The sequence below is a fragment of the Talpa occidentalis genome, unplaced genomic scaffold (genome assembly GCF_014898055.3).
Source record: "Talpa occidentalis isolate TD23 unplaced genomic scaffold, MPIMG_talOcc4v2.1 talOcc4.5, whole genome shotgun sequence".
Classification (NCBI taxonomy): domain Eukaryota; kingdom Metazoa; phylum Chordata; class Mammalia; order Eulipotyphla; family Talpidae; genus Talpa; species Talpa occidentalis.
In genome coordinates, this window is record NW_023604861.1 from 61,966,872 (window position 1) to 62,111,050 (window position 144,179).

At 38.5% G+C, this 144,179-nt stretch overlaps 1 protein-coding gene across 2 annotated transcripts; it reads left to right on the plus strand.

The window, feature by feature from the left end:
- Nucleotides 1-48,802: 48,802 nt before the first annotated feature.
- On the plus strand, nucleotides 48,803-121,174 carry HTR2A (5-hydroxytryptamine receptor 2A). Of its 2 annotated transcripts, XM_054701469.1 has the most exons (4): nucleotides 49,015-49,028; nucleotides 49,468-50,196; nucleotides 52,953-53,153; nucleotides 119,714-121,174. In XM_054701469.1, the coding sequence occupies exons 2-4, from the start codon at nucleotides 49,788-49,790 to the stop codon at nucleotides 120,526-120,528; spliced, it is 1,425 nt and encodes a 474-aa protein (XP_054557444.1). In that variant the 5' UTR covers nucleotides 49,015-49,028; nucleotides 49,468-49,787; the 3' UTR covers nucleotides 120,529-121,174. The 2 variants fall into 2 exon arrangements, with proteins under 2 accessions (XP_037384667.1, XP_054557444.1); XM_037528770.2 differs by having other exon boundaries at nucleotides 48,803-50,196.
- Nucleotides 121,175-144,179: the final 23,005 nt, after the last annotated feature.

Here is a 144,179-nt window from a genome sequence, read left to right on the forward strand (position 1 = left end):
CAGCCCTCCTCTTTTGCCCCACTGATTGTGGTATCTGGGAAGTCTAACTGGTTTTATCCTAGAGTGATGACTAGAAAGAGGGTATAAGTGAATTCAACCTAATGTTTGAACTATACCTGGCTTTAGTTATTAAGTCTAACAGATAACAGACCATGAGGAAAAACAACTGGCAGCAGCTCTCAGTGTGGACCTCCTATCCCCCACATATGAGACCTATGTAAATTGTCACAACCTTGTTTCTATATGACTGATATGAATTCAAATGTCGTCTCCTGAGGCCCAAGTAACCTTGGGTTATACCATGTGTGGCAAATGAGTCTCTGACGACCTGGTGACTCTGCCCATGAGGCTTAACTGAACCCATGAAATGGTGAACAAACTTGGTTTAACATCAACAGTCAAACTGGAGTGATTTATGCCCTTGGAGTGATGTATTTATATGTGAAGGAGAGTGGGTTATGGGGTGACTGCTATGGAGACAGAAGATGCCTTTTTGCCTCTGTATTGCCCTCTGTAATTGTTGCACTGACACTGACCTATCTCTGGTGACATGTGCTCCTCTCCTGCAGAACAACTCACTGCACACTGGGTTCATTACCCTCCCTATGGTACTCCCCATGGGACTCCACCAAGGCCACTAGTGCCTCCATCATTTTGTTCCTTCTGTTTTCTGTGCTGTGAAAAATTATCTTATTCAGCTCATTGTATACTACACAGTTGTGGAAGGTTTACTACTTGTTGTTCATTAGGAGTTTGGAGGTCTTCCCTGACAATAAATAACTGAATAAGCCAATAAAGAATGCTAAAGAGAACATGAGCCTCATTAGAGAAAATATGAACCACATACTCAACGACTTTAAAGAAATGATGAGGAGGGAAAGTAAATGTAATGGCATTCACTAAAAATAAATACACACGTACATACATAGTTGAAACAGAAAAAGAAAGTGATAATAGCAATCCAGGTTGACTAATAAATTTTAGATAAAGTGAGAAAATCCATAAATAATTGAGAATTATTTATTTATAAATAAATCATAACAAATGATAGTACTGAAACTGGTAGTTGAAAAGAAAACATAGTTCTGGTAGATATTTTTTTTTTCAAAAATTGATTCATAAGAAAATATCATGTTGGTTCATGTAATATAAATTAATCTGGAAGGCTTTTTAAATACTGGATCAAAAATTACTCAGTTTACAAGAAAGCAAAACAGGTCCATAATTTAGCACATTAAAAAAATCCAAAAATGGCATCCCTGGTGGCGCAGCGGGTTGAGCACAGCGCTGGGAAGCTGTCCACAGCCTCTGCAGTGTGGGTTCGATTCCCTGCCAGCCAGGAAGATTCCCACATGGCACAGCAGACCTCTCCTGTCTCACCCGCTGGACCCCTCAGCAGTGCTTTCGGTCTGTCTGCCTGTTCTGCTCCCCGCTCTGTCTCTGGTAAATTCTCTCAGCCTCCCATGTCTCTGGCCTGTACCCCAGCTATTGTATAAATAAAAATAAATAACCAAAAAAAATTGAAGCCAAGATGAAGAGGGAAATAAGAAGTAAATTTAAAAAAAAAATCCAAAAATGTGGATCACCAATATGTTGGCATATATTTAACAATTTCTACAGAAAATGAAACATTTGTAAAGTGTGTGCCTGTTTCCATGATATACATGAAATCACTATGACCAGTTTTAAGTTGTCTACATGTTATTAATCAGAGTTGGAAAAAAATGTGCAGTTGGCTCTTGTGAACTGGTATCTCAGCCCTGGCAAGCACTAAACTAGGGCGATGGACAAAATGCTGCATGAATTTCAATGATAGAGACAGCCCAAGGAAACAGTACAATTTATTGGGGAAAAATGTAGGCTGTGGTCTTAGATATATTTAGGTTAAAAAAATTCTTTATTTACTATTTGCTTTTGTGTGGTCATAGGATTGCAATAAAGTTACTTCAATGTTGTTAGATTTACATTTCTATATGCACAATTGGAAAAACAAGAGATTCACCTTATCTTGTTTAAGACTCTATGAATGTAATTTTAAGCATGTAATCACTTGCTACTGTGCTTCACCGAGTATAAAGAAAAACTGCCTATCTTAGCTAACAATAGAATATGCTCAAACTCCTTAATATAATACATATGGTCCTTTCCAATCTAACTGGAAAACCATAATTCCCGCCTTCTCTCTTCATGTTTAGTCATTGACTATAGTTTCCTGAGCAGGCTAAGCAAATCCAGGCTACCCTACCTTAGTTTGTGGTTATTTCCTTTGTCATTTTGCTCCCTAGGAAATATCCTTTAGAATCCTGCTAAAATCTTTGGTTTCTCTATGAATCTTTCAGTGACAAGTTCAACCTTCCCGCCTTTCTCTGTTTCTTCACGTGGCCATACAGACTTTTTTATAGTATTTGTCATATTATGTCTTAATCATTTGTATACACATATCTGTCTGCCTAACAGTATCTTTGCCATCACATGTATTTACTCACTTCATGTCTACTATCTTGAGAATAGTTTATCATACTCATTTTTATATCCTAAGCCCTCCCCACAGTGCTTGGTGCAGTGCCTCCCATTGTTTGATGATTTAACTAATGAGTCTAAGCAATAACTATAAAGGTCTGGGATAAGATAGACATATTAATCAGTATTCTTTTTAAAGTGACAGAAACCCAAATTCAATTCCCTTAAGCACAGTATTTACAGACAGTAAAAAACTTGGACAGCTCTCTGTATGCATTGGGGTTTAATTAAAGACTAAAACACCAGTATTTTGAACAATGAAAATATTAATACAGAGTAGTGTTAATGAGGTAAAGTGTAGTTAATTTCAAAAAGATCTAGAAGAGAATTCCAAGGTACAACAGAACAGCAACTTTAGAGAGTTGCTGCATTCCTAACTGCTGAGAGAAAAATGATTAAGGAAGAAATTTGGAAACTTCCAGGAAGGACCTTCCCTCTACATGAGTCTGATGTTTGAGGAGCAGCTGACCGCTGCAGAAACATGCTGCCACTGATCCATGTAAAGAAACAGGCTTGAAATGACTTGCCAGACCCTTGGGAGCAAGTTGCTGCTGAGGAGACAGTTGCCAGGACCCACTAATCCCACACCAGCATCACTCCCAGGGATAATAGAGGACACAGAAAGAAAAGCCTCTTCTCCCTTGTCCCATTGTTTATCTCCTCCAGCAACACCTATTGGCAGGGGCTTATAAACCAGTCAGGAAGAGAAAAAATGTAGTCTGTGAAGTTCAGCTTCACTATCACAGTGAAGGACCAAAAAGAGGAGGGCTTAGAGATGAGTAGTAGTAACCGGCACATTCCCCAAACTGGAATAAATGCTATAACATCAGGACAGCTGCTGAGACTCCAGGTACAAAGAGCAGAGACTCAAACTCTGGCAGTGTCCTTCCTGCCCCAGCTCCCAATGGGGCCTTTCTCTAAGCATCACACTTCTGCCACCATTCAATCCTAAGTCAGAAATCTCCGACACCCTTGCTGTCCAGGACCACACTTTTCAAATCAAGGCCAGAGTAGAGCCCAAGCTTGGAAGGCAAGTATCTGCTCCAGCTCCATCATAAATAAATTCTCTATCCCAAGTCAAGGGTCCTCCTTTTTCAATAAGTCGATGTGACCAAGAGGGCACATAACTCTAGCACTTATGTGCATATGCTCATTTCTGAAGGGAGGGAACTGGGGGTTACAATTGTTCCCTCCACATGGGTGAAATGGAGAAGAAAACCTTCCCCAAAAGAAGGGGTAGGAGAAAAAAACCCTACAAATCCTTCAATGGGTCATTCTATGCCACACTTTCTCTCCTTCAGGCTATATGTTTTAAAGCACTATTTCTTTTTTTAAAAATTACTTTTGTGTAGAAGAACTGGGGTATAGGTCACAGGTGGGGTTAAGGAGGGTGAGAGGATTCACCAGAGACAGAGTAGGGAGCAGAACAGGTAAATCCACTGAAGTGCACTGCTGAGGGGAGCAGCAGGGGAGACAGGACAGGTCTGCTGCACCATGTGGGTTAGCTCCCTGACTGAGGATCAAAAGGCCCCAATGAGAGTAGTGCTGAGACTTAATTGCTAGGCCACCAGGGAGGCCCTCTCCATCAGGCATTATCTAAGACCCTGTCGGTAAAGCACAGATGGAAGCCTACAAATCTCATGAAGACAATTGCACTCCTATACAACCACCTTGCTCATGTCTGATCTTGGCCTCCATTTCAGCAATGGCCGAAATACACGTCAACAGGCCGCAGGTGAACAACAACGAGACAGGGAAGTCCTAGCGCTGGCTGAATTTCACTGATGAGCTTCTTAAATGCAGGACAAAGATGATTTGAAAGACAAGTTAAAGTTTTCTGTATTAGAGATAACAGGTTTTAAATTAAAATCCTTCTTTACAGCAAACCAATAAAGATTATGACTAAGGGGTTTTTATTCAAGAAGAGTAATATACATTGCTATGGTATTTTCTTTAATGCTCAATTTATGAAACTGACAACAAACTTTGAAAATCTGACAACAAACTTTGAAAATCAATTTTTGAGCACTTAGAAATTTATTTTATAGCTGATTAATTAAATTTCCTTAAATAATTTAAATTATAATTATAAATTTAGTATATTTGATCCCTTTCTATTAAGCATCTAAAACAGCCAACAAAGCAGCTGTAAGCACTGACTACAAATTTTTCCAATTATAACTTCACTGCAACAGAATTAACTTTATTATGTATCTTATTTGAAGCCACAATACCTACACTACCTGTAACACTACAGCTAGTTATCAATGTGCTAAAATCTTCTTATCATTATTTTGATACATTGCTAGTGCTCCTATTTTTTTAAACACTCTCAGACAGAAAGCGAAAAGGTGACTCGCATACAGGTCAAGACTGCAGATTCTGAGCCATGGACTAGATTGTCTGAGCAGGGCTCTTGATGTGACTACAGTGTTATAGTAACTCAAGCTTGTGGAACAGCATCATAAGCTACATTCTTTTATACAAAAAAAAATGTTTTTTAAGTTTCAATCTTTTGTACTGGTAGTTTTTTACCCACAATCTAGAATCAATTTATGTTCTTTTTTTTTTTTTTTATCAAATCAGCACTGGTTTACAATCGACATTTATGTTTTAGAGGTATAGGATCTTCCCCTCCAGGTATTATTGCTCTACCACATTGGATAGCAAAAGAAACCATCAGTAAAACAAAGGACACCCTTCAACATAGGAGAAAATATTTGCCCACCATACATCTGAAAAGGGGCTGATGTTGTAAGTTTTATGGCTGATATCCAAGAAACTTGTACCTTTTCTGAAAATGATGTACATTGAAACCTGTCTGCGTGCTTGCTGATTCCTAATCTATGGTCTGTCATTGTGATATAATGGACCTAACCTACTGACATTATTAAAAGTTATATATTTTTACCATTTTTTTTAATTTTGCTTAATGGAATCACCTTGTGTTTAGTATGTATGGATAGTTCACCTCTTTAGGAAATTAGGCTAATTGGTTTTACTGGGGTAAAAATAGCTTTAAAATATCTATCTTCTTGACCAACAAATCTGATAAACTTCTGTTCCTGATTTGCTAGATCCTTTTATATGACCAACAGTGCTGATCACTACTTTCTGCTCCTGGTAAAGTTTCTACCCTATATGTGATTCCTTTCTTGCTTATTTACTTACACACACACACACACACACAGAGCAAAGCAAAAGTCCCTACTATACCCATAATTTTTTTAAATATCCAAGTACATATAAGTATCTTTTATATATTAAATACTCTTTGCTGAGTATTTATAATAAGAATATGAAAACATTTTCACTTGAGGTCTTGGAATTCATGCCCTTCTACAGATACATATTTCTGAGTGTTGTTATCATCATTATTGGATCCTCGTAGGAAGTCCTCTTTAGCAGACCTGTTCTCTCCATTTTACTGCCCTTTACATCTTGGGATGTTCTCTTGTTTTCTGACAACAGAACATTTTGTTATATGTATAAGTAGGAGATAAATCCCATATATTGTAGAAACACTACCAGTAACATATTCTAATTTTTTTTAAGATTTTTTTTTTATAGAGGCATGTTTTATTTATTTTGTTTTGTTCGTTTGTTTGTTTTGTTTATACAAGCACTGGGTACAGTCAGAAGCGCGGGAGGGTGCGAGAATTCACCAGAGCCAGAGCGGGGAGCAGAGCAGGCAGAGGACCGAAGTACACTGCTGAGGGGAGCAGCGGGCGGCAGGAGAGGTCTGCGCGCCATGTGGGACCCTCCTCCGGTGGCCGGGAAGCAGCCGGGGATCGAACCGGCACCGCAGAGGCCGCGGGCAGCTTCGCAACCCAACGCTCAACCGCTGCGCCACCGGGGAGGCCCCTAATTTTTTTTAATGCCTTAAGACAGGAAGAAAACAAGTACCTCCAATGAGACCCTATCCCTTTTATATAAAAACAAAATCAGAGATTAAACAAAATCTGGACAATAAGGTAACACTATAGAGATGGTTTTGGGGAAAAAAGACATGAAATGCTGTCAGACTTTTCAAGTGTCCGAGAGTAAAAAAAAAAAAAAAAGTTTGCATGTGTTTAAAAGTATAACTTTAAGCTAAGTTTTCCAATTTTCTATGGTAGGTTTTTATTTCCTTCTTTCCTTATAGTACACTATTTTAATAACCTCTAGGATTTTTTCCTATATTGATAGTAAAATTTCAATGCTCAGCAAAGAGATCCTCAAGAGAGAGTTAAAAGTTTAGGATTACACATTGCTTACATACAATGCACTAAAAGTAGAATTAAAAGAAATTTGTAAATAAATATATATGCTAAGGATGAAAAAATTAGAAATGGTGTGATTCAGGATTTCGGAATGGGGGATTACTGTAAATAATGAGACAGCCATATCTAGACAGAAATGCCACTCTCGCTGTGAACATGTGTGGCACTAGCAGTTGAAGGGTGGACTGCAGAGAAAAGCCAGCTACCAAGAAACAAGCAGCCAGTTTCATAAGAGTTTGTGGATTATAGTGGTGGATTAAATCAGTCCTACTTAAAGGAAATTTCTACATACTCATATATTACCAAAGTATTTATTATAAAACCATATTTGCTGAAACTAGTACAGAATTACTCAGTTAGGTATTAATTTTATTATAGTATTTGACTTTCATTAGATATTCTGGAACATACTGAAATTTGATTAGAGAAATGGCAGCAGTGGCAGCCCAGTTTCTGAACCCCTTCAGATCTCACATTTGAAAGCAAACAGATAACTAGAAAGCAAACAGAAACAGATATCAGCATCTTCAACAAACTTAGGTCACAAGGTGTCTTCATGCACACTAAAATATGGACAGAAGTGAACAAACTTTCAACAGCCACAAGACATGCACAGCTTCTATGCCAGAGGAAGCCTAAGGAAGCAACCAAGGATGCGATGGTCCTAAGAATCCTACAATAGCTGACAGGAACTCACTAGATATTTCAGAGGATCAGTGTGACAACAGCAGCTGGAACCGTGGATTCTGCATTCTTTCCAGCGAGCATGCAAGGTGAGTGTCAAGCCTCTTGCACTAAGTTCTGGAGAAACTGAAGTAGTCCGTGCTTATGAACTCATAAAATTCCTTCCAGGACAAAGCCCAGTGCTAAGGATAAAATGCTAAGAATAAAATCTAATTTGAGAAGCATAGGACAACAGAGAAAAGAATAAAGAGGAGGTTCACATAAAAGCTGTGCATGGAAAAGAGCCAAGATACTTCAGAAAGCAAACCACCATATTTTCATGCTATACAAAATGGTACAAAAGTCAGCTTTGGGCTGCAAAAATTAGAAAAGTTATTTTAAACAACTCTTCCTTCTGCAAGTTCACAAGTTGAAGAATAATGATTTTTTTTAAAAAAAGGTAAGCCAAGGATAAGATCAATCTCATAAGTTAATGTGGGAAATATATTGTTACTAGAAGAGGGGAAATGAGTAACATAATGTTTATAATAAGTGAGGTCCACATGAGTATGCACCAGTAAGCAGCTTTTGAATATTTACAGAGTGAACTAGAGGTTACACTGATTATGCTTAAGACAGTGAAATGGTAGACTCTTGGCTATAGATACAGAAATAATAAAATGTTACATCTGTAGAATGCTTTACACTTCCATATAATTTAAAATTTGGTCCAGCATTTGGTATTTATCATAAAAAGATTGGGAATTATTCTCATTTTATTACTGGAAAAGCTGAGATTCATCGAGTGAAATTTTTTCAGGACTACATTGCTTAAAGTGCTAGAATGCAAGTTTGCCGCAAGCGCAGTCTAAAAAAAATATGAAAACTATAGTATGTCAGAATGAACTAAGTACACTATAAAAAGTGGTTTTAAAGGATTAAAAGATTAGCATAAATCAGAATTAGATGCCCTGCGATGTTTGCATATGCTGGCTTTGTAATAAATAGTGCATACTTCAAAAAAAAAAAATCCTCAAATGAAGTGATAGAATTCAGGAGAGAATTAGAAATAATTTCAGAAAAAGAAAATGCTGACCTGGAAGCAATAGAAGGCTGAAAAGCAGGCATTAGACATAATAGAGGTAAAAGGGAGGGAAATGTTAATCAAAAAGTTAATAACTATGAGATACCAATACACACTTACTAGAGTGAAGAAAATCCCAAACGTTGACATCACCAAGTGCTGGTAAGGATGCGGAACAACAGGAATTCTCATTCACTGCTGGTGGAAATGCAAAATGAGCAACAGTCTGGCAGTTTCTTACAAAAGTAAAGTAAACATACTTCTACCATATGCTCCAGCAATCACACCCCTTAGTATGTACCCGAGTGAGCTGAAGACCTATATCCACACCAAAAGCTGCATATGCATGCTTATAGCAGCTTTGTTCATAATTTCCAAAATTTTGAAGCAACCTAGATGTCAGCAGGTGAGTGGATAAATAGTGGTACAAACAATGGAATATTAATCAGCACTAAAAAGTAATGAACTATCAAGTGATGAAAATATATGGAAAAATTAAATACATATTAACTATAATATTAACCATAAATTTTTACACTATTAGTATTAATTTTGAAGATAATTATTAATGCCATTAAGTAGAAGAGCCAGTAAAAGAGGGATCAAAACAGAGGCAGGAGGAGCACAAGGGACTATGGTGATAGTTGAAGGAGAATTGGTGGTGGGAATTCTATGGGGACTACACTCAGAAGAGAAAGTAAACATTGTACAAAAATGAACAATGATGGAAAAAATATATATATATAAATAAATTCTAAAAATGTAAAAAAAGAATAAGAAGAACCAATAAGAAAAAAAAAGGCTATATATGGTATATGTTTAACTATGGAGACAGTAAAAATCAGTGGTTCCCAGGAGTTAAGAGGAAAGAAATAGGAGTAGGCAGAGGACAGAGGATTTTAGGTAGTAAAACCATTCTGTGTGATATGATAACTGTAGATAAATGTTTTTCACATTTGTCAAAACCCACAGAATGTGTAATCCTGGAGTGAACTCTAATGTAAATTACAGACTTTGGGAGACAATGATGTGTCCATGCAGGTTCCCAGGTTATAATAAATGCACCATTGTGAGGGAAGATGCTGATAGCAGGAAAGCCCAGGGAATGGTGGGCTTATTAATCAGGGCAAGAAATCAGAATTCTATCAGAAATTTCAACTACAATGCTTTATGTAAAAAGAAAATAATGTAACATATTTAAGATATCAAGGAAAACAATGCAAGTCAAGCTGATTTGCAAATAGACTGAACACATCCAACTAATATCAGCACAAAAGAACGCAGATATATTTTTCTCATGATTATCCTGAGAAAACCACTAGATAACAAGTGTCAGATCCCCAAAATTACACATTTCCATAGGATACGAGATGAGCATTAAGTCCTACACATACGTGGTTAAAGGAGTAATATTATAATGTTTCATATCTGTGACAAATATATCACACAATTAGTTTTTTGAGTGAAGAAGAATGAATAGAACCTAAGCATAAACAAATGCTGTTTCTATATTGGTGACAGTATTAACATGTAATTCTGAATCTGTTGTGGAATAAAGTAAATGAATAGGTGATGGTCTATTCATCCCATGACTATAAGAATCAGAATTCCTGATGTTCAAAGATTGATTCATGAAGATATAAGTTATGAAATAGAGCCCCATGAGGTCATGAACTTGACTTGGAAGTATCATTTCTTAGTATGAAATTTTTAAATTTATTTTGAGATATCACTTTTTCTTCTGTTCACTGAAAAGATCTAAAAGTAATGAAAAGGCCTACCAATCCATCATCAGTGAGAAATCCTAGCACCTAGATTAATTTCATGACTTTAAAAGCTGGATAGGGTTATTAGAAGAAATGGAAGGGGTTATAAATGGAATAATAAATTGCAAATATGAATTTGCAGGGGCTGCAAAATTAACATAACTGACAAAAACCTATGTCTTCATTTGGGTTATTTGCAAATGTATCTGCCTTATAGTAATTCACTAAGTTATCCATTTGTTTTATGCATTTTGTACAATGAAGATTTAAAAAAAATAAAGTGAGTATTTTTATAAATCCTTTATATCTCAGGCTTATCTTTTGTTTTTTAACCTGATGTTCTGAGCATGCTTGTTTTATAACATCTCCCCTTTCTAGAGTCACCATTTTATTGGTAAACTTAATTTACCTATACTCTTATCTACGCTTGGAACAGAACAGTACATACAGCAAGAGCTCAGGAAGTGGTTACAAAACAAAGTGAAATGTGCCCCTAATAAAGAAATCTAAATGTTTGAATACTAACAGAATATCCATGGAAAAATAAATATAAAATTTTTATGTTAGCTCTAATGAGAATGTGGTTTGTTTCTTCTAAAATAAAAATAAAAAATAAAAACAAAACAAAACTGCAGTGTTCAGAGTTGGGGCACGCAGCAGCTGTTTGGGCAATGAAAATTCTGCCCAAGCAGCGGCAGTGTGTACTTTTCATCTTTGAAATGAAGAGTAGCTTTACACGAGGCACAGAACTCTATAAAACTATCTTTGATTGCAATTGATCCTCTCAGATTGGGACTTCCGTCCCTCGGAGGCAGATGCCCAAAAGCCAAGTGCGAGTAGGTATTTATTTCAAGAGATTGGTGAGTCCATTGTAGGAAGCGACGCTCGCAGGCTGAAAGGATGGCTGTCAACAGGAAAGCTTCCCTTAACATCCAGAATCTAAGTAGTTGCTCATATTTAATAAAATTCAAATTAATTTTAAAAAATCATTGAAGGTTTTTTCCTTATATCTATGGGACTCATATACTTTGTTTCCATTCAATACTATTTTCCCAGCTTTTTATTTTGAACATTTTCAAAGCAACAGAGCAGTTGGAAGTCTAACACATGAACACCCATATGCCCTTCATCTAAATTCACCATTTTTTAACATTATTGGCAATGTTATTCTCTTGCTGTTTATATTTTCTTGATCGTTTTATAATTAAATTGCAGGTTTTGCCTCATCATTCCAATAAATTAGCATCATTTCCTAAGATTAAAATTATAAACATTCTTCTACACAACCACAATAAGACTCTCATACTTAGTAAAATTAAGACCAGTAAGGAGGAGGGGGCGGGAGAGGAGGAAGACATTCAAATCTTACCAATTGCTGAAAATATTTTAAAAGATTAGAGTTTTCCTTTTTTGACCCAGGATCCAACCAAGATTCAGGAAATGAATTTGATTGTTTTATCCTTGGTCTTCTATATAAGATAGCCACTTCACCTATTCCTTGTTTGGGTTTTGTTTCTTGTTTTTTCCAATGTCATTGATTCATTTTGCCTCAGGACAGGCTAATGGTCTTGTAGAATATCTCACATAATGAATATGTCTGACTGATGCTTCCTTAGTAGGTTCAGCTAAAACACTTTTTGCAAGACTAATACACAGGAAATTTTGTGTGATTCTTATTTTGTTGAATCAAGATGCCCATAACACCTGTAGGAACTCTTAGGAATGCTGTTTGATCACCCGGTTAAGAGAATCTTGGGTATATATCTGCATTGCAAAGGCTCATTTTTCCCTTTGTAAATAGAGAGTTTAGGGGCTACACTTCAAAATCATGTGAGAATCCTGTTCCCGCAATAACTTTGCCTGTTAATTTTGACATCTATTGATATTATTCCATTGGAGGTTACAAGATAGTAATTTCTTACTGCATTTATTAGCTAACGTATCACAGTAACTTTTTTTGTTATGTATTTTCTTATTAAATAGATTTAAAAAAATGATTTTCATACAAGAGAGTAAATTTTCAGTAAGGTTTGAAGCCACAGATGTAGGCAGACACTGAACATTTGGCTGGAGACTGTGGGAAGTTTCCACTTCCCCCACACAGCTCACTGCTTCACCACATAGGGCAATTAGTTCTCTCAGAAGCTCTGTTGATTGACAGCATTGCTGTCTGAATTATTCGTGAAGATTTCGTTATTAGATTTAATAAGGATTAACATAATTTTTAACAAAACTGGAACTTCATTGTTCTTGGCACCTAGTATTAGGACTCTGCAGCTGTAGGAAGAACTGAAAGCAGGTGAAAGCTCAGCCAGGAAACATTCAGCACATGACAGTGTAACCCCCATCTTTATACATGCAGAGAGCAAGAGGATTTTAATATTTACTCCTTAATTTGTCTTCATTTTGCTTAATTTCTGATGTGTTTAATCCAAAGACTGCATGGGGCCCTGTTTTTAAACTTGTATGCACGTTATTCAGCAATTTGTGATTCCCTGGGCTTTTCTTGATAATCAGCCAGAAATTGCTACAGGTGCAGAATTCCACAGTTTAAAAATTGTATTCAAGGAGGCCAGTTTCATTAAGCAATAACATGGTATATACATACTTCAAGTACTCAGACATAAGGGTTTTAATTACTTATTTTCTGTATCAAACCAAGATTTTGGCAGGCCTGTCCTTCCCCTCCCAGTTTAAAAACAGTTGAAATAGGAGTTCCAATATCTCCACAGAGGTGTATATTTAGTTTTCTATTCTTAAAATTTCAAGATTTACTCAATTATCAAGTCTACCCACATAAATAATAACAGTCTCTTTTTCTGATCTGGGATCATCTCCCCCAAGGTAAATAATGGTAGTTATTTGTAATATGCAGAACTCTGAGATCATTATAGTCGAGAGGTCATACCTGAATTATTCTGTGATGATCATTTGTTTTCATCAAATTTGAAGGACAGTAATGTAGCAAAAACTTGCTTGTAGGAAACACTAGCTTACAAGAATTATGAAAATAAGTTAAATGAAAAACATTAGTCCTTGGATAGTCTTTAGGAATCATTCAAATTTGGGAATGAATCCTGGAGAAAATCCTAAAACAATGTTTTGTGCTTTTATCAGAAAATCCCACTGTATTCTAATAATATGCCATATATTTTAAGATTAGCAACTATGATTTAAACAAAATTCTTATTTTTTTTCTTTTAAAGATTTATTTATGCATACAAGAGCTGGGTGTGAGGGGTGAGAGGATTCACAAAAGACAAAGTGGGGAGCAGAACAGGCAGATCAACTGAAATACACTGTTGAGGGGAGAGTGGGCAAGACAGGAGAGGTCTGCTGCGCCATGTGGGTAGCTCCCTGGCGGGGGATTGAACTCATGCTGCAGTGGCTGTGGTGAGCTTCATAGGTTGAGTCTTAACCCCTTGCGCCACCAGGGAGGCCCCAAACAAAATTCTTCTATATAAAAATCTAACTGTTTCCAAAACATGAAGAAGCTTGCCATTACAAAGGCAAAACACATAGACGCGTAAGTTTATAAAACAGATATACGTTTGCATGCTAAAGGCAAAGAAAAGCCATTGGTCTCAGTCTACAGTTTGAGCAATGTAAATGAGTGAGTGTCATTCTTTCAAGAACCTCTACCTAATACTAATACCTTTGGATTAGCAGAGTTCTTATTTGGGGCTGCATGTCACAATCAACCAGGAAGATTTCCAAAAATATGCATGCTGGAATGCACCCCCAGAAAGTTAGATTCACTGGATATAGGTATATTCATATCTGAAAAGTTAACCCAGATGACTCAGATATGGACTGCCATTTGGAACGAGACTCAGCCTAACTAGTTATGCAATATTGAGAAAGGTCCTTAAAACTCCAGAACCTTCCTTTATTTGTGTGTAACTGGGTCACATCAAAATGAAAATAGAATCAAATGTCATCTTATTTCACTTTTTACTATTTGTGATTTTAATTTTGAAAATTTATGCATATATTTAATATTTTGTTTTTCTCCAAAACATCATGGTTCAAGTTGTAGTGATTCTTACTTTTGATGAAAAATATTCTATGATGATGAAGTAGAATTTGGACCCAGTGGCAATACCAGTACCCCAAGTTGATGCTGCCTTTAGCTGCCTCAAACAGTGTTCTTTTGGCCACACAATTTCACTCTACTGTGCCTCAGTACTAGTCACAAAGGGCCTATGAACCGTAAGAAAATTGAGTCTGAAAAATCAAGTCAGATCATTCAGACACTGGAAGCATGAATCTCTGTAAGAGTGATACCTAAATTTGGCTAATCAAAATCAGTTTACATTGTACCATCCCAGAATGTAAATATAACCTTAAAGTAGTACCAGAAATGATTCTAATCTAAATTTAGGTTCGTATACAAATTCTTCATCTCTTCATACCACTTCAAAAGACACAGTTTTCTTGCTTCTTTATCTTAATCATGTCTAAGATACTCTTAGGGTAGATAACTGTCCTTCATATGTTTGCGACTACCACATATCATTACTCTTATCATATCCTTTTATAATGAGGAATACCTTTCTAACAGCAAAACTGGCATCTTCATTACCATTTTATATCCATTGGGATCTATTGTATTATGACCTATCTCAATGTATTAGGTATATCTAGCAAGAATTTTAAACTCCCCTGCCTCTCTCCATTTTATCTCCTTTGCATGAGTCATATTAGTGAAGGAATGTAAAGTGTTCATGAAGGAGAAATTATAAAATGCAAAGTAGGTAAATGATTCCACAGCAGAAATTTATTTTATCTTCTTTTATATTCATAAGAGCTTATGATACAGAAAATTTAAAAAAAGCTAATACTTAGCTCTATTTTTCACCAACTTTTCATTTAATTTTGGTTCAATGTTTCTGTTCTCTTTTGCTAGGCAATAAACTATCTAAAGGTTAGGATTTTGACTTATCACTGCATTATGCCAACAGCTCTGCACAATGCTAGGTGTATAATAGAATATCATTATAATTCTATTAAATGAATAAAATCATGAATGGTCCACTCAATCATAGAAAACTCAACTCAGAAGTCATTCCTGAGTCAGAATGGGAATCCTCAGACTTTAGATGGCAAGTAGCAGTGACTTTCTTCTTATAATATCTATAATATCTCCTAATATATCTAACATCTATCACAAGGCTCCTAATATCTAACATCTCTATAAGGCTCCCAGAGGCCCATGTCTTGGTAAGGGGAACTACTGTCTTGATCCAGGCTATAGGTCCTATCACATATGTGACAATTCTCATTTTGCTACATGAGATATTATGTCTGACATCAAATATATGGATACAGTTGTTGACATGAGACACTATAAACCTAAAACCTGGACAATGTTGTAAACTAAAGTTACCTCTTTTAGAAGAAAAAATGACTATTACAAAAATGCTCCAGTAGGCAAATTATAAACACTTTAAAAACAAGTTTAATAAATAGAAAGACTCATCAAATCCACAGGATATAAAAAATGGAAATTTTAGAATTTACAAAATATAATAAAAGCAATTCAAGGCAAAGGAATAGCAGTTGAAACTCCCTGAAAAGAGGCAGGCATGGGATACATTCATTTTCTTAACTCATACAGACATGACTTCACCAAATAGTTTAATTAAAAATTCTCAGTTTCAAATTGTACAAAAAATTTCTAAAAATTCAATGTTGCCCTTACTTATACCTCTAAGATAAGTTTTCTAACTACACAAATTATCTTTACAGTAACATATACAGTATCCATGAGCTCATTTCTCTATCATTTGCAACAGAGCTTTTTGGAAAATACTTATCAAATAGTTGCCAAATCTACTAGGACACTTTGTTCTAGCTAGCAAGGAATACAGCAAAGACAACTAGGTTCTGTCAAAGGGGCACAGAAGCTAAGCAGAAAGGATTCCTGTCAAAAATAATTAGAGCAATGGGTTTAAAAAATGAGTATTTTAAAATTCATGAAATCATAATGCTAATTTTATTTTTTTTTAAAGATTTATTTATTTATTTATACAAGCACTGGGTACAGTCAGAAGTGCGGGAGGGTGAGAGCATTCACCAGAGCCAGAGCGGGGAGCAGAGCAGGCAGAAGGACCGAAGTACACTGCTGAGGGGAGCAGCGGGCGGCAGGAGAGGAGAGGTCTGCGCGCCATGTGGGACCCTCCTCCAGTGGCCGGGGATTCGCAACCCAGCACTCAACCGCTGCGCCACTGGGGAGGCCCCATAATGCTAATTTTAAAAGAAATAAATTATAAAAGTTATTGAACATCTTTTGAAAATAACTAAACCACCGATTTCTTGTTCTGAAACTTGGTAAACAGAAAAGTAGAAAGAATGAAACAGTCACTCATAGCAGGAATCTAGAAAACTTAAATAAGGGACCAGGAAAATGAATAACTATAAGAAAGTGAAAATCAAAATCAACAAAAAACTATGAACCAGAGACACTTTTAGGGGGGCGGGGGTGGGAGGGGAGGGATTGGGGTCAGAATGGGGGGGCTGCAATTGTATGGGGAATATAACAATAAAATTTATTAAAAAAAAAAAAAAAAAGAATGAAACAGTCAGCTTGCCTTCCCTTCATGAACTATATTTCAGGGTAATTAAATACTATTAGTTGATGTAGATTTTCTTTAAAAAAATTAAAATTGAAGTAGTATCATTAGGGAGGATAACATTTAGAAAACCACTACTTCACAATCCATGAGTGAAATAATTGATTCAGGCAACAAACATCAGAGAGATGAAACCCTTAGGTAGTAGGTTGATGAGGAGTTTTACAATGAAGAAATCAGGTTTCAGAAACTGAATGTTAGTATTGTGAGGATTAAAACAACCAGATGTCATTTTGTGCTAATGTGATACAACTGGAAGCACATAGCACCAATCCTATGAAGTGTTCTTGCTAAAAAATGGTAAGCCAGCAGCAAATAAAGTATTAATACTTTATAGGAAAGTTTATAGGAAAGACAGAGGTGGAAAAATGGATTAAATAATACCATCTGGAAACAAATAAACTATTCTGTACTTAGGACCTTCTACAGGTTTCTCTTGACAAGTCACTGACCCAGAGCATCAAGAATTAAAAATGTCTCTGGTTTATAGTTGCTTGTTGATTTTGATTTTTACTTTATTATGTCTTTTTCCCAGTCCCTTATTTAGGTTTTTTAAATTCCTGCTATGAGTGAGACCATCCAGTAATTTTCTTTTTCTTTCTAGCTTATTTCACTGAGCATGATCCCTTCCAGCTCCATCCATGTTGCTGCAAATTATATGAGTTTATCTTTTTTGATTACTGAGTAATATTCCATTGTGTATATGTACCACATCTTCTTGATCCAGTCATCTGTTTTGGCACATAGACACACTACGGGAGGCGGGGAGTGGGGGTAGAGAGTAGGATCAAAACAAGTGTGGTGGGAATTGTATGGGGACTATAACCAAGATGAAAGTGCATACATTGTGCAAAAATGAAAAATGATGTAAAAAAATACATCATGGCACAGCAGACCTCTCCTGATTCACCCACTGCTCCCCTCAGCAGTGTATTTCCATCTATCTGCTTGTTCCGTTCCCCACTCTGTCTCTGGTAAATCCTCTCACCACCCCCCACCCCACACCTCTGGCCTGTACCAAAGTTCTTGTATGCATAAATAAATAAATCTTTAAAAAAATACTTGAGTTTAAAGTTTTAATGAGTTTGCTTTAAAATTCAGTCACTTTTCTGTAGAACCGAGGCCAGCAGAGGAGGAGCACAGGGGTAGGGATTACAGGGGAAGGGGTTCAATGGATTATGGTGAAGATGGTGAAAGATTATGGGTATTTTGGTGATGGGTATGGTATGAAAAAAATCATATATATATAGAAAACATAGAAAATAGAAAACATAGGGAAAAATAGAATGCAATAACTTCTGTTTGGTCTTAACTATCATATTATTTTTAAGGTAAAAATCACCATAATTCTTAAAATATCAAACCCCATTTTTTCATTGATAATGGAAAACAATGTCAGGTAGAAGAGAATTGTTGGGCTTTATAACCAGTCCTCTCATCCAGAGATTTACCTATGCATGCAGAGATTACAGCTCCTTCACAGGAGACCACTAATCCCCTAGCCAAACATTACAACCTCTAGCAAAATTAAATGAAGACTGTCACAAACAATAATTTAGTTAAAATTTGGGGACAATATGCACTAATAGTAACACATACTCAGATGAAGGCTATGCCAAGACTGACCTCTTGATCCAGGCGTATTGGTATCATTTGAGAATCTAACACAATTACAAATTTGCAGACTCCATTCCAGACTTAGTGAATCAGAATATCTGTGTACTGTGGTTTAAGATTCTGTGGTTTAAGAAACTTTCTTTTGTTGCAAAAGTTTAAGAATTACAGAACTTGGTAACCTCCAGAGATTCTGATTCAACTGCTTTATTATAATCATTCTCAAATATGGTGGTGCAATAAAATCACTTGGGAGAGATTTTACAAGCCTTAACAGCCAGGTCTTACAACAAATCAGTTAAATCAGAGACTCTGGAGTACATTCCAGGCATCAATAGTTTTTAAACTCCTCAAAGGATTCCATTGTGCAGTCAAACTTTAGAGCCATTGGTGGAGAATCTGGCATGACACAGACATTGGTATTGTTTAAAAATTTCCTGGATGATGCTAAAATGCAGCCTGACCTGAGCACCAGTGAATGATTTATGGCTTATATTGTTGATCTATCACATCTGTCTTACATAATGGTTCTTCCAAACTATCTCACTATCTCCATATGACATTGATAATTTTTCCCCTGTACAACAAAAATGTCCGCAAGCATGCTTTGATTATACAAAATTCAAGGAAGGAAGAATGAAGGAGGTCATAAGTCCCCTCTTCCACCATTCAGTGTTGCATTCCAAGTTCTGATAATTATCTCCCATAGAAGAGTGATATCACCCTCACCATGAGAAACTCCATTTCCTACCCTTAAAGGGTATCTTATGCCAAAGACATCAATAGACAGTCATGTCAGAATCTACCTCAACACAGTAACTTGAACAATTGAACACTGAGACACTAACTTTTGTTAGGAAAAACAATGCATGTTATCTTCATAAACCAAAAATAATGCAAGTTAAGTATTTACATATCCAGGAGTAGAGAACAAAGATATATGTACTCTATACACATGTGTAACCTTCTCTTGATTTGTAATTGAATTAATTATAAACCCTAAAGTGATTAAAAAATTTTAATATTAACAAATAAGATTTCTGAGGGCTTCAGTTTCCAAATAACAAATCCTTCTCTGACTGATGCCATCCTGAACTACTAGTAGAGGATACTACCACATTATGAGTTGGTGTTCTGGATTTAGACAGATGTGCTGTTAAAACCGGATCCTCCAGTTACTAGCGATATGATCTTGAAATGCACTATCTATTTGAACCTTGCTTTCCTCATATTTGAAATGAGAATGATAATGATACCTGCCTAAAGGAACTAATATATATGATATACTGAAAAATTGCTTAGCATATAATTTGTGGTCAATAATAGGTAGCTGTTGTTTCCAGAACACACTGTCATTTCATGCTTTTGTGATTTTGCCACACTAGTTCCTCTGCCTTAAATGTCTTTCCCTTATATCAACGTGGTTCATTGATTCACCTAGTACTTATTAAATACCTATTATGTGCTCGACCTCTATTAGGCATGAAGGATAAAATAAGTAATAATAACAATAATCAACTCACATGCAAGCCATCGACAAATCTTATTGACACTAAACTCATAATATGTACCAAATCCAATGGTATTTTACCACTTTTGCCTACACCAGCTAATCTAAACCTAGATTACTGCAGCTTCTGCTATCTGGACTTCCTACTCCTACAGAAGTAATTATCTACCCAATAGGCAAAGCATTCTCATGTTTGTTTGCTTTTTTATACATTAGCCTAATTTTTTTTTTCTTGAGGTAATTGTACATAGCACTGTACAGTTTATAGCACTGTAGATGATTTAGAGGTATAGGATCATACCCTTCATGAATATATGACCACATCACACCCAAAACCAATATACCCATAGTCCTCCACCACAATCTATTGTGCCCCCTTCCCACTTTTCTCTCCCCCCATCTTCATCCCCCTCTGATATCCTCAGTTCTACATTCAGATTTTTATGGCTTTTTATTGGCTTGGCCTTATCTGACCCTTTGTTTTGTATCTCTATATATTCCACATGGAAGTGACACCATATGGCATTTGTGTTTCTCCTCCTGATTTATATCACCGAGCATAATCCCCTCCAGTTCCATCCATGTTGTTACAACACAGTTCCTTAAGTCCCAAGCTTCTTACCATGACCGGCATAACTCTGCACAATCTGATAGTTGCCTATTTATAAAATCTCAGGTCACATTACTCTCTCCACCTCACTCCCTCTACTCAAGTGTTCTTCAAATATCCTGAGTCAACCCCATATTGGGGGTTTCACACTAACTTTCCCTGTGTTGCAAAAAAACTTGTTCCAGTTATAAGATCGGGATTCTCCATTTTATTCAGATCTTAGCTCTAATAACTTCCTGTAGACCTTTCCAAACAATGCTATTTAAACTCCTTCCTCACCCCCTTATCCTTATCTAGCTTCTTCTCCTGCACCATTGTTCTTCCTGACACTCACCATCACCTGGTCCAATATTATATCTAGTATGTTGTCATCTAGCTCCCACAATAGAATGGAAGCTCTATAAAGGAGAAATGTAATTCCACACTACCATCTCTATTCAGCATCCAGAGCACTGCCTGGAAAATTGTGGGTCCTTTAATGAAGAGTTCATGAATGAGGAAAATGTCAGAGGACATTTAAAAAAAAAACTGGGAGCAAGGGTAGGAAGGATGAGGAACTGTCATGGAAACTGGAACTGAAAAGAGGTTACAGAAAACATCCTTCTCTTCAATGAGAGAGTTTTTATCAGAGACAGAACATCTCTAACCTAATTATGTTAGCAGGGATCTAACTAATTTTTAAATACTGTTTAAAAGACACAGCAAACACTGTAGAGAATGTCAAACTTCTGACAGGAAAATGACAGTTGAGAATTGTCATGAATATGTAGTGAACATCTACTGACTGAGAAGACTATGATTAATAGATTGCATCTTAGAACAAATATGTTTAAGTAGTGAATATGGAATTTGATAGCTTTCAGTTATCACATAAATTCACATTATATGGCATTTCTTCCCCATTTATTATTAAAGATTATTAATACCTATGATGGATTTTAAATTTACTTTTTAATCTCTTACAATCTAAGAGAAATATTCATTCTTTCTCATATTTTCATATTTAATTTGTTCATCTTATAGTTTTCAGATTGCCTAGAATTGCTAAATTTAATAATAGATATATTTTCCCAAAAGTGCAACAGGGGAAATAAAGCATTACTTCTTAAAAACCTTAAGAGTCTACACAATAACCATCTCCCTGTATATCAGCCCATTCAAACTCTTTTCAAAGGCTGTGCTTCCACCATCCCAGTTAAGTAGGTAGGAAGCCAAGGTATCGCTGCTGTGGACATACTGTAGATAAACTGAACAGAAGTGGATAACTTTCCCAAAATAGAGACATTCAGATGGTATTTTCTGACCAACAGTGAATCAAGAAATTGAGTTAGCAACCAAAAGACTCTCAGCACAGAGGAGTCCAGGAGCAGATGGTTTCACTAGTGAATTTGAATTTGAAAAATTATCAAAATTTCTTCTCCAACTCTTCCAAACAAGTGAAAAGGAATACTTCCACATTCATTTTATAAGGACAACTTTACTGACTCCAAAGACAAATGAAGACACGCAAAAAAATTGTACGCCGATATCCCTGATGACTATAGATGTTAACATTCTCAACAAAGTATTAACAACTAAATTCAATAAAACACTGAAAGGATCATCCTAAGATCAAGAGGGATATATTGCTCAGATGCAAGGATGGTTCAACATATGCAAATCAACAAATGTGACACATCACATTAATAGACTGAAATATAAAAATCATATGATCAACAGACGCATAAAATGACAAAAATACATCATTTCATAATAAAAATGTTCAAAAATAAAAATTTAAAAATCTGGGTATAAAATGAATGCTTTTCCAGAAAGAAAAAAAAATACCGGATGGTCTCACTCATAGCAGGAATCTATAAAACCTAAATAAGGGACCAGGAAAAAGAATAACTGTGAGAAAGAAAAAATCAAACTCAACAAACAACTATGAACCAGAGACACACTATGGGGACGGGGCGGGGAAAAGGAGGGAATGGGGTCAAAATACTGGGGTTGCAATTGTATGGGGAATATAAAAATAAAATTTTTTAAAAAAGAAAAAAAATAAAGTACAGGAAAAAAAGAATGCTCTTCTACTTTAAAAGGCTTTATACAACCCACAGCTAACTTCCACTCTAAAGTGAAAATGCCTTTTCCCCTAATTTCAGGAACAAGTCAGGAATGCCCTAGCTCACCACTTACACTCAACAACTTCCTAGTCAGAGAAGTTACACAAGATAAAGAAATTTAAAAAATAAAATCTATCTATTGGATAAGAAGAATTAAAATTATCTATTATCTGTTTGCAGAAAATATCTTATCAATGGAAAACCCTGAAGACTCCATTTAAAAAAAAACAGTAGAATATCTGAATTCAATAAAATTACTTAGCTTCTTACTTAACTTGTCAATAGGTTCTTAGAAAGTAGCATTAAGCAAAATTACATAAAACAAAACCAGATTCTTGAATAGCCAGATTTTGTTCAAGTTCACCAGGATTGTTGTTTTTTTTTTTTGTCTTATCAATGTTACAACCAGATTACATTGAACAAACTGATAATATTCAAGGATTTGCTGTACAATGAAATCTGAAAGACATTGATGAGGGAGATTAAAGAAACACAATAAAAGGAAAGGTAACTCAAGTTCTCAGATAGGAAGAATTAATATATGAATGTCCACACTATCCAAAGCAATCTACAAATTCAATGCATATTTACCAAATTTCAATGGCATTTTTTATAGAAATAGAAAAAATTATGCCAAAATTTGACAGCAGAAAAGTCACCAAAGAGCCAAAATAATCCCATGAATGAAGAAGTTAGAAAACTCAAAATTGGGCCTTCCCTGGTGGCACAGGCAGTTTAGTGCTGCGCTGTGAAGCTGTCCACAGCCTCCAGCGCCGGTTTATTTCCTGCCGGCCTGTGAGGGTCCCACTTGACACAGCAGACCTCTCCTGTCTCACCCGCTGCTCCCCTCAGCATTGTATTTCTTCAGTCTGCCTGTTCTGTTCCCCACTCTGTCTCTGGTGAATCCTCTCACCCTCCCGCGCATCTGACCTGTACCCCAGTCCTTGTATAAATAAATAAATCTTTAAAAAAAAAAAAGAAAACTCACAATAGATTTTGATCTATATTACAAAATTATAGCAATTAACACAGAGTAGTTGTGGCATTAAAGACAAGTACACAGGGCCCTCCCTGGTGGCACAAAGGGTTAAGTACAGCACTGTGAAACTACTGGCAGCCTCTGCAGCACAAGTTAGATCCCCAGCCTGCCAGGGAGCTACCCACATGGCCAAGCAGACCTCTCCTGTTGCACCTGCTGCTCCCCTCAGCAGTGTATTTCAGTCAGTCTGCCTGTTCTGTTCCCCACTCTGACTCTGGTGAATCCTCTCACCCCCCTCCCAACACCTTTGACCTGTACCCCAGTTCTTGTATGCATAAATAAATACAAGAGCAGTGGAAAAGAAGAGTGTCCAAGCATAACTCCCACATACACAGTCAAATAATTTTTGGCAGGGTTGCCAAGAATAAACAATGGGGAAAGTACACCATTCAATAAATGGTGCTAAAAGAACTGTGTATATCCACATGCAAACAAATGAAGCTGGACAACCATCTTATACCACTCACAAAAATTAATTAATGAATCAAAGGTAATTGTAAGACTTGAAAACATAAAACTTGTAGAAGAAAACATGGGAGAAAGAACCTTGACATAGGTCTTCACAATGATTTATTAATTGACCAGTGCACAAACAACAAAATCTAAAATAGGATTACATTAAAGAGGTTTTGCACAAAAAAGGAAATAATGAATAAATTAAAAGGTAACCTACAGAATGGATGAAAATAGTCTCAAACCACAAATCTAATAAGGTACTAATACCCAAATTATGTATTTTTTTAAATCTCATACAACTCAATAGCAAAAAACTGCAAATAATCCAATTTTAAGAGGAGCCAAAGGACTGAATAGACATTTTTCCCACAGACATGCAAATGGCCAATAGAAATATGAATATCACCATCATCAGTGAAATGTTGAGATATTGCCTCATACCTGTTTTGGTTTTTTTTTTTTTAAAGATTTATTTATTTATTTATACAAGCATGGGTACTGTCAGAAGCGCAAGCGCGGGAGGGTGAGAGAATTCACCAGAGCCAGAGTGGGAAGCAGAACAGGCAGAAGGACCGAAGTACACTGCTGAGGGGAGCAAGAGGGGCAGCAGGAGAGGTCTGCGCGCCATGTGGGACTCTCACCCAGTGGCCAGGGATCGAACCGGCGCTGCACAGGCTGTGGGCAGCTTTGCAACCCAGCGCTCAACCGCTGCACCACCAGGGAGGCCCATACCTGTTTTTTTTTTCCTAATTAAAATTTTCTTATCAAGCTAACATTAGTTTACAACATTGCTTGTGTTTTAGAGCTATAGGATAATCCCCCCTTCCAGATGTAGTCACCATATTTCTAATAAAGGATCAATATGTGGATTATATAAAGTACTGTCATTGGTGCTGATCACAATGTAATGTAAGCATGATCACAAGACAATATGTCAAAATATAATGCTGTATACCTGACACATATGTTATAAACAAATGATATCTCAACTGAAATAAAAAGAACTCTCAGAACTCATTAAAACCATTTTGCAATTCAATCCAAAAGATATGAACAGACATTTCACTGAAGAGATGGCAAATAACCACTGAAAATATTGGAGAAGCTAGTTAAAACCACATTTCCTGTAGAATGGCTGACATGGCAGTGAATTCTGGTGCGGCTATAGAAAAGTCAAGTCACCTAAGTCTTGGTAGCATGGATATAAAATGCATAGCTACTGTGGACAATTATTTGGCAGTTTTTAAAACTAAACGTATAATCACTTCACAGCCCAGCAATTATATTACTGTCAGTTATCCCAGAAAGCTTAAAACACACATACACAAATCCCTGTCCATGAATGTTTATACTCACTTTACTTGTAATAGCAAAATACAGGAAACAATAGCTGCTCCCACAGGTAAATAGGTACACTGTGGTGCATTCACACTTCAGGCTACTGCTCACAACAAAAAGAAACCACTGGCACACAAAACCCTGGATGTACCCCTCAGTGAAAAAGCCAATTCCAAAAGGCTATACTTCCATTATTCCATTTGTACACCTTTCTTGAAACAAAATTATAATGGAGCACAGATTAGTGTTTGCCAGGGGATAAGGAGGAAGTGGGGACAAGAGGAAGTAGGTGTGGCCATAGAAGAGCAACAGGGGAGGGGGGGGGTTTAGGGAGGAAAACATTGTGTATCTGAACTGTGTCAAAGTCAGTATCTCCATTTCACTTTGTGCTATTATTTTGCAAAATAAAAACATTGTATTATTGCCTTACAGGGTCTTGCCTTTGGAGAAAACTGAATAAAAGTTACATAGGATCTCTTTCTTAAACCTTGAGGTGAATCTACAATTATCTCAAAATAAAAAGTTTTTTAAAGGAGCAAATCTCTGGAGTTTGAGCTGAGATGATGATTTAAAATGGAGAGGGGGGGTGACACTGGACTAGGTAAAGCAGAGAACATCATTTGCTGTGAATGATTGGAGAAGGAAGCAAATGTGGCAATTGGAACGAGCACCTAAGAAAAAGAAGCTGCCTAAGTGAGAACTGCCTTGATTCTTCCTGAATGTGGAGGGTTTTTTTTTGTTGTTGTTGTTCCAAATCACAATTGTGCTTCCCCTTTTGAGATCTGAAAAATTCATGCCCATGTGTCCTTCCAGTTAAATTTCCTTAGGGTTTAAGCCAATGCTGATGGGCTCTGTTTCTCCCTGTCAAATAATCACTAAACAAGAAAGTCATGTTCACAATTACCTTGAATTTCAGAAAAAAAAAAAATGGAGTGTAAATAAATATGCAGGCGATACAACACAGGTTGATTTATTTTGGTATTACCGTGGCACACATTTTTTAAAGAGCCTGAAGAAGTAATATTTATAATATTACCAATATTGATTACAGTTATAAACATGTACCTGTCCAGAGTCATTAACCTATTTATAACTGTGAAATAGGAGGGAGATGTCTCATTTCAATGGGAAAATTCATGAATTGTTTTTTAGTAGTTGATTAAGCTGTTTATATTCTACCTCAACTTTTACTCCTTAAATTAACTCATGGTCAATAACCAGAAAAACAAAAGGAGAATGTTTAAGAGAAATATTTTTAGAAAACATCTATTTTTTTAAGCTAGATGTCATAAATGTTAATTTCTATCAGTATTACTGGGCTATGTGCATCGTGGCCGAAACCTAATCCTTACACTCTTATGCTTATGCTCTTGCTCATGCCCACAATTAAATGCAAAAAAGGTGGTTTTGATTCCTTCTAAGAAAGCAGAAGAGTAATTCAATTTTAAAATATCCTCTCAGAAACATTTGTATCAGGTTTGTTTAAAATGGCCATTACACTTCCATATCACAAAGTCCAGATTTATAAGAATTAGCCATAATTCTTTGTTTCAGAAATTGTTTATTTTATATAGTGAAGTACTCTCATGCACATGTATTATCTATTTAAGAGTTACACATTGAGCAATACAGTGCTCCTCAATGAACTAGATCTATAAACGCAGAGCCCTTAAGAGACCACACATGTGGTGAGCCTGTGAGCTACATATCTCATGATTATAAATGATTAAGTGTATTCTTATATCTGCAAAGGCAAAAAATCAGCAAAACTTGGCCTGGTCAATGTAAAACTAGTGAGCCTGTATTTATGGATTCTGGGTGTAAATCTAATCACATCATTATGGATTTGAACATGAACCAGTCTCATAACTTGTACAACAAATAAAGGTAATCAGGGACCTTTAGGAAAATGTCAGGATTCAGTTCTATGGAGGAAAAAACACAAACCAAAAGCAAGACAATGTTTTAGAAATTAGAGCTCTTGCATTAGACTCTAAAAAGTGCTTTTGAATAGAGCATGCATAAAATTCAGTATGTCCCCATGAGCTACAACCATAAGGATGGAACTGTTTTATGTCAAACAATAAGAGATTTCTAGAACCCATAAATTTTACCTTCAGGCAGTTTGGCATATTTTTAACTCAGGAAATCACTAAAATATTATCTCTGACATTTTCTGTGAAAGGGACAGGTTTCCAACTTGCTTCTGCTTATGTGAAAATAGACTACAATGAAAGAGGCATTTTAATAAGTTGAGCAAAGGTGCTTAGTGGTATATGAAGCACCTTCTTACCTCATTAAATTGCCTTGCTATGAAAACATATTAACAGCTACCATGATTATAGTCCTAATTGTTCCATTTGAGTATCTATCACATATTAGGTACTACATTTTGTACACTCTAGATGCTACTGCATATAATTCCCACAATGATCCTATGATTTATTACCACCCCAATTTTATTGAGGAAGGAGTTGAGACTCAGGATGATTTGGCTAGCCTCTGATCACAAACCACAGACCCAGTTAGCCACAAACACAAGTCTAACACCTTGTTGTGCTTGGAATGATGGAGAAGAAAGATGGTGATGGCCTCTGGGAAGTGAAGTTTAGGTAATGGGTAAACAAGCAGAACTTTCATTTTTATTTTAGGTATCTACCTTTTTTTTTAACAAGGAGAATGGATTGCTTTTATGATAAAAACTACTGAATCCCTTGATTTGATAAAACATCCACTATATGAAAATGTCAGATCCCTTGAGTGCTAAACACATAGCAGATACCAAGTAAGCATAAGGCAAAACTAAACTGGATTAAAATATTTTATTCTTTTAAAAATGAAAGAATATAAATTAGCTAAAGAAAGAACAAATAAGGTGTCTATATCATATTTAAAAAGCATAGATTATATATAAATATACATATTTACCTTGAATAAGTAGATATAAATAGATGGCTAGAGAATATTTAACAGTGTATAAACACTGCTAAAAAATATCAGTGGTTCTCAACTTCTGTTGTATAGTGAATTTCTATGAAGTTATTTGCTTTTTAAAATTTGCTTTGCTTTTTTAAATTTATTTTTATTATTTTTTAATTTTATATATTTTACATCATTTTTCATTTTTGCACAATGTGTGCATTTTCATTTTGGTTATAGTCCCCATGCAATTCCCACCCCGCCCTTCTTTTAAGCCTACTCCCTCCTCCCCATCCTGTGTAGTATGTCTCTCGTTTATAGTTGCTTGTTGATTTTGATTTTTACTTTATTATGCCTTTTTCCTGGTCCCTTATTTAGGTTTTCTAAATTCCTGCTATGAGTGAGACCATCTGGCATTTTTCTTTTTCTTTCTGGCATATTTTGCTGAGCATGATCCCTTCTAGCTCCATCCATATAAACACCGCCCCAACTAGATGACCTGAATATGAATCCCTAAGGAAGAATTCAGTCATGTTCATTTTGGAAAAATCACCACAGATATTTGTTAAATGGACCAGTGACTGAGAATCCCTACTAAAATTTTTTAAATCAGCATATACACAACAGAAGTGCTCTTGTTTATTAAAAGACTTTACTAGACTAAAAACAGCACAATTTATAATAGTCCAAAACTACAAAGTAACCAAAGCCTTGGGATAGTAGCTTGAATTAGTTCTAGTCTGTTAACACAATGGAATATTCTAGAGCTATCAGTACTGACATACAACAGTAAGATGAATCTCAAACAAAATGTTGGACAAAAGTTACCAGACACAAAAGACAAAATACTCTATAATTTCATTAAGAACTGATAAAACTCACTTTTGCTGTTAACAGTCAGGCTATGGTACCGTTGGAGTTGGGGAAGTGTGAACAAAAGAATAAAAAAATTCTTGTATACATATATTTTTCTGTTTCTCACTCTAAGAAACAGTCACATGGGAACATTCAGTTTAAGGAAACTATTCAAACTATACGTGTATGATATGTGCAATTTGCTGTAACATATTATACAGTGCTACAATAGGGTAAAATAAACCTTAAACATCCATACCAAATAGCAATTGCGGGCTAAAATTTTTTAAATCATAAAAAATAAAATTCTTATATCAGGACAAAATAAAAATTTCAAATACATGGGGAAAAATGTGATACCATAGAAAGAGAGGGGATGCTATCCCGACAGCCCATTGACTGTAAGAAAGATGAAACTCAAACACATCTGTTGCCTTCTCTGAGGACATTTGTGTCACAGTTTCATATTTCACCTGACTTAGAGTTGGGCTACATAACATATATAGTTTAAGTATAATATTTAGCACATGATTCAATAAGCATTCATTTCTTTTCTTCCTTGCCTTTTCTGAAAATAAGATATATATTTCGTACAAAAGCAACTACTATATTCTTAACTAGTTTAAGGAAAGGTGTAGTAAGGGTGTATAACCAGTGCTCAGTATCAGTGTGGGCAAGCATACAACAGAATGCTTGCACTAGTTCAGAATTAGGTAATTCCAGAGGATTTTCAGATAATGCCAATTTTGCAAGCTTTTCTAGGGTGGTAAAGCAAATGTAAACTACCAGACAGACAAATGTAAGACATACTGGACAGATCTGGTTCTCCACCAACCATATATAATTTGATATCTGAAAGAACACTGGCTGTGACACACTGCCTTTAGCACCCAGGAACTGTGATCCAGATTCTCTGAGGTGTTACTAAAGTAAGTACCACTGAAGGAGGAAGTAATGATCAAACTCCGGCAACCAAATTCAAATGTGTGGAAAAAAGCATGTCTGGGTATGGAAGGATTCTAGTCCTTGCTACCATTTTTCCATTTTAAGTGCAAATTGTTATCAGATGTGGTGAGAACTGGGACACTGCTAGTGTTAGTACCCTCACTAAACATGTACTGTGCACAGAACCTCTAGTTTCACAGCCCAGTTCTCACCTTGGCTCTGCAGCTGAAGGGATTTGGAGGAGATTGAGAGGAGCAAAGGTTGAAAACAAGACAAGAAAGTAAAAGCTAAAATTAACTAACATTACTCACACAAGGAAGTGGTAGGGTACAATTCAACATCTTTCATTGTGTTTGAATCAAATGATAATACAGAGGACAAATAACTGCCTTACAAAATCAAACCAATCGATCAGCTTTACTATTTTTAGTGCCCTGCCTATTAATTCCATTCCTACTTTCCCAGGTGGAAGTAATGATGTCTCCTTCCCTGGCTTTATTTTGTTCTTAGAACAACACATACAGTCAGGATAGAATCACTGTAACTTCTGACTACAGTAATGGAAAATGCCTGGAAATGAAAGTAAAAGGACGAGAGCAGGAGAAAATAGCAGTTGGGTGGGTAAAGTTGTTTTACATTTTATGATTCTCCTTTATATTTCTTGACCATTGGGTCAACTGCAAACAGCTCTAAAAGTCATGGGATCATGACCACCCCCAAAATAGATACTAACAAAATTTAGGGTCAGTTATGCAGTCATGAAAGATCAATATATTACATGACAGACTTCTGAATATCAAAAAGGATGACTAAATACAACAGCAAAATATCAAAACGTTGCTCTTTACCTTTAAATCTTTTTTAAAAATTTAATTTTCTGGCATCTTCCAAAAATTTAATTGATTGCTTACAAAAATGGCATCAGTTCTATGGCAAAGACATAATTTAAAAGGTCTTGTTACAAGCCAAACTTTCACATGCCATCTACTAGGATGACAGATAGGAAATGGAAGTTTCTGATTTATTCTTAGAGTAACTTTAAGAAAATTAGAAATGGAATTGTAAGGTAATAGATAATTAGTTCTAGATCAGGAGTGGGCAGATTTTTTTCTGCAGAGGGCTGGATAAATACCTTACAATATGGAGGCCAAATGATTTCTGTCACAAATACTCAACTCTACCATTACAGCATGAAAAAAGTCATAGAAAATATATAAGTAAATGAGCATGACTATATTGTAGTAAAACTTTATTGAAAAAATATGAGCAGCATTTAGCTCAGTTGGGGCTCTAATTTGACAGCTCCTGCTCCAGGGAGTATTGCTAAGACCATCTTCCTATTCAGTGGATACATGGAATATATGAAACAACTTTTCTACCAAAGCTGGTAATAAGAAGACATTAATTCTCAAAAGCCTGCCAAAAGCTTAAGCACTGATACCTTGGAAGAGCCCGAATTCTCCATCAGGTTTCTTTATGTTTATAATAATCAGAAGACCTTCTCTTCCTCATGTCTAAATGTGTATTTCAACTGTTTTCACAAATTTAGAAAGCATACTATAAAAAAAACCCTAAAATAAATAAAAAATAAAGGCTTAACATAAAATAAAATTGGTAGGGAAGAAAATCTAGTCTGGCTACTCAGACATTATTCATCTCAACACAACAAGATGTCTAATTCTAAAATATGTACTTATGACAATTTTGTTCCTTTGTCCTTTCAATAGCAACATAAAACACTATTAACAGTTAGGAACAAATGCAGGCTTCATCTTCAACAAAACTATCTTTTATGAGAAAGGGCTGCCAAGTTCAGGGGAGCTGAGTGAGTGATGAGGGAAAAGGTCAAGAGAGGATGTCATAGCTACAGATCCCAGTAAAAAATGTCACCTCTGTTTTTCAAGAGATGGCAGACTAGGAGAGGGGAGACTAACCATCCCCTTTTCGTAAGTATCAGAACGGAGCAGGCACATCGACGACATGAGCTTTACTAATTCTATTTGGCAGAGAAGACAGAACTGACTAAGAAGTCAGGACACAGCCTGTCAGTGAGGCAAGGTGACCATGGGAGAATGTTTGCTCAGCTAGTTGTCCTGACATATCGATTTGCTTGTTAGAAGTAAAGATCAAAATCAAACACACACGTAGTATCAAGACATTGACCAAACCAGATGTAGATACCACTAGAGCTATGCATAAATTCTATTAAAAAAAGAATACAGTGGGGAAAGACTACAAATAGAACAAGGATATTTCCCTTCTGAACAAAAACTTATAAGGAGATTAAAATTTTCACTGAACCTATGATAAGGCCCTACTAAAGCAATCCCCACAGAAACTAGAACATGAAGCAGTGATTTTAAGTCCCAAGTAACCACAATTAAGATTTACAGGAACATCAGGAGGAGATAAAAGCATCTGGCTTACAAAAAATAGCAGTCACAGACAATAACCACATTAGAAGCCACAAAACAATAGACACTCCTAAACATAGTAACAGACAAGACAGACAGGAGTGAGAAAAGTGAATAAAAGGAAACATGAATAAATAAGCATTACAAAGAAAATGGTAGCCCCCGAAAACATAAGACAATAAGATATACTCATAATGGGCATCCCTGAGGAAGATAAAATAATTCAAAGAAAAATTTAAAGATATAATTGAAGAAAATTTCAATATTTGAGTAAGAGAGCAGATGGGCTATGGACATGGGTGGTTTGATGGAGGGTGTTAAAAAAAAGAAAGGAGAGTCCTCCTTGGTGTCCTAGGGGTTTAGTCTCAGCACTATCACCACTATGGACTGAGTTTGATCCCCAGCCAGGGAGCTAACCCAAATATGGCACAGCAGACCTCTCCTGTCTCGCCCACTGCTCCCCTCAGCAGTGTATTTCAGTCAGTCCACCTGCTCTGCTCCCCACTCTGTCTCTGGTGAATCTTCTCACCCCCACACCTCTGGCCTACACCCCAGTTCTTGTATGCATAAGTAAAATAAAACTTTTTTTAAAAAAAATGAGTCTTTACAAAAGAAAATTTTATAGATTTTGAAGAAGTTGATATATACATTGAAAGGATACACTATGTTACAAGAAAAAATGACAATAGTAATGCAATTCTAATCAATAATAATATAGCCCCTAATAAACTTACTAGGTAACAAACATTTAAACAACCAACAGAAAGTTATTGAGCATCCAAACAAAATTCTTAAGACTATTAAAAGGCAGGTGAGGGGATATCTCAAACCTCTACACATCCATAGTCAATTCTCAATTGGTAAAACAATATGTACAGGGTCATCTTATTCACATTCAGCAAGATGTGGAAACAATTTAAATATCCATTGATGAACAAGTGGATTTTTAAAAATGTGATATGGCATACTATTCAACCTTTAAAAATAAGGAAACCCTGCCTTTGTGACAATATGAATGTACCGGAAAGACACATGCAAAATGAAATCAGTCAGATACGGAAGGATAAATATGAGTGAATATACTTAGGAAAATCTAAAATAGTCAATCTCACAGAAGCATGAAATAGAATAGTGATTGCCAAGAGCTAGAGAGAAAAATGGGAAGGCTCTGATGGTGCAGGCAGTTGAGCACAGCACTGTGAAGCTCAGGTTCCATCCCCACCAGCCGTGGAGATACCCACGTGGTGCAGCAGACCTCTCCTGTCTCGCCCACTGCTCCCCTCAGCAGCCTATTTCAGTCAGTCTGCTTGTTCTGTTCCCCACTCTGTCTCCAGTGAATCCTCTCACCCTCCCACACATCTGGCCTGTACCCTGGTTCTTGTATAAATAAATCTTTTTAAAAAATGCATTTCCTTTAAAAAAAAAAAAAGAAAAGGAAAAATGGGAAGGTGTTAGTTAAAGGGTACAAAATTCCAGCTATGCAAAACAGATCACTTCTACTTGTGTACTATAAGCCCGGAGTGAACAATAGTATATTGCTACAAAAGGTACATTGTATGTTGTTTCTATGGCCAAAAAAAAAAAAAAAAAGAAGTTGGGAAAAAAGTTTTGGAGGTCATGAATAGATTTGTGACATAGATTGTGGTGATACTTGCACAAATATGTAATAGTCTCCAAACCAATCAAGACATATACATTAAATATGTACATCTTTTTTTACATTACACCTGTACAGTGTTTTCAAGGAAGGAAAATGTGACACAGCACTTTACACTTGATCTTAGCCAAAAGGCCGAGAAGCGATGACACAGCACTTTAGACTAAATATGTTTCAAGTATAAAGATAACAGAGAAATATCTTTTTAACTCCAGGAATATAGTTCCAGGAATATAGTTCCATGAGTCATTTTTGGTTTTTTTGGTTTTTTGTTTGTATTTTAGATTTATTTATTTATACATACAAGAGCTGGGGTATAGGCCTGAGATGAGGGGTGTGAGAGGATTCACCAGAGACAGAGTGGGGAACAGAACAGGCAGACTGACTAAAATACACTGCTGTGGGGAGCAGTGGGTGAGACAGGAGAGGTCTGTTGTGCCATGTGGGTATCTCCCTGCCCTGCCGGGCATCGAACTCGTGCTGCAGAGGCTGCAGATTGCTTATAGTGCAGTGCTTAACCCCTTGTGCCACCAGGGAGGCCCCATGAGTCATTTTTGAAGAAGCCAATAGAGAACAATGTTCATACAACCAAAAAATTTTGCTACCATGGTAAAATAGATTCTGGTTTGCATTCACCCCAGTAAGATGAAGCACTAAGCCTGAAACAGATGTGGGGATTATGACTACAAAATAGGATTTAGTGACCCCATGAAATATTTAGATATAATTAACAAAATTGGAAGGAAAAGAGTGAAGACAGTGACAAGCAATGTGTATGATTTTCTCTCCCTAAAGCTGACAAATCTAACAACGAAAGAATACATATAAGTAAGGAGGGGAAAAAAAACCTTGACGGCACGCCTCTGCACTAGACATGGAAGGTTAATTTTCACAATGCATTGATAGGTAAAATATTTTCTCCAAACATGTTATAACCTTTGACTTACTTTCAATGGCAAATGAAAATGGCATATGATGTTTGTAGGGAAATTATCTGGAACCAAGTCACTAAACTGCATTTAGAATGAACATTGATGAAAATGATAAATGCAGGGAATCTCAAACTGGAAGATGAAGATATTACAAGTACAAATTGTGATTTTTCTTAATTATTAAGATGTGGCTTCTAAAAATGGCTATGTTATAGACCCTGAAAGTTTATGTAAATGAAAAAAATCAAAAATACCATAAATTTTTCATAAATATTTATTCTCATAAATATTTTATTACTTAAAATGTTTAATAGTAAGACACAGTTTTATTAGAGTAAAACTGGTAACTTAATGAAAAGGTGTAAGATGTAAATTTGTTAGAGTTGCCAATTTAAAGAACTCTATTAGGTATAGGGAAATACTAAGTTGATGGAATTATAAATGAAAATATTATTTTGATATTTTTGATGCAATTTTTGAAATTTAACACAAGCAATCATAATGCTGTAGCCTGTATATCAAGAGTGGTTAAATGAATTGTGTCAATCTATTCATTTTAAAATTATTTAAATGTATATAACTTTAGAATGATGTCACCAAGATAGCTACACAGGCTGTTCCTGACTTTGCTCCCTTTCACAAGAAGAAAAATGAACAACTATTCATGAACTAAATCTAGAACACAAGTGTGAGGCTGAGGCACCCACACAACATAGAGACTGAGACAGACTACATTAGAAAGATAAGAGAAGCATATACTGACCACATTGCTTCTCCCCCAGACTAGCACATTATGTGGAAACTAAGTCCCAGAAACACCCAAGTGGAGAGTCTGGCAGGTAAGGTGGATAGTCTATGGAGCAAATCCAGTGGCCCCATTCAACCAGCAAACTAGGGACCACAAATATAGAGACTCTGACCTTGGAGTTAGTTCTGCTGCTGTGCCCAAGCAGGGCAACTAATCCATTGCCCCACAAGTGCTGAATGCAGCCTTCAGCCCATCCAACCAGGGGACCTACACAGAACACAGGGAACACAGCTCATTCAATAGTGTTGTTTACAGTGACACTTGAACAGAGAGAACAAGCACAATGTGGGCCTTTTCCCATCTACAGTATAAAACTAGTGACCTCATCTAAAGGAAATTTAGTGCACAGTCTTCCTTGATCAGGTCCCAAAACAATGAGCTATGTAGGTCCTGGGCCATACCTTGTTGCCCTGCCATCATACCCAAAGTAATATATAAATTCAATGCAACCTCTATCAAAGTTTCAATGGAATTTCTAAGAAAGTGAACAAACATTACTGTAATTTATGTGGCACCACAAAAGATCACAAACAGACAAAGCAATATTGACAAAATATAGAGGAATGGAGGTCTCATGCTGCCAGATTTCCAAGTACACTATAAGGCTATAGGAATCAAAACAGCACATTATTGTGATAAAAATAGACATGTACACTAATGGAATAGAATTGAGAGCCTAGAAATAAACAAACATTTAAATGGTCAGTTAATCTGTGACAAAGAAGCCAGGGGTACACACTGTAGAACGAAAGACTTTAACAAATGATGCTGGGAAACCTGGACAGCCACATATAGAAAAATGAAACTCTCTGCCACCATACACAAAAATTAACTCAAAATGGATCAAAGATTTGTATATAGGGCTGAAAACCATAAAATACACAGAAAAAACAAAGGTGAAGATTGGGAAGATGACATTAGAGGAAGTTCCCTGCTTCACTCCTGGGAGGATAATCTAAAGCAGTACAGAGGAGCACTGGATCTAGAAGATCCTATGATTTGGGGCAAAACTAGAGCACCTGGACATTGGAGACCAACACTGATGGCAATAGAAGAGGTACTGGGGAAATTCAACTTTATACAACAAAATGTGGCTGGATCTGTTCTCATGTGTTCGGCTGGTACCTTGGAGATGGGAGAGCTGATTAGTGTGGAGGAGCACCCTTAACTGAGTGGAGACACATGTGTATGTGCTGACTTGAGCCAGGCAGGCAGGGTTCCAAGTAAAGAGATAGGGTGTGCAATGGCATAGCCCACCTCTCCCTCAGGACTCAAGCTGATACTGTGAAATGGTGCCTGACCTACGGACACAGGTCTGGAAACCCAGAAAGAATTGCTATTGATGGTACAACACACATAAGCCACTCCCTCACACCATTTTAACCAGTGACAAGACCCTTCCAGACCTCTTCTCCACCCTGACTCAACAACTACAGAGCAGTTCTCCATGACATACAACTTCATACAACCTACTGAAATTCAATCAAGGGAAAACTTTGAGAAAAAAAAAAAGACACAGCACCATCTGCTGGAAAAATGGAAGCTCTGCAGCCTAAAGATACAAAAAAAAAAGCAAAATGTGCAGATGGAAAAATACAACGAATGGCACTCTGTGTCGTCAAGAGATTGTTTGACCACCAAGAGAACAAATCTCCAGAATCTAACCATAAAGATATGGAAAATATTTTCCCTATCAGATACAGAGTTCAAAGTTACCATATGAAAATTCAAAGAAATGGAAGCAAACACAGAAAAGCTGATCAAAGAGATACAAGAAAACTCAGAACCAATAAATATTCTAAAAAAAAAAACTTCTGAATAGAAGATAGAAATAAGAAAATAACAGATGCAGGATGTCAAAAGATTCATAGAGGGATTTAAAAAAAAAAAACTCTGGAGAAAGATATGGAAGTAGAATAGACCAAATAGAAGATCTAATCAGGGAACTCAAAGATGGTAATGCTCAAAGAAGCTAGGTGGAAGAAGAGAAATATAAAGAAAAAATGAAGAAACACTTCAAGAATTATCCAACTCCATTAGGAAAGGCAAAATTAGAATGTATATTCTGGAAGGGGAGGAGAGAGAGGAGGGGGTAGAGGACTTATTTAAAGAGATAATAGAAGAAAACTGTCCAACCTGGGGAAGGAACTAAACATACAAGTCCATGAAGCTAAAAGAAAAACAAAAAAAAAATCTACAACACTTTGTGTAAAATTTATTTTTCCATTAAAAAGAAAAGAAAATTTCAGACTGATTTTCTTGATGAATCTACATGCAACAAATCTCAATGAAATGCTAGCAAACTAAAAAAAATTAAAAGGATCATTAACCATGATCAAATGACATTTATCCCTAGAACACAAGGATAGTTCAACATGAATAGAATGAAAGGGAAAAATCATGATCATCTCAATAAATACATAAAAATCATTTGAAAAATATAATATTCAAACATGAATTACATAAAAATGCAATAAATTGTATAATAAAGGCCATATATGACAAGCCTACACCTAACACCATATTCAGTGGGAAAGGGTGAAACTTTTTCCAGTAAAATCAGGTACAAGACAAGTCTGCTCATTCCCACCACTCCTGTTCAAACTAGTACTGGCAGCCCTAACCAACATAAAGAATTTATTGGAAATGAAGATGTAAAAATTGTCTCTATTTGCAGATGACATGATTTTATGTAGAGAAACCTAAAGGTTCCTTCAAAAAGCTAGTAATCAATGAATTACTCATTAAATTGCAGAATATACAATATACAAAAAAAAAACAGACAATAAGCTCTCTCGCATTGCTTTAATGAGGTCTGTGGGCTCATCTCCAACAGCAAGAGAAACAAAAGCAAGAATTAGCAACTAGGACTGTATCAAGCAAAAAAGTTTCCACACACCAAAAGAAACCATCACCAAAACAAAAGGGCAACCTTTTTTGGAAGAAGATACTCACAAATCAAATATCTGACTAGATTTATTATCCAAAATATATAAATAACACATGCAACTCAATAACAAAAAATAAACCACTCAATGAAAAAATGGACAAAGTAGCAGAATAGATACTTCTCCAAGATGACAGAGACGGCCAACAGGCTATGAAAAGGTGTTCATCATCACTTATCAGGGAAATGCAAAGCAAAACCACAATGAGCTATCCCCTCATACCTACGAAAGTAACTGTTATCAAGGAGACAAGAAATAACAAATCCTAAGGAGGATATGGAGAAAAGGGAACACACACTCATTCACTGTTGATAGGAATGTACACTGGTGCAGCAACCATGGAAAATATGGAAACTTCTCCAAAAAACAAAAAAAGAACTACCATATGACCCAACTATTCCACTTCTGGGTGCTTATCTGAATGATATCAAACCACTAACTCAAAAATATGTATGTACCCACATGTTCACTGCTGCACTATTAAAAATAACCTAAGTGCCTGGGATGGCTATTGTTAACACTACTGTGTGGTGTGTCTGAAAATATTTGAGAGTTAATGTTAAGAGTTGTCATCACAAGGAAACTTTTTTTTCCTTTTTTTAATCTATATGAGATGGATGTTAACTAAATTTGTGGTAATAATGTCACAATATATATAAGTCTTATGCTACAGACCTCAAATTTTTCGTCAACTATAGCTCATAAAATTGGAAAAGGCTTAATTTCAATACATAGTATATATGAAAATATCTTTATATATTACCTATATGTGTACATGTGTGTATATATGCGAACATTTACATATGCAAAAATATTTGGAGGAATATAAAATATGGAAATTATGACTGAACAGGTGATCCTCTTCTTCATGATTCCTTTTTTTACAATATGTATTTTATCAATAAAATAACAAAAACCAAATATAATATATAATATCAACTTTTCATTAACTAATATTTTTAGATATCCAAACTAAAACAGTATCAGATGGAAAGCCTAAAAGGACATGGTAATCCACTAACGTCATGAGTATTTTTTTCTAAAAATTCTTGAAATATCTTTCCTTCAGCACCTCTATTCTGAGAATTTACAACCTCCGGGGGCCAATATGGTTTGTGGTTCTGGCAGGAAGTTCCCTAGAACCACATCACCCTAACATGGTCAGAGGAATGACTTCGGGAGAATGCCACCACATGAATGTGACTACCAAATAGCACAGGGAGCAGGGTGCTTCCATGAGAATAGAGCCTGTTCTTGAAAGAGCAGGAAGAGGCCTCCTCACAAACACTGTGATCGTCAGCACTGAACGATCATTTTAATTCTCTCCAAATTAGTAGGACTGACCTAGCTGGTCTACGGGGCCAGAAACTCAAAGGAATGTAGGGTATTAGGGGACTTCAGAGGGCCACATTGGGTTTCCTGGCTTAAGGGCAGAGATGAGCTCATATGATTCATTTTTACAAATGAAATATGGCCATCTTTTTTACTGCAAAATAGTGGAGAAGGATTTAATGGTCTATTGGTATAGTGTATTGCCTTATACTAAGCAACACAGCTGAGCATAATTTGAAATGAAAAATAAAACAGGTGTCCATATAAGTGTGGTTATTTTTCTGGGCTCTCTATTCAGTTCCATTGGTCTGTGCATTTGTTTTTGTTCCAATACCAAACTGTTTTAATTATTATGGCTTTGTAGTATAGCTTGAAGTTTAGAAGTGTGATACCTCCTTTATCCTTTGTTTTCATCAGTAGGGCTTTGGCTATTCGTGGTTTGTTGTTGTGCCATATGAATTTCATCAGCATTTGTTCTATTTCTTTGAAGAATATCATTGAGATTTTTAATAAGACATCAATATAAAAAAATAACAGTACAAAACACAACAAAGCATAAACAGACAATTATAAATCAGAGACATACTGCAGGGGAGGAGGAGGGAGAGGGATCAGAGGGAGGGAGGGAGAAGTACAGGGGACTGAGGTGATGGTGCGTGGGTGCATTGGTGAAGGAAACTCTATGGGAACTACACCTGACGGGGTGGGGGGAAACAAATACTGTTTAAAAATGAACAATGATGTAAAAAATTTTAAAAAAATAATTAAAAATAAATAAAACAAATCCATAAATCTATAAGAGAAAATTAAAAAAAGAAAAAGAAAACAGGAAGAGTAATTGCACCTCAATGTATAGTGTGGCCTTGGGAGAAACCAAATAAAAGTAATGCTTTCATCCATTTCAATAGATTCTGGGGCCCCATCTGAAATATTTACAGAAGACCCTGAGGGGGTTAACTACCCGAATCATCAATATCAGGTGGACAGAAGGAAAGATTACTGGTATATTAAAAGTGGCCCCATGAAGGTGAAAACTTGTCTTTTCTGCTATGCTGGTATACTGCTGAGGAAGCAACTGATCTGTGGCTATTGAATTCATTACAATACAAACAAACCAACTGTGAAGTCTATCTATTTTATCCTGTCAAAATTCAACACTTCCTTTCTCTTAAGCTGCCACTCACCACAAAAGAGGAATAACTCCAATGTGGGTCAAAAGCAAGGACACATTTAGGCCACAGAGCCAAAAGATACAGCCTTCATTGAAAAGAGCAAAGAGATTAAATATTTATTCTCTGAGCAGTGAGTTCTCACTACTTACTTTTTTAGATGTATTTATTTCCCCCAAAATACTGTTTTTCTGAAAGTGCTAGTTTTGTAAAATTGGCCCAAAGGGTTTCTCTCCCTGGGAAAGTACCCAGATGATCAGCCTCCCACCCCCGACTCCACCCACAGTGTAAGAGAAGCCCAACAGGCTTTTGGGCAGGCTCAGACCAGACAGACAGAACTCCCACAGCCAATGTGGATTTAGTCTTGTTCACTACATGCCCCAGTTAGGAATAAGAAGTAAATTTGCCTAGAATATTCCTTCAGCACATACCACATAAACAGGGTGGCTATGCCCACGGCTGGTGCCCAAATAGAATGAGTTCCTACCCAACAATCTTCCTTTGAGATACAACCAACAGGCATATGCAAAATTTTATGAGGTCATTTCTTTGGGGCTAGCAAAAATATTTTGCCTCAAATAGTTCTGTGCTTTTCTTATAAGAAAGAGGTTATCATCTTGCTCAATAATGAGAATCTAAGTGATAATGTATTCATTTTTTTCCAAACCAAGGTCATGACTGGTAGTAAATTAAATATTTCAGGAAACACACACTTTTAGGTCACTGACTGACTGGAGTGCTATTTACCTCCCAAGTAAGAATACACCAAATGGCCTCCTCACAACTGAAATAAATGTGATGACTTTTGAAACACCTAAGTATGACTCAGACAGCAGAGTCAATCTGACTGAATAAAAACACTTACAGAAAAAATAATAGATAAGCCAAGTACTATATTCCACTAATAGAGTAGAGAGTCATCACTTTCTCTGGGCAGAATCTCTGCTTAGGAAGGGACTATTCCATGTAGCCCCAATGAAGCCAGCAATCATGGCTTACCACTCCCCACAAATACAGGCAGGTGGTGGGACCCTTGCTGGCCACTTCAGGTGCTTGATTACACTAGCCACCATGATTGGTTCAAAGATGGGCAACCAGGATCTTTCACAAAATATCACCAAGTTAAATCCTTTTCCAAACGCTACAGCTATGCAAAAATTAGAATTGTTGACAGTCACATTCTCAGCTACATAAAGGAAGTTTTCTGCAGTATAAGAGAATCAGGTCATCTGAGGAAAGCTGATTCCAGAGATAGAAACATAATCTGCATCTTTTGAGCTTCTAGATCCAGCCATGCCTGAAGTACCAGTTTCACTCAAAGATTTGTCAATTACACGAGTCTCCTTTGACAATTTTTTGACTTGGATCTCCGCCACTTGCAATTGATAATCCTGAGTAATATAACCACTATTGCTAAAGAGAACAATATATATATATTTTTAATCTCACTTTGAAACCAATATATATCAGTCATTGTGAGAACATAAGATCATTCCTGGCTCTCTTCTTAGGACCTTTAATTATTCTAAATATTTTTAAAATAATTATTTTATATTTATAAATATTGCATGCTTCAGAAAATTTATAAAATCCAAAATAAGCTTAAATTAAAAATCACCACATTTTTGGAAACCTACACAGTATTTTCCATAGGAGCTGGACCAGTCTACATTCCCACCAGCACTTGTTGTTTCTGGCCTTTTTGACATGGGCCATTTTAATATGGCTGTGAGATGGACTTCATTGTGGTTTTGATTTGTATTTCCCTGATAAATGATGATGAACATTTTTTAAGGTGCCTGTTGGCCATCTGTATATCCTCTGTCTATTTAGCTGTTCTGTCCATTTTTTATATTTTTTTCATATTCTTTTTTATAAATTATTTTATTTTATATAATTCTTACATCATTTTTCTTTTTTGCATAATGTATGCATTTTCATTTTGAGTATATTCCCCATACAATTCCCACCCCCTTTTTCTGACCCTAATCCCTCTTCTCCTCCTAGCCCCCCACCGTGGTATGTCTCTGGTCTCTAGTTGCTTGTTGATTTTGATTTTTACTTTATTTCAATTAGTCTTTTTCCTGGTCTTATTTAGGTTTTCTAAATTCCTGCTATGAGTGAGACCATCCGGTATTTCTTTGTTCTCTTGTTGTTGACCCACATAAGTTCTCTGAAGATCTTGGATATTAGCACCTTGTCATATTACGATGTGAAATGGAGGGGATTATGTTAAGTGAAAAAAATCAAAAGGAGAAAGACAAATATGGAATGATTTTACTCATTTGTGCAATATAGAAAAATAAAACAAGGAACAGATAAACATTAACCAATACAAATCCAAGAAATATGACTGTAGAACTGAGGTTACTAACTGTGAGAGGGTGGAGAGCAAAGGGGGAAGAGGGGCCAATGGATAATGGTGTGGAAGATTTTAGGTGCTTTGGTGGTAGGTGTGGTGTGGTAATACATATCTAAAGAGATGTGAGAGATGTGAACCTGTACATCTGAATCACATACCACCAAAAAAAAAAAAAAAGATAAAATTAAAAAAAGTCACCATTGCCTCTTGGCCCAGATGACTGATGTGAACTATTGAAAGCATTTCCTTTCAGTTTAGGAACATGTATGCGTTTTGTTTATTTTAAGTTTAGATCACTTTCTATAGAATTTTTGTATCCTGCTTTGTTATTTAGCATTAACTTGTAATTTCTCATAAAATGAAATATTTATATGCATATCAAGGATAGGATTCTTAAAAGCTTCATAATATTTCATTTGGTCTCTCTACTCCTTGAAATGTTTCCTTCTCTTGGCTTCCAAAGCCTCACATTCTCTGCTTTTTCTCCATCATCACCTCCTATCCCCGTCTCCTTTGAGTGTTCTTCCTCAACTCCTCATCTCTAAATGTTGAGGAATCTCTGCATTCATTCTTTAGATTGCTTCTTTCTCTTCTCAGATACTTGTGAAACTGCATTCTATCTCATGATCTTAGTACCAACCATATAATGGCAATTTTCTAACTTATATCTGTAACCTAGACCTCTCTGCTCTACTTCAGACACTAATAGTCAATTGTCCTATTTGTTTATCATAAGACAGCTCAAGTTTAGTATCTCCAAAACTGATCGGAGATTCACCCAAAACTTACTTCCTGTAAAGCCTTCCCCATTTAAGAACAACTCCACCCTTTTACTTGCTCCTATTTAAAACCTGAGAGTCACTGTGCCACATGTTACATCATATCCCTCTCCATCAGCAAGTTCTGTTGCTCAAAACTTCAAAACTTATATGACCATTTCTCACAAACCCATTGCTACTACTCTAGTTCAGTCACCATCACCTGTCACCTAAAACCAATGTTATGCCTCTGTCAGAGCCTGGAATAATCCTGCCCAAGTCATCAAAATGGCTTCTGAGTAAATCCTTTCAATTCTTCGTGTAAGACTATCCACAATCTGACTGCCCAGTCCCCCCGTGCTGCTCCAGCCACACTAGCCTCTCTGCTGTCCCTCAAACTTCTCAGTCACATTCCCACCTTAAGGCTTTATGCACATAGAAACTTGCAGTCTTCTGTATCTAGAACATTCTTTCCCCAGCCCCATCTAGATGCATGTATTTTCACCCTCCTATTTCAAGCAATTGATCAAATACTGATTTCCCAGGAAGTCTTGCCTGAACACTTAATTTATATATCTTCTCTAACCTCTATCCCCTTCCCTTGTTTTCGTTTTCTCCATAATACTTAACATTGCCTACACTATATAATCTATGTTCTCACACCCTCACGGAACTCATCTACCCCACCACCAGGTTGCTATTGTTCATTTTAACATTGTCAGTGAAACTAATCTTATCAAGGTCACCAACAAAGCCATGCTGACAAATCAAATGGTATCATAACAGATATCTCAATATCAGATTTCTCAACTGGTGTCTTTCTTGAAACATTTCTCTATTGGGTTCTGTAACATCAGACTCTCTTGGTTATTTTACCATGTAAAAGTCTCTAAACTGAGAAACCAGTAACTGGGAAAAGTTCAAGCGAGAGCTAACAATACCAATGAAACCACTGTAAAAAATTCAGCATTTAATTTCAAGCAATCATTTACTAGCTAACATTTAAAGATTGGAAACTACCCCCCCTCATAGAAGGTGCAATTAATTACTAAAGCAATTCTGCCCAAAGTCAATTTTATTGTGAAGTTTAAAGTTGATTTAAATTCCTCTGGCAATAATTACATAATAAAGCCAGTTGTCTATAGTACTCTACGTTTATGACAAGGAAGCACTTATCAACAGCACTTATCAACTTTAGACCTATTTTCTGTTCTCTCTGAGACACATAGTTGCTACAGAGGTGACATTTCAAGGTGTTAAAACACAAGTGAAAAAAAATGCATCTCTTAGGTTGCGTGTTCTAGGAAACCAAATCTAAGATAGCCTTGTGTGTAAGAGATTTATTGGGAAAAGTTCCAGATCAGTAACTGCAGGAAAGCTAAGGAAGCAGGATTAGGCAGGGGGAGAAGTTTAACTGCAACACAGTCACAATAAAGACCTCAGGACATGATTAAAAAAGGGAAAGGGAAAAGAGGTGCAAGAAATGAGTAGAAGGGGCCATTTTGATAGTGTAAGTGGCATTAAAACATTGATGGTGGTGGGCCTCCCTGGTGGTGCAAGGGGTTAAGACATAACCTATGAAGCTATCTGCAGCCACTGCAGCACGAGTTCGATCCCTGGTCAGGGAGCTACCCACAAGGCGCAGCAGACCTCTCCTGACTCACCCACTGCTCCCTGCAGCAGTGTATTTCAGTACATCTGCCTGTTCTGCTCCCCACTCTGTCTCTGGTGAATCCTATCACCCCCCCACACCTCTGGCCTGTACCCCAATTATTGTATGCATAAATTTAAAAAAAATAAACTTTGGTGGTGGGTGCAGAGAGGCTTGTCTTCATATCATGGTATAAAGCTGAACTTACAAAATTTATGTAGTTTTGTAATATTGTAAAGCAATGGTAAATCAGTGAAATTTTATTTTAAAATTATAATACATTCCAACATACATAATTTTAACTCCCAAGTCAATCCTCTGTTTTCATTATTCCCTATTGGTAGATGAGGAAATTAAAACACAGAGAGGTTAAGTAACTTAATCGAGGCTACTCAGTGGGTGGGAGTGGGATTTACAGAGGACAAAACTTGGGAACTGAGCTTTGAGACCTGAGTAGATGAACTTTCACCAGATGGAAGCAAAGAAAGGGGGATGGTGAGAGCATTCTACTCACAGGGATCTGCAAGCACCAATTCTTAAGAACTGTCAGAAACTGCAAGTTCATCTGCAAGTAAGCTACATGTAGGGGAAATAACAAGAGTCCAGTCCTGACAGCAGCAGGGGATGGGAAAAGATAGAAGCAATGTGCCCTCTAAGGGAGAGACTGGAGGAAAGTAGGCAAAAACTGTTGGGAGTGACATCAGTTTTGTTTTTTTTAATATCAGCAAGAATATTTAAAAAAAATAAAATGACTAGCGTTTGTTAAAAGCACCCTATTAGTTGGGCATGGGGCTAAATATTTTCATGCATTATCTTATTTTAGCTTCATTACAATATTACCAGGGAGGTATTATTGCTATCCCATTTAACAAATCACAATAGTGAGACTTAAAGAGGTGACTAAATTGTCCAGAGTTCTATTGTTTATGAGTTGAGGAGCTGGGATTCAAAACTAAGGAGCTGTGACCCCAGAGCCAGTGCTCTCAGCTACCTACTCTAATGTGTGTGGGGGCCACCATCCTCCTCCATTCAGGGGTGCAAAGGGTAAGAGGATGGCAGAAAGACCAGGGAGGGGCAACTCATGTACACACATCCTGAACCCAAGAAGCCAAGAAGCTTGAGCTGCAGGCTGAGAAGAAATCTGAAACGCACCGCGCGCACGCGCGCACACACACACACACACACACACACACACACACACACCACCACCACCCCCAACACCCCCTCCCCCCACCCCCCCCCCAGCGCTTGGCACTGGAGAACAATGGAGACTTGTGAATAACAGTGGGTTATCTAAAGAGATGATGACTCCATTAAGATGGGTGATTCCAAAAAGACTGGAGGAGAGAAGCACCAGGTTGTGGGCAGGGGAAGGGAGTGAGAAGACACTGAGGTCAAAGTCACCCTACAGACAGGAGAGCCCAGTGGGGAGCTGGATAGCTTAGATGGGGGAATCAAGGAATATAAATTTCTATAAAGGTACAATCTGGCCACAAACAGCATATTGAAAGCATGAGGGTAGTGGGATTTTTTTCTAGGAAAAATGTAAAGAAAAGACAAGATGATGTAGAGAAACCTGGAAAACCACAACTATTCAGGAAGAGTTCATTTTCTCATTTGTAAAAATAAGGATATACATTTATTTGTATTTGAGTGTGTGTGTGTGTGTGTGCACGGATAAGTAAATGCCTGTAGAAACCTGAGAAGGGGTTCCTTCATAAGTAAAGCAGGGTGTCTTCCAGGATTCATGTCTGAAAAAAGCAAGTTATTCTCATCCACTTAAGAGGTTTTAATTACGTCTAGGTGGAATATTAGCAAATGAGCTAGTTGAATGATGTAGGTATTTAAGAATAAAATAATATTTTTAAAATAAAAAAACAAAACACTTTATTGCCCTAATCGCCAAAAATCTGCTTGAACCCTTTGGACCCAATTTGCCCACTGCAGTTCTTCCTTTTCAGTCCTAAGCACCGTAGCCTTTGGATGGACGCACCCCCTGCTCACAGGGCTCTCAGGATATACCATTTTCTAGCCTTATTTATGTTATTTGCTCACCATTCACCCTAAAAAAAAAAATCACAGTGCAGCTCACCTGTCTTAGGAATTGGAACAAAATTGATTTCTCCAGTTTCTCTCTTTCAAAAACAAAGGCAAACTTACCAATGTAACAGAAAGGAAAAAGAAAAAAAGGGGCAGTTTGGTCCTCCCTCCCTGGCTGTTGCTACCTCGCAGTTTCTGACACACGGATAGAGGGAGGTCTGATGTGAACGGAGGCAGCCTGCGAGCTGGTCCATTCCCGGGGAAACCACCAGTCCCCAGCGCAGGCGGCTCTTCCTACTTTCCAGTGTGATTTCTTTTGTGCGAGTCCAGAGGGGCTGGGGAGTGATTTCTGAATGTGCGCATCCTCGCCGAGGGGAGCCGCGCGGGGAGGGAGTCGGCCGGCTGAGAGGCTCCGGGCAGAGGAAGTCAGCGCCGACCACGCCGGGCTGGGACTGGCTCGACAGACACTTCCATGCAGTTTCTGAAGTCAGCAAAGCAGAAATCAAATTACTACCATATTATACGGGTGGAAGCTCAAGGAGAAGGGACTTTACATCAGCTTAATTACTGTGAGAGATGGAACCAGACACAGAACAGCGAAGTGTGTCTGACGTATGGACCCTGAAGACAAATGTAAGTTCTCATGTTCTCATGCTGCTGTATTTTATCGCTGTGTAATTTTCTCTCTGGCTTGAAATCATGCTTGGATAAAATGTAATCGTGTCAGTGAGCATTTCTAGTGTGGAAAGTTGGCTGCTAATCTTTGCTTAAGACTTCTTTTCTTTGATTAACCAAGCAACATAAAACAAGCTGAAATTCCTGGCAGCTGCTGTGGCAATTCAGCCCAAGACTGACTGAGAACTATAACCCAAAGTACATCCAATTACTATGGGATTAACATTGGATGTATTTTTAATTGACTTTCTTATTGTAGAATGCTTTCAGCGCCACAGTTTTCGGATAGCATGCTGTTTTAGTCCTGGTGTAGCTAAGGTAGCCATCAGCATAACCACCAGAATGAGATACAGCTAACAGATTCCTGGTAGTTACAAAACTTTTCTTTTTTGGCCAGGACCACATTTTTCTCCCTGAATGCTCAAAACTCTGCAACCTCTATTCTAAAAGTTCATTTGGCTTTTTTTACTGTACTTTGGAGAAAACAATGAAATCAAACAGTGGACTCTGCTAAAATTGCAAATCAGGAAGATATAAAGAGCCTTTGCACTTCTTTAACTACTATTGTAACAATGGGAGGGAAAACGCCAAGCCAAGGACCCCGGCACGTACACCAGTGTCATTGTGACTGTGTGGAGACATAGAGATGGTTGGTGAGCAGAGCCTGTAACTTGCTAGTTTTTCTACACTTCATCTGCTACAAGTTCCGACTTAGAAATGGATATTCTTTGCGAAGAAAACACTTCTTTGAGTTCGACGACAAACTCCTTAATGCAATTAAATGATGACACAAGACTCTACAATGACTTTAACTCTGGAGAAGCTAACACTTCAGATGCATTTAACTGGACAGTGGACTCGGAAAATCGAACAAACCTTTCCTGTGAAGGCTGCCACTCGCCACCATGCTTCTCCTTACTTCATCTCCAGGAAAAAAACTGGTCTGCTTTGTTGACAGCTGTAGTGATTATTCTAACCATTGCTGGAAACATACTCGTCATCATGGCAGTATCCCTAGAGAAAAAGCTGCAGAACGCCACCAACTATTTCCTGATGTCACTTGCCATAGCTGATATGCTCCTGGGTTTCCTTGTCATGCCTGTGTCCATGTTAACCATCCTGTATGGTGAGTGGCGTTAGCAACCCAGTTGTACACACTGGTAATAAAAAGCATGTGCATGCCATTAGCAGGTGAGCTGGGGCTGGGGACAAATTAAACACAGCCTCTGTTTCTAGACAAAGGTCTATCCACTTACACAACTTAATTTTTACTCTTAAAATGGGCTTTCACATATGAAAAAAATCAAGGCACCCTATTATCTGTGATCCTTGGAGAGTGTCGTGCTTTGAAACATACTCTTTATGTAGAAATTATTATAACTGCCCCCGGTACTGTCTGTCATAAAGTAATTCTTGCCTGTCATGCTGAATTTCATTGCTTTTTGCTTCTTTAAATTTCCAACTAAATATTCCAACCTTCAGGACAGAACAGTTTCATCTTTGTCACATAGTTTTCAGCACTTCTAATGGAGTGGTAAAACCTTCCCAATTACCTTGGAACATTTGCAGAGAGAATATTGGTGCAGTGGGTTTAATGTTAAAATATGCAGAATCTCCATTAGAATAAATGAATTACTCCAGTTTTAATTGTTCCCTGCTTAGAGAATCTAATTTGGAAGTGTGCCTTTGCGTTCTACCCTCAACTCTTTAAAAATGCATATGCATAAACTCCTCTAGTCTGGATGGGAGGAGGGTGGAAAACAAATGGGAATCTCGCTTGCTTCTCAACAGAGTTTGCAACAGTGAAATCTCTGGCAAGTCAGCAAATACTAGGACGACTTTAGAGGGAGCAGAATGTGATATTCTTTCCAAGTTATTAGTAATGCAATCAGATTTCTCCTTAAAAGGAGAATTTTGACGCTGCTGACAGGCACTTTGGGAGTCACCTGGAGTTAGGAACAGTTCATAAACGCCGTTTTTTAAGAGGGGATTTTTTGGCCAAGTCTGAAGGGCTTAAAAAAATAAATAAATAAATGCACCCAGCCCTGAAAAATGGGAGGAAAGGTGGTGGTGAACAACAGAAATCAAGATCAGGCACCGGTTTGCACAGGGTGATAGCAGACATAACAAGGGGAGCTACTGCTTGACCACGCAAATGTCACAGCGGGATTTCATTAAATTTGCCTGTTATTTCCCAGACATTCTGGAGAGGTTCTCGCATCCGAAAACCCCGCCCCTCTCAAAAGCAGGCTCCAGGGGTGGGGGCGGTGCGGACTTCACCGGGTTGGTCTGGGGACCAAAACCATCACAGGAAGGCGGGAGAGGAGGTGACCCCAACAGCGATTGGGGGCAGACACCTACCCAGCCAGGTTAGAAAAATAGGAACCTGCCCACTTGGGGTGCAACCACGCCCCCTGGTGGCGGCCGCCCCTTGCGCAGCCAGTTCCAGCCTGGAGCTGCACCCTACGCTGATGTGGTTCTTCTGCCTGCACAGGGCTAGGATATGCTCCCTTCTGTATCCCGCCGCCGGAAACGCAGACTATGACCCACCACCGCCTCCTTGCAAAGAACGTTCTCTAAAGGACCAACATCAGTTCCGACCAGGCTGTGCATGACTTCCCCCGAGGTGTTGCTAAGGAAAAGTCTCTCGTTTTAGCTTAAGTTCTTTGTAAATAATCAGAGTGAACCGTGCAAAGCAGGCTTGTATCTAGATCTCTTCACTTTCCGAAATACTCGCGGTGGCACTTTATAGAGAGAATGTTTCCGTTTGGAAAATATTCAGTTTGTAGATCTGAAATATCGTTAAGGAAAGGTAGTCTTTCTGATTTTTCTCTGATGCACACCTGTCTATCATTGAATTATACTGTTACCTAAACTAATTTAAATTTATTTGACAGCTGAAGCCCCCCCACACAAACACACACTAAAATAGACAGACTCAGGACACTCTGCTTATGTCCACAAGGTATATTCTATCTTGCTTACAGAACAGGTGGCCTCCTGCAATGCTCTTCACACTGGCGTCATCTCTGGAAATTTAACATTTTGATATTAGAAGTGACCTCTCTCCTCCCTCCTGCTACAGCCCTAGGGAAAAGCTCTCCAGCTACGCAGCCCATTGCCCTAAAGGAAGGTCACCAAAGTGTAGTTTCCGGCCCAGCACCACCTTGGGAACTTGTTAGAAATGAAAATTCTGCCCCACTAAATACTCAGACTCTCTACTACAGATGTCCGTGCAGCAGGTACATTATAAGAAGCCACTAAGGATACCCCTGCCCTGAAGCAATTCTCACTACAAACACCGTGGTCCTCTGCATTTCCCCTCACTTCCCAAATTTGAGTTTAACACTCAGAGCATCATTATGTAATTTTTCATTTTTATGGATAAAGATATTCCTACTCAGATTTTTAACCATTTATTCATTAACACCAATAGTATTTATTGTCATAACACTAAATGTGTGAGACTATGTGTGAGTTATAATAATGACTAAGGAATGGGTTTAACCTGGAGAATCTACAGTATATGAAAGCTATATGAATAATGACAGCACACTGTCAGAGGGGCACAAAATACATCCTAACTTCTGAGTTAAGTCATTAAAAAAATAATAACCCTAAATAGAGACAACTGGAGTTGACCAAAATATGATACCTTAATTCTAGCCACGAAAAATTTTCAAACCTTGCATTCATCAGCCAGTGCAGTCTACTGTGGTTAAGTACAGTTGTTATTTGGCCCTTTGAGGTATTGCAAATATCCTGTGTTGGCTTTTGTCACCATCTATGCCTTTTCCCAGGATGGAGACTGCTGTAGCAAGGTAGAAACCTCACACCAGACAAGGCCCAGGCCAGCCACTGATGTAATTTTCTGCACTGTAGGATACCGGTGGCCTCTGCCCAGCAAGCTCTGTGCTGTCTGGATTTACCTGGATGTGCTCTTCTCTACTGCCTCCATCATGCACCTCTGTGCCATCTCCCTGGACCGCTACGTGGCCATCCAGAACCCCATTCATCACAGCCGATTCAACTCCAGAACTAAGGCATTTCTAAAAATAATTGCTGTGTGGACCATATCAGTAGGTAAGTGGGAGCAAATATTTCAGGTCCTCGTTTGAAATGACAGCTTTTGCCTTCCACGATATGTTTTGTTCCATTTTACTGCCCTGAAACCTGATGTCCTGCATTTATTGTTTTGTGTTACAAAATCTGTTACACCATTGTAATAACCAGGTTAGTTTTAGGATAGAAAAATCTGCTAATGCCACTGACTGGCAGTTTAAATATGTATCACTTCACACAGGTAAGACTGTACATACCAATAGAATCAAAACTGGGAATAACTGCAGCAGCCACTTCCAAATACAATTTCTTTATCTCATACTTTCAAATTCTACTCTAAATCCTAAGTACTCTACTTCCTAGAGACCTAGACATTTATAATCACTGGACTTTTGGTTGATGTAAGGAGATTGACACACATACACAGAGAACACAAAGCTTCTGGAATCTAGGGAAAATAGCAGGAGCTGTTAAGTCAGAGGTTGGAAGGGGCAGGATTTGCTCAGGACCAGGGCCTGTCACCCTGATAATGAGACAGGGCACACTAGAGGACTTCAGCCTACCTCCCTTAGGTTGATTACATGCACTCACTCACTTCCTGCCAATACTGATCTTTTGTCACACACCTAACAGCCAGAAAAAGCTCAGGTATTAGAAGTCAGAGGGGCAGCTCCAGGCAGCTAAACCAATTGTACCTGTTACCTCTGCAGGTGTGGTTTGTAACTAACTAGTCCCAGAGATATATTTTAAAGTTGCAAAGTTTTTCAAGCAAAAATGCTTCATCTACTTACAGCCACGTGGGTGCCAGTATCTACTAATATGAGAGATGGGATTTGATGACAGGCTTGAAATCAAGGACGTGAGTCTACCCACATCTTTGGACAGATAAAAATACAAAATCATTGCAAAAGCAATAGCCCAGCAAAAGATAATCTCTTGTTTGCCTCTTGTTTGCAAACAAAGTTCCTCTTGTTTGCCTTGCTCTTGAAACAAGTTGACAGCCCCATGTTCTAGAGAATAAAATAAGTTCAGAAAGTGTAAGGAACCAGTAAAATTGGCATATATAAAAAAAAAAAGCTAGCAACAACAATGTTGGTGTGGATGTGGCAAAAAAGGAACTATCCTACACTGCTGGTGGGAATGCAAACTGGTCCAACCACTATGGAAAGCTATATGGAGGCTCCTCAGATTACTGAAAATGGTAGTAGGGGATCCATTCTTAGGGATCTACCTAAAGGACACAAAAACATTAAAGGATACCTGCAACCCTATGTTTATTGCAGCACTATTTATAATAGGTAAGACTTGGAATCAACCAAAATGCCCCAAAATAGATGACTGGATCAAGAAGATGTGGTATATATACACATGGAATACTATTCAGCAATCAAAAAAGATAAATTCATACCAATCACAGCAACGTGGATGGAGCTAGAAGGAATTATGTTCAGTGAAATAAGTCAGAAGGAAAAAGAAAAATATCAGATGATTTCACTTATAGGAGGAATATAGAGGAACCAAATAAGGAATCGGGGAAAAATAATAACAATAAAAACCACAACAAAACAAACCAAAAATAAACAGATAACTATAAATCAGAGATATTCTGCAGGGGAGGGGGAGGGAGAGAGATCAAAACGAGGGCAGGAAGAGCATAAGGGACTATGGTGATGGAGCACGGGTGCATTGTTGAAGGAAATTCTATGGGGACTACACCTGAGAAAAGAAAGCAACCATTGTACAAAAATGAGTAGTGACATAAAATATATGTAAATAAAAAAATTTTAAAAAAGAAAGTGTAAGGAACAAGAGCATAAAAATGTTTTCATAGTGAGCTGGTTGCCTCTCCAACCAGTGGCAGTGTTAGAACTCTGGACTTCTGTCCGCAGACCTGCTCTTAATGTTGAATGCATCAGCTTCCTTAGGAAATGCCAAGAAAATGCTGTGGCTTCTGGGCCTGTGCAATGATGGATTCATTATCCTAGGAGCAAGAGAATATAGAACTAGTGGTTCTCAATTTCAGCTGTAGATAAGAATATCTGGGAACATTCTGAATTTAATGGTTCAGGTAGACCAAGTACTCCAAAGTGGCAGCCAAGATTGAAAACCATTGAAATGACTGTCAAAGAAGAACACAAAGTTAGTCAAAGAAAGCAAAAATAATGCAAATGAAGAAAAGTTATTGCCATGTTTACTGTAGTTTACTCCTGCAAACCATCCCATCAGTGAGACAGATGCTGGGAGGGTCAGCCATCTTTTACCTCCAGCCATACTGACTTCCCTGTCTTACTTAAGCTTAATAATAGCAGTAGTAGTCAGGGATATTTCTGAGGAACAACTTCAGCCCATTAGTGTAAAGAGTACCTTACAAAATGTAATCTATAAATTGTATACAACTGGTAATTAACCCTGGTCATTCTGACTCCAAAGCCAAGCCTTTTCTACTGCCCAATAAAAATAGCTGCCTCATGCTCCTTCCAGCTATCTCTCCAGGAGGCAAGGAGGTGAAATTGGTTAGGTGTGCTGCTCAGAGGTGACCATTTCTCCACGTAGCAAAATTTCTGTTTTGTCGCTATTATGTCCTTGGCACTGATATCCCAAGTGAATAAGCTATGCATCTAGAGATTCCCATAATATGGTAGGGGAGATTGATAAGGAAACCCAGGAAAAGCAGAAGTTACATAAGCTCCATACCACAAGCCTGTAGATGTATGGTAGAGGAGGGGCCAGCTGGGCAACAACAAAAAAGAATAAATTCCAATGAAGGGCCTTTAAGGGCTTATTCTCCTAAATTTTCTCTAGTGCTTCCCTTTCTATTGTCATTTTATTTATTGTTGTGGTTTTACATTTAGTTCCTTGGACCAGTTAGAATTTGTTTTTATCTAGGGTCTAACTTGTTTTCTTAAAACAATGATTAAAACCTTTCAGCATCTATTGGTCAGTTTCTCCCCTTTGATTTATTGATATATTTCATTTCCTTGATAGAGTTCCAAATACTGAACTTCCCTTTCATACCTGAAATATACTCATAAATAAAATTGAATTTGGATGACTTTGTTAGTTGATGTATTATTCTCACAAAGTTCCTTTTTCTAGTTTCATTAAATAAATGTGAAAGATTTTATCTTTTTCTTTTTCTTTATGGTCTTGATGTATGTTCTTAAAAGTTTATGTAGAACTTAAAATAGTTATAAATCTCTCTGATCCTGGTGTCTTTTCAAGAGATATTCTAATCTCTTCAATAGTTATTTAAGTTACATTTTCTATCTCATTTTCAGTTAATAACTGCATGCAAATGTTAAGCAGGTATCTTTAACACTGATTTTTTATAATTATTAAACATAATATCACTTGCCCTAAAGTCTGTTTCATCTGATATTAGTATAAACTATGTGGCTTTCTTTTGGTTGTTATATTCTCAAGGTATCTTATTATCCCTGGTTGCTGTCAAACTTCTGACTTAAAGTAGCTTGATAAATACATTGCTTGTGAGCAATATAGAGTTGTCTTTTGTCCAGTTAATCTCTCTCTTTGAATTGGAACATTTACTCCATTTACATTTAATATAATCCAGATAGCTGGGTTTAAATGTACCCTCTTACAATTTTCCTTATATTGTCCCATTTACACTATATACCATTTTCTATTCTTGCCCTCTTTGGGGGACTAACCAAGAATTATGGATAACATATGGGTTAACATTCATTATGGATAACATATGGGTTATCCATTCTTTTAAATCATCTTAGTAATTACAACATTTAATTTTAATCTAATAGAGTTTATTATTTGTCCTACTTTTGGGGTAGGATAAAAACCTTAGAAGATTTTTATTTCTGTTTACCTCTATTGTCTTTTAATTTTTTCTGTTTTTTAATTCTGTTGTCTTTTTTAAGCCCTTGAAAAATCATTATAAATGTTCAACTCATATTTTCTTACATATTTGATGCCCTATTACTATTTTTTGTCATTTTCATGATTCTACCTGGGTTCATATATTCCTAATTTCTGAAAAACTTTTAGAACATCCTATTTTTTTCTTTTACCTTTAAGTATTTTAGACATTTTGACCTTAGTTTATAAACATATTTTTGCTCAGAATTCAAATTTGGCAGTTGTATTTTTTTTTTTTTTTTTAATAGTAAGGTTTTTTTTTTTTTTTTTTTTTTTATAGAGGCATGCTTTATTTATTTGTTTGCTGGTTTCTTTGTTTGTTTTGTTTATACATGCACTGGGTACAGTCAGAAGCGCGGGAGGGCGAGAGAATTCACCAGAGCCAGAGCGGGGAGCAGAGCAGGCAGAAGGACCGAAGTACACTGCTGAGGGGAGCAGCGGGCGGCAGGAGAGGTCTGCGCGCCATGTGGGACCCTCCTCCGGTGGCCGGGGAGCAGCCGGGGATCGAACCGGCGCCGCAGAGGCCGCGCGCAGCTTCGCAACCCAGCGCTCAACCGCTGCGCCACCGGGGAGGCCCTGGCAGTTGTATTTTTAAGCAATATAAAACTGGCCTTTCAAGTTTTCTAGCTGTCAAACTTGCTGTTCTTTAGAAACCACTATCTTAGTACATCTTGCTACTTTAAGATTTTTTTTCTTTGTCTATGTGTTATAGAAATTTAACTGTGATGTGCCCAAGTGCAGGGTTTTCACACTGCATGGTGTTGTCTATTGGTTGTTAAATTTGTGGTTCATGCCTTTTGTCGGTTTGAAAAACCTCATGACTATCTTTTCAAATATTGTTTTTGCCTTATCTTCCCCCTACCACCACCACCTCCTTTCTGGACTCCAATTTCATGTATGATAGACCCTTGTTTCTTACAGCTCAAATAGTTTTCTACATTTCCACCTTTTTCTTTTTCTTCTTACTTTAACGTGGATAATTTTACTGACTTTGTTCCTGGATTATTAATGCTCTTATCAGCTACATTGAGGTTACTGCTAAATCCATCTTTTATATTCTCAATTTCAGTTATTATATTGTTAATTCTAGAATTTCCACTTGATTTTATTTATACATTCTAGTTCTTTGCAGTAAATCTTCATGATTTTATCTATTTTCTTAAACATTAATCACAGATATTGGACATGTGAATTACCTGGGGATTTCTATTTTCTGGAAAATTTTTCATCTTGGTTTAGTCATTTAGTTTACCTAATAACTTTTACCAAGTAAATTTTTGGATACTCTGTTGATTTTTCCTCTAAAGACGGGTCCTTCAGCAAACAATCAGTATAGGTTTCCTAGCCCAGTCAGGGATTGCCCTTACTTTAGGCTGAGTTATGGTAAACACGACCTATTTTACTTTACCCTCACACCTAAGGTATATTCCTCCATGGTCCTAAATGCCAGTCTGACATATTCTCTATTTTTGATAATTTTGAAGTCCAATTTTTGTATTCTTGGAACCATAAGAGTGCTGGTAACTCTTTTTAGCTATTCAACCTCAATCTGTCCATCTAACCGGCAAAAATCTTGAAAGTAAAGGCAGCAAATACAAAGACCTTACTTTTTGTTCTTCCTTTCACTCCAGAATCTTAACTACTCATATTCTGGCTACTATGGTATCTCTAACATAATTTTTTATCTTCCTAACACCCTGGGACAAGATTTTGAGTTTTGAATTGTTTTATTTGGTGTCAACATTACCATGTCTTCTCATTTTTGTTTGATCTTTCTATCTTGTATCCTTTGTTCGTTTTAAATTTATCTTTGCTTCTTTGCTTTATGTTTATTTTTTAAAAAGATTTATTTATTTATGCATACTAGAATGGGGTACAGGCCAGAGGTGTGGGGGGGGGGCGGTGGTGAGAGGATTCACCAGAGACAGAGTGGGGAACAGAACAGGCAGATTGACTGAAGCATACTGCTGAGGGGAGCAGTGGGCGAGTCAGGAGAGTTCTGCTGCACCATGTGGGTGTCTCCCTGGCCGGGGATTGAACTCGTGCGGCAGTGGCTGTGGACAGCTTTACAGGTTGCGTCTTAACCCCTTGTGCCACCAGAGAGGCCCTATGTTTATTTGCAGAAGTGACTTACAGGTGGATTTTTTTTTTTTTAACAAATCTCAACATGTTAACTAATAGCAAAATTCAGCCTGCCTGCATTTACCATATTTGACATGATCAGCTTTATTCTTCACATCTTGCTTTTGCCATATATTTTTCTTTGTAACAATTCATTTTTCCCCATTGCATATATTTGTGATTTGTACAATGTCTTCATTACCTTCACCACATCCCAATTAATCTGACTTTCTACTTGACATTTTAATTCCCTCATAATTATTGTCATTCCAAATAGTCATTATGACACTGGTATTTTTACTAACATCTAAAAAATAATCCCAGTAAGAGGTTTCATTTCCTCATTCACTCTGAAATCCAACTCATAGTTTTTTTTCCATAATTTTGAAATAACATTGTAGTGCAATATATATTTTAAAACAAGTCAAAAAATGCAGAAGTCCTAGTGAGAAATATGATAATTGATTACATAAAACATTTAACATTTTATATGGCTAAAAATCAAGACAAGAAAGATCAAAAGAAAAATATTTCAATGTAGATGATAACAGACCAAGAGTTGATATCATTAAAGTAAAAAGGCAACTATAACTTTATAAGCAAAAACAAAAAATAACAATCCAATAAGAAAAGATATAGGTAAGCTATATGAACACTCATTTCACAAAAACATAATTTGAAATGGGCAATAAAGCTCATGAAAACACGTTCAGCCTCTTTAACAGTCATGGATATGTAGTTTTAAACAATGATGCAGCATCACTCTTCACCCATATGATTGGAAAAATTAAAATGAGTGAAAACATCCAGTGTGGTTTTGGATATTATGCCGTATATATTTTCATATCCTGTAAGTGTGAATATGAACTGTTTGTTCTTGGACAATCTCATAGAATTTATTAAAATTCAAACTATTAATCCTCCTTGAGAGGATCTGTTTTACAGAATAACTTAGGTATGTGTAAGAATCTTTGATAGAGCAATTTTGGGGAATAACCAAAAAGTAGAAGATTGGGCTGGGGTTGAATACATCCCATTAGTATCGAAATTACGGTGTATTTTACAACTCCTAATTACTGAGTTGCATTTGATATTCAACTGGAGAAATGTCCATGACATTTCTAATTGCACAAAAACAAGTTTCATGGTAATATGCATGGTCTTGGTCCATTCAAGTAAAATGGCAAAAATAATAATATACAGGGATATTTACATGTTGACACTCAGGTTTGAAAAATTCCACATTTGTCAAAAGATGAAATTATAATGTTAGTGTGTTATATTTTTCCTTATATACTTTGTATAATTTTATTGGTTACAAGTACTACTCTAATGTTGATAAAGTGCCTTCGATGATCAAGAATGATCATTGGGGGGGCGGAGCAACATGGCGGCGAGGAGACGCTGCGAGTAAGATCTCCCATTAAAAAAAGTTAATAGGGAGGAAAAGCAGCAGGTCCCAGTGAGAACTGGGACACGGAAGATAAACGGACGACTCCAGCAAACTGCCCGAAGAAGAAAGTGGCCATAAAAGAGGACCAGAAGGGAGGGAAGCGCGGAACCCTGCTCCCCTCCCCCGCCCACAGAGGCGGCACTCTCCGACCCGCAGAGAGGAGGAAAACAACAAACTAAAACTGCCAACAAGAACAAACGACGCAGCAAGCGGGACTGTGAGTGGAAAGGAACTATTGCAGCCACCACACCTTGTGAACGGGAGCTGTGGAGAATTCTGCAGGATCCGCCGCGAAGGTGAGCTCCGGGCGCCATTGAAGAGAGCCCCGCCCAGGAGGAGACCAGCCCCAGCACACAGCCCCGGCCGCCCGGTAAGCCTGCGCGGAAAGGCGGCACGCTGGAAAAACAGACGCGGAGCGGGATTGCGCCAGGAAAGCGGCGCGGATTGCGCGGATCTGATTGCAGCTGCCCAGGTCCCGCGCCTGCGACCTAGGCTTGTGGGGAGATGACCTAGGCTTGCAGGGAGACGCGCAGAGGCCCTCCCGGAGTGAGCAGGAACCAGGCGCCCAGGCAGGGGAGCGGGATTCAAAAGGCGCCATTCCCGCACCACTGATCTGGGCTACAGCCCGTGTCCTGGAACTGAGGGCTTTGGAACTGAGACCCGGGGCACGAAATTAGGGGCGTGGGTTCCCCACGACGGTGGGGCACAAGGCAGACACAGCACCCCAAAGCCGTTGAGGAGTACCCTACCATCCCTGCTCTGCTCCCTGTCCCACTGGGTGGAAAATCAACTCCCCAAGGGCTCTAGGAGAGATCTCTGGCGCCACCTAGTGACTTGAAGCCAGCACAGGCTCCTGAAGGAGCTAGTGGCCAGCTGGGGAGTTAGCCCACGCTGGGCCCCTTCCGAACAAGTAATCAGAGCCCACAGGGAGAGCGAGCACCCACAGCCGGGGCAGACCAAGCGCACAGAAGAGTGTGCCTGAGACTGGACGCGCAGGGAGTGTGTCCCACATCACCATTATAGAATAGGGACATTTCTTCAGTAAAGACTACCTGCAGAAGGCTTCCTCAGGAGCCAGAGGTGAGCGGGGGAGGTTCGCCCATGCCAGACCCCCTCTGGCCTGCAGTCCAAGCCCAGAGGGGGAGCAGGAACCCACTGCCGGGGCAGACCAGGCGCACAGGGGAGTGTGTCCCCACATCGGCATTTTAGAACAGGGACCTTTATCCAGTAAAGACTGCTTGAAACTGACAGATGACTCCTGGAGGAACCAGAGGGGAGCAGAGAAGCCCACCCAAGATGCCGGCCAGTCCCAACTACACAGTGTCCCAACGCATACGGCAAATTAGAAAACAGACAGTAGGGAGGAGAAGAACCACACGCAACCTAGCAACTCTCCAGAGAAAAAGCACACCACAAAAAGAAAACCAGCCCCCAGATGGCAACAACAGTAACTTGGAAGAACTTCTGAGCCTTCCAGAAAGAGAATTTAAAATTGCTGTGATTAAAAAACTGACAGAAGTCATAAAGGAAAACAATGATAAGGGAAAAATAATCAACGATCAGAAGAATGAAATTGAGTCCCTAAAGAGGGAAGTAAAAGAAATGCAGGAGATCAAAGAATTAATGGAAGAACTAAAGAATTCTGGGAAAAGCAATGAAAGCAGAATTGATGAAATGGAACAACGAATAAGTACTCTTGAAGACACAGAAATAAAAAGAACCAAAACAGAAAAGGAAAGAGAAGTACGAAGGAAAAAGAATGAAGAAAGACTTCGGGAACTATCTGACTCCATGAGGAAAGGAAATATAAGAGTTATAGGAATACCAGAAGGAGAGGAGAGAGAAGTAGGAACAGAGAAAATATTCAAAGAGATAATTGAAGAGAACTTCCCAAATGTGAAGGAGGAGCTGAAAATTGATATACAAGAAGCAAGAAGAACACCAAACTTCCACGACGAAAGGAAAAATACAGCAAGACACATAATAGTAAAGCTCCCAAGAATCCAGGACAAGGAAAAAATAATGAAGCTGGCAAGAGGGAAGAAACAGATAACATTCAAAGGAAAGCCAATCAGGCTGACATCAGACTTCTCCGAAGAAACACTACGGGCAAGGAGAGAGTGGAGGGACATAGTCAACAGACTCCAAGAAAACAGATGCCAACCAAGAATACTCTATCCCGCAAAGCTCTCCTTCCTCTTTGAAGAAAGAATATGGACTTTCCCAGACAAACAGAAACTCCGGAATTTCATTGCAACTAAACCCCCACTCCAAAAAATACTACAAGGAGTCCTAAAGCCAGAACCTCAGAGGGACGAATAACAATGAAAGAAGGCCAAAAAAAAAAAAAGTTATTAAAAGAATAAATAAATAAAATCAAAGGAAAGACAAACACAATGGCAAATACAGATGTTAACATATCAATATTAACTCTAAATGTAAATGAACTAAACTCTTCAATAAAAAGACACAGAGTTGCAGCCTGGATTAAGAAACAAAACCCAACCTTTTGCTGTCTCCAGGAAACACATTTAGCTATAAAAGATAAAAATAGGCTCAAAGTTAAAGGATGGAAAACAATCCTACAAGCAAATGGACCAAAAAAGAAAGCAGGAACAGCTATACTTATATCAGATAAAACAGATTTCAAACTCAAAAAGATAAAAAGAGACCCCAATGGTCACTACATTATGATCAAGGGGACAATACTTCAAGAAGAAATAACACTCATTAACAAATACTCACCAAACGAAGGAGCACCAAAATATATCAGACAACTGTTGTCCTCTCTGAAAACAGACATCAGAGAAAACACATACATAGTGGGAGACTTCAACACACCACTATCAACAATGGATAGGTCAACAAGACAAAAAATAAGTAAAGAAACCAAAGCTCTAAATAAGAACCTAGAGCAATTGGGCTTAACAGACATCTATAGAACACTAAACCCCAAAAAAATGGAGTACACATTTTTCTCAAGCGCACACGGATCATTCTCCAGGATCGATCACATACTGGGGCACAAGACAAACATCAACAGATACACCAAGATTGAAATCATATCAACCATCTTTTCTGACCACGAAGGCATCAAACTAGAAATAAACCATAAAAAGAAGGCAAGGAACTTTCCTACCTCATGGAGATTAAAAACCACACTACTGGAAGACCACTGGACTAATGAGGAGATGAAAGAAGAAATTAAAAAATTTTTTGAATTGAACGACAAGGAGGACACCAATATCCTAAATGTATGGGATGCAGCAAAAGCAGTAATAAGAGGAAAATATATAGCAATAGAAGCTCACATCAAGAAACAAGAAAGAACTCAAAGAAACAACCTAATCTCGAAGCTCAAAGATCTAGAAAAAGAACAACAAAAAACCCCAAAACCAGTAGAAGAAAAGAAATAATAAAAACCAAAGCAGAAATAAATGAAATTGAAACTAAAAAAACAATCCAAAAGATCAATGAAACCAAGAGCTGGTTCTTTGAAAAAATCAATAAAATAGACAAACCCCTAGCCAGGCTCACAAAGGAAAAAAGGGAGAAAGCACAAATAAACAGGATCATCAATGAAAGAGGAGAAATCATAACGGACACAGCAGAAATCAAAAGAATAATCAGTAACTACTATGAACAGTTATATGGAAACAAGTTTAACAATCTAGAGGAGATGGACAAATTCCTACAACTCTACAATCACCCAAAGCTAGATAAAGAAGAAATAGAACACCTAAACAGACCAATTACAATTAGCGAAATTGAAATGGTAATCAAAAACCTCCCCAAAAACAAAAGCCCAGGACCTGATGGATTTACAAATGAATTCTACCAAACATTCAGAGACGAATTAGTGCCTATCCTTCACAAACTCTTCCAAAAAATTGAGAAGGAAGGGACAATACCAAACACGTTCTATGAAGCCAACATTACACTAATACCAAAACCGAACAAGGACAACACAAAAAAAGGAAAACTACAGGCCAATCTCCCTAATGAACACTGATGCAAAAATCCTCAATAAAATTTTAGCCATCAGAATCCAACAATGTATCCATAAGATAATTCACCACGACCAAGTAGGATTCATTCCAGGGACACAAGGATGGTTTAACATCCGAAAATCAATCAACGTTATCCAACACATCAACAAAAAGAAATATAAAAACCATATGATAATATCAATAGATGCTGAGAAAGCTTTCGACAAAGTGCAACACCATTCATGATAAAAGCCCTTGAAATTCTTGGGATACAAGGAACATACCTTAACATCATAAAGGCCATCTATGACAAGCCAACAGCCAGTATCATTCTCAATGGTGAAAAGCTGAAAGCAATTCCATTAAGATCTGGAACAAGACAAGGATGTCCACTCTCACCACTGCTTTTCAATATAATACTGGAAGTCCTAGCCAGGGCAATAAGACAAGAGAAAGACATCCAAGGAATCCAAATAGGAAAAGAAGAAGTCAAACTATCACTATTTGCAGACGATATGATATTATACATAGAGAACCCCAAAAACTCCACAGAAAAGCTAATTCAACTCATCAATCAGTTCAGTAAAGTGGCAGGATACAAAATCAACACGCAAAAGTCAGTAGCCTTCCTATACACAAACAATAAATCTGAAGAAGAAGAAATCAAAAAAACCATCCCTTTCGTTATTGAAACAAAAAAAATCAAATATTTGGGAATAAATCTAACAAAAGAGGTAAAGGACCTATACAAAGAAAACTATAAAACACTGTTAAAAGAAATAGAAGAAGACACAAAGAAATGGAGAGATATCCCCTGCTCATGGATTGGAAGAATAAACATTATTAAAATGGCCATCCTTCCAAAAGCAATATACAGATTCAATGCTATTCCAATCAAAATTTCAATGTCATTCTTCAAAGAAATAGAACAATTATTTATGAAATTCATATGGAATCACCAAAAACCCCGAATAGCCAAAGCTCTCCTGAAAAAAAACGAAGGGAATGGAGGCAACACACTCCCAGACTTCAAACTATACTACAAAGCCATAATCATCAAAACTGCATGGTATTGGAACAAGAACAGACATACAGACCAATGGAATCGAATAGAAAATCCAGAAATAAACCCACAGATTTATGGTCAATTAATCTTCAACAAAGGAGCAAAGACTATGCATTGGAGCAAAGAAAGTTTGTTCAATAAATGGTGCTGGGAAAACTGGGTCGCTACATGCAAAAGAATGAAGCTTGACCACTACCTCACACCATACACAAAAATCAACTCAAAATGGATTAAAGAATTAGACATAAGACCTGAAACCATAAAATATATAGAAGGAAATATAGGCGAAACACTACGTGATTTGCACATCAAAGACATCTTTACAGACACATCACCCAAATCAGTGATAGTGAAGGCAAAGATAACAGCTGGGACTACATCAAATTAAAGAGCTTCTGCACAGCAAAAGAGACAATAACAAAAACAAAGAGAAACCCCACCGACTGGGAGAACATTTTTGCACACAACACTAATGATAAAGGACTGATCACAAAAATCTGCAAAGAGCTGATGAGACTCAACAACAACAAAGAAAATAATCCTGTCAAAAAATGGGCAGAAGAGCTAAAAAGAAACTTCTCTGAAGAGGAAATGCAAATGGCCAACAGGCATATGAAAAAATGTTCAACATCACTTGTCATCAGGGAAATGCAAATCAAAACTACCATGAGATACCATCTCACACCAGTGAGAATGGCACATATTAAAAAAACTAGCAACAACAAATGTTGGCGAGGGTGTGGAGAAAAAGGAACTCTCCTACACTGTTGGTGGGAGTTCAAACTGGTCCAACCACTGTGGAAAGCTGTGTGGAGATTTCTGGACCTACTAAACATAGAGCTTCCATATGATCCAGCAATTCCACTCCTAGGTATTTACCCAAAGGACACAGAAACATCAATTCCAAAGAACACCTGCACCCCTATGTTTATAGCAGCACTGTTTACAATAGCTAAGCTTTGGAAACAACCCAAATGCCCAAAAATAGATGACTGGATCAAGAAGATGTGGTACATATATACCATGGAATATTACTCAGCATTCAAAAAAGATAAACACATGCAATTTGCAGCAACATGGATGGCGCTGGAAGGGATCATGCTCAGCGAAATAAGCCAAAAAGAAAAAGAAAAATACCGGATGGTCTCACTCATAGCAGGAATCTAGAAAACTTAAATAAGGGACCAGGAAAATGAATAACTATAAGAAAGTGAAAATCAAAATCAACAAAAAACTATGAACCAGAGACACTTTTAGGGGGGCAGGGGCGGGAGGGGAGGGATTGGGGTCAGAATGGGGGCGCTGCAATTGTATGGGGAATATAACAATAAAATTTATAAAAAAAAAAAAAAAAAAAGAAAAGATTTTCATCATAACAAGATCAACAGAAAAAAAAAGAAAAAAGAAAATTGAGGGCACTGAAAGCTGAAAGAAAATTCTGATCCTGCCTAAAGTCTTCGCCCTTTTCCTCATCAGAGAAGCAATCACTGGCCTGTGTTTTATGACCTAGAAGTTGGGGGCTCTTATCCAGTTCCAGGTTTATCAGCAAACAGGTTCTGGCTAAGAATCTCATCTTTACTCTCAGTCAGGATGAGCTCACCCCCCTTGGTGTGTCATGGAAAACTCCTCTGTCCCTCATGCCCCAGTTCCCAAAACAGGATAAATATTCCTGGACTGCCCCGTTATTCTTTGGAATTTACAACCACGTGAAGTCTCCATAGGCATGTTATTAATTGTTTTTCCTTTACTGACTCATCTGGTGCTGTTCTGATGACTCGTCTGGTCTGAGAAGAACCCAGAGGGGTATGGGATGATTTATTTTGCACCCCAGCAACATCTGTGACTTAGTTCTCACACCTGTGCCTAGTAGTGACCTATAATGGCATTTTCATTTTTTTGGATTACATTTTGTTTTTGCTTTGTCCTGGAGATGAAATTGATACTTTTAATTTTAATTGACTTTTACTTGTTTATTTTACTTAGGTTTTCATAACTCTATTTTTGTTTCTTCCACGAGTTTATAATGGATTATAAACCTGCCTGAACGCAGTTCTCCACAGGATCAGATGCTCATTCATTTGTTCACCAAATCAGTAAATATAAAGATTTATGGCAGACCCTTCTCCCTTCACATCCCTTCTCTATCCTCCCTCTCTCTTTTCTGCCTCTCTCTCCCTCTCTCTCTCTCCCTACTTCTCTTCCTCCCTCTTACTTTCTATCAAGAATCAAGCAATTTAATGCCTGAGCTTACAAGATAACGCTGGGTCATAATAGTAATGCCTGCTTGAATTGAGCTCAGAAGGGAGCCTATAGTCTTATTATTGGATACAGGAAAGTTCTATTGACCTTCCTGCTTTCAGCTCAGCGCTTCTCACCAAACATCCACTGTGACTGTTACCTCACTCTGGAAAGTTCTGGTTTGCTTTCTCCATAGAACAAGTCTCTCCCCCATTTAGGTAAATGATATCACATTGGGATCTGGCTGCTTCATACACATACTGGCATCCGCTTGCCCATCGTTGCCTACCCTAGTCCCTTTGCTCTTTCGGGATCCCTTGTGACTCCAATCCCTGAGTCCTCATGAAGGACCATGGCATGGGTTGGTTTGCTTCTCAGTCGCTACTACACAAATATATGTGATTTGTATTCACAATCCTGTAAATTTCCTTATCTGTTGACAGCAAAAAAAAAAAAAAAAAAAAAAAAAAAAAAAAAGAATGATCATTGAATGATCATCAAATGGTAGCCCACAGCATGGAAGACTGCTTCTTGGAGGAGGTAGCTGATAGTCACTGTTTGCTAGAATCTAACAAATAGTGAGTTTGTCACATTACACAAGATCACTCAAGTTTTTTTGCACTAGGTGTTTGAGATTTGCTGCTTCATTCACCCTGCTTGCTGCTATCACCTTGGTCATTTCACTGCTTGCCAAGGCTTCCATCTAATTCTGAGAGAAATGAACATAATTACAAATCAATTGAGTTTTCCATTTGTGAACTTATCTGGGTAAAGAGGTGATGACAGAAAAGATTGAAGCACTGGGATTCTCTGTGGATGTCATTTTCCCTTAATAAACCTAATTCCCCTGATCAGAGGTAACTATGACTTCAGTACAACTATAAAATGAGCAAACCCTTTCTTCTTGATGATTGCCTTGCTAATGCCCTATGAGGACAGAAAACGATGCTCCTTTATTCCAACTGTCTGTAGCATGTAAAGGTATAGATCAGATAGAAAGAGTGAAAATGATTATTTTCACATTGTCATATTCTGACAGCCAAGTAAAGACACCAATTAAAGATTTTTTTCTTGTACTTATTTCAGAAATATATGTGCAGTTATAGAGTAATTTTGAAGTATCCTGGGTCTAAATTGGGATATTTTTTCCCTCAAGCTAAGCATGACCATGTATTTTCTGAATTATTACTATTGTAATAGAAAAGGCAAACTGGTCTCATTTATTCAGAGCCTTCGCCCTCACAAACTGACACCATTCACAAAATGGCAAAAAACATTAAGGTCACTGGGTCCAATTTCTTGCCTTCAGGCAAGTCAGAAACTCTCCTTCTATATAGGAGGAGGCTCTACAGGACAGTGAGAATGATCATTTTAATTGCTTTATTACATACAATTTTGAGTATTACATACAATTTTTAACATCTTTTGTGCTTATAAACAAATCTATATTTTGCTTTCTATTGTTGGTTGCTCATAGTTTTTGCTGTAGAACTTTGTGGTTATGAGCAAAATGTTTGGAGCCAGACTATCTTGCTCTGTCCTTGTAAGCTGTGTGGCATGACCTTGGGCAAAGTTATTTAACTTTTGAGGCTTATGTTCCTGATGAATAAATGATGATAGTAACAGAACCTATATTACAGGGCGATTTTAAGGAGTAAGTTTGTCTCATATAAAGTGTTATGTAAGTTTACAACCTATTTGAACCCTTTTCTTTAAGGTTCTTGTTTTTGTTTTTCTGATCTTGTAAAATAGCGGGATTAGCTCTGGTGTTATCACAGTTTATCTACATATCTACATAATCTTAAAGTGCTACTTGTCCCTTGACATTGCTTATAGGTTTTTTTTCTCCCACAGAGTTTTTATTTTTATAAGATCCTATTTATAAGTGTTCTTTTCTTTTATGGCTTCTGAATTTTAAATCATTTCTAAAATTGCCTTTTCCCTTACAAAGTTATAATATTTTCACCCATAACTAATTACTTTTGTTTTCCACATTTAAATCTTTGAATCATTTAGAATTTAATATAGTTTATTTTTTTCTACAGTTACCTGTTGTACCATTAATTTTCCCCATTGATTGGACCACCATCTATGTGGCATTCTGATTACCCACATGTATTTGGGGTTACTTCTGGACTTTTCTATTCTATCGATGCAGTCTATTCATTCACCTATAGGGTTGCCTATTTAATGCCATTATCTCTTAGGTCTGGTGCTCCCTCAGTGTTCTTCTTTCTCAGACTTTTCCTGACCATTTTCATTTGTATCTCTATATTAGTTTTGGAAATCAGGGTTTTTTTTCCAGAAAATTTATTGTAATTATAGCTTTATAAATCAGTTTTCTAGACCTTTTGGTTGGCATACGTGTGTGTTCTTTTGGTCCTGCTTTTCTATTTGAGTGTTTGTTTGTGAAAAGCCTCTAATTCTACTTGGAATCAGGTAAATGTATATAAACAAATATAGCTACCCCAAATATTAACACTTAGGCTTTAAAAAACTGCATGCACATTCAGGTTCAAGAGGAATGATAGTGAGATATGTACGTTTACTTCTGCATTCATACATACCATGTCTTCTAGAAAAAAAAAAATCAGCTGTATAAAATGGGCTAGAAACCAGATGATATCCCATTGACATTTATGCTGGGACATATTCCCAATTCCTCTGCCTGAAAATGAAGCATCTGAGGAGCCTAATTGGGATTCCCTTGTCTGGGATCCTTCAGGTTTATGCCCAGTTCCCTACTACTGAGAGTCAGTCTAAGCAGTGGATTTCAGAAATGCATCGTGCAGCAGGACAGAAAGGGAGTAGGGTTACCTCTCCCCCTCCCACTGCTTGAAAATCATACTGCAGTAGGTTAGCGCCTACTAAAAAAAAGAAATGTGGAAGAATTAGCTGCACTCACTTTTCCCTTCATTTCTCTCTATTTGTCTCCTGGGTGGAGTGAAATTTCCTTCTCTTTTTCTTTTTTTACCTCTGTCATACACACTGTCATACCCATAGGTACAGGAGGGAGTTCTGGGCACCCTTCCAAGATGCTGGCTGGTCAGTCTGTGTGCAGGAATCGGGACGCTCACTGACCATGGAGCAGCTGCCTCTGCTCCAGGGTATCATAGCATTAGTGAGCAGCCGAGTAAGTGGCCATGCTGTCACTGCCCTAAACTCTGCAGCATCTGGCCACTCTGCGCACCCACTTTCTCTCGTCCCTTTTGTGCAGCAACCCGTTCCCTGTTCTGCTTGTCAATACAGGTAAATTTAAGGACATCTCTTCACCCAACCAGACCTTCCCATACCCAGGAACATAGTGTGCTAGACTACATCACAGAAAGGCTAATGCTCTTGGAGGACATGTCCTCACCACTGAGAAAGAGGACACTTAATGTCCTGGTCAACTCTGTCTTCCGGGGGGCAGCAGACTCCTCTCTGCATGGTAGACTCCAGCCACAGCTATGAGAAACCACACCCAATACACCAGTGCTGAGTAGTGTACACTCTCTAGGGTCACTGGAAATCAGTGAGAAAAACTAAGAAATGATCCAAGGAACACTTTGTCCTTTTGACCTGGCTTGCCTCAAGATGAGGAGTTCTTTGTTCTTTTGCTCATCATTCTCTTACAAGAGGAGGGGAGGCAGGACTGGAATAGCATCCAGATGCCACCCCTCCGACTCACCTCCTACCCTGGGGCCATGCAGAAGCCCACAGCCTATGGAGTCTTCCACGTTCTTCAGATCTGCCTGGTCTTTCCAGGCTAGAAGGCAGGAATCTTCACTAAGCCAAGAGCCATAGCAGATCACCTGGTCATCTTTTTCCACCAGCTTCCTTCATGTCCTTTCTTCTCCTTCATTGAAGAAACAGCATCCAGCCCTGGATCACTCTACACCCAGCCTTCACTGTCGCTTTGGCCATGTAACCAATGGCGACTGAAACCGGCTTCTTGAATCTGGCAGCTTCCCGTACCTATGTTTACAACCTCACCCACACTGCTTCACTTCACTTCATTGCTTCACTCCATTGGCTTGGCCTGAAGAGATTTCAAATCTTCTCCCTACTTACCTCCTCTTTGCAACCTTGGATTGTTACTCTAAGCAGATGTAACTCTAAAGTTACTCTTCTCTAAGAAGAGATCATAATCACAATTCCCTTCCTATTTTTTCTACTTCTCCTTTCCAATGCCACTTCCAGTTTGCAAACAAATATTCCAAAATCCTGTGTCTACCTCTTACCAAAAGAATCTTCTTTGAGTCCTCCCAACCCATTGCCCTCCAATTTATATTAATTTACCCCCAAAGACCCTGTCCATGCTTGTTCCATTGTGTCACCTTTTGTTCACAGCTCAAAACAAAATCTGGCTTAACCTCCCTCCCTCTTATTGCTCTTCAAGAGCACAAAGCCTTCTTGATTTTTCCATCAAATCCAAAAGACTATCTCACTGTTAATAATGTGCTCACGATACAAGAAAACATTCTCAATGTGATAGAGTCAAACAGCTCAGACTACAGAGAATACAAAGTGAATCTGTACTTCATCCCTCCCTGCCTCTCCAGATAAGTACCCACAGCAACTGTGCTAACCTTGATCCTTGCTGTTACTGTTTAGTGCAGAGCATTAATAGGGGAGGCAGGCCTGAGTACTTCCAAGTCCCTCATAGGTCACACTTCTTGTAAATCCTTTGACTCCATATTTGTATTTTAAGAAGTTCCCTTCAAACACTGCTGAACTTCGTCACATTTTTTTTTTTTTGCACTGACCTTTTCTACTAGTTCTGTTTCTCACTAAGCCAGATCCCTCCCAACTGCTGTGCCTTCCAGAGATTTCTCCATTTGTAAAATACTAATGAGATGCTTGTTTTAGTTTCATAGGTTGTTATAATTTATTCTGACTAATGCTTATTATTTTTTAATCATTAAATGAAATTCAGGGCTGGAGTACTATAGATACATGTGTTAAGATACTATCTTGATCCACAAAAAAAAAAAAAAAAAAACCTGAGTGATATTGTTTGTGTGTGTGATCATGTCTTATCTGCTAATCTTTTATGTATTTACTTCTATGGATTGATCTCTCTTCTTCAGAACTGTCTCCTTGCTCAGCTCCACCCACCTTCCATCTTCCATTGTTTTTGTGAATTCCTTTTTTCTTATTCCTTAAATGGCAGTAGCCTCTGGAGATCCATTCCCCATCTTCTCACTTTTTATCCTCCTTGCTTTTGCTAGGTCATTTTTATTTCGATGGACTCAGCCATTAGGACACTGATAGACTGCTCACTCTAGATTCCAGCCCACAGTCCTCCCGAGGGCTTCAGACTCTGGCATCCACCTATCTGATTGACACTTCTAGCCAGAAGTCCCACAGGAACCTCAGTCCTATGAGATTAAAATCTGGACTCGTCTGCCTACTCCTCCCCCCTGAAATCTCTACAGTTGAGTAATAGGGCATTAAAATCTCTTCAGTTTCAAGACCCAGGAGTCCTCCCTTACCTCTGCACCCAAACAAATGAATAGTCCTTTGTGTCTACTTGCCCACCGTTTCCAAAATCAGTCTTCCTTCAGGCTCTCCTGTGCCACTGCAAGTGTCATCCTGACCACAGGCTTGTCATGCTCTACCTTGCCACTGAGTCAGCCACATGCAATATAGATGTAACAAAATCACTCTCCTTTAAACTTTGAATGCTTCTGTTGTCAATAGAGTATATCCCTTAACTGAGACATGCGGCCTCTCTGCATATGGTCCCTGCCCATCCCTTAACTTCTCTCCTACCATACGTTGCCCCACATTTTATTCTCCAGTTATAATAAATTGCTCATAAATTCCATTCTGAAAATGCATATTTACCTCCTTGCCTAATTTCTAATTTCACTTTCTTTTGGCAGCACCTACCCCATTTTGATTTTCCCAAAACCCTTCTATATATTATCATTTCACATGTTATATTGTAATCATCTGTTTCTTTCCCCACTAGATCATGAATTCCTGAGAACAAGAAATGAAAAACAAACAAAAGCAAAAAATAAATAAATAAATACTTTACCACAAGCTCGGCATAGATAATGCTTAGCTTGTTAGGCAGGCATACAAAAAATAACTTTCTAGAATCTGACACTAAAAGCACCTATAAGAAATTTTTGTTTCCTTCTGCCATTGGTTTCAAAAGTTATTTTTTACATTGCTTTCTCCATAATTTAAATAAAAGTCAAATGTGTGTTTAGTAAACATTTTTCTACTTAATAGCAACCATGTTGCAATTATTATTATTAGTAGTAGTAATACCCAATTAACAGGAATTGTAAGAAAGATGTTGTGCATTTTTTTCTTCTTCATGAGATAGTGAACTTTGGTTTGGTAAGATGAGACATGTCCTTGTCCTCTAAGGCAAGCTCTCTCATATCAGACCCTATGTAGCAACTCAAAGCAGCTTTTTTGCCATTAAACTGCTTTTTTAATGGTTATAAAAAGGAGTATGATGTATCTCCTAGAGGTCTTATAGGAACCCCAAGCAGGATCTCACCATTTAGCTAGTCAGTGGGTCTCCACATTCTACAGTTCAAGCATCGGCCTTATAAATTCAGATTTCTACTTACTTTCCTCTTTACTGCATGCTCTACTCTGGGAAGTTGATTTAAATAAATCAGATTTCAACAAACTGATGTAATATGTAATTAACCTATATCCATTTTCTTGGATTCACCATATACTCCTTCATGGTAGGGCAAACCTAAATCTATTCTAAATAGCAATATAAAGTTAGTGAGGGTCCACATTGGACCAGGAGTAGTACAAGTATATAAGGAATGTAGGAAGAATTAAATGAATGTACAAGCACCTAGCATAGGCACACGCTGTGAAATCTACATTCTAAAATTTGTGTGCCTAACTAGCTATAACCAAGAATAGAATTATAATAAAAATGCAAAGAACTCAGCAGAGTTGAGATTAGAGAAGGTTGTGTGAAACCTTATGTTGATCTTCAAAGGATAAGTGGAATTTGGGAAAATGAGGAATGAAACATGACTTTTCAAGAAGAGAATGATGTGGAGGAAAGGCATTATGATTTTTCATAATAAACAAGGAGCTGATGTTTATTAAGTTAGATGATTTTTAAGGTATATTTTGATGACTGTAACACTGGTGAATTGCCCATTTCTCAACCAGTGACATTTGTGTTGATATAAGCAAAACTAGTTGTCTAGAATCAAAACATCTTTCCCCTAGACGGTACTGAAAAATGTTGTTTTCTTAAGTGCCAGACCCTTTAATATTTATCTCATTTATCAAATTAGTCCATTATATATTAATAACGTAAGATTAACTCTTGCTTTCGTTAGTTGATGGTGTAAGTATTTGCGGACTTTTAGAGTAGCACCTTGGAGCAAGAACTAAGAGAAAAGGACCCACAATGGACTGTGGTAGGTGACTATGGGTGACTGGTGGGTACAATAGCACTGTGTTGGTGCTATGTAATGGGGGCATCCAAACATTGCCTCAACTAAAAATAAATCAATTTAATTGAAAGAGTAGAGATGTATTGGGGCCTCCCCTGGTGGCACAGAAGGTTGTGCACAGCGCTGAAAAGCTGTCCGCAGCCTCTGCAGTGCCAGCTCGATCCTGGCTGGCCGTCAAGGGTCCCACATGGCGCAGCAGACCTCTCCTGTCTCACCCACTGCTCCCCTCAGCAGTGTATTTCGTTAGTCTGCCTTTTCGTTCCCCGCTCTGTCTTTAGTGAATCCTCTCACCCTCCAGCTCATCTGGCCTGTACCCCAGTTCTTGTATAAATAAATAAATAAATCTTAAAAAAAAAAAAAAGAATAGTGATGTACCGTGGAATCTTAGATGAACAGGGAGATAAGCTTATAGCAGAAACATTTTTTAACTTTCTGCCCGATATTCACTTCTAGAAAGACTTCTATGGATGAGCAGTTTCATACATTTTATCATGTTCAATCTTGACTTTATTTCCAGAAGGTGGAATTTCCTGACCTTCCACTTCATTCTGAACTGTTGTTTATTTAGTAGTCTCTATCAGCTTTTGTATTAACCTAAGCAGTTAAGAAATGAAGTATGCCATCACTTTAAAATATCTTCCTAAAGTTGGTTTCTAATATGTCTTCATGTTTCTCTCTTTTTTTTTTTAGTTCATTAAATCTTGATTCCGGAATTAGGACTGGTAGCAGTTGTGGGGTGTAAAGGTAGAACATTCTTGCTGGCTTCCAATTAGAATTTTTCATAAGAATATTAATGCTAGTAATGCTTGCCAATGTCTTCATATTTTAAACATCTTCAGAAATGTCCATATCCCTGTTTTCTGTGGAGTGAGCTCATCATGACTCTTTCATATTCCTATTTCCTTTTTTTAAAAGATTTATTTATTTATGCATACAAGAGATGGAGTGTAGGCCATCTCTTGTATGCATAAGAGTGCAGGGGGTGAGAGGATTCACCAGATACAGAGTGGGGAGCAGAACAGGCGGATCTACTGAAATACACTGCTGAGGAGCACAGCAAGCAAGTCAGGAGAGGTCTGCTGCAGCATGTGGGTCACCTCTCTGGCCGGGAATCAAACTCAAGCCACGGTGGCTGCAGATAGCTTCATAGCGCTGTGTCTTAACACCTTGCCCCGCCAGAGAGACCCCCATATTCCTATTTCTTAAATCCCAAAGTGAGTCATTGTGAAGATTTGTGAGTGACCATGTTTATGGGCTACTCAAATAGTCACTACATGACCAAGTCAAGTCCTACTGTGCTTTATATTTAAGGAAACCACCCACCCTGTACATTTGATCTAGAGCCTTTGGAAACCACACAGTTGATATAAAAAAAAGAAAGGTCTACTTAACACAAGGGTTAATTTTTATGTCTTCCAAAGCCGTGCTAAATGTCCATCACATGCCATAAACAATGAGCAGTTCCCTATACATTTCTCAGCCATCCTAAGTCTCCAACACCTCCCTATACAAGTTTTATTGTGGTCCTGACCATCTATTCAAGTATCCTCATTCTTTTATGTATATTGAGCCATTACATTGGATATTAATGATCCAGAAACCATCCCTAATCTTCCATCATTCCATTTTAACAGAAGTGCTCCCCAGATGCCCTAGAGTATCCCTGTTGGTTGGTTTTTCTCCTAAAGCCATCTATTAAAAAGTGTGACCCATGTAACAGAACAGCAAATGAAAGTTTGGATGACCATCATAGCTGCATCAGTATTTTCACAGATTTAATGGCTGTTTCCATAGAAACAGGCTTGATAAAGTTGGTCGTAGACAGAATCCAAGAATGACAGAGACATGCCATGAAAACTTAATGTTTTAACCAGGCAAAAACTAAAAGTCACGCTTTCGCCTTTTCACTAACTTAGTACCTTAAATTCAGGAGGAAAGTCTTATTAATTCATGTAGGACATATTTTCATTTTTGAAATGAAAAATGAGGTTTCATTTTTCACTGTTTAGATTTCTCATAAAAGTGAAAACAATTACAGGAACAGTGTTACAGTGAATGTTCCTTATGGGAATTGGAGACCTTTTAGATTCTGGTTATAGCCTTCCAAAGCCCCACTGACGGCCCTTTCCTCAGCAAGCCCTCTTAGGCAGCACATGATCATCTGCCTGTTTCAAAGTATTTTCTTCACCATGTGTGGAAAAAACTTTCTGAGTGTCAAAGGAAACTGAAAAACTCAATGAAAGAGTAAGACTGAATTGCAAAATGAAATATTTCCAAGTGACTACAATAACCACTCCCAGACCAGTTTCTAAAAGGATGTGAAACAGATGCAAAAAGTAATGACCCATAGCTGAAGATAATTTTCACCCTTGAACGATAACCTACTTTCTGTGAAGGATGACTTTTCTGCAGAAAATCAATGGACGTGAGTAAGAATTACTGGGAAGTGCATTATTTCGCATCCCCAGAGAATCTGATTCAGATTCTGAGAGAATCTGATTCAGTAGGAATGAGGGGAAACCCAGGAGTTGGAACCCTCCAGGGAGTACTGCCTCAACTATCACTTTAGAATTTGGATAGATTTTTTTTTTTCAGGTATACTCTTATCAACTGTGCCATACATACATGTTTTTTTAAAAAAAATTCATTATGTGCATTGTATGTACGCTTGTTTATTTTCAAGGAACTCTGCCAGCACTTCCACTAGTAGTGCACAGGGCTGTTAAATAAACCACAGGACAAAAGAGGTTTTAATTTCCCAAGGGCTGGAAAAGGTAAATCTTGTCTTTGAGTTCCACCCCACTGTTAACAGTTAGCATTCAATAATTGCTTGCCAAAACTGACCATTAATAATGAGCCAGTCCTGGTTTCACCCTGAATCTTTATGACCTCCTCTCACATTTTCTTTGGTTTGAAAGCTATACTTAAATTTACATTTTATTTGAAATTAGCTAACATACCTTCTCACCTCTCAAAAAACACCATATTTTAAAAGTTTCACTGCCCATCAATAACAATATTACCAGACTTTAAGAGGAAAAATAAAAGACAACTCAAGTAAGTTCCCTAGAGCCCTTTTGAAATAGTTTAGGAAACCATAAGTCTTATGTGGGATTTGTCTAGAATTAAATTACATTTTGATAATCCTTTCCAGCTCTAAAATTCCATTCACTGCTGCTAGGTCTCACTACCTAAAATAGTCAGCAAGCCTCTGAACAAAAATGCTTTGTTCTGGTAGCAAGGGATTCTATTTCTAGGCCTCCATATGACCTTCAGCATCACACCCAGAGCAAGTTAGTGCCAGAGATGGCGCTACCACCTCCGATTGGCATGACCAAATACATGGAGTTATGTGCAACTCCTACCTCTATTTTCCTGGAGAATTTACTAACACTTTGTAATTATTTTGAAATAGGGTTGATACTTGAGTGAAAATGCTAAACCACAGACCTTATAACAATGCTAAGTAGTCTATTTTCAGCATGATTTGCTTGTTTTTTTCCTTTTCTATAATGGTTGAATGGGGAGCAGACAACTGATTATTTACCAATCCAATCAGTGGCTCAGCAGCCTAAAACAATAAGACTGCAATAGAGTTAGACCAGGAGAGAACTAGTAGACCAGAAGGGGTAATTTTTTTTTATCCAGTCCCTGCTTCAAGTACAATTGAGTAGATAGAAGGCAGGGTTTTGTGATTGATTTCACTCTGTTTTTTAGATCAAAATTGACCTGTTTAGTTTACAGGCTTTTAAAAGATTTTTTCACTAGGACAGACTAAGAAATCTAATTCAGGTTGCATTTTCTGTTCACTAGGAAATTTTTTTCCACATTAAGCTTCTAATGTGTGCCAAAGTCCAGTACTAGTAAATTTAAATAATTCTCACCAAATAAAATGTCATAAAAGTTGAGGGGGGAATGAAGAAGGTATGATGGTTGTGGTTAATTTAGTAAGAGTAGCAACAAGTTAGCAACATTTTGAAGTTATGTCATAACTTAATTTTCTTTCTGATACCTAATTTAGGTGGTCCAATTTTCCCTTGTTTGCACAAAGTAATTTCGTTTGATTCTGCATAGACCTATTCTTTTTTGTCAGTTCTAACTGCCTCAGAGAGAAGCTAATGGAACATCCATTTGGGAAGAACTATAGTAATAAGTGGTATTACAGGTATCAATCTGGTAAAAACAGGGGTCTGAGACTCCTGTTGTTTCAGACTGCTGATTAGATTGCTAAATAATCAATTGTCTGCTCCCCATTCAACCATAATGGAAAAAGAAAAACAAGCAAGCCATGCTAAAAATACACTATTCCTACTTTGACCATAGGAGTATTCAAGTTAAAGGCCTCAGTTGTAAGGCTGGTTAATGTGCCCTGAGGATAGCCCCAGCTGCAACGTGCTCAGCTCAGCCTCACCAGAGACTTTTATATTGAGGAGGAGGCAGAGAAGAGCCCCGCAGTTCTGGATGGACTCAGAGTGGAGCCCCCAAACAACTGCAGGCCTCCCACACAAGGCCGTTGGGCCTGGACCTTGTCTGTCACTCTCCCCATTCTTGATAATGTCCTTTGAGGCACATATATTTCCTTGCAATTATGTCTAATCTATCTTTTCTGCTGTTGCTGGTGATGTGATCTACTTCAGTCACTTTATTCCTTTCATCCAATTTCCCTTTTTACTTTCTTCACATTCTGAAATGTTAGTTTTCACCATGAGTTAACTTACTGGTTATTAATGGTAATATGGGGACAAAAGGGAAAGATTGTAAAAGCTGTTTTCTAGCAATTTCTTATGTATTTAATAAGCATTTTACAGTATTTAATAAGTATTGAAAGTTTTCTCTGTGGCTATATTAATGGCAATGAACAACTCCACTCCATTTTTAGAAATTGTAAGATTTCAATAACTAGTGAATGTAACCATGGCTTATAAAGCACTTTTTCCTCAAATTTTATTGTTAGTCATTGACATGCTAATATGGGGGCAGATTTTTACACCTCCATATGTACACATGCTTTACTTACATAACCTCCATCAAAAGTCCTGTGTCCATAGCCTATCCCCATCCTTTTCCCCCTTTTCCTAGCCTCCTTCCCCTCCCCCACTCCCTTAGTAACCAGGATGTTGTTCTGAATCTAAGAATTATTTTTGCTCGCTTTGCCAGCTTGTTTTTCTTTGGTTATTTATATTCCACAAGTAAGTGTAACCAACCAGTGTCCTTCACTTTCTGACTTATTTCATTTAGCATCATCGTACTCAAGATCCATCCTTTTGTCCCAAAAGGTACTATTTCATTTTTGATGCTTCCAGGATGAATAGCCACCCTAAACTTCCCCAGGAGGTACCTGAAGATAACTAGTGACAATGCTATATAGCAGATAAAATAGTAAGTCCATTAAATATAGAGAATTTAAAATATACTTCCTGTGAACAGGTTCTCTCTAAGGAGTAGGCATATCATTGAGCATCTGATGGTGCTAAATCCCTCATTCAAAGGGGAACATTCCAGCAGTGATATTTTCGAAAAGTGTTGGATAATCTGTCATTCTTTTAGTTAGAGTTAACTTTTGGTCATGTTTGATTCCTCAAAATACATTATCTTCTGGATAGTTTCATTCTCAGCAGCACCTTCACCCTCAAAGACCTTGTGCAAGTGTTAAATCCCAAAACCAAGTTGTCAGAGCACTGCCTTCCAGCTCATCTGCAGGGGGCATGTCCAGTCCCATCGTGGCCTGCAGTGACCCCATCCATCTCAGCTCGGCCATCTCTGGCAGCCTGTGCATCCAAGGATGGTGAGCTTTCAGATTACGCAAATGTTATGGGCTTCCTGAAGTCTGACCTCTCTGGGGAAAATACATTCCCACAGCTTCAGAGTGGTGGTAGAAAACATTTTTGAAAGTAGAAACAGAATTTCCATTAATAGTTTACCAAACTCACCAACTACTGAGGTTTCCAATTACCTAAGGAAACCAACTACTCAAGGATTGATCATCTCTTTGCAGTGGTGCTAGGACAAGTGATGAACTGGCCTTGTCATTTTCCACTGTATGGCCTAGGTATATTATACTTTAATGAGAACAAAGTTAAATTTAAGCTCTCAGGAAATTCCTTTAAACTAGTATTTACACATTTTATAGTTTAGCCATCCTGTTGTCACAAAATCTCTAATGCATCCAAATAATAAATGTGAAAACTATGAAGGACAGAGGCTTGATTTTACTCTACTTTCAAAGTGAGCAAAATACCCTGTCAGTTTTGCGGATGCTGGCAGAAGGCAGACTCTTAGATCAGAGATTCCTGGCAGTAGCAAAAGCCAGAGTATCATTTTCTTGCACTGGTTGTCTGAGCCCATTTCCCACAGGGGATGAAAAGAGGGCTGGGGAATGACTGCACTCAGTGTATTGCAAACAGGAAAGTAATCTGGATTTAACAAACCTATGTCTTTACAATGATCAGTAGCCACCTGCCACTTGCTCAAAGTAGAGACACTATCTCTATCATCCATGGCTGCTCATTAATCAAACATCCTTACAAAGATAATCTGCAGAAACAGCAACTGTTTATGCTAACAGTTTATACTACATTACACAAACATAGGCAACAGGCTCTGTCACAACATTGATACAAACTCATAAAGTTGAATTGTAAAGCAAGAAAGATTCAAGTTGAAAATGGCCCCCTCCCTGAGGCTGATCATATTTCAGGATATTGGGCTGACCTTCCACAGTCCTGGGTGCAGAAGCACCAGGTGCTGAGTTAGCACTGCTTATACAGATATGGACATAAAATATTTTAGATAAAATATGTGCTAAATATTTTATAGCCACTGTATGCATTTTAAGAATAGTGTTACTGCTATTAGCTCCAGATAGAGTCTATCTGTTATTTTATTCTTATTTCATTTTTCAGTTTGTGGACAAATCTGCAATAATTAGAAGCTCTTCCATAGATAAATACAAGTTTTTGTGTGTTTCCTTCAGGCCAAGGATGATTTCTTATAATATCTACCCTGATTCCCCAGAAAAAAAAAACACTTTCTCTTCCATCTACTCCACATCATTTTACCCAGCTTCATTTTCTCCCTTGCTTATGTTATTAACTCCTATCTGCTGTGTATATGCATATGTTTTGCTGTCAGTTCTACCAATGAAATTTAAGTTCCCTGAAAGTATGGGTTTGTAGTCTAGTTCACCAATTTATCTGCAGGCCCCAGACACAATTCCTAACCCATAATGGGTGCTCAACAAATATTTGTTAAGTGAATGCAAGAACTAAGGCTCAAATAGACTAAGTTTCTGGTTAGGGTTTCAAAACAAGGTGGGATTGCAACTCAAATGCTAGTCTTCGGGCATCACTTCCATTACTATTTCTACTAGTTACTTTGCTCAGCCTCTTCCTACCCTCCTCCAGATAGGCCAAACCTAGGTCAGCCTAGGAGCAGAGAGACCCCAGAAAAAGGATAAGACAGAGAAGGAAGGAACTGAGGCTAGACTTGGGGTGAAGAGCAGGTCAACTTTACAGAGAAGCCTATCAGGAAGATTGCCTGACCTAAGTATCTGTGTTGCACCAGCCTTCTGGGTTAATAACACAGATGCATTTTTCTGCACCCTGTAAATGTGAACCGTCAGAAGTCTAATCTCTCCATGTCAGGACTGCCACTGGTAATAAGCACTTTATATAGAATTGTAATCTACAAAGCAATTCATAAAACTGTCACAAATGAATCCTCTTAGGATTCCCAGGATGTGGGAACCATAAAGATAGCCGAATTTGGAAATAATGAAGTATGTGAAAGGAGAACAGCAGAAAGACCTCAAGAGACGGCTAGAGAGCCCAGAAAACTCATCACATTTGGAGCACCCAAATGTTCCCATTACTGCTAACAGCATCTAGGAGCACTTAACCCTAGCACCTCCACATCCTCCAGTCAGTGACAAATGCTCATCAGCACCCCATCCATCAGGTTGTTTCCCCAATAGCACAGGTATATGTGGATAGACACACATATCACAGATACACACCCATTAGCCAAAAAATCTATTTCCCTTTAATGGAGTAAACCTGAACTACCCATAGAGTATGTGTATAGATGTTTAACCTTAACTTGATTTAAAAAAAAATAAAAAACCCAAGTCCACACATGGGTACATTTTCAGTGCTCAATAGATACCTATGGCTGGTGGCTACCCTGCGTGCAGTGAAACATAGAACACCACCGTCAGGGGGCCTCCCTGGTGGCACAAGGGGTTGAGACACAGCACTGTGAAGCTATCCCCAGCCAGAGAGGTGACCCACATGGCACAGCAGACCTCTCCTGACTCTCCTGCTGCTCCCCTCAGCAGTGAATTTCAGTAGATCTGCTTGTTTGCTCCCCACTCTGTCTCCGGTGAATCCTCTCACACCCCCACCCCCGCACCTCTGGCCTATACTTCAGCTCTTGTATGTATAAATTCTTAAAAAGAAAAAAGAACACCATCAGTGCAGAAATTCCACTGACAGGCGTCTATAGAGGTAAGCGAGGTGATCAAGACCTGGTTTCAACCTGTACCTCAGCCTGAAGGGCTGAAACTGTTTCCTATGAGAGTTGCCTGGTACTAGAAGTTAAGTCAAATATTTCTTTCAGACTGTTCACTTACTGAGCTTTTATCTAATGCTTCATCTTGTCCCATCTTTTGAGACTAAAGGATGTTTGATTTTTGACATGTCATACACTCATGGGCCTTCAGTCCCAGCTGCTGAGCCTTTCTCCTCACCCACCCAGACTTGTGTCCTCTTTCTCGGCTGACAGTTCTCAGCCATATGAATGTTAGGGCCACCCACCTTATTTCACCTCACTCTTATGATTCATTGTATTATTAATGTTCCATATCCAAGTTAAAGCTAGGGCATTATTAACTGTGATTGAGGGAAGGATGACAGTATATATATTAGTAGAAACTGGCCAGATTTGGGAGAAATAGGTTTCACCACTGATAGAACTTATCACGCCTGCCGCCTAACTTTTTTGAAGGTCTCCTTTGCTGTCAATTGTAAAAATAGGTGCAACATATCCTAGAGATTTGGTATAAATCTTAAGAACATGTGAAACACCTATATAATCAGTTGCAAGGGTTGTTGGGAAAATTAAAATGAATTCTCTCAACTAGAAAACTCCACAAAAGTTTATTAATGAATACGCGCTAAGAATGTGATACACATCCGGAGTATTCACTAGGAGATTGCAAAGACAAAATGAAATGACTTACAAGTTGTCAAGATCAACAACTAGTCCTCAAGTCACAACTTGAGGACACCAAATATAACCCCAAGTTCACCCTACATTCACCAAACAATGGGTGACTGTCTGTGTTAGTTAACTGGCTGTATACACAAGAAAAATAAACTTTCATATTTGTATGAGGTAGTTTTGCAACTTGGAGGGAAGCACTCACCAAAGTTAACCTGGTGCCCCACCACAGAAACCAGGAGATGGTAGCTCTATCTGTAGTCACTGCATTTCAAAGGATTGGCTCCCTAGTCTTAAAAAAAAAGATATTCTTAGTTGTAGGACCAGCAAGAGGCTTTTAAAAAGATTTACAACTCAAGGGGACAGAGAAAGAATTTAAAATTACTAATCAGCAAAAGAAAATGCTCTAACAAAAAGGAGATGATGCATTCTTTAGAGAGAATTAAGTTTATTGCTTTTCATTTGCAGTTGTCCCTGTCACCTACACCAGGGATATTAACTCAAAGTTGTATAACCATTTATAATGTGATCTTATTGGACTAAGTGTTACAAATATAAGTCTGAAAGAATCTGAGTGGCTGATGTTTGAAATAAATTTCCACTCTCAAGCATACATAATAACTAGAGTTATACCAAAGAATGTCTGAATAGAGGTGTTTGGTCTCTTCCTAGAGGATTAAATTGGAAAGTTTTAGAGCAGTGAATTTAATGTAGTATATACACTTGTTGAGTCGCTGGAGGGGGGCACACCTGAAACTCACCTGATGTTATAATGCAATGTTATGTCAATAAAAAATTGAAAGTTGGGCCTCCCCGGTGGCTCAGCAGTTAAGCGCTGGGTTGCAAAGCTGCCCGCAGCCTCTGCAGCGCCGGTTCGATCCCCGGCTGCTCCCTGGCCACTGGAGGAGGGTCCCACATGGCGCGCAGACCTCTCCTGCCACCCGCTGCTCCCCTCAGCAGTGTACTTCGGTCCTTCTGCCTGCTCTGCTCTCCGCTCTGGCTCTGGTGAATTCTCTCACCCTCCCGCGCTTCTGACTGTACCCAGTGCTTGTATAAATTAAAATAAATAAATAAATAAAGCACAAATGTTTATTTAAAAAAAAATTTTTAAATTGAAAGTTTTATAATTCATGATTTAAATCATTTAAACATAAATTACTGACAAGTACTTTAAATCAGTCCTCTTGAATATGTATTTCTCCTTGTTAAATAATGAAAATCCAACTGAGTTAATTTTTTGTGGAGAGGGGTGGTAGAAGAAAGAAAGTGCTATAGGAGGCAGGGCCCCAAGACCCAGATTTCCCTCCGTGAGTGGCTAGAGCAACGATTTGTATCACATTTTGGGAAACAGGGCTTGGAAGAACAAAGGAGTTGAATCTCACTGACTGAGGGTGAGACTAGGGGCACAGGAATAAAGGCTGGGAGAGGGACCAAGGGGACAGAGGAACTCAGAGTTGGCTGAAGTCGACTGGATAGTTATAAATCAGCTCAGCTGGGGGAAGGTCCTTTTCCTAAAGGTTGGGGCCCTTGCTGCTGTATACAGTGTGGGTGTTTCCTCCTCTTGTTACTGTGGCTCCCTAGCCACATTCTCTTGGTTCTGACTGTATGACTTATAGCCAAGATTTAGGTCTTTTGAAGTTGCATCTGTGGAAAGTGCAAAGTTCTTAAGTTGTGCTAACAAGAGTATTGAACTTCTCGCAGAAGTTGGTGAAATGGTGCACTTTGGCCTAGAATCCAATAGTGTGTCTCCATGAGACGCTGATGGTGCAACGTGACAGGGTTGAAGCTGACCTCTCACACCAGCAACACTCTGGCTTCTCTGGCGGCCAGCTGAGGTGTCCATGGGCACAGCCGCCCTCCAGGAGTAACAGGCAGCCCTCCACCCCCTCAATCTCAGTCCCTTCTCCATACCAGTTAAGATCTAATTGGCTTTATCAAACAATTCATGAATTGGGCAGCATCACATCTAGCAAGTAGAAAGATGTTGCTTAAAGCTATACAGAACGGAATGTTTTCATTGGCACAAAAAGGCAACAGAGGGAAGACAACTATTTCTGGTTTAGGTAACCCACTCATGGGAAGTGGAGAGAAGTGGAGAAAGGTCTTATGATAGATTCTCTCATTTTCCTTTGAAGAATGGATAGGATGACCTCATCAATGCCAAACATAAAATTCTATACTGACCAGTCAAAACTACATTACTGGGGTCATTGTAAGTGTAGGGGGCTGGAAACCAGTTAGGTTGAACATCCAGTCTTGATGAGCTCAGCACAAAAACCACCATCCTGGATCTGTCATTCTCACTTTGAACCTACTAATGTATTTTACACTATTTGTGGAACTGTTGTGGGGAAAGGATGTCCTGTGCAAAATCAACAAATATGTTATGGACCCCACCCCCACCATAGACCCAAGAGATCCAAGACACCAAGGATGACAAATCCCATAATGTCATCATCACTGAAGGGAGAATTGCTGGGGACCTAGGGTGGAGTTAAGCAGCCAAGTTTGGTATACAACCAGACTGTGGGCCTTGGGGTCCCTTGGTTTTGCCCCAGCTTCCGGTGTGCTATTAGTGTCCCAGCTCAGCAGAATTGGTAGGACACATTCACCAATTTCTCTCTCTCTCTCTCTCTCTCTCTTTCTCCCCGAGTTACTCTTTTCTTCATTTTCCCCTTTTTGTAAATAACCCTTTTACTAAAATTTTGCATGTGTGCCTGCAGTTGAGTTTCATTAAGTCCCTTTTAAGCGTGTGAGTGAGAATCCACAGTAAGGCAACCCATTTCATATTGGGGTTGCCCAGTAACAGAACTAATGTCAGTAGTACAAATACATTTTCCTATGTATTCTGAATTAGTGACAGTTTTATTATATTAACCACACAAAGAACTTTATTTTTCTTGGATGTATTATTTACACTACTCTGTACCTTATTTGTTGCATTATTGAAAGTGTTGCATGTAAACAATTATATGGTCTAACTTCTGTTATAATTTAGGAAAACTAAAACGTGCATATAAATAACATCATTAAAAAGTTGATTCTAATGCTTGATAAAATTCTCAGTCAAGAAAATTAGGTGCCATACCATAATTCACCTCAAGACACAGCATGCTGGGATCCACATCCTCTATAAACATTTCATTCTTAAAAATTGTCTTAAAAATCAAGTGGCCAAAAAAGAAAAAGAAAAATACCGGATGGTCTCACTCATAGCAGGAATCTAGAAAACTTAAATAAGGGACCAGGAAAATGAATATAAGAAAGTGAAAATCAAAATCAACAAAAAACTATGAACCAGAGACACTTTTTGGGGGGTGGGGGGCGGGAGGGGAAGGATTGGGGTCAGAATGGGGCGTTTGCAATTGTATGGGGGAATATAAAAATAAAATTTAAGATTAAAAAAAAAAAAAAATCAAGTGGCCAGAACAGCTTTATGTTGTATTCATTAAAAACATATACCTTTTAACCCCATTGATTTGTAGCTGAATATGTGTTTAAAACAACCCCAGGTTTAACTCATCATTTTTAGATGTTCTGCAGAATTCAGAGATGTGAACTATGAAGTAAAGATCTTTTATTTTTTAAAAAAAGATTTATGCATGCAAAAACTGGGGTACAGGCCAGAGGTGTGGGGATGAGAGGATTCACCAGAGACAGAGTGGGGAGAAGAACAGGTGAATTGACTGAAATACACTGCTAAGGGGAGCAGCAGGAGAGAAAGTAGAGGTCTGCTGAGACATGTGGGTCACCTCCCTGGCCAAGGATCGAACTCGTGCTGCAGTGACTACTGATTGCTTCATAGTGCTGCATCTGAACCCCTTGCATCACCAGGGAGACCTCAAAGTAAAGGTCTTTTAATAACTTTTCCATGGCTTTCCATTGCCCTTAGGATGAATTTGAATGGCTTTTACTTGGTTGAAATGGTAAATGAATCTTTGAGCATCTGCTCATTTCTGCCCCTCATTACCTTTCTCATTATCTCCTTAAGAAAAGACTGACTCCCTCACCCCCACCTCCCTACTGGCACCCTGTCACAAGGCTACCAGGTTTCAGAATTGAGATGTCCTTTCCCAGCCTACCTTTCAGTCCTCATTTTTCCTTTAGTTTTGTTTCTAAATTTTATAAAATGGTGTATTTTACCACTGGAGCTGTTAACTCTAAAAGCTGGTCATGGGCCTCCCTGGTGGTGCAGGGGTTGAGTCTCATCATTATGAAGCTATCAGCAGCCACTACCACATGAGTTTGATCCCTGGCCAGGGAGCAACCCACATGGCGCAGCAGACCTCTCCTGACTCACCTGCTGCTCCCCTCAGCAGTGTATTTCAGTAGATCTGCCTGTTCTGCTCCCCACTCTGTCTCTGGTGAATCCTCTCACACACACCCCCACACCTCTGGCCTACACCCCAGCTCTTGTATGCATAAAGTAAAAATAAATAAATAAATCTTTTTTTAAAAAGTTGGTCACTAATTGGTCATTGACGCAGCATAAGTTTTAAGTCATCAGTTAAAAGGAGCCACTAACAACTGTGTCTTCCAATGGAGGCTCATCAGTCTGGTTTTTCTTTTCTTTTTTTTTTTTTTTTTAATATTTTATTTGACAGGAAGCTCTTGAAGACAGCATGAAGTTTTTTGTTTTTTGTTTTTCTTTTAAAAATTCACTCATGAGGGGGTGGCGCAGCGGTTGAGCGCTGGGTTGCGAAGCTGCCCTCGGCCTCTGCGGCACCGGTTCGATCCCCGGCTGCTCCCCGGCCACCAGAGGAGGGTCCCACATGGCGCGCAGACCTCTCCTGCCGCCCGCTGCTCCCCTCAGCAGTGTACTTCGGTCCTTCTGCCTGCTCTGCTCTCCGCTCTGGCTCTGGTGAATTCTCTCACCCTCTCACGCTTCTGACTGTACCCAGTGCATGAATAAACAAAACAAACAAACAAACAAATAAATAAACATGCCTCTATTTAAAAAAAAAAAAATTCACTCATGCATACAAGAACTGGAGTACAGGCCAGAGATGCTGAGGAGGGTGGGGGGAGGTGAGAGGACTCACCAGAGTCAGAGCAGGGAACAGAACAGGCAGACTGATGGAAATACACTGCTGAGGGGAGCAACACACGAGACAGGAGAGATCTGCTTCACCACGTGGGCTGTTCCCTGGCTGGCATGGGTTTGAACTCATGCTGCAGAGGCTGTAGATTGCTTCATAGTGTGGTGCCCAACCCCTTGCACCGCCAGGGAGGCCCCCCCGACCCCGGTCTGTTTTAATTTCCCTACTTCTCTTTCCTATTTCTGGGCTTTCTCATTAAAGGGCCTCTATATCCGGGCCTCCCCTGGTGGCGCAGCGGTTGAGCGCTGGGCTGCGAAGCTGCCCACAGCCTCTGCAGCGCTGGTTCAATCCCTGGCCACATGGTGAGGGTCCCACATGGCACACAGACCTCTCCTGCCGCCACTGGGCAAGGGCCACATGGCACGCAGACCTCTCCTGCCGCCCGCTGCTCCCCTCAGCAGTGTATTTGGTCAGTCTGCCTGCTCTGTTCCCCGCTCTGGCTCTGGTGGATTCTCTCACCCTCCCGCGCTTCTGACTGTACCCAGTGCTTGTATAAATAAATAAATAAAAAATAAATAAATAAATAAATAAATAAATAAATAAATAAATAAATATGTAAAAAAAAAAGGGGGGGCCTTTATATGCTAAAAGTCACCTGTTTCTTTCCAGAGTAAATCATACAATGATTCTTTCCCAACTAGTTGTTCTTGTACTTTGCGTATTTTATTAAACTTGATAGTAAAATATAACTTGTCTTCCTTAATATATTAATTTCATAGAGCAGATCCATATTATATAGTACTTATCACTGTACTGTTGGGTTGCAGTACCTACCACTGAGATAATCTTTAGTGACTGCAGTGATTTAGGAAAACAAATTTTAAGGAGCTACTTGCCATGTGTCTATCCCCTGTAATGTGTGATATACTTAGATTGATTTAAAATTGCATCCGCATTGGTTTTATGCTGTGCACTGATTGTTGGTTTAAGTACACTTACAGATAGTAATTTGTTTCACTTTAATAGAGTGAAATCTAGAAAAGCACTTTACTCATTATGGTTCACTGTTTTTGCATGCTTGAACAGAGGTCATTTTTAGTCCACAGCTAATTTCTTATATAAGGAACAGGCCCAAAAGGAAAATAAAGGTCAAATAATAAAGATATTCTATTTTTGCCTTATGAAGAGGTTGTCACCACGCACATCCAATATTCCTCATTATTCTGGGTTCCTTTGCAATATGTAAACATGTAAAAATACTGAAATCCATTTCATTTGAGGAATTAGTGGTCCAGAGGTTTTAGCAACAGATGAATTACACCAGAGAAGGGCCTTCCTTTTCTAAGTTGTACAGCAGGCAAAATAGGCGCTTCCAACTCTTAAGTGCTGGTTTCCCTTCTTTCAAATGAGAATTTCTCCAAAATAATCCACGTGCCTCAGTCTCTACACAACTTGCATTTGGGATAATATTTTAGTTGGTAGAACTAATAGGTTCTAAGTTATCACCTCTTGCAGGAATCCCTGTTTTTAAACAGAAATCAGAAAGATCAAAATGCTTGATCAAAGCATTGATTGATTCAAAGAAATGAATCTGAAAGGTAGTAGTTGAGCTTCATTCTTTTGCATGTAGCGAACAAGTTTTCCCAGCACCATTTATTGAACAAACTTTCTTTGCTCCAGTGCATATTCTTTGCTCCTTTGTCAAAGATTAGTTGACCATAAATCTGTGGGTTTATTTCTGGATTTTCTATTTGATTCCATTGGTCTGTCTGGATTTTCTATTTGATTCCATGCCTGTTCTTGTTCCAATACCAGGCATTTTTGATGATTATGGCTTTGTAGTATAGTTTGAAGTCTGGGAGTGTGATGCCTCCATTCCCTTTTTTTTTTTTTTTTTTTTCAGGAGAGCTTTGGCTATTTGGGGTTTTCGGTGATTCCATATGAATTTCATCAATAATTGTTCTATTTCTTTGAAGAATGTCATTGAAATTTTTATTGGAATAGCATTGAATCTGTATATTGCTTTTGGTAGGATGGCCATTTTAATAATGTTTGTTCTTCCAATCCATGAGCAGGGGATGTCAACATCACTTGTAATCAGGGAAATGCAAATCAAAACTACAATGAGATACCATCTTACACCAGTGAGAATGGCACATATTAAAAAAACAAGTAACAACAAATGTTGGCGAGGTTGTGGAGAAAAAGGAACTCTCCTGCACTGTTGGTGGGTGTGCAAACTGGTCCAACCACTATGGAGAGCTGTGTGGAGATTTCTGGACCTACTAAACATAGAGCTTGCATATGATCCAGCAATTCCACTCCTAGGTATTTACCCAAATGACACAGAAACAGTAATTCCAAAGGGCACCTGCATGCCTATGTTTATAGCAGCACTATTTACAATAGCTAAGCTATGGAAACAATCCAAATGCCCAAAAATAGATGACTGGATCAAGAAGATGTGGTACATATACACAATGGAATATTACTCAGCAATCAAAAAAGATAAACACATGCAGTTTGCAGCAACATGGATGGAGCTGGAAGGGATCATGCTCAGCGAAATAAGTCAGAAAGAAAAAGAAAAATACCAGATGGTCTCACTCATAGCAGGAATTTAGAAAACTTAAATAAGAGACCAGGAAAAAGACTAATCAATACAAAGTAATAATCAAAATCAACAAGCAACTATAAACCAGAGACACACTACGGGGTGGGGGGAATTAGGGAGGGGCAGGGAGAAGAAGAACTAGAGTCAAAATAAGGGGGGGTGCAATTGTATGGGGAATATAACCAAAATGAAAAAGTATACATTGTACAAAGATGGAAAATGATGTAAGCATTATATAAAATAAAATATTAAAAAAAATTTTAAAAAATGAATCTGATGAGAAAACTTCTGGAAGGCAAGGTGTATGACAGAGATAATTTAGTAAGAGTTCTTTCCAGTATCCCCTGAACCATCACAGAAGCAAGTTTACTCTTTTGCCCACTGCTGATTCTATCCAATAGGGAAGAGAATAAAAAGGAACCGTGTTGGTACTTTTTGTTGATGGGTCATGTGTGAGGTGCTGGTCATTTCATGGTTTTGAGGATAAGGGATGGAAGATTTTTGTCATCTAAAAGAAGGAAACCATTTGAAAGGAGAAAAAAAAGATGTCCAAGCTTCCAAATTTCAGAAATAATATATAATAGGTTTTCATCTTATTTATTTTACTTTTCTTGATTCTAAGCTTTTCTCCTCTCTTTATCTCTGGACATGGTAGCTTTCTTCACTTTATTGTTTCTGTGAGTTTCCTACCAGCTCTTCTGAAGTACCTTGGAAATTTAGAAGGAAAAACTTCTTATTTTCCCACTTAACTTTTTAGCCCAACTACAACAAAACATGTGGTGACTAATTTTAAGTAGCCTTTTCAATATGGGAGCCATTCATATGCTTTTCATGGCTTTCTTCCTCACCTTCTCCCTGTGGTGAACCTGCCTGAGTAAGTAGCTCTATTTCACTCCTGCTTTATGCTCTGCAAATGTAAAACCATTAGCAAATGTTAATAATAGTAAACCAGATTTCATTATTTCAGTAATGGAATCTGTCAAGGTCAGCCCCTGATGACTGTTAATGACCACTTTGTTGATAAATAGGGGGTAACTGCAATAATATTCATTATAAGCAAATAAAATATATTCTGATTAAGAATTCATTCTGCACAGTTGGAATCCAATTAAGCCGGTTTCTGGAGGAAAGCTTATTCATGATCTCTCCACTTAAGAATGTAGTCATAGAATCAACATAGTTTAAGTTTGACTTCATACAATAAAGCACTTACCTTTATGGAAACAATAAAACCTTGTCTTTCATCCAAAAGAAAGTGAAGACAATTGCTTTGCATTCCTCATTTGCAAAAGTCATCTCCATGTCAGACCTTAATACAAACCCACACATAGACCCATCTACCCATTTACTGTATCTGACAGCATGATTTTAACTTATCCATGTTACCATTGGGAATATCTTCTCAGATTATTCTTTTTAAATATGGAGGTTTCCAAGTACTCTGTAGGAATATAAAGTAGATTCTATCCTTGGATTAGAATTCTAGCCAGGACTTACAGTCAAAGTACTTCCCCATCTATAAATAGATACCAACCAGGACCTTATCATAAGATAAAAACAAATACATAATCAAATTAAAAGATAACTTGAAGCAGGTTATTTTTATATTAAAATTTAATATAAAAAATTAATATAAAAGTATATTAAATAGGACATGGTACCATGATAATAATGGGAACTACTTAGAGTTGTGTTCAGGAAAGGATTTTCTAACAATTTTCAATTCGGCTAGACTAGGAGGAATTAGAAAATAGCCATATAATGGCAACTGGAGACCTTGAACAAATCAGAAATTTTTATTGCAGAGATCTGTATCTAACTTTCTGTGACAGAATTATTCCATGCCTTGCTACTCCATCATGACCACTCTATACCTGTAGTCTTTTGTTGCATTATCCTCTGGTTCACCAACATTTTACTGCCTTCTAGAGCATCCTTCCTTTCCATCCCCTGACCACTACTATTCATGCTTCAACAACAGCTCAGTGCTCTCTTCTTCCTGGCATTCTCTCCTGAGGTAGGTTCATCCTAGAGGAATCCTTGGCACCTTCCTTTTCCAGGTTCATTTATTTGTTTACCAAGAAGTTCCACTTGGACACACTCTCTAAGTATCTCCAAATCAGTTCATCCCAGTTGACTCATTATCTTCCCCTGAAACTTATCCATCTCAGAGTTCAAGTTCCATCACCAGACTGCTCTACAAAGCTAGGAATCCTCAGTCTTTATTTCCTCTCTTGCACATACACCCAGTCAGTTACGAAGTTCTGCCAAAGCTCTTGATATCTTAGAAATCCCCCCACTTATCTGCACCCCCTGGCCTCACTCTGTCTCTTCTCACCTTGTTTACTGCAGCAGCCTCTTGACTGGTCTAGTTCTGCTTTAATCCATTTGCCACACTGCCAGGCCATTTATCTTATTTCCGTTCTCTGCCTAAAATCATTTAATGGCTGCCCACTGCCCTCAGGATAAAGTTAAAACTTGTCCAAATGGCTCACAGGGCTCTTCAAGATTTGGCTCGTGCACATTTCTCCAGGCTCATCTCTCTTGATGATCCTTACCTCATATCGAATTACTTTCAGTTCTTATTATGAGCCATGCTCTCTTGCCTCTAGGGAATTGATCCAATTTGTCTGGATAAACCCTTATTTTTGAGATCTCAGCTTTCAGTTAGTTTCTACAGAAAGTTCTCTTGATCAGTCCCCAAATTCATGTGCAGAGCTGCTCCCTAATGATTTTCCTAGCACCTAGAAATTGCCACAACCTAAGATTTAATGAACATGCAAAAAATTTGCTGGATGAATGATATGCTTTATGAATCATAGTTCTTTAGCCTAAGTTACAAGTCTTTCAATAAGAAACGCTGGTCTCAGGGTGGAAATACTTTGAAATCATATGCCAAGCAATCGGCATTCTAGATTGCTATAACAGGAGCTATTCACTCTTGTGATGTGTTACTAAGTGGAAGAAAACCCACTGGACAAGGTACAAGCTGATCTTCCCTTTCAAACTTCAAGTTACAACCAAACCTCATATCTATTTTTACAAAACCCTGCTGCATTTTTTATGTTTCAAGTTTTATCAATTTACATCAATGAAGTAACATTTTTCTTCTATTTTATCTACCAACCTGTCTTTGGGAAAAATGGAATTAGGTTTATTGAAATTTCCCTGGGAAGATGGAAAATTGTACCCAGATATTTGCATTTATTTCAAGTGTTTTCCAAATTTGCATATTAGTTTGATTATAAGGTCTTGAGGGATTAATGTTTTGCTTTTTGTTCTGATGAAGAATATTTAGGGAAAGATTGAAATCAGATTGGCAGGGACACAGAAAAGATTAATCTTGTTTTTAATCCACTGTCTATAACGCAGTCACACATTTCTCCCAGAAAACTGAGAGAGATGAAGCAGGACACAAGATTGCTTTCTTCTACCCCATTTGTCCTAAATCCACACTGAATCTATAGTCTTATCTGGGATGGCAAAGAACACACCAGCAAGAAAGTACAGTACATTGATACATTGGCGTCTGTACAGGAATTTAGAAAACCTAAATAAGGGACCAGGAAAAAGATTATAATAAAGTAAAAATCAAAATCAACAAGCAACTATAAACCAGGGACACACTACAGGGGGGAGAGAACAAAACAAGGGTGGTGGGAATTGTATGGGGACTATAACCAAGATAAAAATGAATATATTGTGCAAAAATGAAAAATGATGTAAGAAATATATAAAATTAAATAAAGTTAAATAAAAAGAAAGTACAGTATAAAATGGTAGCCAGAGGAAAAGAACATTTGCCCAGATGCCAGGGTTGTTTAAGGTCTTTGTGCACTTTTACTACTGGAGACCTTGCCCATATCATATCTTTTATATCAAATACAATTTGCATACTCAACTATCAGAGCTAATATGACTAGTTGACATAATGTTCATTTGATAGATAAAATCTTATTCATTTAGAAGTTGCATGTTTGTATTTTCAAATTGTTTTTTTTCCAAGTCTCACAATTTTTCATAGGCCATTTCATCCCAACTCACTCAGGCATTCCCAAATCCCCAAGATGTGTAGGTCTTACAAAGGCACCACCTAGTAGAAAAAAGGTCAGGCTGGATCATGTGAATTGCCCTTTATGAATGTCTGAAAGTAGGTAAATAAATCTTTGCCTGGGCTTCAACCTAGTAATTCAATGAATGTCTTTGAATTTGAAAAATCCACAGCATCACTTATTCTGGGATACTGGGGAAAGGTGGTGTATTAATTCCCTAAGACTGTACCATCAGACCAATTGACTTAGAAATGGACTGTCAATTCTGCAGAATAGCAGTTTTTAATAAAGGTGTCAACAGGGCAGTTCCTTTTGAGGGAGAATCTGTCCCATGCACCTCTCCTAGCTTCTGGTGACTTGCTGACAGTCCTTTGCAGTCTCTGACATTCCTTGGCTTTCAGTCACATCATCTGATCTCCCCCTTCATCTTCACAAAGTGTTTATCCCTGGATGCCTGCTATCTCTTAATTTTTTTTTATAAGGTCAAACTGAATTGGAGCCCACCCAGATGACATTATTTTAACTTGTTCTACAAACACGCTTTTCCAAATAAGGTCAAATTCAGTTTCTGTGGGTGACAACATTTCCTAGTGGCACACTCCTCAACCCAAAATAGGGGTGAGGGGCCTCCCCAGTGGCGCAGCGGTTGAGCGCTGGGTTGCGAAGCTGCCCGCAGCCTCTGCGGCTCCAGTTCGATCCCCGGCTGCTCCCCGGCCACCAGAGGAGGGTCCCACATGGCGCGCAGACCTCTCCTGCCGCCCGCTGCTCCCCTCAGCAGTGTACTTCGGTCCTTCTGCCTGCTCTGCTCCCCGCTCTGGCTCTGGTGAATTCTCTCACCCTCCCGCGCTTCTGACTGTACCCAGTGCTTGTATAAACAAAACAAACAAATAAATAAATAAATAAATAAATAAATAAATACATGCCTCTATAAAAAAAAAAAAAAAAAAAAAAAAAAAAAAAAAAAAACAAAATAGGGGTGAGGGGAGGAATCAATGACCTCTGAGCCAAGGCGCTCATTTGTTTCTGTGTCATGTTAATGATATTAATTATATTACATCCCTGTAAGTCTCTGCTGCCTTCCATGAGTAGTCATATAGATCTTAAGTGCCCAGAGCAATTTCATCCCACTCCCCAACCAGGATCACCAGGATGGAAACTGCAACCTCCTGAATAGTTCACTATGGCAGCTTAGCTCCCACAGGGGAATATAAACACACAGAAAATCACCTAGGAGCATGGAAAGCAAAATTGCTCTAAAAAGAAAACAAGTAGAACCACCTTTACTAACAATTCAGATGTAATACATGATACAATGGAACAACAAAATCAAGTTAACACAGACTTCAGTACTGGGTGCAAAGTGATAATATTCCCAAGATCTTTATGGAAAGAAATCATAGGATACTGGACACAGAGATCACATAACACTGTAGGTCATGCAGCTAAAATATTAACTTTCTCTTAAATTAATCCACTATTTCAACAACTTCAGTTCACATGTCAAAAGGATTTTGTTGAGGAAATAGTTATATTAAAGAGTTTATGAGAGAGGCGCGCAGACCTCTCCTGCCGTCCGCTGCTCCCCTCAGCAGTGTACTTCGGTCCTTCTGCCTGCTCTGCTCCCCGCTCTGGCTCTGGTGAATTCTCTCACTCTCCCACACTTCTGACTGTACCCAGTGCTTGTATAAATAAATTAATTAATTTTAAAAAAAAGAGTTTATGAGAGAATAGAAATTCCCCACACCCATAGCTTGCATGAGGAGGAGGGAAGGCCCAAGAGTGAAACCAGGTGTCCGTGTCCCAATGCAGCCCCATTTCAGCCACTGGGCCACAGCTGTGAATTGCATTTCAATAACACTTATATTGTGAAAAGCAGGGCTGCTTCCCGTGTTATAGAACAATTACCTTCTTCACAAAAAAAAAAAAAAAACTTTTAAAAGTCAACACATGAGTCTAACATGGCATCAAAACTTATCAAAGTTTGTCCCCTTGAAGAAGAATTCTGGTAAAAGCCAGACCAAATGCACAGAGACCAAGACAACACCCCAAAACAGGGCTATATCCACAGCAGGAGACATACAATGTAGAGAGGAAGGGCTCAGAGACACAGACAGGGAAGCTGGTTCCCGGTTAGTCTGGAAGCCCTCCTGGGCAGGGGCCTGGCGAGCAGAGGAGAGAAACAGCAACCTCTGCCCTGCCCTGTCCAGCAGGCACTGCCGCAGCTGCAGCACAGAGGACCGCAGAGCTCAGCCTCAGCAGCACATCACAGTCACCTGAGTTCTATACCCTGGGCCTCACAAAATCTCCTGAACTCCATGCAGGTGTCAGTACTTTTACAGTTCCCGGGAGGCTCAATGTGCAACAAAGTCAAGAACCACAGAGTGAGAAGGAGGGAAGGGACAGCAAGTGCGCCTTGAGCACTCTCTCCTTCTACTCCCCCAGGTCCACCCTCTTCCCCAACTGGGGTCACCAGGAGGACACAGGCTATGGTGGGAGCTGTGACCCCTCTGTGGGCAGCATTCATCATGGCGCTTATGCCCCCGGGGGAATAGACACTCACGAAGAAAACACAAAGGCACAGGAGAAGCTCACTCTCTCGCTCTGTGTATAGATAAAGTAAAAGGCAAGGAAACCCAACTTCAACAATTCAGAAGCAACACACCATACAACAGAACAACAACAGAGCCATCAGATTAGCAAAGGTGGCAATACTGGATGCAAAGTGATGACATTGCCAAGACCAAGAAATCATAGCACATAAAATGGGACTTAACCAGTTGAGAAGATAACATGTTCATACTGGGATGACTTCATATTGTAAATTGTAGGGGAGGAAATGTTAGTTTTTCCCCAAATTAACCCACAATTTCAACAGTTTCAATTCAAAGTCTAACATACTTTTTGTGGAACCTGACGTCACATTATAGTGAAATGTCTGAGCGAATAAAAGGTCTCCACCCATAGCTTGTGTAGAGGGCAGGAATGGCCACGGTGCAGGTTTTCTAATCCAGTAGCCCGGGTGAAGGAGGAGTCAGAGTCCTGGAGTCCTCAGTGGCTTTTGCAGGCTTTTTTATTGGAATTTACCAGGCACATGGCAGGCAAGGGTGCTGGGGAGCCAGGCGGCTGGCAGGCCTCCCAGCCCCCAGCAAGTTTTCACTCTATCTGGGCTCTCCGGCCTTCTCTGCTTCTCTCTCGGCTTCTGCTTTGCTTCTCTGCTTCTTTCTCAGCTTCTCTTTCAGCTTCTGCTGACGTCCCCATGACACCACCCTTAAAAGCCCAGCCGTAGCCCAGGTGAATCCCATCTCCCTAGGCCCACACCCTGTTCCAGGTGCCCGCCACCAGGCATGTATTCAGGACCGCAAGGATCCATCATCTATCCTGATGGCGAGAGGGCAGAAAAGCCTGACATTTTTCCTTACCCTACAGCTTGCATGAGGAGGAGGGAGGCCCAAGGACTGAGACTGGGTGTCCGTGTCTGGCCCAGCCCCATTTCAGCCACTAGGCCACAGCTGTGAACTGCATTTCAATAACAGCCACAAGGCAAAGAGCATTGCTGCTTTCCATGTTAGACATCGCTTAGCCTTTTTCATAAGGCTTTAAAAGGCGCACATGAATCTGGATGATGTCAACACACATCAATTTTGTCCCCTTGAAGATTCTCGTGGTGAAAATCAAACCAAGTCCATGGGGACTAAGACAGCCTTTAACACAGGGGCAGCGGGCACTGCCCTGTCCAAGTGAAAACTGGGTCCTGACCCCTAGCCCGCCTGTCCCCGCTGTTTCCATAAATGCACCAACGACAGCAACACCCAGGTATCTGTGCAGAAACCAGCCTGGGGAACTTGTAAAAATGACCACAAAACAACACTTTTGTTGGGCCTCCCCGGTGGCGCAGCAGTTGAGTGCTGGGTTGCGAAGCTGCCCACAGCCTCTGCAGCACCGGTTCGATCCCCGGCTGCTCCCCGGCCACCAGAGGAGGGTCCCACATGGCGCGCAGACCTTTCCTGCCGCCCGCTGCTCCCCTCAGCAGTGTACTTTGGTCCTTCTACCTGCTCTGCTCCCGGCTCTGGCTCTGGTGAATTCTCTCACCCTCCCATGCTTCTGACTGTACCCAGTGCTTGTATAAATTAAAAAATAAATAAATAAAACCAACACTTTTGTTAACTTAAAAAAAAAAAAACCACACACGAATTTATTAGTTACAGTCTGGTTCAGATTCTGGAATGGGCCCCACCAGGGCAAAGTCAGGGTGTCAGCAGGACTAGCTTCCTTCTGGACAGTGCAGGGGAGAAAGCGTTGGTGTTGCCTGGCTCTTCGCAGGTTTTGGAAGCCCCTTGCCCCATTCTCAAAGACTGTCCCTCCCTCTTCCACTTTTAAGGGCCTGTGATTACATTGGGGCCACCTGGGTAATCCACGAGCCTCGCCCTCTTATAAACTCAGCTGGTCAGCAGCAAAATTCTGTAGCTACATTCTGCTTGTTTGTATAACACAACATCTTCAGATTCTAGGTAGATGTGGTAGATGTGGACATTTTGGGGTCATAAAATGCACCAGCCTCATATTTAGTGGACTGTAGTTGGTGAAACATTGTCCTTATTACTGTCACAAAATTAGAAAAATGGTCGGTTTATCATCGAAAAATCCACAGCTTATTTAGCCAGATTCACGACTTTCTGAGAGCCCAGAACATTGTTAAAAGGACCTTCTCTCCCAAGTGCTCTAAACCAGTGCTACCCTGGTAAGGTGAAGTGGAGAACTGAAGCAATTTTTCAGAAGTCCCTGTTTCACTATATGTCCTGGGTGAAAGTAATCTTTATCATGCATGTGTAACATAGAAAATTGACATCTCCTCAGGCTGTGGAAGTGATTGTGTTTTGTGATGTATGGTCTGTGTGTGCTTCAACCTGAATATACAAGTCATCAGATTGATTATTCTTTATCATTTCCAACATTTCCTTAAAATGATGTAGCTCATTAGATTCTTGGCTGCGATTATTGTTTGTGAATGTCCCTTAAAAGAATAAATGTCTCACATATTCTCAGAAAACTACCATGCAGGAAAAAAAGAACTATGAAATTGTCAATCTGTGAATTTACCAGTATACAAACACACACACCCACAAACATAGGACACAATTTTTGTCCATCCCAGTTCTGTGGACCAGATTCTTTGTGTTACAAAGTGTTAGAAGGAATTACCTCTACAGTGCCAGCAAGGCACAGAGCAGTTTCCCTATGATCTGAGCAGCCAGGTAAAGGAGAGTCCTGGAGACCCCAGTGGCTTTTCAGGCTTTTACTGAGTTTTTTACACCATTTGTAGTTCGGCACCCAGGTACACAGCAGGCAGGGGATTTGACTGGCAGGCCTCCCAACCCTGGTGAATCTTCACTCTTCCTGGGCTCTCTGGCATTCTCTTGTGGTCTCTGTTTCTTCTTTGCTGCTCTGCTGGTTCTGCTTTCTTTCTACCACTGCTCACATCCCCATGATGCCGCCCTTGTAAGCCCAGTCTCAGCCCAGGTGTGCCTACCTATGCACGCCCGCAACCCACCAGGTGCCTGCCATCAGTCATGCATGTAGGACTGCAGGGATCTATCATTAATGCTAGTAGTGGGAAGGCAGAAAATCCTGACAATTTTCACTTATCCTACAACCTCTCTCCTGAAAAATGTACATAGCCACAAGAACATAAACTTTTACATTCATTTTCATGGGGTTTCCTCCCCAGCTTTACCCCCAAATCATTTACAGGTTAAGTTGAATGAAAAACATTCACATCAGCATAGGCATGAGGCACCCATCTGCTTTAAGTTATGGAAATAAAATAAACAATATAAAATAGTGGAGGAAATTGTGATTTTATTTCTAAAAAACATTCACCCAGGAGATGTGTATTAAAGACTTATAGCGGGAGGAAACTATTCCTTAACTTCAAGCTCCAGAAGAAAGGTCTCTAGTCCCCAGTCATATCTCATCGTGTCTATGTCTCTGCTATGGGAAGCCCTGATGGCCCCCCCAGGGGTAGCATCTCAGTGTCTCTAAAAATTAAATTTATAGCCCTGCAACCCAACACAGATACGAGGAGGCTGAATTTCAGGACACAGACCTGGTGAAGCAGCAGTCAAGTTTTTGTAATGGGATTTATGAAGCACTAGATTTTCTAAATTCAGGTAGTTTGACCCTTCAATCCTACATGCCTGACAGCTAAACTACTACCAAGCCAGACTGTTTCTCGAATTTCTGCTCCACTGTGTGACCTTAGGCAAGGTCATTGGTTGCTTGACCTATCTGTATCCTGAGTTTTTCCTCAGTAAATGCAGAAATTAATAGTACCTACTTTGCAGGGTTGCTGTGAGGATTAAGTGATCTAAAGCACTTAGAACATTCATGGAACATAGGAAACATACAAGTGTTTTGCTGCTATCAATAGCTTTATTGTTATTATTATCGTTACTACCACCACTGTGAGTATCCTCACTCTTTATGAGTAAACACTCTTGATTCCTACAGAAGTGTCAGTTGATAAAGTTTCATTATTAACCTGAAGAAAATAGAGCAAGTGTAATAGCTATAAGAAACACTCAGATTAAATGGTTTGCCTTCACCTTCTATGAAGTCCTAATTTGTCAGAACATTTGGTCTCTCAAATGACCTTATTTGGGTAAATTCTTGCCCTTGCCACTATAACCAAGGTGGTAAGGAAGTCTAGTATTTATTCATAATTGTTTACTTTCCTTTTTTATGTTACAAGGGCTCCCAGTGGCCTCTGAATTTACTTATCCATTTACTCCATACATCTTCATTTAGTAATTAACATTTAAATACTGTTTCAGGTATTACCTAAGGGAAAAATCCTGCTTTTATGGAGCTCATATTCAGGAAAATAGACAACAATCAAATAAATAGACCTACCAATAATTGACATATAATTACAAATACTATGGAGAAAATAAGTCAGAGAAATGTGCTATGTGGTGACTTGGGAAGGGTGAAGAAGAGCTCATTTAAGGTAAATTGTCACAAGGAGCCTCATTGAAGAGAAGGCATTAAAAGTGATGCTAAATAGTAAGAAAGAGCTGGTCTCGAGCATGTCAGTGAAGAGCTGGCAGTGGAATAGCAAGTGTTAAGCCCACCTTATAACCAAGGCAAGTAATTTGGGTGTTATTCTAAATGAAATGTGGGATCTCTCAGAGTTTTAAGTGGTAGGGGGTTACAAATATGTAAGGGTGGAAATAGTGAGCAATGAGAAAGTTCTTGTAACTCAGCCATGACTCTTAACGGCTTGGAACACAGAGATCGCAGTGGACATAGAGACAGAATTGGACATGCAATATATTTTGGGTGTCCAAAATATATTGGGTAGAGTTAATGGAATGACTCTAAGTTTTTAAGCTGAGCCCCTGGATGGATGGTAGTTCCATTAACTAGGAAGGGAATAGAGGAAGTGGGAGTTGGGGGTGGTAGATACGCAATCTACATCTTGCTGTGATTATGTAAGGTTAGGGATGCTCATTAGAGGCATCCAAGTTGAGAGTCCAAGAAGGCAACTAGATATTTGTGTATTACCTATGAACAAGTACTTTGTGACCTTGAGCAGGGGACTTTTATTGAAGAACTCTGTGAGTAAAGTCTAGTCGCATCACTGACAGTACACATCCTTTGGGGGAGGTTTTGCTTTGCATTTCCTACTCCTGTTTCCATTCCTCCCCCTCATATATGAGATCACATATGATGTTGTTATGCATCTCAGGGCTATTTATGAGTAAACACTCTTGATTCTTAAAAACCCCACAAGGATCTGTTATAATAAAATGAAAGCAATGAGGATAGTCAGCACTTGGATGTGGTTAAAGGGCTACTAGCCTAGGGGTCATGAGGAAACGGTCCTCAGAAAAAAATGAGGTACCAAAGAAATCAAATAAATCCTAGGTGTGAATGCTACCTCATTCGTTTATTAATTATAAGATCTAGAACAAGTTATAAAATATCTTGGAACATCATTTTTCTTCACCTATAAAATAGAGACCATCATTCCTGCCTCACTGGTGCTTTGTAAGGTTGAAATTTGCTGACATCAGAGAAGACATACACAGTGTCTAACACTTGGTCACCTGTGAATATTTTTCCCACTTATTTTCTCTATCAGTATAAATTGATATGTAAGTAGAATTTAATATCTCTCTAGCTTGGTCCATCCCCTGTAAAAAGAAGATAATTCACTAGATTACCATAAAGCTCTATTTTACATTTTTTTAAATGATGTATGAACTTCTGGACAACAAGGTCAACTTCTTGGTTAAAGTTTCTTTAACCTGATATCAGTACATCTTTCTGCAGACTAAGCTCATATTTAGACTGGGATAGACAGGACACTCAGGAGCAGAAATTTGACCACAGAAATCTCTCTGCAGTGTCAAAAACTGTCTCCCCCTAAATGACTAAAATTTCACTAAAACAATTTTGTGGAAGTTGGAGTAAATGAAGTCTGACTGAGTAGTGAATTTAGTATTCTCGCTGCAAGTATACCCTGAGTAAAATCAAAACCCAACACTGCATCTCAAGCTTCCTCAACCAGGGTGGAACATTTAGACCAATAACAGTGATGAGTGATGGGGTGGAAGCTGGCACTATAAAGAAACCTCTAGAATCCCAGCAGCTCAAAGAGAATGTGGCTAACACAGAAGGGAGGTAGAGAAGTTTAGCCCAGTTAGAAAAAGGTGTCATTCGTTTGGGACTCTCTGTGTCCCCCTGTCCCAGAGGCACTCTTTGAACAACAGCTTGTCCATCTGTGTGACAGTAACATTGACCCGAGTCCAGGGTGTGCATCTGAAACACTAGCTCAGAGAGACCTGCTCAATCTAGCACTTAGGACCCAAAGGAAAAAATGTATTTGAGGCTGGTGGTGGAAACAGCATTTGCTATTGTGTTGTTGGAAGTCATGACGTATTTTTTATGTTATTCAAACAAAAATGCATCATGATTTTTCTGACAACCCAAAATTTATCAATTTGTCCCTGTAGGGACAGTGACCCCAAGAACAAGGCCAAGATGGCGAGCCCATAAGAGATGTGAATAAAAAGCTCTAATGAAACTTTCTGAAGCTCCATGCCTGTGCCAAACTAATTGAATAATGAGGATTTTGTGTATGCCACAGCTGTTTTGTTTGTCTTGCACAAAGTGTAATTTTACAATTGAATCTGATTGTCCTTAGACACTGTGCAGTTTACCCAGCACCATCATCATTCCTTCATCTTATACCCCCATATAACTCAGTTATGTTTCTATGCTAGCACCGTAAATATTTGAGATCACAGTTATTAGCTGGAATCTCCAAATTGACTCATTTTTCGAGTATTAAATACTTGAACATATGCTTCTACAGAGATGATGGGAAAAGGACAATCACAGGAAAAAGAGAAAAAAGGAAAAGGTCAAAAATTCTAGCATCGCCATATTTGGAAGAGGTATCTTCCTGTCCCAGGTCAGTTACAATAGCTACAAATTGTGATAGACATAGGTCAAGTGAAAATTGATACCTGCTATGTCTGTGGCTGTCCACCCCCTACACCCAGTCTTGCTCTATTTGAGAAAATTCCCAGGAGGCAGGACTCAAATTCCTGCCTCTCTTATAGCTAGATCATTGGCTCATAGCCTAGATTCCACCAATTAGTAGCAGCCTGGCAAAACTGCGATTTGGAAAAGAGCAAAATGAACAAATAGAATACACAAGCTACCTCCATTTTTGCCAGACAGGGGGTGGCCAGATGTCAGACTCCTGGTGGTTACACAATTGAGTCCCTGATACAGAGAAGCATTGGGGAGGCAGGGGATTCTGTTGTTCTTCTAATACAGTTCCGTCTTCAGACCAGGTCTTCAATGCAGTATTAATCGTAGGATTTTAGCCTGAAGACCGACCCTCTAAAGAATTCTTTGAACTACTCAGTATCATTTTATTAAACTCATTTTCTGTTAAGTCAGCCAAAGTCAGTTTCTACTGCTAAAAACCAAAGCATCCAGGCATAAAACAAGCAATGGAAGATCCACATTTGAGAAACTCATTGGGCTGCCTTGGGAGAGAGCCATTCACCTTCATTTCCATGAAACCAACATTGTGGGAAAAGCCCCAGATTTCTTTTGTTGTTGTTGTTCTTTTTTTTTTTTTATTTTCTTACATCATTGTTCATTTTTGTACAATATTTGATTTCTCCCCTCAGGTGTTAGCCCCATAATTCTCCCACTATCACAGCACCCGCGATCCATCACCACCATCCCTTGTGATCTTCCTTCCCATGTTTTGACCCCTTTCCTCCCCCTCCCCTGCTGTAGTCCTCACATCGATAGTTTGCCTGCAAGTTTTGTCTTTGTTCATTTCCCTATATTCCCCCATAAGTGAAACTATCTGATATTTTTCTTTTTCCTTTTGACTTACTTTAGTTAGAAAAATACCTTCCAATCCCATGCATGTTGCTGCAAATGGCATGAGTTTATTTTTTTTGATTGCTGAATAGTATTCCATTGTGTATATATACCACATCTTCTTGATCCAGTCATCTGTTTGGAAAAAACCCAGATTTCTTAAGGCCACCCTTTCCCCACATAGGATGTGGACAGTAGAAATCTCAATCTCTGTTTTATCCTTGCTCTGTGAATCCTAATGTGTACTTCCTAATTGCATACCAACTACTAGTACTCCTGGCAATTGACTTAATTGCCATTATCCACAGAAAAGATCATTAAATATCTTTATCATTTACTACTCGGTCAGTTGTGGAAAATGACAGAACTGAGGTGTCCATTACCAACCATTCAGGGACACAGTCTTGCTCTTTGAGGTCCCTAGATTGAATGATGAAGTACTTCCATATTAATACAAATTCTGCACAAAGGAGACAAGACAGGCACAGATGGTGTAGCTATGCTATAAGGAGGACAGTGATATGGTTGTCATTTCTGTTGCAGCCTCACAAAAGGTGCAGGAGGCTTCAGCTGCAGCAGAGATTTTTTGACAGAATGAAGAACTCTGTACATTAAGGAAGGTTGTAGAACATTCTTCTCTGTGATTTCCGTCTGTTGGACAATAGAACACTTAGAACCAATGGTATACCAGTTCTCACTTATATTCTGCATGCTATTAAATAATCTCCATTTTAGAGGAGTAAAAGCTAGGATGAATTAAGTGGCTGGCTTAAAGTCATAGGGGATACAAACCTGGGTTTTTTTAATTCCAAGCTGATAACCTTTCTCCTACATTTTTATTTTTCAAAGTATGTTCCAGGGATCTCTAGGGGTACCTGAGACACTTTCAGGAAATCCCAAAAGACATTACTATTTTCACCATCATAATAACATCAAAGGAAATGAAATCACTCTCTGGAAAAGCTATGTGTATCCTCATAGTCACTGCAGCGTTCTCCACAATAGCCCAAGGCTTGGAAACAACCTAGGTTTCCATTGATGAATTAAAAAGATAATGTGATTTACTATCAAATGTAGTATTTTTCAGCCATATGAAAGAAGGAAATCTTCCCATTTGTGACAATATGGATGTCCTTCAAGGTGTTATGCTTAGGGAAACAAGTCAGAGAGAGACAAATTCTGTATAATCACATATGTGCAATCTAAAAACATCAAACTCATAGAAACAGAGTAGGACAGTTTCCAGGGGCTGAGAGATGGGGAAATAGGGTGATGTTGGTCAAATGTACAAGCTTTAAGTTACAACTAAATTCCAGGCATCTAAGATTCAGCACAGTGACTGTAGTTAACAATGTTATATTATGAACTTCAAACTGCCTGTGAGCATAGAGCTTTAATGTACTAAACATAACAACAGCAACAAAATGGTAGCTATGTGAGGTGAAGAATGTGTTTCCCAATGTATATTTGTATCAAATTATCATATTGTACATCTTAACCCTACATGAACTTATATGTCAGTTATATCTTAATAAACCTGAAAAAAATAAGGTATTATTGCCCCTTTCCATTTCACCCTTTGATGAGAGTAAAGTTCACTTTTCAAAGGATACCCTGTGTGTGATATAACAAAAGACTAACACAGAAGCATAGATGAGAATCCAGCTGTCTTCTAAGAGGACATAAGTAAGGGGCCTCTCCAGTGGCACAGCGGTTGAGCTCTGGGTTGCGAAGCTGCCCGCACCCTCTGCAGCACCGGTTCAATCCCCGGCCGCGGGGCGAGGGTCAAACATGGAGCGCAGACCTCTCCTGCCGCCCGCTGCTCCCCTCAGCAGTGTACTTCGTCAGTCTGCCTGATCTGCTCTCCGCTCTGACTCTGGTGAATTCTCTCACCCTCCCGTGCTTCTGACTGTACCTAGTTCTTGTATAAATAAATAAATAAATCTTTATAAAAAAGACATAAGTAAGATTTTCAAAACTGTAAAACACTGCCATTCTTTTCACTATTTGATTTGTTCTGCAAAATATTATTTTTCATAAACATGTTATTTACATTGATATGGGATAGGCTTATTATTTTATTTTTAAATGCACTGATAAATTATATTTTAGGTGTATTTATATAAATATATAAATGTATATATTGATAAAATGTGGGTTTAGAATAACCCACAGAAACAAAAGAATTTTAGCAGTCCTCAGTAAGTTCTAAATTTGTAAGATTCCTGAGATTAAAATATCTGAGAAGAGCCATCCTGCATCATCGCTGCCTTTCAAAATAATCCAGGTACATTCAGATTTACCTTGATTGAAGTATTTTTAACAATTCAATGGCAATGTTAACATTAGTTTTTCTGTTGACATCTCTGTAACTTCTTCATTCCCAGTCTTGTTCTCAATGGATGAGTTAGAGAAAAGTCTTAAACTGTAAAGTAGTAATTATATACTCAAGCACTTCTTCCTTTCAGAGACCTAACGTACCTAGTTCTCTTTATGCTCAATTAATATTTGATTGATGGATGAGTGACTGAAATTGATTGCTGTTACAGAAAGGACCAGCTTGACACCTCTGATAAACGATATGTCTGCTGCCAAGTCCACAGCTGCATGACAAACCCAGCAGGACTTAGACCAGCAAGGCCTGGTGCCTCGCAGTCCCATTTTGTGCAGTGATCATACACCTGTCCCCTTGCTTTTGACCTGATCCCCATCTAGATTCAAGTCAGCCATGAGAACCAGCTCAGTAAACCTGTCTCCTAAACACCTCTTCCCCAGAGACACTGACCTGCAATGAGATCACATTTTAACATCACATAAAAATGTTAATCCATGTCATCGAAGTTGCCTCTTTATCTCATTCTGTCCTTCGCTGTTGTCTTACTAGATCAAGTGTGTACAGTTTGTTTTCCCTACAAGATCTTGAGCTTCAGGAAGATCCTAAAAGTTCTTTTATACACCCCCAGGCCCCAGAGTCTAGCATACTGCTGAGTAAATTGCAGTCACTGTCACCTGAAAAGTTTTAAAAATCACTCAGATATATTATCTCACTGTTTTCTCATCAAAACCATTTATCTAAGTTATCATTTGCTACTTGGTCAGTTACAGAAAATGACAGAGCTGAGGTGTCCATTACCAACCATTCGGGGAAACAGTCTTGCTTTTTGAGGTCCCTAGATTGAATGATGAAGTACTTCCATATTAATACAAATTCTGCTCAAAGGCACAGATAGTGAAGCTATGCTATAGGGAGGACAGTGATATGGTTTTCATTTCAAGTCCCGCTCTTTACTATCTCCCTCTTACTGATAGAGGCTTTATTTTTTTTTAATAGTAAATATTTTTTAATATTTTTTTGATTTATTTTTAATTTATACAATAGCTGGGGTATAGGCCAGAGCTGCGGGAGGATGAGAGGATTCACCAGAGACAGAGTGGGGAGCAGACAGACCAAAAGCACTGGGAAGGGGAGCAGTGGGCATGATAGGAGAGGGCGGGTGCTCCATGTGGGCATCTCCCTGGGAATCGAACCCGCACTGCAGAGCTGACAGCCTCACAGTGTGGCGCTCAACAAGCTGTACCACCCGGGAGGCCCAATAATTATTATTTTTTTTTTTTTATTTTTTACATCACTGTTCATTTTTAAACAGTATTTGCTTCCCCCACTTCCTCAGGTGTAGTCCCCATAGAGTTTCCTTCACCAATGCACCCGTGCACCATCACCTCAGTCCCCTGTGCTCCTCCCTCCCTTTGATCCTTTTTCCTCCTCCTCCCCTGCAGTATGTCTCTCATTTATAATTGTCTGTTTTTGCTTTGTTGTGTTTTGTACTGTTATTATTGTTTTACACTGATGTCTTATTGGGTTTCCCTATATTCCTGCTATAAGTGAAACCATGCGATATTTTTCTTTTTCCTTCTGGCTTATTTTATTGAGCATAATTCCTTCTAGCTCCATCCACGTTGCTATGAATAGCATGAGTTTATCTTTTCTGATTGCTGAATAATATTCCATTGTGTCTGATAGAGGCTTTAAAAGAAAGCAACCAAAGACGGCCCAGCTGGTGACCGGCCGGGCCAGGAGGCAAACCTGTGCCTTGGGATGGTGCACTCTATGCCTTCTCCACTAGCTCATGATCTAAATTCCTAAGACTTTCTTGTTAAGTTTACCTGAGAAGGAGCTTTGAAAAACACAAGAGGCCTAGATTCAGGTTATGAGTCACAGACAGGAATAAACCCACCACATCTCCTGATTCCCACTTAGGTACTATTTTATAGTGATTTTTTCCTTTGTGATTTTATTTATTTTATTTATTTTTCACATAATTGTTCTTTTTTTTTAAAGATTTATTTATTTATAAAGCACTGGGTACAGTCAGAAGCACGGGAGGGTGAGAGAATTCACCAGAGCCAAAGGGGAGAGCAGAGCAGGCAGACTGAAGAAATACACTGCTGAGGGGAGCAGCGGGCGGCAGGAGAGGTCTGTGTGCCATGTGGGACCCTCGCCCGGTGGCCGCCACTGCGCCACTGGGGAGGCCCACATAATTGCTCATTTTTAAGCAATATTTGCTCCCCTCCCTCAGGTGTTATCCCCATAGAATTTCCTTCACCAATGCACCTGTTGTGGTTTTAGCTGCTAGTGCTGGCTTATCTGGTGCAATTACCTCCAAAGAGTACACAAATGTCACATAAATGTCTATTTTCCCTATTTCTGCCCTCTATGACTGACAGCCTTGTTTACTATATTTTCCCAGCAAAAATAAAGGGGAGCATTATGAAGTTATTCAATAAATTCAAGCTATGTCTATAAAAGTATATTATAATTTGCAGCCCTCTTTTTATCTCTTCATCTCATTCACTTTTTCATCAGTCCCATAGCCATTTGCTAAGCCTGTAACATGACCAAATCTGCTGTAATAGAGTGACTTCCAGCAAGTAGAAGAAAAGATATCTCTGCCATTAAAGAGACTATCTCATGAATCAAATGACTTTTTTGAAGATTTATTTATTTATGCATACAAAAACAGGGGTACAGGCCAGAGGTGTGGGGGTGAGAGGATTCACCAGAGACAGAGTGGGGAGCAGAGGAGCAGAACAGGCAGATCTACTGAAATACACTGCTGAGGGGAGCAGTGGGAGAGACACGAGAGGTCTGCTGCTCCATGTGGGTTGCTCCCTGACAGCCAGAGGATTGAACTCCTGCCACAGAGGCTGGTGATAGCTTGATAGCACTGTAACTCTGCGCCATGAGGGAGGCCCTCAAATGACATTTCTAAAGAAAAACACTAAGACACTGAAAGTGTGAACTATACAGTATAATTTGTTTATGGAAATGATGAAACAAAAAAGGCACCCAGTTAGCTGCCACGCCTAGGCCTCTGCTACAGGAGAAATTCTGGAGTCCCTGCTGGTTGGTCGACCATTTCAGGGAAAGGAGTGGCATCAGAATTGGTCTAGGGCAAACAGAGATGTCTGTGTAGTTCCAAGTTACTATACAGTGTACCTTGCCCCGTGGTGCTCAGGGCTTTTAGGTGAAACCCATTATGCCACAGACATCAAATCAGTTTCAGGCCTGTAGCCCTGAGCGAGGCCTTGTGTCTTCTCTCATATGATGACCTTCCTGTGCAAGACCCATGCTTTCCAGAGTCACTCCTGCTATCTCCTTGTACATGTGCAACTGAGCTTGGAGTAACAGCTCACCACATTCCTCCGCCCCTGGGGGTTACTAGGACACAGAATGAATCCTCTCAGTCTGACAGTGGGATACTGCAGTTTCCCAAGCAAGTCACTGAGAGGAGACACCTGTGGGAGCAGACAGACCTTGGGAGCGCCTCGGATCACACTATGTGGTTAGCTGAAAATCCAAGCTGTGCAGTAAGGTTCTGAATAGTCCAAGACATAACATCAAGAAGAGAGAGAACATTGCATGAGAATATCAGAAATTGAGAAAATTGAATAATCACATTAAGACCAATCACAAAGACTTTATAGGATGGGCTGAGTAGTTTAACTATTTGAGTTATAAGGACACTGTAGGTCTCCATAATATAATGTGATAAATGTGGTGCTTTAGAAAGAGCAGCTGGAGGAGGACTTCCTGCTTATGGGCCAGGACCTGCTGCAAACTAACTTTCCAGACTGTTTATACACACATCTTTTATACCACAGCCTCTTAAATGAGATGTCACACATAAGACTCCTTCTCCATGCTTTCGGAAACAATCAATCTGAATCTTCACTTTAAAACAAATGAAAGGCAAGATGTTAATTCTTTAAACATGAAGTTCAATTATGTGGGGCAGACATGATTTTTTTCTAATAAACATTTGAACATGAGCGTGTTGCTAAAAATATAATGCAGAAAATATCCCCTTCAGTTGGTGGGTAGAGTATTATTTGCTTGCTTAAAAAAAAAAAAGAATTGGAAGAAGTTTGAAGAGAAGAATTTGAAAAGTTGCTCTATTACCATTACAATAGAAAAATAGGATGCTTCTATCTTATCATTCAGATTGTGTTTGTGTTTTGTAACATATCGTCAGGGAAAGATGGATGGAAGTTGATCTGATCTGAGATGAGAGGTGTGGATGAGTTTCTGGGTGTCAAAGTGACAGCTTGCATTCTACATCTAAAAGTAGAATTCAGGGCCTCCCTGGTGGCACAGCGGTTGAGCGCTAGATTGCCAAGCTGCCCGCAGCCTCTGCAGCACTGGTTCAATCCCCGGCCACCAGCAACGGTCCTACATGGCGCGCAGATCTCTCCTGCCATCCGCTGCTCCCCTCAGCAGTGTACTTCGTCAGTCTGCCTGCTCTGCTCTCCGCTTTGACTCTGGTGAATTCTCTCACCCTCCCGCGCTTCTGACCGTACCCAGTTCTTGTATAAATAATAAATCTTAAAAAAAAAAAAAAAAAATCAAGTTTTTCATTAAAAAAAAGTCTTAAAAAATTTAAAAATAAAAGTGGAATTTAGGGCCTCCCTGGTAGTGCAAGGGGTTAAGCACCAAACAATGAAGCAATCCACAGCCTCTGCAGCACAAGTTCGACCCCTGGCCGGCCAGGGAGCAACCACATGGCTCAGCAGACCTCTCCTGTCTCACCAGCTGCTCCCCTCAGCAGTGTATTTCAGTCAGTCTGTGTGTTCTGCTCCCCACTCTGCCTCTGGTGAATCCTCTCACCCCCTGCATCTCTGGCCTATACCCCAGACCCTGTATGCACAAATAAATCTTTAAAAAATAATAAAAGTAGAATTCAGACTCTTCATCTTTCAGTAGACAATCGTCCTGTTAAAAGCACAACTCTGGGCAAAAAAATGAGACAAACAGGAAAAGGAGTAAGGGTCAGAAGGGCAGGCGACTGCCTTTCTAGGAAGCAGTTACAGGGCGGAGGCCATCAGCTTGGGCAGTACACACTCCTTTAACTTCAGGGAGGTTTTAAGCATTTCTTCCACGTATCTTATACTGACCAGGCCAGAACACAAGGATTTTTGGATATGTATCCATAAAATTCGAAGAACTGAAATAAGGTGGCTTAACACAACAACCTCCTCAACCCTTTTTTTTTTTCCCCAGATAAGCCATGCCCATGGAGGGATGGAGGAGAAATGGTTTCATTTCCTCTCCATCAGTTCTCCACTTTGCTTAGGGAAAAATCGATAGATTTACTTAATGAAGGCAAAGGTGAAGCTATAAAACTTTACTTGATCTAGTTTTCTTCCAAAATAAATACGCTTTTTCACTATGCTTTCAAGCCAATCCGCCCCAGCTTCTCAGCACTTGCTGTACATTAGGTTCACCCAGGGATTCTTCGGTTTTAATTTAAATAAAAAATAACAACTATGTGTGTTACCTGAGCAGTAGTACTTTTTGAATTACTAATGTCAGAACCTCTATATCTGGAAATGGAGTCCAGAAATATAATTTTTAAAAATTCTCCGGGTGGTTTTAATACCCAAAGTCAAGAAGTACTACTATACCAAAAAGAAACTAGATGTTGATATTAAGGATTTTCATTAAAAAAATATCTGCCTGGCCTCAAACAGTGAAGTCTGACTAGGGGAAACTTTGACTCTGAGACTTTAGTGAAAAAAGAAAATACCAAAATACAGAGAATCGTGAAGGAAAATGTGTGTATGTGTGGGTGTGTGTGTGTGTTCTGTAAGAAGGGTATTAATATAATTCAGTGGTTATTACCCATCTTGGGAACTGAAACATTTCTAATAAATTGATGAAAGTACTACCTTTCCCAATAAATGTAAAAATATGTAAAATTTGCATTTTTTAGGAATATCACAATTTTCCTGAAACATAGACTTTCATAACTACTACAAAATGAATAAATAAGTGGATAGAATGAACTATAAGAATTAAGAAACTACATATTTCTTGATTTTGCACTTAAATTGCTGCATGATTCTAAATAAATCATGTAAACTACTAGACCTCCGTTTTACTAGGAAGTGAGATTTTTATCTGCCCATATGGAGTGTGAGGGATGTTTTTACAATTTTGTACAAAAATACCAACTGAAGGCAAATAAATACATGTGAAAAGTTACAATTTATTGTTAGAGATACTCAGAGTCAATATAAGAAGAAACAAATTCTTGGATAACTACATGCTGTTCTAACTTTTATGTATGACTGCTCATCAGGAGACCATACACTACGAGGACTTCAACAACTTGAGCTGTATGATGTATGTAAGAAGCTGCTGAGTCCCAGCCCTAGTTGCCCTAATATTGATTTGATTCTTCTCAAGACACATATGACTACTCTAGACTTCACTTGTGGTGCTTTCTCTCACATAACTTGAAAAAAAAAAAAAAAAACAGCATGTAAAGGAAAAAGGAGTAGTCCCAGGATGAATTAAACCTACAAACTAAAATTTGGTCTTTTCACCTGAGCCTGGAAGTATATGTTTCTTTCACGTCCCACACCCCTGGGTCCGGTTGCCATGGTCCCTGTCATGGGATCACTACACAGTAAGGCAACCTTCTCATTGCCAAAGAAACTATCTCAGACATGCATTCATTTCCAAGAAATTAAACACAAAAATCTAGGATTAAGAATAAAGTTTGTCTTTTATAGCCAGTACTTGAGAGTTAAGTCCATTTACCCAGACTGTAATAAGATGTTAGCAGAGGAGCAAACTATATGTGCAGAGTAAGCAGGGCTACCCGAAAGACACTAGTCAAACCCTTCACGTTCCTCACATTTTTCCCTGTTTCTTATTCATTTCATTGTCTGAGTTTTAATGAAAAGAAATAAAAATGTGCATGGAAGAAGCAATACTGATAATGAATTTTGATTGCTATTTTTCACTCTTCAAAAATATATAGAATAAACAAAATGCACAGTCACGTAGCTCAAATTGTTGTCTGTTTGCTCATAAAGGAAAATGCTTTATATGCAGAAATTTCAAGTGAGAGGAGATGTCAGGTCTCCAAAAGTAGCTATTATCAAACAAAGCAGCCAGAAAATTAATGCAGTGGAGATGGCTGTGACCGCAATCTTGGATATCAGCCAGCGTCTTCATCTCTCTTGGAAGGAGAGTGTTTTTGAACTGCTTATTGAACCCACAAAGCCTATCTATGTGTTCTAGTTCTTTGGTGTAAAATCCCTTCCCCTCTTTTATTGGGTGTTTTTTTTTAACTGTCTAGTTACTTGTGCCACAAGCCCTTACTAACCCCTTCCCATGATTGAGGGTCTGAAAAAGAATGGCATGTGAGAATCCTGAGAATAATTTTATCATATAGAAATATAAATTGGCCATTTAAAGACCCAATCAGTTTGATTCTCTCCCTCTAATTTAAGGTAACCTGCTTGTGCCTTCTTGCCACATCCACTCTCATCTGGTTCTTTATCCCAGGCGGCTGAGAAGGGGAATCTTTACATTAGCAAGTTGACTCCAACCTCCCTTTCTCTCCCTGACCACAGAAATCAAGCTGTTCTAGAGGGTGTATGTGTGTGTGCATGGTATTTTAGGTAGTCCCATATTCCGATTTGTTGAAAATTGTCACATACAATTCACCAGGTCACAAATAGATAAAAGGATCTAAGGCAGTGCCTTCCTTTTTATCAATTAGGAAAATTCACACCCAAGATTTTAATAACAAAATAATACACCTTTTTTGAATGTTTAATATTTTGTTTATGTATGTCATGACTAATAATAATAGCTGTAATTTATCACTTCAGAAAAGCAATCAACAGTTTTAACCGTACAAAATTAAAATTGATTGCGACCCTTTGTTACCATGCCAGAAGTTAATAATTATATTTATTAGCTATATAGCCAATAGTCAAACTTTTTTTAACATCCTTTTGTTTAATAAAATCTATTTCATATCTATTAAAGTCTAGCAAATGCAAACAAAGCAAATAGAGCAAAGTCAAGTTAATATACTTAATGTGAATAATTCCCCAGAGAAAACTCTCTTATGTTTATCTACCACTGGCAGAACATCTCCTCTGGAATAAATTGTACCGGGTACCCTGATTATTTTATTCTTTTTATCCTCACCACATCCACAGAGGCATGTTGGTGCCAGCCTCAGGTTGTAGATGAGGAACGAGGCCTGCAGGGATGAGGTGTGCAGGCAAAGGGCACAGAGCCAGAGCCAGGGCACAGAGCCAGAGCCAAGACACAAAACCAGGTCTTTCTCACTCCAAAGCATCTGTTCTAGTCAATAAACATCTACACTGTCAACTGTACTCATCTTGTAGGTAAGTAAAGAATACAGCTGTCATGGGTACATGTTCAAACACCTGGAAAACAAAACGTTCTTCTTAGAAACCGACTCTTAACATTTACAATCAGGAGTTTTCTGAAGGATAAACAAAGCTGGTGTGCGTAGTGAGTCTCAAAAGATGTTCCTCCTGGAGTCACAGTTCTTCCATCTCTTCATGGCCCACAGAATGTTCCCAACATCGGGCCAGGGACAGAGAGGAAATGAAAAATCATGAATGCAGGAAGTGTCCCTTAAGGACAGCTCTGATGTCATTTATCGCCACCTTCCAAGAATATTGGGATGGCTTTGCATAGACAAGTGACAAATAATATCAATTAAGTCTGTTAAGATAATGGCAAATATCACTGAGAAAGATTTATTCTAAACATTACATTAACTCAAGCCAATGTCCCTTCTTTGCAAAGATGGGCAGTGTGAGGTGACATGAGGTTAAGACAGTCAGATTCATGACTGGATGGAGTTGAATTCTTTTTTGAGTATGCTAAGCATCTTCAGAGGAATTTTTGCCAGATAATGGCAAGATTCCCAGCTCTGTAATGAACCTGTATTCTTGGCTGAGTTCTTACGACATATTAGATGCAAAAGAGTGGTTAGAAGCAGTGACCAGTACACTCCCTGCTGCACACTGAAGAACTAAGAACATGGGCAGAGGTTAGAATAAAAATGTTGTTCTCACTTTCTCCCAGACTGCCTGAAAAAGAAGCGATGTTAAACTAAATTGTACAGAGAATTTAATCCATGCTTCCTCTCCTTCCCCATTACCTGATTCTTCCTTTGTGGTTGATTGCCTTGGCCTGACCAAAGTCAGCAGAGGAAAACACTTGTGTCCCCCCCATACTGCATGATTGTGGCAGTGACCTGTAGGCCACCTTTAATAAGATCCTATCATCATGGGGAAGAGATGAGCATGACCAAAGACCAGGCATTGCCTTTACTCGCTTCTGCCATCTCCTGCCTAAGCCCCGTGCCTGAGGGAGCTCTCAGATTTTCAAAATTCAAGTGACAGAGCAAATAAACATGGGCTCGTGTTGTCATATATTGTTTCTGCCTGTACTAAACTCTTATGTTTTTCAATAAAAGTAAGTGGCCACTGATTTTTTTGTACTCCATCCTTATGAATGCTCTACTGAAAACACAGGAGTGAAATTTGTGGGACAACTGAACAATGGAACTCATAGCATACGTTCAAGTAGTTCTTACTCAAACATTTCAGGAGTCCAGACATCTTCATATCTGTATCCGATGATTGTAAGGAAATAGTAAATTTGTATTTAGGGAGTGGGAATGGTTTTGCAATAATGTTTGGATTTTTTAAAGTGCATAGCTCTTAGATTCATATAATAAAACATTTATAAATTGAATGATAAAATGTTCAGGATTTGTTTCAAAGTGACATGGGAGGCATTGCAGTAGGTAGGGATATAGGTTTGGAGTTCACGGTTGTTGAAGTTGGGCAGTGGGCTCATTGTGCTGGGTTCTGTCTTTTGTATGTGCTAGAATTTTTAATAACACAGAAGCTCTCCAAAAGAATCAAAATTGGTTAAGTTTGCTTTATATTCACATTAGAAAACCATTTTTAAATAAAAATATTTGTGTAATTTTCATGATTTGCTATTAAATGGAACAGGCAGATCTAAAACTGCACATAAAATATTAACTATACATATATACTTACATATACCTGTAAAGAAGAAACTACAGAAAATTTAAATTAGGATTGTCCCTAGCTGGTGAGAATATATGTAATTTTTCTTTGTTTATTGTTACTTCTACGTATTTTCTAACTTCTCAAGAAAGAAAATGTATTATTTATAATTTTATAAACCATGCTTGTGATAAAACGTCAATAGAAAAAAAGTTACAGAATTGCATATGAAATAGAGTCTCAATTATGTTTTTGAAAATGTGTATATAATTGTGCATGTGTGTGTGTGTGTGTGTCTAAAAGAAACAGTATCAAATTGTTAATGGTGATTATCTCTGTCTGGGTGGTGGCATAAATGATAGCTTTTTTTTCTTTTGTCTCTCTATATATTCTCTTGAATTAATAAGTGTAGTGATAAAATCAGAAAAATACAGCACGAACAAAGCTAAAGCTAGATTTATTGCATTTCTTTATAAAGTAAGGATTCTCAATAAAGGGCTGTGTATACACACACACAAATAAATCCAAGAGACTTTTAAATTCTCATTCAAAAATATATGTTAAGCTTTTAAACAATGTTGATATGAAGTCCTCTGAACAGCCACCATTACATGCACTCAGTTCCTTAATAACCATGTTTCATTTTCCGTCCATCTCCAGGTATATCCATGCCAATCCCTGTCTTTGGGCTACAGGATGATTCCAAGGTCTTTAAGGAGGGGAGTTGCTTACTCGCTGATGATAACTTTGTCCTGATCGGCTCTTTCGTGTCATTTTTCATTCCCTTAACCATCATGGTGATCACCTACTTTCTAACTATCAAGTCACTCCAGAAAGAAGCTACCTTGTGCGTGAGTGATCTTGGCAGCCGGGCCAAATTATCTTCTTTCAGCTTCCTCCCTCAGAGTTCTTTGTCTTCAGAAAAGCTCTTCCAGCGGTCGATCCACAGGGAGCCCGGGTCCTATGGCCGGAGGACTATGCAGTCCATCAGCAATGAGCAAAAAGCCTGCAAGGTGCTAGGCATCGTCTTCTTTCTGTTCGTGGTCATGTGGTGCCCCTTCTTCATCACGAACATAATGGCCGTCATCTGCAAAGAGTCCTGCAACGAGGACGTCATCGGAGCCCTGCTCAACGTGTTTGTTTGGATCGGTTATCTCTCCTCAGCCGTCAACCCGCTGGTGTACACACTGTTCAATAAGACCTACAGGTCCGCTTTTTCACGATATATTCACTGTCAGTACAAGGAAAATAAAAAACCACTGCAGTTAATTTTAGTGAACACTATACCGGCCTTGGCCTACAAGTCCAGTCAACTCCAAGCGGGACAAAAAAAGAATTCAAAGAATGAGGCCAAGACAACAGAAAACGACTGTACTATGGTTACTCTAGGAAAACAACAACATTCAGAACAACATTCAGAGGATGCTCCTACAGACAGTGTCAACACAGTGAATGAGAAGGTTAGCTGTGTGTGATAGACTAGTTGCCATGGCAACTGTAAAGGGCACATTGAGCAAGTTTTCACCTATCTGAAAAGAAAACGAAATAGGGAGGCCGAAAATAAATTAAGTCAGTCTAGTGGAGCCAACAATAATATCTATATGCCTCATTTTATTCTGTCAATGAAAAGCAGGGTTAAATGCCACAAAATGTGCACTTCAAAAATGTTCTGACAGCATTTCAGCTGTGAGCTTTATGATACTTATTTTTAACATTGTAAATGATATGTCTTTAAAATAATTAGCTTTTATCATATAATTATAAGGAGGCCATACATAAGTTTAAATTAACTTCTATTTTCAAGTGGAAACCTTGCTACCATATGGTTAATTGATGGCATGAGTTGGTTATGTATTGCTGTAAATAAAATAGCTATAAATAGTGAAAAATTGGTTGCATATAATGGCTTCCTAAGTAAAGAAAAATTCTCTTTAAAACTTATGATACATATTTTGAAAAGCAAAAAAAAAAAAAGGCACTAAGGACAGTGTTATGAAACCTGGATTGCTAAGATAATTAAATTAAATACTTGACAACTTTTCATACCTGCTTTTTCATAAATGCCATTTTGAAATATTCAAAAAGTTGCTGGCATTTGCTGCATTTCAAGTTCATTATTCTCAGAAGTGAAAAATATTTTAAATGTTATTTAATAACTACTGTTGCTTTTTCTTCCACTATACGTGCTTTATCCTCAGTTTCCAATACGGTCTTGTTTAGCATTTGTTCTACTAGGTGAACTATCAAAAGGGTAATTTAATATTACCAAATGCTTTTCTAGAAATTGCTTCTCCTAAACAGCACCATTGAGGTATTTGGTTTCTTGCTCTTAATGACTGCATCGTGCATGTGCTCCTCTGAGCCATAAGCAGTATTGATATAACCGTGTCAGGGTGGAGAAATAAACTCAGGTTTCCGACTACTCAAAGCAGTAGAGTCTACAGTGCAGGTGACTTTTCTCTTGGCACCCATCATATAAGTTAATGCTTCAAATCAGTCTATTTTACTTACTAAAGCTGTTCAGCTTTGCTTACTATATGTTAATTAATTTCCTAGTATTAGGGATATAAAAGTTATTAAAATAAGATCTTTGCCTTTAAAGAAAGTGACCTAATTGAAATGGTCCTTGTAGAAAACATGAGAAGACATTTTAAAAATCAGTTCCACTGATTTCCTTCTTACCTGGTTTAGAAACAGATTTGTTTAATTCTAAGGTAATTATCTTAATAAGTTTCTTGATGGGTTACCAATGAATACCAGCCAAACAGAGGGGGGAATATCACTGGAAGTAAAAATTTGCTAGTAGCTTAGAAATATGTACTTCAAACTAGATCCAACTTACACTATCAAAGTCTTCAGCAACATTTTTGTTCCACTTACCTGAAAACAAACTCACTAACAATGAGCACCATTAAAAAAAGCAGTGATGAAATATTTTGTGGAAAAGTTTGCTACAGAGTAAAAGTGATTAACAGCAGCAGTACATCTTGATATTCTGTTACTTTCAGTTAAATTGCACATTTTTATTGTGATAGCTGTTAAGATGTGTGATTACAATACTGAAGCATTTCTATTGAATGAGAAATCATTTTTGCCCTAAGTCTTTTGAAATGGTGACATATTTGAAAACTAAAGAATGTGAGAGATGCCATTGTGTAATTTGGAAATGTGGCAGGTTAGCTTAATCATGTCTTGATAGATACAGGAATGGTGTTATTTCAAAATCAGAATTTTTAGTAAGCCACTAGTATCAAGGCTGCATTTGAACTGAATACTCTTCCATAATTACACCATGCTGACTGATTAAAAACACAGTGTTAAAATGTCTCCGCTCTAAAGTATTTTGCCTTAGTTTGTAACAGCACATCTCATTACATATTAGAGAAAAATGACAGACTCTACCCTTATATACTCAATCTTGACCAGAATGAACACAAATTTTGCCTGACAGATGTCTTCTGACTATATATATATATATATTACAAATGTGCGCTTTTTCTCTTCATAAGTATCTCTTCAAGTGTATATAGACAAGTGTATCTGTATACATGTATAGACATGTTCCCATGCACTTTATTTGATATTTATATATTTATATGGAGGAGAAGCAAGAATCATTAATGAAAACACTCAGTATATATACCTGTGTGCATGTTTGTATCATGTCGATTTAAATGTGAATTCATGTTCTAATGTTTCTATGATTTCATTGCTGTCAAAGCAGATTAAACTATAACATAAGTATCAACTCTTTAAATAAACTGGAAGTTGATCTAATTTTGCAGGAAGATTTTATCACAATTCTATGAGAGCAATGAAAACAATTTTCTTCATATATAGTAGATTGATATTAAATAAAATGGTACCAGCTGGCCCTTTTGTTTAATCTGAGGCTACTACAACTTTTAAATACAACCTCCATCCCAGTGAAGCACAGTCCTTGAATAATTTAAGGATCTGTGATTAAAGGACTCGCTCTTAGTCAATACTATTAAAATAGAGTAAATGTACTCTAAGTTGAATGGTTGATTCCTCTGTAAAGAAAAGAATTAAATGCCATAATTAGGGAAAAGCAGTTTAAAGCATACCTAATCCACTTGGCCACAGCGCCATCTCATGGTCATTTTTACAAGTGCTACCGTAGCCAAATTGAACTAAGTTACTGTACTGCTTTTGGCAAAGGGTGCTTCTCCCATTTGTGCATCAATGAAACATATTTGTAAAGTGTTAAATTATTCTGTGCCATATGTAACAAATACAAGTGAATATTATTTTATGCAATGATTTTAATCAATGCGATTCTAAAAGATTTCAAGAAAGAATGAACAATTGTAAATAAAGTATACTCAAAAATAAATGCAATTTTGTGAGTCAATAGCTGTGTCTGTTAAAGGGTGTTGCCCAAAATCTTCAGGTCATCAGAATAGAAACTCAGGGATTTTGGGAGTATAAATCCTGATCTTCTTGAGCTGAATGACAGAGTTAGGACCTGCCGAGATTAGTTAGATGTATGGTTGTGAGGCAGTGTCCAATTATCTGCAGCAGACAAATGCTCATGTTTGATCACTTTACCTGGTTCCACACAGCCTGGAGAACTGCCAATGTACCCAATGCATGCATAAAAATACCTGTGTACACTTAAGGTAGAATTGTACACCAAGATATGCACAAGCACACACACACCCACACATTCACAGGAGATAGTTTCAGGAATTAAACAAGTGACATAATATCAAGTCAACTGGAAAGTTTCCCTGATTCATCATCTCACCTACAAATGCAGGGAAAGTTTGTGAAATAGAAGCAGTGGGCTTCTGTGTTTCTAGCCAGTATGTGCCTGTCTAGTTGTTTTGTTTGCTGTACCTTATGGAAATTACAAGATAGGTATTATTATTATTATTCCTTCTTTTTCATAAGTGAAAAAACTGATATTCAGGGCAGTTAGTACCATCCCCTCAGCAGTGTATTTCAGTAGATCCGTCTGCTCTGCTCCCTCCTCTGTTTCTGGTGAGTCCTCTCACTCCCCACATCTCTGACTTATACTCCACTTCTTATATGCATAATAAATTAATCTTTGAAAAATTTTAAAAAGGAATCCCACAGCCTAGGTGGAAATAAAATCTGCAATATTGTCATCAATCTTACAAAGGCATATAATATATGTGTATGTATGTGTATGTGTGTATATATATATATATATATATATACACACATTAGGGAAGAAAAAAAGTCAATATAAAGGATACCAAAGACAATGAGGCCTCAATTCCACTCGCAACGGAGATGAGTCAGAACTCTTCATTAAAGAGCCACTCAAATCAAGGGTGACCAAAGGCACCCTTCAATCATTGTGTGTTAAAACTACATACATACACAATGTAATTGTGTGTGTGTGTATGTGTACCCCAGCTGCAATGGTGAGACAAAGAAGAGAATGATTCACTACTTTTGCAGGTCTGAAAAACTTTTGCTGATGAGATGTTTTGGTTGCATCTTGAACAAATACAAAGTCACCAAGCTGACATGTGGAAAGGGCATTTATCGACAAATAACAGATGAGTTCACAGGTTAGAAAAGTGAGGACCCTAGTGAACTTAAGTCATATGTTGAGGAGAATGGAACAACAAAAACAATGTAGAATTGTCCAAGTAGGAGCTAGATCAAAGGGAATTCTAAATTGGAAACTTAGATGTTAGGAATCTCTTCTCTGGACAGCTGGGAGCCTCTGCTGGAATTAGCAAAATAACATGTGGTTAGATTTGCACCTTTGCCAGTGAGGAGCACACTGTTGTAGGTGAAGGTGTTGATGGCTGCCACTGCACTGGACAGGACCTTATCTAAAACAACTGAGGTAGGGCCTCCCCAGTGGTACAGCGGTTGAGCGCTGGGTTGCGAAGCTGCCCGCAGCCTCTGCAGAGCCGGTTCGATCCCCAGCTGCTCCCCGGCCACCAGAGGAGGGTCCCGCATGGCACGCAGACCTCTCCTGCCACCCGCTGCTCCCCTCAGCTTTGGTCCTTCTGCCTGCTCTGCTCCCCGCTCTGGCTCTGGTGAATTCTCTCACCCTCCTGCGCTTCTGACTGTACCCAGTGCTTGTATAAATAAATAAACAAACAAACAGACAAATAATAAATAAACAACAACAAAATAAAATAAATAAATAAAACAACTGAGGTAGGGATGAAATACAAAATGTTGAAACTGCTGATATAAAGGAGTGATTGTAGATGTAAGAGCTATACAGCAAGTAGTCTGGAAACTGTTATACAACAGAAGCACAATCTTTTAATTTCAATCCAAAATCCTTTCTCCTTAATTCCAAAGCCAAAACACTCTGAAAGTTAAAAAGTAATTTTTAAAAAGATTTATTTATTTATGTAATCAAGAGCTGGGGTGTAGGCCAGAGGAGTGGGGGCTGGGTGAGAGAATTCACCAGAGACAGAGTGGGGAGCAGAACAGGCAGATCCACTGAAATACACTGCTGAGGGAAGCAGCCACTGAGACGGGAAAGGTCTGCTGTGCCAAATGGATCAGCTCTCTGGTGGGAGATGGAACTCATGCTGCAGTTGCTGCTGATTGCCTCATAGTGCTGAGACTTAACCCCTTGTGCCACCAGGGAGGCCCTAAAAATAATTTTTAATAATTTACATAGTAGTAAAATCTGACCTGAACTAACCTAAAATAATTTTTGGCAATATTTATCCTGAACTGATATGACATATGCATAAATTTTAGTTATTTCATTTGGTGTAATTATTTGTATGTTTCACTGACGAAAATATAGACGACCCTTGAATAATCTGGGGGTTAGGGACACAAATCCCCCACAATCAAAAATCCATGTATAGCTTTTGACTTTCCCAAAATGTAATACTGATTGCCTGCCTTGCTAAACAATCAATTAACACACATTTTGAATGTTATATGCACTATATACTGTATTGTCGCAATAAAATAAGCTAGAAAATATTAAGAAAATCACAAGAAAGATAGTTTTTGTATTGAAAACCTAAGTTTACATTACCTATTTATAGGAAGAAATGGCATATGAATTAAACCAACGAAGTTCAAACATGTTGATCAAGGGTCAACTGTGTGATTCCTGGGAAGTGCTCTAGGTTCTGCAAGTGATGTTATGAAATGTATGACTTGGAGTCCAGATTTCCTTTCTAAAACTAGAGCAACTGATTCACAAACACATTTGGTCAAAGGATAATCAGATAAAATGCGAGTGCTGAGGCTGTCCTGTACTAAAGCACCTGCAGCAACAGAGCAGAAATCAATGAGACCTAGGCATGAGCAGGATCAAAAGGAAAATCTTGTTTCTGGTTTGAGTTAGACAATAATGATTATTACTATCCAGAATGAGGAAGAACGAGTTACAAGATAAAAATAGTTTCTATAGGAGTTTAGGAATATTCCAATTCAAGGTAGTACTTTTCAAAATGGCATTTAAGTGGTATATTATGCATAGCTTGAATATGTACATGCCTGGAATATCTTAAACCTCTTTAAAACTAGGTAAGTGAAGACAAAGCAATAATTTTGCATATTGCTATAGCACTTTAGAACTTACAAATTACTTTCCTATAATTATTGCAGTTAGTCCTCTGAAAATTTTTGTATGTATGTGCTCATAGATTGAGTCAAACCTTAATTTGAAAAGGAGTATTCAGTTTATTTTTGTATGTGTAATGTTTAAAAAAATATATTCAATACCAGAAAAGCGCCTATATTCAGGGAAGGCTTAACATTCTGAAGAGCATCTATAGAGCCACATGCAATTAGTTGTGCTTCCAATTCAATATGAGAAATGTTGAAATCTAAGTGAATTCATCAAATAATTACGAGACTTCTGTAGGAGAGAAAAAAAGGCAGCCTGCACCTCTTTCCCTTCAATCATTCTAACAATGTGGTTTAACCACTAATCTTCTTTTCAATCAGTAATTTTTTCTAAAAAAGTATCCCATGATCTACAATAGTTCATCTATTAATGTCAGGTGAATATATCTCAGTCTCCTGAATCAATAGCAAGTTTGATTGTTCCACTCTTGATTGCATTTTTCTTTATAATCCTATATTTATCTCTTGGGTCTATGGCACTTTGCAATGTCCTTGCCAACGGTAGGTGATAAATATCTGTTCCAATTAGCCTATATTTCTAACAAAGTTCATGTTAAAATGCATACATTTTGCTAAATGAAAGGACATGTGTCCTTGGCAAAAGTTGTCCATCTTACTTGTAACTTATTATTGTTGTAAAAGATTTAAATACACAGTAGCACATAGTAAAATGGAAAGGTCCTTGTGTGGCCAGTTAGCTCTCCTGCCTTATATTACTGCACATAGTTTAGTGTAAGTCTTTCTACCTTCCACTCCCTTTCCTATGCTCCAGAAGTAGTTCAAAGGGAGACTGCAATTGCTTTTCTTTTCGTGTTCTTTCTCTGTTCCTCATTCCTTCTCTCTATATTTAATATCTTCTCCATCAGGAAATTCTATTGGTTCATTCTTCAAAATGTATCCTTCACTCTATACTACTACCACCCTGGGCCATACCATTATCATCTCTCACTGGGATGACTACAGGAGGCTCCTTCCAGATTTTCTGGTTTCTGTATTGCCTCAGTAATAGGAAACTAATGTGTACTCTGCCTTTCATCATAGCACTAAGTAAGCACCCTGTCTAGATGAAAGTGGTGAACGTGCTTCTAACTTTAAAATTTCACTAAATTCATAGTAAATATATGCCTTCCTTCTTATGTATATTTGCAAGTTTGCTTACATTTGTGTAATATATGGCAACTGGGAGGCTGGCTTATTCAGTAAACATGATGCATTAAAAAATAGACATTCAAATAGCAAAAGGGCAGAGCCTCCCCAAAGTTGATTTATCCAAAAGTTACTGAAAGTCTGCCAATAATCATGGCAGTCATATGCCACTAAGTAATACAAAAGAAACTGGCTCATTCAAAGATTAAAGTTATGGCCATCATTATTGATCATCAATCAATCAATTAGCAATTATTGATCCATCATCTACTATCTAATATTCTGCTAGATGTTGAGTAGAAGTAGAAGGATGGGTCCATTGGGTGTAGAGGGAATAGAAGGGCATCTTAAGCAGGAGGAACAACTGAAACAAAAGCATGAAAGAGAAAAGGAGCACAGCAGGAGTGAATGAGATATTCTAGCACTTGGACAGGGATAAATCTACTTGTTACTCCAGAAAGTATGAAATTGCTAAAAGGATGGTAGAAACATGATAGAAACATGTCAAAAAGACCTGGGAGTCACCAGGTCTTTTCTTTACATAATAAAGAAAATTAAAATGTGTGAGTATACTCTGGTATAAGCAATTATCAGTGAATGAATGAATGAACAAATAAATAAGAGAGAAGAAACTAGCCTCCCTGGTGGCGCAATGGGTTAAGACGCAACCCATGAAGCTGTCAGCAGCCTCTGCAGCACAGGTTTGATCCCCAGCCAGCCAGGGAACAACCCTCATGGCGCAGCAGACCTCTCCTGACTCTCCCACTGCTCCCCTCAGCAGTGTATTTCAGTAGATCTGCCTCTTCTGTTCCCCACTCTGTCTCTGGTGAATCATCTCGCCCCCCACACCTCTGGCCTGTACCCCAGCTCTTGTATGCATAAATAAATTAAAAAAAAAAAGAGGAGAAACTATTTCTTATATTAGAATGTCAGCTAATAAATATAGAAGAAATAATGGAGTTAGGAAAACATCAATGAGTGCTAAAACTAGTGGTTAAAAGCTTTATAAGTCAGAGGAGAATTATTGTGATGGATGCTTGATGTGCTTCAGATCCTACTTGAGACAGGGCCTGTTTACCCCAGCTGCTGGGAAGGCTGGGAGCAGACCTGTCCCCAGATTCCAGTCAACTGCCTTTGGGAACTGTCCCAACCAAAAAATTCATCTCACAAAAATCACACCTTTTATTCCAGGATGCCAGGCAACCTATCTCTAATCAATGACAGGGTATAAAAACCCAGTCTTCTTGCTTCAACTTAGGACAGCTCTCAAGAGTCATCCCATTTTCAGAACATCATCTGAGTGGGCAGTGCTATTCAATTTTTCTCTAACTAGTCCTGCATTTTTTCCCCTTTCTTTACATGGGTGTTGTCCCAAGAGCATTCTTTTGAATATTTTGCATACTTATCTCTATTTCAGAATCTGCTTCCCAGGGAGTTCAACCTATGATATTTACATAGTGTTAAAGCATAAGTTATTTCTTAAACGCAAAAATTAAATTTTTCCAAAAACTTGATGAATACCAACTTGACAAGTGACAAATGTGAATCATCAATTTTGAAATGAGTAAACAACATTACTTCATAGGTATTTCTATCAAAAAAAGGAATAAAACATGAATGTAAACATTAATCAACAAAGCCCAAATTAAGGAATACTTTGACTAACTGTACTGTATTCTTTGAAAATATCAAGAGGGCCTCACCGGTGGCGCAGCAGTTGAGTGCTGGGTTGCGAAGCTGCCTGCAGCCTCCGCAGCGCCAGTTTGATCCCCGGCCACCAGCGAGGGTTCCACATAGCAAGCAGACCTCTCCTGCCGTGCCCACTGCTCCCTTCAGCAGTGTACTTCATCACTCTGCCTGTCCTGCTCCCCGCTCTGGCTCTGGTGAATTCTCTCACCCTTCCGCTTCTGACTGTACCCAGTGCTTGTATAAATAAATAAATAAATCTTTAAAAATAAATAAATAAATAATAAAAATATCAAGATCATAAAAGGCAATTTGAGGAACTTGTCCTAAATTAAAGGAAACTAAATTTAGAGATATAACACTAAATGCATGATCCTGAGCTGAGAACAGGAGAATACAGACATGCACACATTTCGAATAATTAAAGGGAAATTGAGAAAATTTAGACATGATTTGTGGTTCAGATAATAGTGTTCTATCAGTGTTAATTCCTTGATTTCCATTATTATGATAGGTTATTTCAAATTTGAGTACTAAATGTATTTGATATAGCAAAAAGGGTAAAAACAAAATACTGCTCCTTGTATTATCTTTGCACTTTTCTGTGACCTTTAAAGGATGTCATAATAATATATTAACCAAAAATTAATATTTGTGACTTGAAAGACTTTAAAATCTGTTTCAACCATTCTTGCAATATACCTTCATGAGGCTGGATTCTCCACTATGGTGGTATTAAAGCAAAACCAAAAAAAAAAGAATTTAGATATCCTTTATCCCCCATGTATTATATGGTTATCATTCTAGATTAGATAAACTAACACACAAGAAACAATCTTATTCATCACATTGAAATGTTTAATAAGATGTATTATATTCATTCAAGTATGCATATAGAAATTTTAACTTTATGTGTGGGAAGCACACATAACATTTAGTTTACTTAGATTGTAAAATTAATATTATTACTAATCCCATTATCCATTTATATAAATGGACAATAAGCAATAGTTTTATAATTACCTTTCTTTTGTTTTGATTATATTTTCTGAATATAATTTGCATCATTAATCTAATCATTAAACACTGGAAAATGAATTTTACATTTTAGTTTCTTCATTTCATTTTACTAGAAACTCATTTTCATTATATTAGTATATGAGTATGGAAATTATATATGCATAGTCTCAACAGACAATTTAGGAGAGACTGGTTAAAGAATTGATTAATGCCCAAACAATCCAGCCTCCTAAGGGTATTTGCCTTCTGAAAGGACCTGCTTTCCTTCATGAAAAGAATAAAGCAGTCAAATGGACATAAAGGTTTTAATATATTTGACTTGAACAGTAAGTGTTCCCATTAGAACTGAATTATGCTAGCAGTTATTTCCATTTTAAAGAGTGGTACTAAAAAAGTCCGAATGTGTGGGTTTAATTTCTGAAAGGATCAGCTACTCTTACTTAAGTAGAAATAGTTCAAGACTACAGCCTACACACACACCCCTCTAGCATACTTACCCAGGGACTGCAAATTTAACTCAGTTTTGGGAAACAGGAAGTAAGAAGCCGGGAACTGTTAGGAGGTTAAAATCAAAGACTATTTAAATCTACATGGAAAGTTCTTTTTAATTTTAACTAGAAAATATTTTTTTTTAATGTTCTCATTGAAACCTTGAAATTCCTGTCTTTTTTAAAAAATGTATTTATTTATGCATATAAGAACTGGGGTATCAGCCAGAGGTGTGGGGAGTGAGGTATTCACCAGAGAGAGTGGGGAGCAGAACAGGTAGATTGACCAAAGTATACTGCTGAGGCAAGCAGTGGTTGAGGCAAGAGAGAGCTGCTGCACCATGTGGGTGGCTCCCTGGCAAGATCGAACTTGGCTGCTGATAGCTTCAAAGTGCAGAGACTCAACCCTTTGTGCCAACAGGAAGGACATACGGAGTCTGATTTAATGGGAACATGAGCAACAGTGAAATAGATTAATATTTCACGACTGTATTCCAGATAACACAAATCTATCAGAATGATCTAAGACAAAAATGGTACTATATCCACCAATGGGAGATTCAAAATGCACTCTAGGATCTTGAAGATTCGGTTAAGTCTTTTGTTTAACTCACCGTTCCCACATTTAAACATAAAAACATGAAATTAAACAGTATCCTAGAGAGAGAGGTCAACATGGTGGCGGGGAAATGCTGTTAAGTCCTCCCATAAAAAAAAAAAAAAAAAAGTTAACAGGGTGGGAACGTGTCAGGTCCCTGCAAAAACCAGGACACAGAAGATAAATGGATGACTCTGGCAAACTGCCAAAGAGGAAAGTTGCCATAAAAGAGGACAAAAAGAGAGGAAATCTCAGAACCCTACTACCCTCCCCCACCCACAAAGCCTGCACACTCAGACCAACAGAAAGAAAAAAACAACAACAAGAACAAATTATAGATCAAGTGCTGGACAGAGAGTGGATAGGAACTATTGCAGGCACCACACCTGTGAACAGGAACTGTGGCGAACTATGCGGGAATCACCATGAAGGTGAGGGAATGGAGAGACACTATTAGAGGAAGATAAGGAGAGGATGATTAAGAACTCCATGGAGAGACCTACAAATAGCCCAAGGCCAGCCAGTAAGCTTGTGCGGAAAAGTGCACACACTTGAAAAGTATACAAGGATCTTGGGTGCCCAGGTCCCCGTGCCTGTAACTTAGGTTCATGGGGTAAAGCACGGAACTGTCACTGAGGTGAATGACCCTCGCTGAGTAATCAAAAATCAGGCGCTCAGGCACAGGAGCAGCGTGCAAAAGGCGCCATTTCTGTGGACACTGAACTGGGCTATCACCTGCATCCCAGATCTGAGGGCTTCGGAACTAAGACCCAGAGAAATTTGGGGCATGGTATCCCCATGATGTGCGGCACAGGGCAGACACAGCACCCCACGCCACTGAGCCATTCCACGCCACACCTATTCAGTTCCCGGGACACCCACGGTGAAAAAGCACAGCTTCTGGAAGAATACTAGGAAAGATCTCTGGCACCACCTAGTGATCAGAACAAAATCACCAACTTCCTAATAGTTGAAAGCCAGGCTTTCCAAAACCACCCGCAGGCTCTGAGAGAGGGTGGGCCACGCAAACAGGGGTAAGAAGGGAAACAAGGCAAGGAGCAAGAACCCATTCTGGAACTGAGAGCTAGGCACAGGATTTGGAGTGTGGGACGCGCCATAACAGTGGGCATTGCACAGGGTGACAGGTGTCCTTTTGAATCTGAGACCCTGAGATTGAGAACTAGAATGCAGAATTCAGGGTACAGGATCCACACAGCCATGGGAACAGCAACAGGTGAACACAGGGCAGACACAGCACCCAGCGTGAGCAATAGCCCCTGTGTTGAGGTGCTCCCCTCCCCCACTCCATTTTTCAGAGAAGCTCAGGGAAAAAGCACAGATTGGCAAGTGCAGATCTCTCACGCTACCTAGTCACCAGAGCAAAATCACCAACTAACTGATTCCCTGCTGGAACTGAGTAAATAAGGAGGGAGGGAACTGTAAGAGACAGTGCCCAGCAACACAGCCACAGCATCAACACCCTGGTGGAGTTCTGCCCTAGCAGTGCTGGTCTCAGTCTGGTAAACAGTTTCTGATGCCCCTGAAGGAACAATCCAAATGCCTGCCAACACCAGTGGCACAAAGTTCCAATGCATAGAACAAATTAGGAAGCAAACAGCAGGGAGAAGGAAAAATACAAATAACCAAGCAAGCCCTCAGGAGAAGGACACACCACAAAAAGAAAATCAGTCACCAGAACTCAACAACAATGACATGGAGGAACTTCTCTGCCTATCATATAGAGAAATAATAATCATCATGATTAAAAAGTATAATGAGATGAGACAAATAATGAATGAACTGAAGAACAAAAATGAGCCCTTAAGAAAGGAAATAAAAGAAAAGGAGGAGACTAAAATATCACTGGAGGAGACAAAGAGCTCTTGGAAAAGCATTGAAAATAGAACCGAGGAAATGGAAGAACGGATCAGTACTCTTGAGGATACAGAAATAAAAAGAACCAAAAGAGAAAAAGAGAGAGAAGTGAAAAAGAAGAAGAATGAGAATACTCTTAGACAATTATCAGACTTCATGAAGAGAGTAAATATAAGAGTTACAGGCATTCCAGAAGGTGAGGAGAGAGACGAAGAATCTGAGAAATTATTCAAGGAGACAATTGAAGAAAACCTCCCAAGTATGAAAAAGGAGACAAATATAGACATATTAGAAGTGAGAAGAACACCCAATTACCACAATGAAAAGAAAACTACAGCAAAACACATAACAGTAAAGCTTGCAAGAGCCCAGGACAAAGAAAAAATAATGAAACTGGCAAGGGGGAAGAAACAGATAACTTATATGGGAAAATCAATCAGGTTAACCTAAGATTTCTCAGAAGAAACACTAACTACGGACAAGAAGAGAATGGAATAACATATTCAACAAACTTCAACAGAGCAAATGCCAACCAAGAATACTTTACCCTACAAAGATCTCCTTCCTCTATGAAGAAAAAATATGGACCTTCTCAGACAAACAGAAAATCCAGAAATTCATTACAATGAAACCCCCACTCCAAAAGATTCTACCTACAAGAAGTCCTAAAACCAAAACCAACAGAGGAATGATCAAGAAGAACAGAATAAAATGAGGAATAAATAAATCACAAAAAAGATAAACAAAATGGCAAATACAGATGCCAACATATCAATATTAACTCTAAATGTAAACAGATTAAACTCATCAATAAAAAGATACAGAGTAGCACACTGGATTAAAAAACAAAATCCAATCTTCTGCTGTCTCCAGGAAACATATTTAACCACAAAAGATAAGCACAGACTGAAAGTAAAGGTTGGAAAACAATCCTATAAGCAAATGGACAATAAAGAAGGCAGAACAGCTAAACTTAGACGAAATAGACTTCAAATTTAAAAAAAGTAAAGTAAACAGAGACATTGACAGACACTACATTATGATCAAGGGGACAATACATCAGGAATATATAACACTCATCAACATATACTCACCAAATGAAGGAGCACCAAAATATATTAGAGAGTTATTATCAGCTCTGAAAATGGACATTAAAGAAAATACATATATAGTGGGAGACTTCAACACTCCACTCTCAGCAATGGACAGATCAACGAGACAAAAAAATAAAGACATTAGAGCCCTAAATAAAGGAATAGAACTCATGGACTTAACACACATCTATAGGACACTGCACACTAAAAAATCCAAGTACATATTTTTCTCAAGCGCACATGGATCATTCTCCAGAATTAATCACATACGGGGCCACAAGACAAACATCAACAGATACATGAAGATCAAAATCATTCCTAATATCTTCTCTGATCATAAAGGCATCAAGCTAGAAACAAATAATGAAAAGAAAACAAGAAACCCTCTTACCTCATGGAGTTTGAAATCCACACTACTGGAAGACCACTGGACTAATGAGGGGATCAAAGAAGAAATTAAAAAATACCTTGAGTTGAACGACAAGGAAGACACCACTTTCCAGAATGTATGGGATGCAGCAAAAGCAGTAATAAGAGAAAAATATATAGCAATACAGGCTCATATCAAGAAACAAGAAAGAACTCAAAGAAACAACCGAATCTCACATCTCAAACAGCTAGAAAAAGAACAACAAAAAACCCTAAAGCCAGTAGAAGAAAGGAAATAATAAAAATCAAAGCAGAAATAAACGAAACAGAAATTTAAAAAAAAATCCAAAAGATCAATAAAACCAAATGCTGGTTCTTTGAAAAAATAACCAAATTAGACAAACCTCTACCTAGGCTCACAAAGAAAAAGCAGGAGAAAACACATATAAATAGGATTATAAATGAAAGAGAAGAAATCACAACAGACTCAATAGAAATCAAAAGAATAATCAGAGATTACTATTAACACTTATATAAACAAATTCAACAACCTAGAAGAGATGGACAAATTCTTACAACAATATAATCATCCAAAGATGGGCGAAGAAGAAATATAACACCTACACAGACCAGTTACAAACAGCAAAATTGAGCAGTAATCAAAGCATTCCCCAAAAACAGAAGGCCAGGTCCAGATGGCTTCACAAATGAATTCTATCAAATGTTCAGCAGTGAATTAGTGCCTATCCTACACAAACTCTTTCAAAAAACTGAAATAAAAGGAATACTACCAAATATGTTCTACAAAGCCAACATTACACTAATACCAGAACTAAACAAAGACAGTAAAAAAAATGAAAATTACAGACCAATCTCCCTAATGAACACTGATACAAAAATCATCAACAAAATCCTTGCCAACAGAATCCAACAATGCTTCAAATGAACAGTACACCACGATCAATTGGGATTCATCCCAGAGGCACAAGGATGGTTCAATATACAAAAATCGATCAGTGTAATCCAACACATCAACAACAAGAAAAATAAAAACCATATGATCATATCAACAGAAGCTAAGAAAGCATCTGAAGTCCAACATCCATTTATGATGAAGACCCTTGAAATTCTTGGGATAGAAGGAAGATAACTTAACATGATAAAAGCCATATACAACAAACCCACTGCCAATATTATTCTCAATGGTGAAAAGCTGAAGGCCTTTCCTTTAAGATCAGGAACAAGACAAGGATGACCTCTTTCACCACTGCTCTTCAATATAATACTGGAGGTCCTAGCCAGGGCAGTAAGACAAGAGAAAGACATACAAGGAATTCAGATAGGGAAAGAAGTAAAACTATCACTATTTGCAGATAATATGATAATATATGTAGAGAACCCTAAAAACTCCACAGAAAAACTACTCAAAATAATTAGTTCAGTAAAGTAGCAGGATACAAAATCAACACACAAAAATCAGTAGCCTTCCTATACACAAATAATCAATTGGAAGAAGAAGAAACCAAGAAAACTATCCCTTTTATAATTGAAACAAAAAAATTAAATATTTGGGAATAAACCTAACAAAAGAGGTGTAAGACCTATACAAAGAAAATTATAAAACACTGTTAAAAGAAATAGAAGAAGACACAAAGAAAGGGAAAGACATCCACAGTTCATGGATTGGAAGAATTAACATTATTAAAATGGCCATCCTACCAAAAGCAATATACAGATTCAATGCTATTCCAATAAAAATCTCAATGACATTCTTCAAAGAAATAGAACAAATACTGATGAAATTCATATGGAACCACAAAAAAACACAAGTAGCCAAAGCTCTACTGATGAAAACAAAGGAGAAAGGAGGTATTACACTTCCAAACTTCAAGCTATACTACAAAGCCATAATAACTAAAACAGTTGGGTATTGGAACAAAAACAGACACACAGACCAATGGAACCCAATAGAGAGCCCAGAAATAAAACCACACTTATATGGACAACTGATCTTTGACAAAAAGCAAAGAATATGCAATGGAACATGGACAGTTTGTTGAATAAATGGTGCTGGGAAAACTGGACCACCACATGCAAAAAAATGAAACCAGACCACTACCTTTCACTGTTCACAAAAATCAACTCAAAATGAATAAAAGAACTGGGCATAAGACCTGAAACCACAAAATATATAGAAGAAAATATAGGTAAAACACTTCAAGACATACATCGCAATAACATCTTTAAAGACTCATCACCCAAAGCAAAGAAAGTCAAGGAAAAGATAAATACCTGAGATTACATCAACCTGAAAAGCTTCTGCACAGCAAAAGAGACATTAACCAAAACAGAGACACCCCACTGACTGGGAAAAAAATCTTTACACTCCAGTCAACTGATAAGGGACTGATCACAAAGATATACAAAGAACTCACAGGACTCAACAAAAACAAAATAAACAATCCAGTCAAGAAATGGGCAAAAGTTAAAAGACATTCCTCTAAAGAGGAAATGCAAATGGCCAACAGGTGTATGAAAAAATGTTCAACATCCCTGATAATCAGGGAAATGCAAATTACAACCACATTGAGATATCACCTTACACCAGTAAGAATGACACATATCAAAAAAACAAGCAACAACAAATGATGAACAGGATGTGGTGAAAAAGGAACTCTCCCACATTGATGGTGGGAGTGCAACCGGTCCAACCACTATGGAAAGCTGTCTGGAGTTTCCTCAGTCTACTGAAATGGCGCTACCATAAGAGCTGGCAATTCCACTGCTAGGGATCTACCGAAAGGACACAAAAACATTGATTCAAAAGAACACCTGTACACCTGAGTTTATTGCAGCACTATTTACAATAGGTAAAACCTGGAAACAATCCAAATGCCCAAAAATAGATAACTGGATCAAGAAGATATGGCACATATACACAAGGGAATATTATTCAGCAATTAAAAAAAGATAAACTCATGCTATTTGCAGCAGTGTGGATGGAGCTAGAAGGAATTACACTCAGTGAAATAAGCCAGAAGGAAAAATTAAAATATCAGTGGTTTTGCTTATAACAGGAATATAGGGGAAACAAATAAGACATCAGTGTAAAAAAAAAAAAAACCCATAATAACAATACAAAACACAGCAAACCAAAAACAGACCATTATAAACCAGAGACATACTGCAGTGGAGGAGAAGGGAGAGGGATTAGAGGGAGGGAGGGAGGAGCACAGGGTGTATGGTGATGGTGCATGGGTGCCTTGGGGAAGGAAATTCTATGGGGACTCAATCTGAGGGGGTGGGGGAAAGCAAATATTGTCCACAAATGTAAAAAATGATAAATGTTAAAATTTTAAAAAATCTTAAAAAAAAATGTCATGCTGGTGAAAAGCTTGGACCACATGGACAAATAAGTGTTCTGGATAACAGCAGGTATCAACTACAGAGCATGTGAGTGAAAATATCTACCAATGATTCCATTACCCAGCTGTTGAGTGATCCCAACTATTGTCCTGGACATTATGGATCAATCTTCCTCACTGTGCCATGTCTGAATACCTAACTCAAGGAGGCAGCATAACAAAATGGTATTTCAAATGACTAGGTATCAGAGTATATTTTTATGCAACATAGGGTACCAGCATAGGACACTGGTAAATAAATATGATATATCCACAGAATGATATACATATACTATACAACTATTAAAAAGTAAAAGATGGCATAGTTTTAGAAAAATACATGTAATATGACCTCAGTTTGATTTATACTTTTTTTACATCTTTTATAAATTTAAAATATGCAAAATAGTTGGACCAATATGTAGTAAAAATATCCATAATAGTTTACCCAATAATTCCTCCTATAAAAATATATCTTAATTGTTCCTTGAAAGGATCAAGGGAAAAATCAAGCAAAAACTAGAAAGAACACACTCGACATTAACAAAATGAAAAGTATGATAGCTATAGATGTAGATACTTTTACTGTAAAAATTAAAATGCTACAGAAAGTATAAAATCTTGACAAAACATTGTTTGGAAACATAAATTATCAAAATTTACCAAAAATAATTCAAAAAATCTAAATTACCATGCTAGAAAGTGAAAAAAAATTTTACTGGTGCTTCTAAAAAAATTTCAGGTACAAAAAGTTTTACAGGCCAGTATTTTCCAATCTTAAATGAAGATGACCTATAAAAGATACTAATTTGAAAAAGACAGTCTACATGAACATGGCACTAATTCGGGGATGTTAAGATTTTTAGAATGAGACGAGATCAGAAATGTACCTTAGATTCATAGGAGTAGGTGCCAGCATCAAGTGCTCATAGCTGGGAAGGATAGGGCACTACCTTTGTTGGACAGTATTTTTCAATTGAGAAAAAGAAAATACATAAATCTAAATAACAACCTATGTTACTAACTTGAAAAATTTTTTGGATATCTGTAGTTCAAGATATGTGCCATCCAACAATTAATAGCAATTACCAGATGTAGCTATTTAATTTAAAATTACATAAAACTAAAAATGCAGCTCCTCAGTAGCACTAGCCACATTTCAAGTACTCAAAAGCTAGTGCTCGCTGTATTGGAGAGCAGATAAAGAACTGTCCACAATAGCATAAAGTTCATTTGGACAGCTCAGCTTTAGATTATCTTTAGGTACTCTCCTCAGTTGTAGTTCATTCTGATATGCCTTCTAGAAATGGATACACAATGGAATATTACTCAGCCTTCAAAAAACATAAACACGAGAGGGCGGAGCAACATGGCGGCGAGGAGACACTGTGAGTAAGATCTCCCATTAAAAATAAGTTAATAGGGAGGAAAAGCGGCAGGTCCCAGTGAGAACTGGGACAGGGAAGATAAACGGATGACTCCAGCAAACTACCCGAAGAAGAAAGTTGCCGCAAAAGAGGACCAGAAGGGAGGAAAGCGCAGAACCCTGCTCCCCTCCCCAACCCACAAAGTCAGCACTCTCCGACCAGCAGAGAGGAGGGAAAAAACAAACTAAAACGACCAACAAGAACAAACTACACAGCAAGGGGGACTGTGAGTGGAAAGGAACTATTTCAGCCACCACACCCCGTGAACTGGAGCTGTGGGGAGAACCCTGCAGGATTCGCCGTGGAGGTGAGCTCTGGGCGCCATTAAACAGAGACCCTCCCCCCCAGGAGGAGACCAGCACCAGCACACAGCCCCAGGCCGCCCAGTAAGCTTGCAGAAAAGCTGTGCGCTGGAAAAGCAAACGCGGATCGGGATCGGGATAGCGCGGAAAAGCAGCGCGGTTGAAAAGCAAAGGCGGATCGGGATCGAGGCTGCCCAGGTCTCCGCGCCTGCGACCTAGGCGTGTGGGGAGACACGCGCGAAGACCCTCACTGAGATGAAAGTCCCTCACTGAGTAACCAGGAACCAGGCACCCAGGCACGGGAGCGGGGTGCAAAAGATGCCATTCTGTGGACACTGAACTGGGCTACAGCCCGCGTCCTGGACCTGAGGGCTTTGGAACTGAGGCCCGGGGCACGAAATTAGGGGCGTGGGTTCTCCACGACAGTGGGGCACAAGGCAGACACAGCACCCCAAAGCCATTGAGGTTTACCCTACCATTCCCGCTCTGTTCCCTGTCCCACGGGGTGGAAAAAAAAAAAAAAACCCAGCTCCCCAAGGGCTCTAGGAGAGATCTCTGGCACCACCTAGTGACTTGAAACCAGCAGAGGCTCCTGGAGGAGCCAGTGGCCAGCTGGGGAGTTAGCCCACACAGGGCCCCTTCCGAACAAATAGTCTGAGCCCACAGGGGGAGCGAGCACCCACAGCAGGGGCAGACCAGGCACGCAGAAGAGTGTGCCTGAGACCAGACGCGCAGGGAGTGTGTCCCGCATCGCCATTTTAGAACAGGGACATTTCTTCAGTAAAGACTGCCTGCAGAAGGCTCCCTCAGGAGCCAGAGGTGAGCAGGGGAAGTTCGCCCACACCAGACCCCCTCTGGCCTGCAGTCCAAGCCCAGAGGGGGAGTGGGAACCCATCGCCGGGGCAGACCAGACGCACAGGGGAGTGTGTCCCCGCATCGGCATTTTAGAACAGGGACCTCTCTTCAGTAAAGACTGCTTGAAAATGACAGATGGCTCCCGGAGGAGCCAGAGGGGAGCAGAGAAGCTCACCCAAGATGCCGGCCAGTCCCAGCAACACAGTGTCCCAACGCATATGGCAAATTAGAAAACAGACAGTAGGGAGTAGAAGAACCACACGAAACCTAGCAACTCCTCAGGGAAAAAGCACACCACAAAAAGAAAACCAGCCCCCAGATTGCAACGACAGTAACTTGGAAGAACTTCTGAGCCTTCCAGAAAGAGAATTTAAAATTGCCATGATTAAAAAACTGACAGAAGTCATAAAGGAAAACAATGATAAGGGAAAAATAATCAACAATCAGAAGAATGAAATTGAGTCCCTAAAGAGGGAAGTAAAAGAAATGCAGGAGATCAAAGAATTAATGGAAGAACTAAAGAATTCTGGGAAAAGCAATGAAAGCAGAATTGATGAAATGGAAGAACGAATAAGTGCTCTTGAAGACACAGAAATAAAAAGAACCAAAACAGAAAAGGAAAGAGAAGTACGAAGGAAAAAGAATGAAGAAAGACTTCGGGAACTATCTGACTCCATGAGGAAAGGAAATATAAGAGTTATAGGAATACCAGAAGGAGAGGAGAGAGATGTAGGAACAGAGAAAATATTCAAAGAGATAATTGAAGAGAACTTCCGAAATGTGAAGAAGGAGCTGAAAATTGATATACAAGAAGCAAGAAGAACACCAAACTTCCACGACGAAAGGAAAAATACAGCAAGACATATAATAGTAAAGCTCCCAAGAATCCAGGACAAGGAAAAAATAATGAAGCTGATAAGAGGGAAGAAACAGATAACATTCAAAGGAAAGCCAATCAGGCTGACATCAGACTTCTCCGAAGAAACACTACGGACAAGGAGAGAGTGGAAGGACATAGTGAACAGACTCCAAGAAAACAGATGCCAACCAAGAATACTCTATCCCGCAAAGCTCTCCTTCCTCTATGAAGAAAGAATAAGGACCTTCCCAGACAAACAGAAACTCCGGAATTTCATTACAACTAAACCCCTACTCCAAAAAATACTACAAGGAGTCCTAAAGCCAGAACCTCAGAGGGATGAATAACAACAAAAGAAAGCCAAAAAAAAAAAAGTTATTAAAAGAATAAATAAATAAAATCAAAGGAAAGACAAACACAATGGCCAATACAGATGCTAACATATCAATATTAACTCTAAATGTAAATGGACTAAACTCTTCAATAAAAAGACACAGAGTTGCAGCCTGGATTAAGAAACAAAACCCAACCTTTTGCTGTCTCCAGGAAACACATTTAGCTACAAAAGATAAAAATAGACTCAAAGTTAAAGGATGGAAAACAATCCCACAAGCAAATGGGCCAAAAAAGAAAGCAGGAACAGCTATACTTATATCAGATAAAACAGATTTCAAACTCAAAAAGATAAAAAGAGACCCCAATGGTCACTACATTATGATCAAGGGAACAATACTTCAAGAAGAAATAACACTCATTAACATATACTCACCAAACGAAGGAGCACCAAAATATATCAGACAACTGTTGTCCTCTCTGAAAACAGACATCAGAGAAAACACATATGTAGTGGGAGACTTCAACACACCACTATCAACAATGGATAGATCAACAAGACAAAAAATAAGAAACCAAAGCTCTAAATAAGGACCTAGAGCATTTGGGCTTAACAGACATCTATAGAACACTAACCCCCCCAAAAAACGGAGTACACATTTTTCTCAAGCGCACATGGATCATTCTCCAGGATCGATCACATACTGGGGCACAAGACAAACATCAACAGATACACCAAGATTGAAATCATATCAACCATCTTTTCTGACCATGAAGGCATCAAACTAGAAATAAACCATAAAAAGAAGGCAAGGAACTTTCCTACTTCATGGAGATTAAAAACCACACTACTGGAAGACCACTGGACTAATGAGGAGATCAAAGAAGAAATTAAAAAATTCTTTGAATTGAATGACAAGGACACCAATATCATAAATGTATGGGATGCAGCAAAAGCAGTAATAAGAGGAAAATATATAGCAATAGAAGCTCACATCAAGAAACAAGAAAGAACTCAAAGAAACAACCTAATCTCGAAGCTCAAAGATCTAGAAAAAGAACAACAAAAAAACCCCAAAACCAGTAGAAGAAATAATAAAAACCAAAGCAGAAATAAATGAAATTGAAACTAAAAAAAAATCCAAAAGATCAATGAAACCAAGGCTGGTTCTTTGAAAAAATCAATAAAATAGATAAACCCCTAGCCAGGCTCACAAAGGAAAAAAGGGAGAAAGCACAAATAAACAGGATCACAAATGAAAGAGGAGAAATCACAACGGACACAGCAGAAATCAAAAGAATAATCAGTAACTACTATGAACAGTTATATGGAAACAAGTTCAACAATCTAGAGGAGATGGACAAATTCCTACAACTCTACAAAAAACATAAACACATGTAATTTGCAGCAACATGGATGGAGTTGGCAGGGATCATGCTCAGTGCAACAAGCCAGAAAGAAAAAAGAAAAATACCGGATGGTCTCACTCATAGCAGGAATCTAGAAAACCTAAATAAGGGACCAGGAAAAAGAATAACTATAAGAAAGAAAAAATCAAAATCAACAAACAACTATGAACCAGAGACACACTATGGTTGGGGGGAGGAGGGATTGGGGTCAAAATAAGGGGGTTGCAATTGTATGGGGAATATAAAAATAAAATTAAAAAATAAATAAAAATAGGAAAAAAAAAGAAATGGATAAAACTCCATGATCCTTTCTTTTTTTTGGACAATATATTCCACTGACTTCCCATGTAAGAGAAACCACACATGATTGTTAAGATACATATAACTAAGACTCAGCCCAGATTCATTAATTTTACAGATCAAGTACATATTTTGGAATCAGGTACTAGATTTAAATAAATCCTAGATATTCATTTACAACTCATAACAAGCACTTAAGCTCTTTAAGCCTGTTTTTCTATTTATAATTGTTCCAACCTTACAGGATTGTTGTTATAAATACGGACCGCCCTGGTGAGGTATGGGTTAAGTCTCAGTGCTAACATGCTATCACTGCTGTGGCCTGAGTTCAAGCCTGGGC

What these genes read in the sequence shown, in the direction of transcription:
- HTR2A (XM_037528770.2), top strand. Translation starts at nt 49,788, where the DNA reads ATGGATATTCTTTGCGAAGAAAACACTTCTTTGAGTTCGACGACAAAC. An exon ending in CATGTTAACCATCCTGTATG is followed by an intron (nt 50,197 to 52,952) that starts GTGAGTGGCGTT and finishes TCTGCACTGTAG; the next exon opens with GATACCGGTGGCCTCTGCCC. An exon ending in TGTGTGGACCATATCAGTAG is followed by an intron (nt 53,154 to 119,713) that starts GTAAGTGGGAGC and finishes GTCCATCTCCAG; the next exon opens with GTATATCCATGCCAATCCCT.